The following is a 144,179-nucleotide window of genomic DNA, read 5'->3' as shown; positions in this document are numbered from 1 at the left end:
AAGCACTGAAAATGATGAAACTATCCTAAAGGCACTCATTTAACAAAACCCTTTAAACTAACAAATCAAGCAGGACCCTGACCTAGTTTAACATGAATAATCTTGCCTCCCAAAAATCGATGTCAATTTCAAATTATAATAAATAAAGGGTAAAATCTTAGCAAATGGTTGAAATCGTGACCGCATTACACTGGAAAAAATGAACAGTTCTGATGATCAGCTAATAGACCTCTATGAAACCTTAGGTAGAAGCTAGGATAGGATTGAAAGCACTAGCCTACGAATAGATCTCAGTAAGACAAAAAACAATAAAATGATTTAACCCGTAGCAAGGTCCTAATTTCTAAATTCACCTCCTATAATCCCTAATTTTTCATTCCAAAAGCGACCCAACAAACAAAGTCACTAAAATTCTAAGACCAAACTCTCAAATCAACTAAATAGGGCAACTTTACAAATGACCCAGAAAATAAATTTCACAAAAAAGAAAAAAGAAGAGAGAAATCAAGAAAAAAGAACCCAACCTTTAACGAGTTTGATGACAAGCTTTTTGGCAGGTTGAGGAGGGGTAGCCTTTTTGCGAGACAAATTAGCGGCGGCGGGAGTACGAGCATCGGCGGACTTGGAATCATCGTGGAGGGGCATAGATGAAGGGTCAAAAAGGACGTTGTTATCGTCTTGGTTGTTATGGTGATGATGGAGGCCGTTTCTGTTTGGGTCGAGGGAGCAAGCAACGGCTTGGGACTTGGCTTTCTTCATTGGAGGTTGGAAATGAGGCGAGGAAGAAGAAGAAGAAGAAGCAGTGACGTTGGTTATAGAGCGTTTGGTGGGGGGGAGAGACATGAAAGTGATCAACAGAGCATTGTAAAATCTTCAGCTCCTTCGCTTCCTTTTGATTTGGGATAATGTTGCCTTAATAATGCCTTATACACACAGGAAAAAGAAGGAAGATTTGAGAAGGCAGCACAGCAAAGCAGCAAAAGATAAAAATTTGTGAGTGAGAGAGGAAGAGAGAGAAAGATTATAATAAAAAATGGTTTTCTTTTTCTTTTTTTCTTTTGTAGGTTTTATTTATTTTTCTTTTAAGCGAAAGAAACAGGTCTGCTTTTTTTTTTTTTTTTTTTAGTTTTGATGGTTTGGTGGTGCAGGCTTAATATTGTTCCTTTTTTTTTTTAATTCTAAATATTCGGGATTTATTGTGGCTGTCTCTTCCAATTAATACCTACTAAGTACAACCTGCAATTCTTTTTCCAGCTTAATGGTTTTGATTAGTTTAAATAAAATTATATTAGGTAAAAATATATTTTGTTAATTGTACTTAAAGAATCTAAACTTTTTTTATCCAATTAGATACCTAAATTTGGTCTTAAGATTCAATTTGGTACTTAAAGTTTTTTTTCTAATGCAATTAAGCATCTAAACTTGGCTTTCTAGTTCAAATTACCACCTAAATTTGGCTTCATAGTTTAAACTGACTCAAATGAGTCATTTACCGTAACTACTGATTTGGATCAAAAAGTCATATTTAAGTACCAATTTGAACCAAAATCTCAAATTTAGGTATCTAATTATATAAAAGAAAAACTTTAAGTACCAAATTGGACATTAAAGCCAAGTTCAAACATCTAATTGGACAAAAAAAAAGTTTAGGTACCAAATTGAACCATAAAGCCAAGTTCAAGTATCAAAATATATTTTCTCATTATATTATGACACAAATCTATATCTATAATTATAATATATATAAAGGCACGAGTTTGGAAAAACTTTTAAACTAACGGTAATAGCCTTTATTTTCCACCATATTACTAAATTCACATTTAAAAATACTTATAATATTTAATTTAGAATTATAGTTTTAAAAGTTGAAATAAAATAGAAGACTGATAAGTACACATTTAAAAACAATTATAATTTAATAGAAATTATGATAATTACATATTTAAAAATAATTACAATTTAAATTACAATTATTAACTAAAAATTGTACTAATTTTAAAATAGAGTTACTACTTGAATAGAACTCTAAGCATGAAATATAGAAAAAAAAATTGTGATAATTATAAAGGCTAAATGCTCAAATTAGGTTTCAACCTTTTAGAGGTTGCTCACGTAAAGGTCAAACCTTTCGAAATGCTCATATAAAAGTCTAACATTTATAAAAATGTTAAAATAAGGACTTTTCATGCACTTCAATCCAATTTGAGTAAGAATTAGGTGAATTATAATGTATTTAGAATAAAATACATGATAGTTGAATCAAATATTGCTTGAAAATAAAAAAAATAAAAACATAATTTGAGATCTGATATACGAAATATGAGAAGCCCTTATTTGAGTACTTTCAAAAAAGTTTGGCTTTTATTTGAGCACTTTCAAAAACTTTTGTCCCTTATTTGAGCACTTTGAAAGGTTTGGCTTTCAATTGAGTATTTTTGTAAATGTTAGACCCTTATATGAGCATTTTGAAAGGTTTGGTCATTATATGAGTAACCCTTAAAAGGTTGCCCCCAATTTGTAATCCTAAGGGGTAAGATTGTATAGTATTTAAATCTCTGAACACTCTCATCTTGTAGATAAGCATTAATCTTGGTTGTCGATGTAATTTAAATGATACCGTTGGATCTGGGGGAGATCAACCATAAATAGAGGTCTTCCCCCTTATTTGTAATCAATCACATGTACTATATTCAGAGTAATTGAATACTTTTGAGAGCATTTACTCAAACACCTTGTGTGCATTGCTTTCTTGTGCCATTTTTCCTTTGTTCATAGCTTTTTTGCTTTAGTGTTTGCTTCCACGAATTTCGATTCTTAGAGAATTTTTTTGAGAATTCTTACCTTTAAAGAGTTAGGCTAACTTAGGCAGATTTGAAAAAAACTAATCACCTAAGGTCGCGCAGTTTGTCAAACTAAAGTTCTAGCCTCGTGATTGTTAATATCAAAGTCACAGTTTATTTAGGCACTATTGAGATGGGGAAAAAAGCTAAAGATCATAGTGTCCCGATGGAGACTCGTGGGAGGGCCAAGGAAGCAAGTAGATTGAGGGATATGATGTTGGCTATGAAAGGTGGAGTACCAAACTTGAGAAATCCGTGGGTGGAATCTTGCTTTGAAGTTATGATGTCTTAAGACAATGAACTCATGTTTTGAGACTTACCCTCTTACATCTCGAGACTGGTCTCAAAACATAACTCCCCCGGTTTCAGACCTCTTACTTCAATGTTTACTTATCTTGAGATAAAGGATCACTTGTCTCAAGACATGGCAAAGTATGTCTCAAGACATGCTCAACATGTCTCGAGACCAAATGGTCATTTACCTATAAAACGCTTCCTAAGTCATTCAAAAGGTAACCAACACATTCTAACTTATACCAACATGATACCTATTCATCATTCATCAAATTTACCTCCCTAAACACATCTAACACATGAATTCATACTATTCAATGCATTACATCGAAACATAAACATATCAAAGGTTATATACCTATGAACATATTACATTCAACATGATCAAGATTCAAAACTTAATAATAAGACCCTTATAAAACCTAAATATAATCAAGTGCACCAAAATAGGCAAAATAGCATATTAACCATAATTTAACCTAGGGACATGTCATTAGGAATTTATAAACAAAAGAACACAAACATGGTCCCAACTGAGTTACTGAGCTTTGGATGCTTCAAGAAACACAGAAACTATCAAGCCATCTGATCGACGTATGGGCATGGAAACAAACACATCCATACGTTGAGTAATGAAACTTAAGCTCCATTTGTTTCATTGAAAATGGCTTCCGGAAAATGTTTTATACATTTTTCTATGTTTGTTTCATGCAAAACAACTTGGTTAACGAAAAATGACTTACAGATCAATGGAAGATAAGCCCTTTTTCGTGTAAAATGACTTACCTTTTTTAAAAGCGCAAGTCATTTTCCAAAAAAGAGCTTCTTTATAGGTGATTTTATTTTTATATAAAAATTAACTTAAGTCAAGCTTAATATTATTATATTAATAATATATTTTATTTTTATTTTTATTTTAAAAATATTTAAATTTAATAAAATATTGAAATAAAATATTAATTTTAATATTATTAAACATACATATTTAATTATCTATATCTAATCATATAATAAATTATTAATATAATTTATTATTTTAATAATTTATTTAATATTTCAATTTTATTTTAATAATAAATTTTAAAATAATAATTTGAAATAATATTCTTCATATATTATTGAAAATATTCAATATTTATATTTTAATAATAAATATTTATTACAATTATGAATATATTAATAATAAATGTTTTATAGTATAACGGTTAAAATATTCCATGAGTCTATGTTGTAACACCCGATACTCGACTCAATCGTTGGGTCCGAACTACAATGTGTCACATTCGTTGTCGGAGCAACCACGATCAATTCACAATTAAAATATACAATGTGCATGATAAAATCAAACAAATATACATTTCTTTTAAACAAAGAAAAGAAAATGAATCTAAGTTTCATTTATCTATATACACCCCGTAACATACAACAATTCCACCATCTATTATGGTCATATACACATTTCAATTAAAACACCATTACCTGTCTCACACATTTATCAAATAACGAGGATTATAATTTGCATACACTTATATATATGCATATTAACCATATAAATATATATACTACTAGAATATAATTTATAACTTTTGATTATAACATCATTCAACTACCATGAAACCTAACCTATTAAGTACATGCCAAAAATAAGTAATGTTGGAAACAAACTAACATTGCAGAGGCAAGGATTGTGGATTGGATTGTCACACCCCAAATTTGGTGAGTCTGAGAAGAAGGCGTATAGATGTAAAGCTATTTGTTTGGCGTATTATAGTAGTATGGTCCGCCAAGTTACAGGCTTTTGGTGAACTAAAGTTTGGGTTAAAGTATATGTCGTAGAAGTATCTAAGGATTTATTCTCGTAGTATTCTTCAATTGAAGAAATAGTACAACAAGGGAAGAGTACACCTTAGAGTTTTGGTTAAGCATGACGCGCCTACTAAGTATATGTTAAAGCTATAAGGGACTAAAATGTCTTTAAGGCCACGCCATATACGAGTTACCGCCATAGGTATGGTTCACCGGTTTGCTCGAATGAGGTGCAAGATGGATTTTGTAACGTGATTGGTTGGGAGTCAACTAAATGGATTGACTGGTCAAATAGCATCGATATCGGATTTTCTTTTATATTTTCTTTGATTTTTGTAGGACATTCAAGGGACAATTTCTTTATGCATTTGACACTTGTCAAGATCCAATAAGAGGTACTGGCTATATATATATAGTAAGAAGGGGACATAAGGATGGTTTTCTTTTTTCCATTTTACGCTTTAGTTTTTCATAAGATTAAATATTCTCTACTTCTTTGTTAATTGGAAACCGTGATTTTTGGGGTAATCAGTAGATGTTTCAACCGGATCACAAAATTTTGAAATACTTGATGACCTAGAAAGAGCTGAATTTGAGACAAAGATGGTAGTTAGAATTATTGAAAGATTATATCTAGTTATTGACTACCATCCGAGAAAGGCTAATGTGGTTGCGGATGCATTTAGTCGAAAGTCGTCTTTGTTTGCACTTTGAGCGATGAACGCTCAATTAACTCTTAATGAGGATGGTTCTATATTAGCAGAGTTGAGAACGAAACCTTTGTTCTTTCAACGGATTCAGGAGTTGCAAAATGATATCCGAAATTGGTGCTGAAATGACAGAAGGTTCAGGATAATCTGAGTTCAGAGTATAGCATTAATGATAGCGGTATGTTATGTTTTCGCAATAGAATTTGTGTTCCAAATAATTTAGATTTGAAAAATAGCATTCCTTTTGAAGGTCACAGCAGTATGTACTCCATTCATCTGGGTAGTACGAAGATGTATTGTGATTTAAAACGACTATATTGGTGGCCGAGTATGAAACGAGAAATTTGTGAGTTTGTAGCTAAGTGTTTGATATGTCAACAAGTGAAAGCAGAACATCAGGTACCAACGGGTTTATTACAACCTGTCATTATACCTGAATGGAAATGGGAGCATGTCACGATGGATTTTGTATTAGGATTACCTGTGACTCTGAGAGACAAAGATTCGATCTGGGTGATTGTTGATAGATTGACTAAGTCGGCACATTTTATCCCAGTCAGAATAGACTTTTCACTTGAGAAGTTAGTGGAATTGTATATAGCAGATATTGTAAGGTTACATGGGGTTCTGATATCCAATATTTCTGATCGAGATCCGAGATTCACATCAAGATTTTGGAGTAAACTACAAGAAGCTCTGGGCACTAAGTTAAATTTGAGCACATCATTTCATCCTCAGACTAACGGACAATCAGAATGAGTGATTTAAATTCTGGATGATATGTTGAAATGTTTTATACTCGAGTTTGAAGGTAGCTGGGAAAAAATATTTATCGTTGGCCGAATTTGCATATAATAAAAGTTATCAATCCAGTATCAAAATGACACCATTTAAAGCTCTTTACGGGAGGAAATGTAAGATGCCATTGTATTGGTCCAAATTGAGTGAACCCAAACTAGTAGGAGTTGACTTGATCTGGGAAACTAAAGATAAAGTTTAGATTATCCGGGACAGTTTGAAAGTTGCTTCTGATTGTTAAAAATCATATGCAGATTTGAAAAGAAGAGATATAGAATTCGCAGTGGGAGACCTAGTATTCCTAAAAGTTTCACCATGGAAAAAAATATTGCGGTTTGGTAGGAAAAGAAAAATGAGCCCAAGATTTATCAGACTGTATGAGATTATTGAAATAGTTGGCCATGTGGCTTATCGATTAGCTTTGCCCCTAGAACTTGAGAAAATTCATAACGTGTTCCATGTATCGATGCTGAGACAGTACAGATCTGATCCTTCGCATGTAATTCCTCACAGTGAGATTGAGTTGCAACCAAACATGATGTATTCGAAAGAACCGATAAGAATTTTAGCTCGAGAGGTTAAAAAATTACAGAATAAACGAGTATCGTTAGTTAAAGTGTTGTGGCATCATCATAGTTTGGAGGAGGCTACCTGAGAAATAGAAGAATTAATGAGATCACAATATCCGAACCTATTCCCAAGTAACAAATTTTGAGGACAAGATTTCCTAAAGGGGGAGAGTTCTAACAGCTCGATTTTCAATGATGTCAGAAATAGTGGTTCGAGACCACCAAATCCAACGAGTGAGCTCGTAAATTTTATTATTTAGTACTTACGACCCAAATGTGGTTTTAGGAGAATTTTATTATTTATTAGGTTAAATGGTTTAAAAAATGAGGTATTGAGACCTCGATTTTATAAACCGAGCCGTAAATATTTTTATAAATATTTAAAGAGTGTCATTAAGGTAGTATAAAAGTTTTGTTAGAAACTTTTAACGTTTTGATAATTAATTAATTAAAGAGGACTAAAATGAAAAAGGTGCAAAACTTGCTAATTAAAGAAATAATGATTAATAGCCTAAGTGGTGAAAAAGGGAGGACTAAAAAGACAATTAGACAAACATGAGAAGTTTGAGGCGGCATAAGCAGAAAAAAACAATGAAATTAGGTGATTAAGGGGTAAAATGGGAAATAAAATAAAATTTAAATTAGATAAAAATGTGATTTAAAAGAAATCAAGACAATTCTTCATAATTCTCAGCCCAAAATGCCATAGGAGGTCCCCAAAAGCTGGTTTTTCATATTTTTGCTTCATGTGAGTTCAATTCTGGATCTTTTCTTGAAATTTTTGTGTTTTTAAGACTTTTACAATTAGGCCGAACTATCTATTTCATTAGTTTTTGATTTTATTGGAAAATTTGAAGGTTATCATTGATTAATGTTGAATGTTTTTGATGAAATAACATGGATTTAGAGCTTTAATTTTGTTAAATGATATTTTATAAAGTAAATTTGATAGATATTGATTCTAGGATCAAATTGAGAAAAGATTAAATATTAGGGTTTGGTATTGGAATTTTAATATCAAGAGCTGTATAATAGCTAGAATATTTAGATAAACTATTAATTGAGAAAAATAGCTTATTTGGTAGACTAATTAGTAAGGGACTAAATTGAAAAGTTGTAAAATTAGGGTAATTGTGTAATTTCAAAAATTGAGGGTATTAATTGTGAAGTGAATTGAAATATATGCTAATGAATGGATAATTTTATATTTTAGATCAAGAATTGTAGACAAACGTGAAAAGGGAAATTAACAGAATAGTCCCTAAACTACTACAAATCTTACAATTTAACCCAAGTAAGTTCGTATGGTTAAAATTTAATGTTTATATAATAAATTCATGAATGATATTATGTATTTATTTATACCTATTGTTGAAAGTAAAATATTATTAAAATTATGGATTCGAATTAAATACTCAAAATGAATGGAACGCGAGATTGAGTGCAATCGTTCAGTGGTGAAAGAATGTAAAGGATGAATTGACGGCAAATTACCCAAGTAAATCGAGGTTCAGAATTTGTTGCGAACTTTTGTGTTTAATTTCCGTTTAGCTCTCATGAGCTTCTGTTAACTCATATGAGTTTTTGTTCAACCCTAATGGGTTTCCGTTTAGCTCTTTTGAGCTTCTATTTAACCCTTATGGGTTTCCGTTCAGCTCTTATGAGCCTCCGTTCAACCCTTATGGGTTTCTGTTTAGCACTTATGTGCTTCTGTGTAGCTTTCGGGCTTCTGAATACGATGTACTCATGTCCGTAAGTCATTCTCTAATTCGGTAAGGATTGGTAAGTGAAATTATGAAATTACTATTGGGAGACTTATTGTTATTATTGCAATTAATATGAACTAAGTACATTCATCAATTGAAGTTATGATTGACAGGGAAATTACATTGAATGAATTTATTTAAATTGATGTGTTATAGTAGGTTTGGTAATATTTGTGTTTAAAGCCATCGAACTTACTAAGCTTCATTAAGCTTACTTGTGTTGTTTAATGTTCTTGTAGATTAAATTGAGGTCGGGAGATCGGATCAACACATGAAGCCACACTATCCAACTTAATCCGGTTGCTTTTGCAACATGTACTAAGGTTGATATGACATGTATAGGGTTGGATTAGTTTTAAGTAGAGTTGGTTTGTGTATATGTTATGAGTTATACTTTGTTTATATATCTAATCAACTTATATAAGTATGGATTAATCATATATGAGGTGTGTTTGAAATTTTTAAATGATGGTTAATCAATAGGCATATTGAGGCATGGTTTGAGCTAGAGAATTTAGTAAGATGTGCATATATGTGTATATGGTTAATTTTGTAAGATTGGATATTAGAATATATGTTATAATATGTTAGGTATAAAACTTGGTTTTAGCTTGAATTGAAGGTCTTGTTGTTGTTTGTGAATGTGTAAATGGTTGTGCCTAGGTTGATACCAGGATTAGGTGAGAAAAGTGGCTAAAAAATGGCTTATTTTCATCCACATGGATAGAGACATGGGCGTGTGTCTCAGCCGTGTGTGACACACGGCCTAGCACATAGGCCTGTGGTCTGGCCGTGTGTCCCTTGCATCTTTAAAATCGAGAAACATAATACTCAGGTTTTTACACACGACCTAGCACACGGGCCTGTGGCTTGGCTGTGTAACCCCTGCACCTTAATTTCATATCACATGGCCTAGCACACGGGCGTCTGGCTTGGCCGTGTGACCCAAGTCAGAGAGTTATACAGGTATGGACACAGGCTAGGACACGGATGTGTGCCTCACATCGAATTCCCACATGGCCTAAGACACGGGCGTGTCTCTTGGCCGTGTGTGTTCCCTGCACCTAAGTCAAATTTTAAAAAATTTGGGAAAAATTCTTTGAGTTTTCAGTTTAGTCTCGATTTACTTTTAATGCGTATTTTAAGCCTCGAGGGCTCATACAAGAGACAATATGAGTGTTTTATGATTGGTTTCTGATATGTATATTAAATGTTATAAAATATTCATATTTAATTCGTAAAGTCTGATAATGCTCTGAAACCCTTTTCTAGCAACTAATAAGGGTTAGGGTTGTTACACTTCGGGCTTGGCACTCAGTGCCAAGGTGGGTTCCAGAGGGATGTTAGCCTGCGGACTTAACATATAGTGCCGAGGTGTGTTATTGGATGGATAGCTCGTTTAAGCGTTCTGGTGTGTTCTGGATGGATAATTGTGTATCCGTATCTGTTATACCATTTATCAAGTCAAATTTTTAATGTTTAAATGATTAATAATTATAGGTAACTAATATTTTGTTATGATTTCTTGTGAAATACTTGTATATGTGTTTATGGTTTCTGATACTTTATCATGACTTGTTAACGGTTGATATTGTATAAATTAGGTGATTAAATGACTTGTATTTGTGAAACTCACTTGTTGAATGGTTGTGATGGATAGGGTCAATGTTAGCTATTGATTTTGTTAATTATAAAATTGTGGTTATACGGTAAGTTATAAAGTTTCAACCTATGAGCTTACTAAGCTCGTAAAAGCTTACTCGTGTTGTTTTTCTTGATTTCTTGTAGATCTTGTTTTGCGAAACTGGGCAATTGGATCAAGTGGAAGATCACATTAGCCAGCTATCTTCGGTAGTCTTTGAAAACATTTACTTTAGGATATGTGGCATGTAATAGGAGTATCTTGGAATTTGTGTATAAGTGTTCATTTTAAGTGGCATATTTTATACTTGTTTATAAGTTGATTGTTTGTGGCCAATAATGTGGTTGATCATAGCTTGATTTAGAGATTTGAATGTGATATTGAAATTGATATATAGTGGATTTAACTTGATGGCATGAAATGTAATAGGTGTGTTTTGGATACTTACTTCATGTGTTACATCTTAGGTTAGTGTAAATTTGTTTAAGATTGTTTTTAAAATAATAAAGCTTTTAACGATGTGACTCAAACTCCAGACCTTAAACACAAAAGCAGAGCACAAAACTACAGATACAGAAATTAAATACTACAGAATCGCACAATTAAATTCTCAAAATTTTAGGGCGCTAAAAGAAAAATAAGACTAAAACTAAGCTAATGTGTATCTCTCTCCTCCTCAGCCAATTTTGGCTGTTTTAGGTTGAAAGCTAATGAATTTTCGTTGCCAAAATTGTCCTTACATGGGACTTGGGTTATTGGTGGATTGGATGGACAAAGTCTACCTTTTTTTCTCAAATTTTGTCCTTTTGACGATATTGGTTTCGCGATTTCCAGAAAAGGATATTACGATACCTCGGGTAGTGTCGAGCCTTGGGGTCTTCTTGGAATGGTGGATATTGTAATATTGAAAGTAGATATCATGATACCACTGAAGGGTGTCTCCAATCTTCTAAAAGTATTGTGATTCCAAGGTGTGGATATCACGATACCCTTTCTTTTGGGGCCATTCTACTTGTTTTCAACCTCCAACATGTCCCTACACCACTCAATTACACATTTGGCCCCCCTAATCACCCTATTGGCCAAATTGGGTCACAAAATAAGCAAAAATGTGAAATTTTCAGTTATTAACTTAAAAACTAAAAATTACTAAAAACTATGCTAAATATGCTATTTTGCTCGAAAATAAGCTTCTTAAGTATACCGATAATTTGCCACATCAATTTGTGGCAGATCAAACTTTCCCACACTTATCTCTTTGCTTATCCTCAAGGAAACACACCAACTTGCAAAAGAAAAAATGACTCTTGGACTAAATCAGACAATTAAGTTATATAGTAGTAAAACATCAAACTCGTACGAGAACTGGAAACACAAAAATATAAACTTTTTTTGCCCCTTTTTAGCTCTAATTCAGGCAGCTTCTTAGTAGTTTTTGGAAAAATTCATATTTTAATTATAAAATAATTATTTTTTATTCAAATCATGAACCTATTGAATTTTAATTATTTTTATAATAAATTTACACAAATTTGATTTATTTTTGATAGCTTTACACAAAGGGTGAAAAATCGGCTCGGTAGTCACCTTGGGAAGATTGGAACGTTGAGGTAATTTTTGCATCAAGTGACCCAAGAGTTTGGCTAATTGTTTTCCTAGCTATGGACAATCCAATGATAATTATTGAACATATTTTATAATTAATTCTGATACAACACAAATTGGGTTAAAATTACTTACAAACCTGATGACGAAAAAGGGGTCTAGTTGTGCGAAATGACGAGGACTGATCCACTAAGAAAATTGGTAGCCCAAGCCATCCCATGTAGCTTACCCAATAAGCTTATTTTATCCATTTTTTATAATTTCAAATCAGCCCTCTTACTTGTCCTTAATGCCGTTCAAACCCCTCCCTTTTTCGAGCTTGCTATTTTTAGCTACACCATCCCTCCTACCATGCATGGCAGGCCAAGGGAGAGGAATGAATTTTATTTTTAGTAGCCATCCCCACCTATAAAAAGTCCCCATCATTTCATCATTTTTCATCCCTCACATCCCTCACTTCACACATCTCTCTCTCACACATTTTTCCTTTCTAGTTGCTTTCCAAAATTCTTCCTTCCTTTGCTGATTTCCCCTCTTGAAAAAGAGATTGCATGCCTCCTGGAGTAGTAGCAACCAAGTGTTCATAAAGGCCTTGGATCAACAGAACGAGTAGAGAAGAGAGGAGCGCACTAGTCATGCTTTGCAAAACCACCGAGATTTGTTTTTCTAGTTCCTTTCTCTTAATCTTTGTCTTAGTTTTGTTTTGATCATGAACATGAATATTTGTGTTGTTGTTCTTCAATTAATTAAAATGACTTAAATTCCTTTCTTGTTAGGGTAACTGCATTCTGTCTGCTTAAGATTATTAAAAATGTGTTTGTGTTGTTATTAGGTATCAATAAATTGTTCAATTAAATGAAACCATGCTTATGTTATACTTGCATTTTAACTGTAAGGTAACAATTGGATTAATTATTTAAACGAATTGAAATTTTAATTAATGGACACAATATTTAATTGGTGTATGTTTAATCTTCTAAAGTAGTGAGGTTAAATTAGCGAAGGTATTAAATAATACATTAGCCTTGCATAACTTAATCTTTTACTTGCTTATTAAAATTTGATTAATTGTTTGAATTGACATAGAGATATGGTCAAGAGAGTATTGTGTTTTAGTAGGTAAGTATGTGCATTAGTTAGCAAGGTATCGAGTTACCGTGAAATTATTTGTAACAACATTAATACAATTTTAATAATTCTAAGTTAAAGAATAAAATTAATCTAACACATATATGTCATATTGATTAAACTCATTTTTAGAAATCGTGCATTGGAATTTTACTTTTCATTTTCTTAGTTAACACTTAGTTAATTTTTTAGTTTTTTATATCACCACTTCAAACCAACATATTTTCCATCACCAAATTGTTTAAATTTGCATTTCATAAATATTCTCTTTCATAGTCCCTATGGGTACAATAACTCGACATCACTTTTCACTTTACTACTTGTTTCAATTGGTACACTTGTACAATTTCGTCATTCCAAGTTTGTGGGGCCGTTACCGAGGACTATTTTAAAAGACATTATTTGTGAAATTGTTAATTTTGCATTCTGGTCTATTTTTATATTTAACTTTAATTTAATTCTTTTTTGTGATTTTTTCAGGTGTTTATGACTATTGATCAAATTATCGACTTACTCATCGTAGATCTTGAAATTGAAAGGACTTTTTGACAAAGAAGAAGACAAACAGCTCAGAGAAGGACCGAATAGATGAACTTCAAAAATCAAAATAAAGGAAATGGAGCAAATCATGCTCAAAATCCTATACTTATTTTTGATGATAGGGATAGAGCTCTAAGACAGTATGTCGCGTCATTGTTTCATGAGCTTAATCTAGGTATTAGGGGACCCGAAACTAAGGCACGACAATTCGAGCTAAAACCTATCATGTTCCAGATGCTTCAGATAGTGGGCCAATTCATTTAAATGCCTACTGAAGATCCTCACCTTCACCTCAGATTGTTTATGGAGGTGAGTGATTCCTTCAAGTTAATTATAGTACCTGAAGATGCACTATGATTAAAGTTGTTCCCATACTCACTAAGGGACAAAGCTCAAGCCTGGTTGAACTTATTGCCACCAGATTCCATCACTACATGAAAAGAGTTAGCAGAACGCTTCCTTATGATATATTTCCCACATAGTAAGAATGTTAAGTGGCGAAATGAAATCATTACTTTCCAAAAGATGGATGCGAGTCCTTGTATGAGGCGTTGGAATGATTTAAAATTTTGCTACGAAAGTGCCTTCATTACGGAATCCCGTATTGCATCCAGTTAGAGACATTCTACAATGGTCTCAATACTCACATGAGGATGGTTGTAGACATTTCTGCCAATGGTGCTCTCCTTTCTAAGTCTCATAATAAGGCTTATAAAATCATTGAGAGAATTGCCAACAATAATTACTAGTTTCCAATCAATCAAGCAACTTCAAGACGAGTCGCGGGAGTACATGAAGTGGCCACTCTCACTTCACCTGCATCTTAGGTATCTTTGATATCCTCAATGCTTAAAATTTTTACTACTAATGGGTTTATTGATTTTGCAGCTCAACCATTGAATCAATTCGAAAATATAGCCTATGTTTATTGTGGGGAAGGAAACTTGTTTGAAGAATGCCCATCAAACCAAGAATATGTTTATTACATTGTAAACCAGAACCAAAACTAGAATCAAGGAAGGAAAGGACTGCAATCCAATTTGTATAACCCATCGCGGCAAAACCACCCGATTTCTCTTGGATTAACCAAGGGGCTGGACCCAGTAACACTTATGCCTAACCAAGATCAACCCAACCACTTGTATTTACCCAAAAAATTTAGAAATCAACTAAAGTTGAACCTGCCAATGGCTTAGAAAACTTATTGAAGGCATACCTAGCGAAAAATGATGCCTTAATCCAAAGCCAAACAACGACATCGAAAAACCTGAAAAACCAAATGGGCTAGCTTGCAACTGAACTTAGGAACTGACCACAAGTTGCTTTGCCTAGTGATACAGAGAATCCAAGAAATCCAAGGAAAGAACACTATAAAGCATTGAATTTAAGGAGCGAAAAGATGTTAGAGCCCAACATGGTTGAAGTTGAGGAAGAGCCAATTGCTGCTCGAGATAAAGTGGAAGTTCAACCAAGTGTTGAAAATCTAGCTTCACCAGAGTCAAAATTTGCAAAATTTGATAAGTTAACTTCTGAGCCAGTTAATTATGATAAACTAACACCTCTGTTAGATGCAGAAGTGCCACAACAGATGAAGTGCCCAGTTTAAGTTAAAAATCATCCACCATCCTACATTTAAAGACTTTAAAAGTAGAAATATGAAGTTCAGTTCAAAAAGTTCCTAGACGTACTCAAGCAACTTCACATCAACATCCTATTGGTAGAAGCTCTTGAGCAGATTCCAAACTATGTCAAATTCATTAAGGATATTGATACGAGTCACAAAGGCCCAACTTAAGCTCAAGAACGTGATGGGCTCAAATTACCACAAGGCCCAATAACGAGGTCAAAGGCCAAGCAGATGCGTATGAAACTAAATGGAACCGTTCAAGACTTCATTAGCAAGGCCTTAGATGCATATACAAAGGGAAAAGAAAATCAAGGTTCACTTTCTTGTTTTCAATAAAATCAAGAAACCGAATCTTGGTCCAATTTTGCTGTTTTGAGCGATTTCAAGAATCAAGAAAATCAAGATTTCAAATCTTAGAAATCTTGGTCCAAGAAACTGAATATTGCAGGTAAGGTGCATTGGATCTCAGTTACGAGCATCAACGAACCAATTTCCGGAGAGAACGAATTACAAGCCCAAGTTCTTGAAGATACGACCCAATTAGATGTTCCAAGCCCAACCAAGAAGTTTAAATTAGACTTAGTTGAAAATCAGGCCAAATTGTCAAAGTGGCCCAATTTGTAAAATTTTAATTCTTTAAATACTTATTTTTAATTTTTATACTTTATGAATAAATTTCTATGTTAGAATTCTGTCCAAGAGGCCCATTTAAAGGCCTTTGATGAAATTCCCTTGAAAGGCAACAATTAGGGTTTTTTTTTAGTTTTCCTAGTAGGGATAGGAAAGTAGTTAGGAGGCCTATATATATGGCTTGGCCGGCCACCCTTATAGATATATATTGAATTCAGATTTTTTTTGTGGAGTGAAAACTCTCTTTGAGTTTCTCCAAGAATTCTCTCTTGAGTTTTCTTTAGAAGTAGTTTTAACAATCTTTTTTTATTGTGGGAGCCATCTTCAACCTTCTTCTTGCCATGTTTTTACATTGGAGGGAAGATTAGAGCCGTTTGAAGGGAGTTGTGAAATCTTTCTTGATTTCAAGGCTTCTTAGGACTTTATCCATATTTTTTTGCTGTTTGTTCTTTTTTAATTATTTTTGTTTTTGTTTAATTGTTGATTAACTTGGTTTAATTGTTCTTGTTGCGTTTCCAGCCATTCCAAGCTTCAAGGATCTATTTTGCAACATTCTTTGGCATCAAGAAACGTTCTTTATTCATCCTTTCTTGCCACCCAAGTATCATTCTTTTTCAATTTGGTTTTCTTGGTCTTTTAAGTTTAATTTTCTGTTTTCTATTTTCGTTTCAGATCTAAGTGTCGATAGTTTTCGTAGGATTTTCCCGTGACTTGGCAACTCGATCTTGGTCCGCGCGCAACCCCCTATCATTTGCTATCATATTTTGGGTGTTTTGGGTGTTATTGGTTGATTTCTAAACTGATTTCCTTTAAAAAAAACAGCATATAGCAGTTTTTACCCAGAAATTTTTTTGAAAAAGAATTCATTTGAGTGGGTAAACGTTATCCAATTGGTCTGAAATTTTATATGCATATTTGTGGAACTGTGATAGAATATTAAAAAATATCTCCCATAAAATAAATCAGTAGAAAAAGTCAAAAAAAATAGAAAAAGACGAAATCAAATAAAAATTAAAAAAATATTCAGTGGGTTGACTTTAGTTCCGAAACTTTCCAGATCAAATATACAATATTTAAGGATATTCCAGTTTAAATTTCGTGGTTTTATGAGATCGGGAACACCTCGAACGAAGTTGTCAAGTTACTCCGCAGTTTTTTTCGCGTTTTCGGGTGTGAGCAATTTTTATTGATTCTTAGCTGTAGGTGTTCATTTGTTTTGCTTTTATTCTTCCTTTACACTATCTAACACCTTCTTGTTTCTTGTGTTAGTAGGATTTAAAAGTGTGCACAATTCTTCCTCGGTGCGACACAAATTAATTGATGTCTCGTCACTTTAAGGACTCCTAGTGCAATGAAGATTTTTTGATAGTTACAATTCATACACTTTCTAATTGATTGATATAGAATCTACTAAAGAGCTCACAAGACTGAATTCTACCTCTTTGAGAATTTGATTTTCCTTTTTGAGTGATTAACGGTGAGGTTTGTTAATTTTTGAGTGTTGAGTGTTTGTTTTGCAGGTATTCCAAAAAAAAAAAGATGTCTAGAATTGGTCAAGTCGTTGATTTTTCAGATTCGAGGATGAATCTTTTTGAGGAAGGGGGGAATGATACGAGTCACAAAGGCCCAACTCAAGCTCAAGAACATGATGGGCTCAAATTACCACAATGCCCAATAACGAGGTCAAAAGCCAGGCAAATGCATATGAAACTAAATGGAACCATTCAAGACTTCATTAGCAAGGCCTTAGATGCGTATATAGAGGAAAAATAAAATCAAGATTCACTTTCTTGTTTTCAAGAAAATCAAGAAACCGAATCTTGGTCCAATTTTGCTGTTTTGAGCGATTTCAAGAAACAAGAAAATCAAGATTTCAAATCTTGGAAATCTTGGTCCAAGAAACTGAATCTTGCAGCTAAGGTGCATTGGATATCAGTTACGAGCATCAACGAACCAATTTTCGAAGAGAACGAATTACAAGCCCAAGTTCTTGAAGATACGACCCAATAAGATGTTCCAAGCCCAACCAAGAAGTTTAAATTAGACTTAGTTGAAAATCAGGCCAAATTGTCAAAGTGGCCCAATTTGTAAAATTTTAATTCTTTATATACTTAGTTTTAATTTTTAGACTTTATGAATAAATTTCTATGTTAGAATTCTGTCCAAGAGGCCCATTTAAAGGCCTTAGACGAAATTCCCTTGAAAGGCAACAATTAGGGTTTTTTTTTAGTTTTCCTAGTAAGGATAGGAAAGTAGTTAGAAGGCCTATATATATGGCTTGGCCGGCCACCCTTATAGATATATATTGAATTCAGATTTTTTTTGTGGAGTGAAAACTCTCTTTTAGTTTCTCCAAGAATTCTCTCTTGAGTTTTCTTTAGAAGTAGTTTTAACAATCTTTTTAATTGTGGGAGCCATCTTTAACCTTCTTCTTGCCGTGTTTTTACATTGGAGGGAAGATTAGAGCCGTTTGAAGGGAGTTGTGAAATCTTTCTTGATTTCAAGGCTTCTTAGGACTTTATCCATCTTTTTTTGCTGTATGTTCTTTTTTAATTATTTTTGTTTTTGTCGAATTGTTGATTAACTTGGTTTAATTGTTCTTGTTGCGTTTCCAGCCATTCCAAGCTTCAAGGATCTGTTTTGCAACATTCTTTGGCATCAAGAAACGTTATTTATTCATCCTTTCTTCCCGCCCAAGTATCATTCTTTTTCAATTTGGTTTTCTTGGTCTTTAAAGTTTAATTTTCTGTTTTCGTTTCAGATCTAAGTGTCAATAGTTTTCGTAGGATTTTCCCGTGACTTGGCAACTTGATCTTGGTCTGCGCAACCCCCTATCAGATATTTTTTTTCAAGAAATGAAAACTTGGAGAATTTGAGACAGTAGCTTTAACGAAGGAATGCAACACATATTTATAAGATAAAATACCCCCAAAGATGAAGGACCCTGGATGTTTCAACATACCTTGCAACATTGGAGTAACTCATTGTGGTAAGGCAGTATGTGACTTGAGTGCGAGCATCAACTTGATGCCCATGTCCATATTTCAAAAATTAGGGATAGGGGAAGTTAGACCAACTACGATTACACTTCAATTAGCAAAATTGATCATTAGCACATTTAGAAGGAAAAATCAATGATGTATTGGTACGTGTCGAAAAATTTAATTTTCCTGTTGACTTTGTTGTTTTAGACTTTAAAGCAGATAATGACGTGCCAATCATCTTAGAATGGTCTTTCCTAGCAATTAAAAGGACCCTTATTGATGTGCAAAAGGGCGGGCTTACCATGTGTGTTCCGGACGACCAGGCAACGTTCAATGTTTTTAAGTCTATGCGATTTCCTAACACAGTTGATGATTGGTCTGTAGTAACTGAGTTAGAAGATTTAACCATAGTATGAGGACTTGACTTTGTTGAGGACCCATTGGAACAAATCTTGACATCAAACCCTCCAAGTGATGAGGAGGGGGAGGAATATTTAGCTTTGGTAAAAGCTGACCAAAGGGGATTTAATCCACAATCCCGCTTTGAATCTTTGGAATTAGAGAGCAGAGATTATGTTCAACCAAAAGCATCGATCGAAGAACCATCTAAATTAGAACTTAAGGATATTCCCTCGCAGTTAAAATATGTTTATTTAGGTAACGCTTATACTTTGCCTATGATTATTTCCAGCAGAGTTTACAAAAGAGTAGGAAGAGAAACTTATTTTAATACTGAAACAATTTAAGAAGGCTATCAAATAGAACATAGTCGATATTCGTGATATTAGTCCATCCGTGTGCATGCACAAGATCATCCTAGAAGGTGGTGAGAATGGAATGATTGATGGACAACGGAGACTGAACCCTATTATGAAGGACATGGTAAAGATAGAAATCATTAAGTGGTTAATTGTGAGTATAATTTACCCCATCTTAGATAATTCATGGGTAACTTCGGTCCAACGCGTGCCAAAGAAATGAGGCATTACGGTAGTGGAGAACAAAAACAATGAGTTAATACCAACCAGAACAGTTATGTGATGAGGAATTTGCATAGATTATCGGAAATTGACAAAGGCGACTAGGAAAGATCACTTTCCTTTACTATTCTTGGATCAAATGCTGGATAGACTCGCGAAGCATGTAACACCCCTTACCTGACCCGATCACCAGACCGAAGTAAAGAGATGTTACAACTAAATTCACTAAATCAACAAATACTTATTAAAAAAAGTATTTTAAATTTATAAAGTAAATCACACATAATTGAACATTTTAAGAATTTGAACTCTACAAGGACCTAATTGTGAAATCCAAGTTCAAAATAGGTTTATTTTACAAAAATTTAAAGTTTTAAAATTACTGGTGAAAAATCCATAGTTGGTATCGATACTAAATCGATACCTTTTTGACAAATGATACCAAAATTGAATACTGTTTTCTTTTGCAAAACAATGGTATCGATAATTATTTTAGGTATTGATACTTTATTAAAAAGTATCAATACTCAAATGAAAATCGATACCAATTTGACATTCTATTTGTTTTAAAACTGCTCATATGGTTAAGTATCAATACCAATTGCCAAAGCATCAATACTTATCTTTAAAATGGTAAAATCTCATCTTTTCAAGTTCATTTCATGCCAAATTTTCCTATCACACAAAAGGCATTAACATTACCTATTCAAACATTTATAAATCTAACTAATATGCCCTCCTTAACACCATAATTCAAAATTCAAATCAAACTCACATTCTATACTAATTTAAATTTGATTCAAAGTAATCAAACATTTCTAAAATCTCATGCCAAAGCTACCATTACAACCAAACCATTTACAACCATAATACTATATATCAATTACCTCATTGAGTCTTATACCAAATAGCTAAATCAAGTTCACAAGCAACTTACTTATACAAATACAAAAGCAAATTTACAAGCAAATAGAAAAAAACTTCACTTTAAGCTAAAATATATCATATCAAGTAAGTTTCTAAACATATGCTAGCATACCTCTTACATGCCATATAATCCAGAAGTGAACATTCAAAAACTACCAATATTATCTGGATAGTGTGGTTTCTTCAAGTTGATCCGATCACTCGATTTCCACAAAATGTAATATACAATGAAACAGAAGAAATAACACAAGCAAGCTTTACTAGAGCTTAGTAAGTTCAATGGTTAAAACGATAAACTTACCATAGAAATATATACAATTCACACATTAACACTTTATAAAATATGGTCCTGTCAAACACAACCATTAAACAAATAAGTCTTTAGATCAATACACTTAATGAGTAATTTTTTTAATAATACTAGATCATTTAATGTCAACTCAAGTTAATTTATCAGGAAAATCATATAACTATTTAAAGTTTGCCCGATGAACAATATAACGGATCCGAATACACGGTTAATCATCCAAAACACACCAGAACACTCAAATGAGCATAACCAACCAATAACACACCTTGGCACCAAGCACCTAACCCTTAGGCTAACATCCCTTCGAAACACACCTAGGCACCAAGTGTCATGCCCGAAGGCTTTACATCCTTCCCCGATAACACACCAGAATCACTATAATATACTCGAAAGTCTGCAACAAATGTTGGACTTCGGTATATTCAATGAATAGTAATGAATCAATAATCATTCTCTCAACACAATCAAACCCGTACAGTGCACATTTAAACCTATTAGCATGCCAATTATATCTTATCCTACATTCATTGGTTCAAAATGATATAAATAACAATATTCAAATCAAGTATTTTCTCGACTCACATCAACTTATTTCAAATCAATTATGTCAAAATATTCAACATCTCAATTCATAGTTAATATAATATTTAATTTAATATGTAATTAAATCGTACGAACTTACCAGGGCTAAATTGTAGAGACAATGAAATTTCAGGGACTACTTAGAAACTTTCTCCTTTCCTCAGTTATCTACTTGTTTTTTATCTATAAAATAGTTTAATTCAACTACCAGCTTCAATTTCCCATAATATTCAATTTAGTGCATATGTTTTCCCTTTTTAGAATTTTACACAATTGTCCTAAACTTTTACACTCTATTCGATTTAATCCCTAAAATCAAAATAAGATGATTTTCAAATTCAACTATATACTCATATAGGTGATGCTTAACTATACTAAATCAATCCATACATGCTAAAATTTCACAAGAAAACCTTCATTATTTTAATTTATTTTCGATTAAATCCCTAAAATTAAAATTCATACAAAATCACTTAACAAAACATTTCTATTTAACACTCAAGCGTTGTAATCCACCATTAAACTTCAAAAAAACACAAAATCATCAATGAAACCTTTCAAAACATTTAACAGTTTTACAAATTAACCCTCAATTTAGCTAGATAGAGCTAAAACGATCTAAAAAACATAAAATTCGTGAAAAATGGGTGAAAAATACCTACCATGTAAGTGAACCAAGCCAAGGACGAAAGCTTCCTTAGCATTTCAATGGTGTTTCAGCTATCAATATCCAAATGAGAAAGATGACACCTTTCTTTTCCTTAATTTTAGATTTAATTAACTATTTACCATTTTGCCCTTTAATATTAAACCATGTAAAACTTAACATTTATAGCCCATAACCGTCCATTTTAAAATGTTATGGTTTAATTACAACTTAAATCCTCCTACTTTAAATATTTAGGCCACTATGTTAAGAAAATCAATAATAAGCAACTTTTCCATCTTTTATGATTTAACCTTTTTTCTTTAATTAACTATATAAACGTTAAAATTTCTTAACCAAATTTTAGTACGACACTAATGAATTTGTGAATATTAAATAATTGATATTTACGGACTGGCACATTGAAATTGTGGTCCCAAAACCACTATTTCTGACACTATTGGAAAACAGGCTGTTACAAGGCGAGACTATACTATTTTCTCGATGGATACTCAGGGTACAACCAAATTAAGGTAGCACCGAAGGACCAACACAAAACAACATTCACATGCCCGTACAGTACGTTTTCCTTTAGACGCATGCCATTTTGTTTATGTAATGCACATGCTACATTTCAAAGATGTATGATGGTGATTTTTACTAACATGGCGAAAAAGTTTTTGGAAATTTTTATGGACTAGTTTTTAGTGTTTGGAGACCGTTACGGCAATTGCTTAGCCAATCTAGCCAAGGTACTGAGGCGGTGTGAAGAAACAAACCTTGTACTCAACTGGGAAAACTGTCATTTCATGGTACGAGAATGTATTGTTTTGGGGCATCGAATAACGAGATAAGGGATCAAGGTAGATAAAGAAAATGCAGATGTCATTGAAAAACTCCCACCTTCAACATTTGTAAAGGGTGTTAAGATTTTTTTGGGACATGATAGATTCTATCAAAGATTTAACAAAGACTTCTCCAAAATTGCTAAACATTTATGCAAATTGTTAGAGAAGGATACAATATTCAACTTTGATGAAGAATGTTTGAAAGCTTTTAATGATTTGAAGAATCGACTAGTTTTGGCACCAATTATCGTCACACTGGATTGACAATTGCCATTTGAATTAATGTGTGGCGCAAGTGACTTCACGGTAATAGTTGTTATGGGCCAACGAAGGAACAAAGATTTTCATCCCATCTATTACGTAAGTCGGACGCTGACAAGAGCTCAATTGAACTATACGGTAACAAAAAAAGAGTTACTTGCTATTGTATTTGTTTTTGAAAAGTTTAAATCTTATCTTGTAGGTCCCAAAGTGACTGTCTATACGAATCATTCGGTAAATAAATACTTACTTGCCAAGAAAGATGCTAAGCTGAGATTGATCTGATGGGTACTTCTACTTCAAGAGTTCGATCTAGAAATTCAAGATAAAAAAGGGTAGAAAATCCTGTAGCAGATTAGTTATCAGATTAGATCCGCAAGAAGGAACCTCTCTTCTTGTACCCATTCAGGACACATTCCCAGACAAATACATACTTAAGGTAAATCACGTCCATAACACCCTTTGGTTTGTTGATTTTGCTAACTATTTAGCTTATGGTTTGATGTCGCTTAATAAGACATATCAGCAAAGGAAAAAAATTTCATGATGTGAAGTACTACATCTGAGAAGATCCATACTAATTCAAACAATACACAGATCAAATGATTAGGAGATGTGTGGCAGAAAATGAGGTACAAGAAATGTTATATCATTGCTATACAGCTCCAAGTGAAGGCCACTTCGGAGGATCACGCACTGTGGCTAAAGTATTGCAAGTCGGATTCTTTTGGCTAACTCTGATGTGTATACCTACGTAAAGAGTTATGGTTGATGCTAAAAGGTTGGAAACATAAAAAAATAAAAATGAGATGCCTCGAACAAACATTATTGAGGTATAATTATTTGATGTTTGGGGTGTTGACTTTCTTGGTCCTTTCTCTCCTTCTTTTGGTTATAATTATATATTAGTAGCAGTAGACTACGTATCTAAGTGGGTTGAGGCCGAGGCATTCCGATGAATGGTGCCAGGGTAGTAATGAAGTTTTTTGCAGAAACATGTGTTCACAAGGTTTGGAACTCCTAGGGCAATCTTCAACGATGAGGGCTCCCATTTTGTGAACATATGGTTGACATGGTTGCTTAATAGACATGGAGTGAAGCACAAGGTTGCCACAACTTACTATCTACAAAAATGGGAAAGATGAATTGGCGAATAAAGAGATAAAAGGCATAATCGAGAAGGTTGTTTGTCAAAATCGACGAGATTGGTCCAAGAGACTAGATGATGCCTTATGGGCCTACAGGACAACATACAAGACACCTTTAGGGATGCCTCCCTATCGATTGGTTTTTAGGAAAGCTTGTCACTTGCCCTTAGAGTTAGAACATAAAGCTTACTGTGTTCTCCAGTAGCCCAACTTGGATCTTAAGCTTGCTAAAGAGAAACAGATGCTTCAACTTAATGGGTTAGAAGAAATCTGAATGTTCTCATATGAAAATGTCAGATTATTCAATGAGAGATTGAAAAGATGGCATGACAAGCACATTCGAGCTCGAGAATTTGAAGCAGGTCAACAAGTCTTGTTGTTCAATTCCAAATTAAGGTTCCTTCCAGGTAAGTTAAAATCACGTTGGTCTGGTCCTTTCACTATTCATCAAATTTTCCCTTACAGGGTTGTTAAACTTCACAGTAAAAGAGGTAATTTCGGAGTAAACGCTCAACGTTTGAAACATTACTTTAGGGATAAAATTGAACAGGATAAAACTTCGCTCATTTTATTAGGTTCCTAAATTTTTTTATTCTTCTTTTCAAATAAATGACTTCGGCTATATTTTCTGGATTAATATGTTAAAATAAATTATGTTTAGGAGATTGGAACTTAAGCAGGACCGCTTATGACCCCTCCAATCTTTTCTAGGAATTAATTTTTACATAATCTTTCCAGAAAATATTTCCTAAGTGAAAATTAATTTTGTTGAATAAAAGGGTCGATTTTGATCCAAGTTTTAGTTTTCTATTTAATTTTAAAATTATCTTTAAGTTCGGTACTTAATTGAAATATTTTCAATAATTAGTTGTCCTTTTGTAAATATTAAAATTAGATGCCTTTTTATAAATATTTTAGAACAGTTAAAATAAAGGTTTTTATTTTTATTTTTAATAAATAGGATAATAACAAATAATATATTATCATATATTATATATTATATGTTAATTGTTATTAACCTTGTATAGAATTAGAATTGTTCATTATTTTACCTAAGAGTTTTTATTTCTAATTAAATAAGATAAAAATAAATAATATATAATATATAATATATAATATATTATATATTAATTTTTAGTGTCTTTATATTGCATTAGGAATATAATATTTTTTTTCTTAGAGTTTGATCAAACACCCCCATACATCTTTGCCTCCATCACCATCTACCCTCCCTAGTGCTGAAACCCTCATCTACTACCACCACCCACAACATGCAGCAAGTATAACCAGCACCTAGCACGTGCACTAGCCCTTCACTCAGCTTGCACACACCATCGCTCGTGCATGCCCCTTCGCACGCTCTACACTTCCCCTGCTAGCTGCACACATCGTTGCTCACGCAGCAACCACTTCTTCCACCCTGCTCCCTCGTGCGCTGCTACAACCTGCCTTCTAGCCCTTGTGCGCCCTAGCTCATACACACCAACCTACACGCGAGCTTGTTCCCTTTGCACCATACCACTTCAACAACCTTCAAACACCCAAACCAACACCTTCCACCAACACCTAAGGTAGCATCAAATCTCCCTCCAACCCTAGCCTAACGTCACCTTATTTCCCTTTCATATTATTTTCATGAGTTCTTATTAATTTTTACAAAGGTGGTAAGAAATTTTTTCCCCAAATTTTAATTTGATTTAATTATTTAACTTTTCAATTTTATGAATTGTTAATTCATTTTACTTCTAATTAAATTTTGGGAAATTGTTTTTTTTTGTCTTGTGTAATATTCAGATTAAATGATGCCTTGCAAAAGAACTCGTGCCTCTGCCAAAGTTGAAGAATCACAAAACAAATTCCATTTTGAACAAGCCAAAGCAAGATACGACATCATCTTCAAAAATCAACAAATGCTTTCGAAGAAAGGTTTTACGTTGAAAGAAAGCAACTACACTGATTTCATGACGAGCATTTTACAAGTTGTTGAAGCTTTAAATTGGGGAGTGTTTTGTGAGAAAAGACCTAGTGCAGATGAAGAGTTAGTCCGAGAATTTTATGCAAATTTGACCTCAAGCAAATTAACAGAAGTCTCTGCCCGAGAAATCAATGTACTAATAAACTAAAGTACTATCAATGAATTCTTTTATTGACCTAATTTCGAAGAAAACGAATATTCTTCCTTAATGGAAAATATTGAGGCTGAGAAATTGTAAGAAATTCTAGTAGAACTTATAGTTTTGGGTTCTAAATGGACTTTGTCAAAGCATGTGACTCACACTTATCAATGAGAATATTTGACACCAATGGAGAAGGTATGGTTTTATTTTATTCGGTTCAGTCTTATGCCTATCTCACATAAGGCTATGATTTTAGTAGAACGAATGTTCTTTCTATACTCAATTATGACAACGAAGACAATTGATGTGGGAAAGATCATTCTAAAAGAAATTTGAAACTGTGACATTCTGATCCAGCCTACTTTCCCTTTACGATAATAGTTTTGTGCTTGAAAGCTAAAATTCTTACAAACGTAAAGAAGATAGAGTATAGCCAAGGCACAATCACAGATTGAGACCTTGTTTGAGCAGCAGGAAATTCTAGTCTTCAACAGCAATCTGAATCAAGCGATGAACATGAAGAAAAAGAAATTCCTATCGAGACAGAACCAGTATAGCCAGTTGAAATTCCTGATTTGGCAGAGCCAACTGAACCAATTTCCAAACCTGACATGGATTACTCAACATTTAGAACTCGTTCGCCTCACCTAGATCTTCATGATGAGTTGTCAAATTTGATGGGCATAATGCAGCATATGCAGTGGCAACAAAAATTTTATTGGAGATATTCAAAAATACTGGATGACTCAAATAAAGGCGCTTTTACGAAAATATTTCATGACCAGTTTGTTTTTGTGCCTGAATTTCCAGATTTTATATTAGAACCATTGACTCTAATATCGAAGATAGAATGAGGCGATTCAAGCAAAAACAAGGATGATGAAGCAAAAATAGGTCGAATTCTAAGGAGTCTGCAAATAAATAAAAATGGGGGATCTTGTCATTACTTTATTTTATTTCTTAGGATATTTTAAATTTTTAGGCTTAGGTTCTTTTAGGATATGCCTATTTCTCGTATAATAAAATAAAAGGTTAAAATCATTTATAAAATTGAACAATTTGCAAAATAAGAAGTGTGACAATATATATGTACATGTCTAAGATTGGATCTGTCTCGAAAAGCTTGGTATTTAAGTAATCAAATTTGACTCACCTCCTTTTCTTGGGTAAAATATCTATTCACTTCTATATTTTCATTTTCTCTATCATTTTTAACAATGGAGACATTGTTCATCTTAGGTAGGGGACCAATAATTGAATTTTTTTAGAATACATTCTTCCTATAATTAAGTTATATTTTGTTCAAAATTTTGAATTTTTGTTAATTATGTTAAAATTTAGTATAAATAAAGTTCTATTATCTCAATAATTGCTATATTAGTTGAATTATGGCATAAATATTACTCTTAATAAAGTGTGTAAATTGAACCATAAAATTATTAATACCTTAGGAAAGCTAAGCATGCATGAAAGTTTAAGTCTCTAGAATTGACGTAGTAATTTCTTGAGGCGAAATCTTAGGAAGAATGAAATTTTAAAAATGATTTAGGCAAACTTTTATTTGGACCGATTGAGCCTTTCAAGTCAACTTTAACGAAAATTTATTCCTTAAAACCCAATTGAAAGACCTAAGAAAAAAAGAAAACTAAAAGACTAGATCTAAAGAGAAAATTATAAAATATAACATATGTCTATAACATGTGTTAAATGAGCCTATTTATAGACCATAGGGTGGTCGTCATCCTCAACCCTAGGTCAGCTGTTCTCTTCGTGCTTAACATTTGATTGTGCGGACCAAAACGCCACTAGCTCGTAATTATTTCTCGTCTAGAGGTGATGTCGGACACACCACTTCCTGTGTTGCAACATCGAGGGTAGTATGCTCATCGCCAGGATGCCTTTAAGGGTATGTCACAACATCCTCAGGCTATGTCGCGACATTGAAGAAAATCTTGGAATTCTTCTATTCTGTTCCCTATGCTGCGACTTCCAATGCTCCGTGTTGCAACATAGTGACTAGTATCTAGTTAGCACACCTTCTAATGGTCTCCTACACCCTCACAAAGTATATTAGCTCACCTTTAAGCCTTATTCGGCCTCTAAGGTCAATAAAAGAATCAAATTACACACTCTATTTAACTTAACTAAACTTTTGAAAATGTAATTAAAACTTACCTAGAATGTTTGTGTACAAGCTCCTAAAGTGCGAAAACTAGTTTAATCTGCTACTTCGAATTACGACAAATCAAACTCTCCTACTGTTAAATCATTGCTTGTCCTAGAGTAACACAAAAAAAAAGTAGTAGATAAAAGACAACCCTTGAAAAAGTATGGTACAAGTGTTAGCTTTGGAGCACATGAATAGGCATTTCATATTCACACATAATATTGCCATGATATATAGTTGACTTACCACTTTTGATATGAAACACCTAAGTTCAATATATTACAAAACATACAAGCAGTAAGGGTCTCAAATGTAGGAAGCCATCAAAAAATTATACAAGTAATTTGATTATCCTAGTAGAATACAAATAATTATTAATGCAATTATTTAGTATGATTTAAAATTGTGAATAAGTCCACCTAGATCACATAGGGCTTTTCGACTTGTAACTTTCTAAGGCTTAGGACAGGTACAGATTTCAAGAATAATAAGCATCAAATAGTTTCAAGCACAAAAATAGTTTGGCACATCATATTATCCCCTATTCTCTCTCTTAGTGACCCTTTCCTGTTTACCGCCTTCTTTCTCCTTCTCTCACCTTCATTTTATCTCCTTAGAGGAAATCTTAGTATCATATGGTAACTATGGTTAGCTCACAAGCTTTTGTGCAATAATAACCGAGTTCTTCTATGGTTGTGACTTTGTCACTTTTTTTTTCTTTATCATGGTGTCTCACTCACATTTGCTTTTACTTTTCACATACGTTTTCTACACATTAAATTTTCTTTTTGATTTATTTTCTTTTTGCACTTTTAAGCTAACTTATAATCACTGTACTCTACTAATCTTTCCTGTCGCTCTAATTTTGCAAAACCACCGAATTGTATCTACTTATCCCTCAATATGTATGACTAGACATCTATAATCATGTAGCTCAAGACCAAAGAAAAAGGTAAGTACAAATCATAATTTTTAGCTCAGGTTTTGTATAAAGGTTCATTAAGAAGTGTTTTCTAACTGAAAAATAGGTGCTAAAGATGAATAAATAGGGTTAGTTTTTTGGCTCTGGGTGCATACCAAACAATGCATTAGGTCATCCCTAGGTATCTCAATATTCACAAATTTAGTCAACCAGATAATCACAGATTCAATAATTTATCATTCATACTAGCATGCCTGTTTCATTGTATTCTCTATATCATTTGGTATATTCGATTGCTTAATACCTATTTACAGTGTAATATATAGAACTTAACATTCTAATAATAAAAAAATTAAAATCACCTATCCTCATGCCAAATTTACCATGAATACAATCAACCTATGTACATGCTCCTAACCAATCACTTGTATTTCTACAAGCTCAAGCACACAAATCACAAGAAAAATCAAAGAAAAACATAAAAAATAATTTTTAAAAAATTCTATTTTACCCCCCACACACTTTAGATAACACATTATCCTCAATGTATAGCCCTATAAAAGGTAAGGAAAAAGCTTCCCGATTGATCGTGATAGTTTCATGAGCTATTGGTGGGTACCTCCTCCTTTGATCATTAATAGCTCAGAATCATTATGCTTCTTCCATGTGGAGTTCCTGCATTGAAATTTTAAACACAAAACAACTACAAGTCTATTTATTTACTCCTACTCCTAATAAGTTAAATAAATTAAAAATCATCCAAAAATTAATACAACCTTTAAAAACAAAACTAGAACTTTAGTCATCCTCCTCAAAATCCATCTCATCATCATCCTCCCGATCATCAACTCCTTCTTCTTCTTCATTCTCCTATTCCTCTTCTTCCTATTCTGGATGTGGTGGCCCAAACATATCTGGCGTATAGTTAGGTACCCTTATATTGTTTTGTCGCGTGAGTTCTTGAAAAATCGAGCCCGACTCCTGCATCCAGTGTATTATACAGTCTACCTTGGGATGACTGCTCTCACCAATTTACTGTTGAGCGATCGATTTTGCTTTTATTTGCGACAAAGCTGGAGTGACCATCATCTCTTGTTGGCGTTTGTTCCACTCTTTAATCTTCTTAGTCGTAGCTCAATGTACTATGTATATAGAGTGTCGCCAATTATGCTTCAAGATGGCTTCATTGTTTGATCCGTACATGCCATCAGAACACCTACTCTCTTAAATAAGGTCATCACTAAGTGAGAAAACAAGACTCCTAATCTCTAGCCACTAACGCATCACTTCATATTTCGGTATACCCACGTTACAATGCATATCTATTTTTTTGAAGAATAGCATACAACAAAACTACTCGAAAAGTATTGACATTAGAAACATTCAGAGTAAGAGTTATTCTAGTGCAAAGAAATTGAATCTAAATTTTTGCTTAAGGAAACATTATTGCTTGATTAAAGGAGGTTGGGATTTTAGTGCCTAGGCAACATTTCTAATCAACCCTTGACTGCCTCTCGATGTACTAACGTCCAGAGTAGAAATCCTACACAAAAGATGTGAACAAATGGTATCCGCAAGTATACGAGTCAGGTTCTAATATAGTTACAACGGAGTAGTTAAGTTCTCCGAGGATCGTACCCAGGGTAAGCGAGTACTTAATTAATTCTAATCTAAGAATAAATAGATCTAATTAGTACTCTAATAAAGTTATAATACGGAGAATTAAAAGAAGGGCTTTTGGATAAATTATAATAAAAATAGTAAGAAAGAAAATAAAAGTAAATAAATGAAAACAAGAAATCAAATGAGCAAATACGTATCAAATATGGGCATGGGTGATTAGCTCGCTTTGGTAATCATAATGAACTGCCATCTCAGGCTTTCTTGTTCAATCAACTAGTCAATACCCCTGTAGCATCTTCCAATACATCCACTGAAATATTGAGTCAACAAGCACTACTTATCTTCTGACCTTACAGTCCAAACCGGTTTAGGGTTAAGGTGTTCACGGATAGGCAGTACCAAATTTGGGTTAATTCCCACCTTAATGACTTCCTAGGGTTGTTAGGCCTAGGGTTTAGATTATTCCTTTCATAAACAGTTGATCCGTTGAGAAATACCTACAAAATAGTTAATTATTCATGCCACCACTCACTAATCCCCCACAAGAGGATTAGTTTCTCATGGATCTAGTAAACAATTTAAACTTGAATGAAAGAATGAACATAAAGAAAATTTTCAAGAATAGAGTTTGATAGTAATTCTAGAATTTGATTTCTTCACAAAATTAAATAATAAGAACAGAAAACTAAAACCTAAGAAAAGAGAAAACTAAAAGACTAAATCTAAAGAGAAAATTTTAAAATACGAAAAATGTGTCTATAAAATGTGCTAGCTGAGCCTATTAACAAACTTAGAATGGACATTGTCCTTAACCCTAGGTCAACAGACGTTCCCGAGCTTAAAGTTGAATTGTATAGACTAAAACGCCCTTGGCTCGTATTAATTTCCCATACAGAGGAGATGTCACAACACATCAAGTCCTGTGTCGCGACATCGAGGGTAGTATACTCATCTTTAGGGTATCTTCAGGGGTATGTCGCGACATCCTCATACTGTGTCGTGACATTAAAGGCAACCTTGGAATTCTTTAGTTCTGCTCCCTATGTTGCGACATCCAATGCTCCATGTTGCAACCTAGCGACCAGTATTGAGTTAGTATGCCTTCTAATGGTCTCATGCACACTCAAAAAGTATATCAGCTCACCCTTACAACTCATTTGGCCCCTAAGGTTAATAAAAGAATAGAATAACACAATTTATTGAATTTAAGTAAATGTAAGAAAACTTAACTAAATTCTAACCAAAATGTTCATACTCAAGCTCTTCAAATGTAAAAACTAGTTTAATCTGCTACACCAATTACAACAGATCAAACTCCCCCCATACTTAAGTCACTGCTTGTCCTCAAGAAACACAAACAAAAACAATAAATGAAAAGATGACCCTTGAGCAGGTATGGTACAAATGTTAGCTCTGAAGCACATAAATAGGCATTTTATATTCACACATAATCTTAACATGAGATATAACTGACTTACCACTTTTGGTATCAAACGCCTGAGTTCAATATATTACAAAGAATTCAAGCATTAAGGGTATCAAATGTAAGAATCCATCAATAAATTATGCAATTCATTTGATTATCTTAGCAGAATTCCAATAGTCGTAAATTCACTTATTCAGTATGATTTCAAATTGTGAATAAGTCTACCTAGATCACATAGGGCTTTTTGGCTTGTAACGTACTGAGGCTTAGGATAGGTATTGATTTCAAGAATAGTAAGCATCACCTAGTTTCAAGTACAAAAATAGTTTGGCACATCATCTTGTCACCTATTGTCCCCCTTAGCAACCGTATCCCGCTCACCGCCTTATGTCCCCTTCTTTCACCTTCCTTTTTTTCACCACATAGGAAGTCACAGCCTAATATAATAGTCATGGTTACCTCACGAATTTTTATGCACAAATGAATGAGCTTTTCTACTTTTGTGACTTTGTTACAATTTTTTCCTTTTTCAATACATCTCACTCACAAATACTTTTACTTTTCAAGTACTTTTTCTACTCATTTTGATTTTCTTTTTGAATTTTCCTTTGTTGCACATAGTGACTAACCTATAATTACTATATCACACTGATCCCTCCTATTTCACTCTATTTTTACAAAATCTGTAATAATGTATCTACTTAACTCTCAATACGTATGGCCAGACGTCTATAGTCATACAGTTCAGGACTAGTGAGAAAGGATAAGTACAAATTTATATTTTGGCTCGGGTTTTGTATAAAGGTTTATTAAGAAGTGTTTTCTGGCTAAAAATATGTACTAAAGATAAGTAACAAGGTTAGCTTTTTAGCTCTGGGTGTATTCCAAACAATGCCTTAGGTCATCCCTAGGCATCTCAATATTCACAACTCTAATCACCCAAACAACCACAAATTCAAAAATTTATCATTCATACTAGCATGCTTGTTTCCTTGTATTCTCTATATCATTTGGTACATTCAATTGTTTTAATGCCTATTTACACTGTACCATACAGAACTTTAATAGTCTAATAATCAAAACTTTAAAATCACTTATCCTTATGCCAAATTTATTGTAAATACAATCAACTTATGCACATGCTCCTAACCAATCACTTGTATTTCTACAAGCTCAAACACACAAATGACAAGTAAAAATTTGAAAAAAAAATTTCTATGTCACCCCCTACACTTTAGATAACACATTGTCCTCAATGTATAGCCCCTAAAAAGATAAGAAAAGAAGTTACCCGATTGATCGTGATAGTTTCATAGGCTATTGGTAGGTGCTTCCTCCATTGCTCGTTGAAAGCTCTAATTGTTGTTCCTCCTCCATGTGAGTTTCCTACGTAGAAAATTAGAATAGGACACAAAACAACTAATAATCTACTATTACTCCTACTACTAACAACTTAAATCAATTAGAAGTCATCTCAAATTATTATAATCTCAAAATGGAGAAATAAAAAGTTTAGTTTAATCTTCATCTGAGTCATCCCAACGTGGCGAACGACTATGTTCCACTAGGGCTTTCCCTTCCCTAAGCCATATTCTTGGTGGGATCTCTCACCTGTCAAAGGTGCATGGTGGGTTGGGCTTCGAATGATGGGCTCTTCGGGTGTAGAATATTACAGCTAAAAAGTCATCACATAATCTTTATATTCTCTTGGGAGGCCTTGTTCACTCTCATTCTCTGAAGTTGCTTCCTCCTTTATATCTCTATAATGTGTCTGCGTTTTGCCAAACATCTCCGGTGGGTAATTTAGAGCTCTTAACCCGTCCATTCAGGAGAATTCTTATAGTACTGGGCTTGTTTCTTGCATACACCTAATCATCCCATCAAGCTTTTCCCCCGTGTTCTCACTTGTCCCTTTTCGAGCCTTTGACTTTTATTTCATTTAAGTGAAATCGAAACATCCATATTTTCTTTCCTCCTCTAATTCCAGTTCATGATTTGTTTTCTTTGAAGCTTAACATATTGCGTATACAATGAATTTTCAATGATCCCTTTTGTTGGTTTCATGAACTGTTCATTCTCACCTATTGGAACTTCTGCCCTTCGGTAGAGTTCTATCACCAAGTGGGGAAAAAAGATTCAAACTTTTTGGTTGTCTGCACAATGTCTCATTTCAAGATAAATTCATCTACCAACACATATATGTTTACCCTACAATATGCCATACAATAGAATAGGTCAAATGTAACACCCCTTACTCGAGACCGTTACCCGAGTCGACCATGAGGCATTACTTGACTTAACTTAAATGTTTGGGGCATAAAAATTTACTTTTAAAAGTTATTTCACTGTTCAGAATAAGGCTATCTACCTGCGCAATAGTCACTAAATAAATTATAACTCAAGCTACAAAAATTGAAATTTAGATCTGTAAATTTTCCCTAAAACTAGACTCATATATATTTTTACCATAATTTTTTTAGAATTTTTGGTTCAGCCAATTAGTACAGTTTATTAGTTAAAGTATCCCTATTTCACTGATCGACTGTCTTAACCTCTCGTCACTAAAATTCAATTATCTCATTGTACAGGCTTCATATGGTGTTTTCACTTGTTTCTACAGAAAATAGACTCAGTAAGGAATCTAGACATAAATTAAAACTCATAAATATTTTTTTACAATTTTTAATGATTTTCCAAAGTCAGAACAGAGGATTCTGAAAATCACTTTGACCTTGTCTAACTAAAATGCAAATATCTGAGAATACATAATTCCTTTGTCTACACTGTTATTTTTCTATAAAAATAGACTCAATATGCTTTAGTTATATATCTCATCCACCCTCTAATTCATTTTCTACTATCCTTGGCGATTTTTCAAAATCACGTCACTACTGTTGTTTCAAAACTGATTCACTACCAATTTTTACTTTTTCATGATTTCTATGCATAATTTATCACCTAGACATTTATAACAACAAACACCTTCATACTTAGCCATTTTAATAACTGTTCATCATCAAATATTTACATATCATCTTTTGGTCATATCTTAAGAATATACAATCGAAATGACCAAGTCCCTATACATGTCATAGCTCAGAACATTTATCGTCTTAAAATACCGAGTTGTGGTGGTTGATAGTGTGAACGCTCTCCGACGTCTTTAAGATCCCGACTATGCTTGATAATACTATATGAAAGAAAAAGAAAAGAAATAAGCATAAAGCTTAGTAAGTTTACAAGTAAATAAATAACAACATTTATCATAAACAATTATATTCATAAATTTTTATTAAGCATTAAGATCTTTACTTTCTTCTTTACTTACTCTCTTACTCGTTTACTTTCTTGCTTGCTTAACTTACTCCTTCATTGCTGAAATTTCTTTTCTAAACTGATAATAGATAATCTTAATCTTATTAACTCACCTAAACTTATCTATTAGGCTTTTACCTGAACTTTCATGTAACATCGTCTATTTATTAGCCCGTTGAATCACTTGGAATACTAAGGATACTCGGTCTCTGTCTGAAATATAACATGCCAAAGCTATGTCCCGCACATAGTCTTACATGGGATGTTTCTTGTATCGCCAATGTCATATCCAGATATGGTCTTACATGAGAGTTCTCATATAGGTGCCCATGCCATGTCCCAGACATGGTCTTACGGGGGACCTCTCATCTTGGTGCCAACGCCATGTCCCAGACATGTCTTACATAGGACCTCTCATCTCAGTGCCAACGCCATGTCCCAAACATGGTCTTAAATGGGACCTCTCATCTCGGTGCCAATGCCATGTCCCAGACATGGTCTTACATGGGATCTCTTTACCCAAATGTCATGACATTTGTATCCAATACATTCCTCATGTTTCAACAGGGCCTTTTAACACTGATTCTCTGTCATCTCATACTTGAGTTAGCATTAGATATTTTCATGAAATAAATACATAATTGCTGAAAAATAACAACATTAATAATAATTATCAAAATATTGCATTTATTTACCGTAAACTTACCTCGGTACAAAATATGATCAAATCTAGCACTTTAGTCCTCAACCTTTTTCTTTCCCCAGTCTAACTCTGAATTTTATTCTTCTTGATAATCGAGCTTGGAAGCTTGAAAAACCCTAGCCATGGTTTCCCCTTGTGAAATTCGGCCATGGGGTTGAAGATGGACAAAAATTGGCTTTTAATTTTGTTTTTAATTCATTTTAATAACTAAATAACCAAAATGCCCTTAATGAAAAACTTTGGAAACATGCCTAACCATGTCCATTTTTGTCTACCAACTTAACCAATGGTCTAATCACCATATAAGTACCTCCAATTTAAAATCTCATAACAATTGGACACCTATAACATGTAGAACTCAACTTTTGCACTTTTTACAATTTAGTCCTTTTGACTAAATTGAGTGCCCAAACGTCAAAATTTTCGAAACCACTGTTTCAACTAGGCCCAAAATAAGGATGTTACATAAAAAATTATTAACATTAATATTAATGTGGATGCAGTTCATAGGCAATTCTAGTGCCTATGAATTGCATCCACATTTTTGCTACCGAAAACATTATCGCTTGATTGAAGTTAGTTGACAAATTTGTATCTGGCTTACGGTTCCATGTACCTCTACTTTGAGTTAGGTACTTACTGACATTCTCCATATCTATATCCTCAAATTTGTCTAAATCAGTGTTAATAAGGAAGTATTTGCTATAGAAAGGTACATCATAGAATTCACATATGTCCCTAGGGTAAACGACACCTTTTTGCCTCTCACTGTTACATTATCCCAATTTTGTCTTTTTTTATTTTTTAGTCTCTAAAGGAAGCATAAAATTCTTACTCTACCGTGATCATTGCAGTTTCCTTGGGAGTGATAGAGAATCGCTCCCAGCTATGGTACCTAACTAAAGTCTAAATTTCGTTACACAAAACCATCGACGGTTCGAACCCTCATTCTCAGATTAAAGGCCTACCCTTAAACTCAAGAAAATATTTTTCTTACACTTACTAGAAGGCATTTTCTACCGTTCTATTTTTAAAAAGATAAACAAAGAACAATTTAGAAATAACCAATGGAACAGTAAAGTAAGAAGAGAGATACTTTAACCTCGACCCCTTACTTCTTTTTCGACCGCTTTGATGGTTTTACACCTAACTTCAACCTTTAGGATCAACCAAAGAGGTTGTTGTAGTTAGGGTTAAGATTGAAAAGAGGGGTTTGTGGATGGAGGAGAGTAGAGAGTTTTTAGTGGTTAAGAAAGGTTTAGAGGGTGATTGGAAGTGTTTTTAGGTTAAAACTAGAGGTTTAAAAATTTAAAAACTAGGTGAAATAAGATTTATGTCGTTGGGTTACGTGAACAGGTCAAGTTGATCCTGCAAAAAATTGCGGCGATGTCGCAACACAAGGGTTCCGTGTCACGACGTCCTATCAGATTGCCAATATAGCGACACCGAGGGTTGATGTCATGACACACCTTACAGTTTAAATATTTTGAGAAACTGTTTGTTATATCACGACATAGAAGAGGGGTGTCGTGACATCAAGATGATTTTCTTGGGTTCCTGCTGCTAGCCATGGTGTTGCGACACAAGGTTACCGTGTTATGATACCAACTTTACTCTTCCCAAATTTCTGATCTTCAGGTACCTTAGGTCAGGGAAATATACAATGTTGTACAGTTAGTTTAAGTTATATAAAAAATGGGTGATTATTGGTAATCATAATCAACTATCATCTCGAGCTTTCTTGTTCAATCAACTAGTTAATACCCTAGCAGGATCTTCCGATACATCCACTAATATTAAGTCAACAAGAACTATTTATCTTCTGACCTCACAGTCTAAACTAGTTCTAGGTTAAGGTGTTCACGGATAGGCAATACCAATTTTGGATTAATTCCCACCTTGATGACTTCCTAGGGTTGTCAGGCCTAGGGTTTAGATTCTTCCTTTCCTGAACAACCGATCCGTTAAGAACTCCCTACAAAAAAATTAATTATTCCTACCTCCACTCGCTAATCCCCCATAAGAGGATTAGTTCCTCATAGATCTAGTAAACAATATAAACTTTGGTGACACCATTTTTTTGTGAAAACGGGGTCGACTTGGATTTTAAAAATGAAAAACGAACATGGGAGTCGCCACCAATCTTTTTTGATGAGGTGTGATCGAGCCACCTCGAAAAATGGTTATATTAATAAACAATTTGATTTTATTAAAACAGTGATTTTGGTCCACGAAAATCAGAAAACAGGTTCCGGAGTCGGTTACGTACGAGAAAGGATTAGCACTCTCGTAACGCCCAAAATTGGTACCTAGTTGATTAATTAGTGTCTTAGTGTCGAATATTGAAAATTTGAAAAAGATTCAAAACATGATTCTTTGTTGAAATGCTAAAAATTTTGAGAAAATGACATATTTTACGTTAATCAAGAAAGAGAATTACATAGGAAGGATCTTCTTCAATACTAGGTCCCTCTCATGGAATCCTCTAGGGCGAACTTTTCTTTTTTTTTAAGCTCGCATCATTTGCTTTTGGTGCATTTGACCATGATCGATAACTTTGAACATTCCTCTTAAATCAGGATTGGAACCAAAAACTCAGAGAGAAGAAAATCTCGACCTCAATGGGTGAAACCGTGATAAGCCAAAAAGAAAGGCGTTGCCCCGGTAGAGTTTTTTTTTTGGCGATATGGCATTAATCGTGAACAGACTGCAAAATTTTGATATTGTGGTGTTGTTTAAATTTAGTGCATTGTCAGATATGATCCTTTTTGGCATTCCATACCGACGTATGATTTTTTTCAAAAATTTGCTAACTGTCGACTTTGTGACATTGGCATATGAAGCGACTTCTACCCACGAAGATAAATCGGTGACTGCCAGAATCTTTTGGCGAGATTGACCCAATGACCTTCATGCCCCAAATAGGGAGAAGTCATGGATTCCATTGATTTTTTTGTAAGGTAGGATCTGTTTTCTATCTTATTCTACCATCCTCAATAAGTCCGGAGATAGGCTATAATCTATGTCATCTTCAAAGTCACGAGATCCCTCTAAACATATGTCTCGCTCAAAAGGAGATTCTGAGTCTGTAGTAGCGTCACTCATGTCCTTGATATCTAGGGACGTATTGTAGGTACAAAAGAGAATATATGAAGAATATATGAACTTCTGAGTAATTATTTGTTCAGTATGATTATGAATGAATGAATGAATGGTTTGGAAGAAAATCTAAGAGAATCAAAGAATAAAAAATAATTATTCATAAAGAATAAAAGAATATTGGCTCAAAAATTGTCGCAAAGATATATTTCATAACGACGTTCAAACATGAGCCTGTTTCACAAAGGAGTTTTTATTGCCTCTAGGCTAAAAGTAATAAGTGTGTTCTGAATACTACTCTGAGTAAGCTCTAAATACTACAGGGGCCTCTTCTGCATTCCAATTATTTAGAACACTCCCAGGTTTATAAGGGTGAATATCTAACAAGGTCCCTTCTTCAGTTGTTTCTTCGAATACGACATTGATGTGAACATTTCCCAACATTTCTTCACTCATCATATTCACCCCAATTATCAATATGATTCGGTAGCAAATTTTATGTACTGAGTGAATCATTGAATTTGACAATGCCCATACTGATGAGCCTTTTAACCATCTTTTTAAAGGCAGTGCAATTTTCTATGGAATGCCCTGTAATTCCCGCATGATAGTCTCATTGCGCATTCATGTCGTACTATTTGGGGTACGGAGGTTGTAAAGGCTTCAAGTAGAAAGGGGAAACAACATGTGCATCAAATAAACTCTGATACAGCACCTGGTATGACATTGGGATTGGCACAAATTGGGGCATCTCAATGTTTTGCTTTGTGCTGGATTCTTGTCTTGGGGAGATCTGATGGCTAGTAGTAACCGTCCTTGGCTAGCTTGTGGTAATCGGCTTTGAATAACCCTCTTTATACCTACTCACATTATTCACCTCATTGTTCCTCTTCCTCGGGGCCTTTAAAGTATTGATTTGGGAGTTCCACTCTTGCCCTTTCCGTTTGTAACGATCCTCAAATTTTTTTGAGAACTCCACTCTCACCTATTTTGTTTCCGTTAGATCATCAAGGAAAACAGGATTAGTTAGATTGCCCCTAAGGTTGGAACCTGAGCCCGTCGAGAAATTCACCGATGTCGAGGTACTGGCCTGATATTGTGGCCGAATGTTAAGAATTACCCTTTGTAGATATGTATTTGGTTGTGCTTGGATGTTTTTTGGGGTAAAGCCTGGAAAATAAGCAAGGTCTTCATTATTATCCCCAAAGTGGACCACTATATTTTTTCCTTTTTCTAACCCTCTATCCAATAACTGGGTTAACTGGCTCATCAGATTTCTTTGGAATTCTAGCATCTGATCCTTCATATCTTGTTGAAATTTGGTCAATTGCTCTAGCATCTGTATTTGCATCTGCTCTAATCTCTCCAACCTTTGGTCCATTCCTTTAGTTTCTGTTCGGGTACCGTAAGAGTGTTGGTTTTCCAGATTAACTGAAATAAGTTTATTTAATTAGGGTCTTTTAATGGTCGTTAATGCATATGATGCGATGAAATGAATGCAAAAAGGCGTCAATTCTAATTCAATTTCATTTTGAAAACTTTACTAGAAAACAAACTTCTTTACATAAGATGAATTACAGGTATGGCTTAGCCCTAATGCTCAGAACTCTGATCTTCTTAAGTAACGAGGCTAACTCCTGTCCCTGATTTGATTCCAACTCATACTTCACGCTCAGCGTGTCGGCTTGCACTGCCAAGTTCTGTAGGTGATCAGATACCTCTCGAATTTGAACTACGGCTTCTCCCATAATATGATCTCTATTTTTAACTTGGTTCTGAAAATAGTAAAGATGTTCATTCTGACGATCTTCGTTAGCTTCTAGGTACTCGATCCGGGTCTCATAATTTTGCAATACCGTTTCTAAATCTCCTATTTTTTCTTTCATTTCCTCAATTTCCCTCAAGCTTAATCTTAATTCCATTGCAGAATTTCAGTTTCGATACTGATGGAGAGATTCTTCTAACTTAGCCACTCTATCCTTTAGTTCACCTTTTTCCTTTCGGTTCTCTGATAAACTCTTCCCTAGAGCCTCATTTCGTGTCTGGACATCTTGGAATTTTATTTCCCATCTATCGGCCTTGTTCTTTTCTTCTTGAATCTCTTCACGCCACTGCTCTGAAGTTTTTCCCAACCCGGCAGTTCTCATCGATAAGCGCAGCTTCTTATAATCTGTCTTCAAGCTATCTAAATCCTCTTCAGCTTTAGTTTTCCCTTTTCTTAATCTTTCTACCTCGAGTTTTTGAACATCTGCATCTAATCTCAATTTAATCTTTTCTTCTTCCATTTGTTCTATCTTCTTTTCTAATTCTGCATTTCTCATTTCAAAATCTTGCTTTATGATTTCTAATTTAGAAGGGACGACTCGTAAATGTTCCTCTATCGACTGACTGTTTTCATGACTTGGCTTGGGGATGTTATCATTGATTCTTCTAACCCACCAGTCATTATACTCAGGAGTTGTCATTGGACTCACGACTAGTCTCTTCATTCGATGAGTCCGGTTCCATGCATTGGACATTTCCCAAATATTCTTTTTGTAACTGACACCTTTGTATGAGAATTCACACTCGGCTAGTCCATGAGTTGCGGGTATAAACTGCCTTGACCTATACTGCCTAAGCACTAGCAACAGGGCATAACCAATAGCTCCCCAAATTGCCAGCGGAGGAACCCAAAAAAAATCGTCGCATCGATAAAAAATCTCATCTAGAAGCAACCACAGGGCTCTCCATTCGACATCCTCTTAATGCAGATTCTGAAGAATTGTCATCCACTTCTCCTTTGAGATGTCATCTCTCCTTGGTGTAGCTACTATCTCTTTCAGTGGCGAATAATTTCTGGAGAAGACCCGATATGAGACCTTATCGACCTTCCAGAAGTAACTGTGGAACCAGGCAAGTAAAAGCTGTGTACATCCGATGAATCTACCTTCACCCACTCTCCGGCAGGTATTTAGCGACCTGAATATTTCTACCAAAATTGTTGGGACTGGTGTAACCCCCTGTCGAGCCGATTAAACAAATCAGTGACTGCCTCATCCACGTGTCCCAAAGCCTTGGGAAAGACAACTAGGTCGTACATACTCAAAGCAAAGACATCTACCCTCTTCTTCGTATCTGGGTGTGCTAGAATTATATCTTTAAAATTCCTCCAAGGAATGCACTTGCTATCCCCCTTCTATTTGATTCGAGCTGCAACCCACTACTCACTCATCTTGGTTATGTTCATCAACTTCTTCAAAATGGTTGGTACATTTACAGCTTTTGAGTAGACTCTATCAACTTGAATTTTTGAACACCGAACCAAATCCATGTATTCTTCTACCGTAGGCACTAAGTCTACTTTTCCAAATGTGAAACAACTATAGGCAGGGTTCTAAAATTGTGCGAGAGCCTGGAACAGATGCTTGTGTACCTCCATATCAAGCAGATAAGGTAAATCCCCATAATTAGAATAGAATAACTGTCTGACATCATTGTTCCACTGATCCCAAATTTCCTTCAACTCTTGCAAACTGTTCTGATACGGGTAAAGTCCCACAATTCTGATACATATCCTTCAGCCAAACTATCACCTTTCTCAAGCTGTTTCATTTCTAACCAAGCTCAGACGGCCGCATTATCTTCCACCTTATCAAGAAACCCCTTTTCCATGACAAGCTTTCTATATAGCAACCGAATATGAACTAACGCCTTTTATGATGAAATGACATGTAGTTGAAATGTCATGCATTCAAAGTAAAACTCAGAAAGTTAGTATCAGGTATAAACATACAATCCAAGATAATCCAAAAATAATAAAACACATATTTGGTTATCTAATAAGGTTAGGATGTTCCTAAGGTTCACTACATGCAGCTTGGCTTCTAAGGAAAAGGTACCCGAACTGGCAGATTCCTCAATCCTCACCCATCATAGGCTCATATGGACCAAGTTCAGTTAAGGGGAATACATTTCCCTATGGCTATACGGAGATGAAAATCTCACGAAAACATAGGTACGGATGTATCCCGAAAGTGATCCACTATCCTATACGAAGGTCAAAACCTCACAAAGGAATAGTTTCTCACTCCCACTTAAAAGGTAAGATCAACCGATCATGCAATGCAATGCAGCAGTATATCAAACTTAAACTACCAAAGCAATCAAATCACAATGATAAAAATCGAAATAAGACAAAATGAAATGCAACGAAAGGATCATATATTCAAATAAAATTTTAATTTTTGACAAAAGACAAAAACTAATCAACCCGTGGCTTAACACTCTGATTTTGCGTCCCTAGTGGAGTTGCCAAGCTGTTGACACCATTTTTTTGTGAAAACAGGGTCGACTTGGATTTTAAAAATGAAAAACGAACATGGGAGTCGCCACCAATCTTTTTTGATGAGGTATGATCAAGCCACCTCGAAAAATGGTTGTTTTAGTAAATAATTTGATTTTATCAAAACAGCGATTTTTGTCTACGAAAATCAAAAAATGGGTTCAGGAGTCGATTACGTACGAGGAAGGACTAGCACCCTCGTAATGCCCAAAATTGGTACCTAGTTGATTAATTAGTGTCTTAGTGTCAAAGATTGAAAATTTGAAAAAGATTCAAAACATGATCCTTCATTGAAATGCTAAAAATTTCGAGAAAATGGCATATTTCACGTTAATCGATAAAGAGAATTACATCACGTAAGTTAGGAAATAATGTCTTGAATTCTCGATACGATAATAAATGCCAAAAATTTTATTTATTTTGAAAGATATTTGATTATCTCGGGTTTAGAAAAGAGATCATGTCCCGTGAGTTAGAACACGATCTTTTGTTAATTCCCGAGAACATTTAAAAACTTTGTTTGAAATGATTCTTGTATTAGGATTTATCGAGAAAATCAAAACCCCGTAAGTTAGGGTACGATTTTTCGAATCTCAAAATTTGAAATGCTATTTATTTAAAACAAATTTTGATATATCGAGTAAAATGAAACACAATGTCGTAATAAAAATGCGAAAACAAATTACATTGTTGATATGAATAACAAAACAATAATAAATACAACGGTGTAAAAATAATACAAGCAATAGCAACAAAAATAAGATAAATAAAAGGGACAAATCAATAGCATACAAAATAATAAGTAATAAGCAAATAAAACTAAAAAATTCTTTTAAAATAATAATGAAAGCATAAATAAATAAATAAATAAATAAAATGAATAAAATTATAAGAATGTAAAAGATATGTACATATATATATAAATTATAAGATATAATAAGAAATATATATAAGCATGTATATATATATATATGAAAATTAAGAATATGTATATAGATATATATAGATATGTCTATAAATGATAAAATATAAAAATATATATAAGTATGTATATATGTATATAAGTTATAAAAAATATGTACGTATATTATAAAAATGTATGTATATATATATGTATATAACAAAATTTTGGAAGTAAAAGGTATAAATCAATGAATAATAATAGTAATAACAATAAATAATAATACAAGATTAATGATGCCATATAATAGTATTAATAATATTAAAATTATTAATTTAATAATAAAATAACTAAAATAACAAATAGAGGATTAAATTGGAAACTAAACTAAATTTTGGGGTCAAAATTAAAAATGAAAAAAACGACGGAAAGGATTATATCATAACGCGTGTGAACGGAAGAGAACCAAAAGGGAAATATTCCCACGCTGATCAAACGGTGTCGTTCTGGCGAGGACTAAATTGAAATCGAAAATAAACTAAAGGGGTAAATTTAAAAATAAGAAAAACCTGATTGCGAAAACATTAATAAGCGGAGGGGCTAAAAGCGCAATTTGCCCCTCCGTATAGAAAACACCTGGATTCCCCTGCAGTGGGTCGGGTTGCGCGTGGGTCAGGGCGTAAAACGACGTCGTTTCGACGTCGATGTGCACTGGCGCAAAACGGCGTCGTTTCGTGCACTTATATAACCCAAATTTTTTTCTAAAATTTCATTTACAGCCCTTCACCCCTCAAAAAAACTAAAAATCTCTCTCAAAAAATCCCCCTCCCTCTAGAAATCCAGTCAGGGATCCAGCTGCTAGCCACCGTACGTGGCGGCCGGCGAAGGTAAAAAAATTGTTTTTATTTTATTTTCGGCCTTTAGACTCAAACCCGACATCGAAACACCCAAAAACACAATAAAAAAGGACTATCAGCCCTCTCAACGATGGGTTTTGTCACTAAAGAATGGACCTTCTGACGACCAAGATACGGCACAACTCCGGTGAGTCTCTTCCCCTTTTCTTTTTTTATTTTATTATTTAAATGCAAAAGAAAAAAAAGAAAGACGAAATAAAAATAAAAAAATCAAACTAATATTAAAAAAGAGTAAAGGATCACCTCTAAAATGCCTTTTTATTTTCTGATGTTCATAAAAAAAGAGAGATTTACAAGCATTAGATCTCGATTTTTATAGCCGAGATATACATGCTTTATTTTCGATTTTTCTTGTTTCTGTTTGCTGCTTGCATGTTCATCTTCTTCTTGCAGGTGATTTGATGGCGCAAGTGGGGCGGTGCTGAAGAGGGCAGGTGGCTGTGCGGCGGCAGGCGTCAGAAGGGCTAGGCTTTCAGCTTTTCTGAAACCCTAGTTTGACTTTGTTTGTTGGGCTGGGGTGTTCGACTTCTGTTTAGGTTGTATTTGGGTTTTTTGTGTTTGCCTGGGCTTATTTTGTTGGGTTTCGGGTTTTGGTCTGGGTTGATTTGAATTAGGCTTTGTAATTAAGTTTGGGTATTGGGCCTGGCAAAATTTGGGCTGTACAAACTTGAATGAAAGAATGAACATAAAGAACAATTTCAAGAATGGAGTTTGGAAGAAGCCTGATTTGTATTGAAATTAAGTGTAGAATCCTCACGAAGTTTGATAGTAATTCTAGAATTTGATTTCTGAACAAAAGCAAATAACAAGAATAGAAATCTAAAACCTAAGAAAAGAGAATACTAAAGATTAAATCTAAAGGGAAAATTTTACAAAATGAAAAAGGTGTTTATAACATGTATTAGCTAAGCCTATTTATAGACTTAGAATGGTCGTCATCCTTTACCCTAAGTTAGCTGACATTCCTGTGCTTAAAGTTGGATTGTGCAGATCAAAATGCCCTTGCCTCATTTTAATTTCTTGTATAGAGGCGATGTTGCGACACATAAGGTCCTGTGTCGCGACATCGAGGGCAGTATACTCACCTTTAGGGTATCTTCAGGGACCACAGTAGAGTCTTCTGGGATTATACAAAAAATTTTCCATCTATGATATCTAACTAAAAGCCACATCTCCTGATAGAGAACCAAAGATGGTTCAAATCCCCTCTCTTGAATATACGTTTTTCCTGAAAGTTCTATAAAATATTTTTCAATGTTTGGATTTGAAAAATTAGAGGTATTTGGAACCGTCAAATGTTTTAGTTTATTAATTCTTCCAACCTTTCGTAAAGCCATTCTGAATATTGTTTAAATTCAAAAACTAATGAACTACCAAGCAAAGTTTTCAATGGAATAGTAAAAATAGGAACCCTTAACCTTAAATAGAAATTCATCAAATGCCCTTTCAAAATCTTGTTTGTTTCCTCTTCAAGTCCTTGCACCGAGTGAGTCTATTCTAAAAAATAAGTGTTGAAAAATAAATATCTTCGGAATAAAAGGAATTTTTGAGGTTTTAAAGATTTTAAGGTTTTATGAGTTTCAAAGATTTTGAAAGAATTAGAAATAAAAGAAGTTTTAAGTAATGGTTAACAGTGTTTTGGAGTTTTCAAATAAAGACTTTTAGGCTTAAAATCGGGTATAATTGAGGATTAATCAGCCGAGTTGTGCAAATGGGTCGAATCAACCTTGCAAAAAATTGCAGCGAAGTTGTGACACAAGGGTTCCATGTCCTCACATCCTTGACAGGTTGCCATTTTCGTGACACAGGGGTTCTGTGTCGTGACACACTCTAGACTTTTAGATTTTTGGGTAAACTGGCTTTAGTGTCACGACATACAACGTTTGTGTCACGACATTGTGATGATTTTCTCAATTTCATCAATTATGGCCTTGGTGTTGCAACACGGGATTGCTGTGTTATGACATTGCCTCTATTTCTGCCAAAATTTCCAATTTCCAAAGTGTCACGTTCTTATACAACATAAATTTAATAAAAATTAAAATCTAAACTAATAGTTAGTTAAATATACAATAATTTACAAAAAGTTAAACATCAATTTAAAAAATCATTATTGTCAGATTCATCTGATAGCACCATTAAATCACATAAGGACGATTCTCTAGTTCTTTCAGTATTAGTCCATCGCTCGTCGTGCCACTCCACCTTCTTCCGGTTATCTATGTCCTTGAACTTGTTCTTTTAACCTACATGGATTAAAGGAAGTACGTCCCTTGATTCGAGATTATTAAGGTTAGAAATAGATAATTTATTACAATGCTTCCCTAAGTCCCTTTCATTTTCCCCATTCTGTTGGTGTCCACATTTAAAAACTTTCGTTTCACCATTAATCTTCATTGTTAATTCATTAATTTCCAGATCAATGGTGCACCTTGAAGTGGCTAGAAAAGGTCTACTTAATAGGATTGGTATCCCTTGATCTTCTTCAAAGTCTAGAACTACAGAGTCTGTCGGGATGATAAAGTTGCGCACTTTGACTAACATGTCTTCTAATATCCTTTTAGATGCACTGAAGAGCTATCAGCCAACTATAATGTTATTTGGGTATTCTTGAGATCCCCTAATCCGAGTTTTTCATATATTGGTAGAGGCATTAAATTGATATTAGCTCCTAAATCACATAGGGCTCTATTGAAATGAATGTGCCTTATCTTAATGGAAATTTTAAAGCTTCCCAGGTTTTTCATCTTTTAAGGAACCTGTCTAGAAATAATAGCACTACAAGAAGCGCTCATGTTAACTTGTTCTCCTACCTTAATTTTCCTACGCCTAAACATGATTTCTTTTAAAAATTTAGTGTACTTAGGAACTTTTTCAATTAATTCAATCAAAGACACGTTGACATTTAACGTTTTGAACAAGTTTAGAAAACTTACAAACTCATCTTCATCCCACTTTTGATTCTCTTCTAGCCTTGAAGGGAATGGTATCTTTGCAACGGCAAAATCTTTAATTGTTTCTATATTTGGCTCAACTGTTGATGCAACTACTTCCTCTGGTTCAGGTTCATTATCAGCTTCTAAGGGTTCCTCCTAAAGATCATCAGTATTCTCCTTATACATCTCCTGAGTTGGGTTCTCTGAGCTACTCAGTATTTTACCCAATTAGAGCGCTATTCCTTTCACATGCTCATTCCCTTCTTTACGAGGGCTATTTTTGGTATTACTAGGAATACATGTGCCTATTTTCTTTATCCCCCATCGTGCTCATCAATTGGCTCATCTGATCTTCAAGCTTAGTCAATGTTCTTGTTGAATTGGTGCACTGAGACTGCACCTGTTTCACGTCTATTCTCATTGACTGCATCTCCTCCTCAATTCTATCTAGAAGTTGACCACATACAGTATGGTCATTCGGGTTGGCCCTTTCCTGAGGTTTTTGTATATAAGGAGGTTGATAGTTAGTGTTTTTAACTTGGTTCGAGTTATTACCTCCTCCTTGGATTCTTCCCCATCTCAGATTTGGGTGATCTCTCTATCCGAGATTATATGAATTTGAATAAGGATTTCCATCCTTATTGCCGATATAGTTCTCATCCTGGGTGAGATTGTTAATGTAAGGGAAAAGTGGTTTGTCACCTCCATAGATAGACAATACATTCTTCCCAGCCTCTATTCAGTTGATTTAGTCCACTAATTATTGATACTTGTCATCCTCCTGGGCAGCCTTCACAGTAGATGGTCTTTGGCCATATATATATCGTTTAGTTGGCCAATGGCAAGAATTCATTGCCATAATTTCTCTTAATTCGTACGCATCCTCATACGTTCTGTTCATTAGGGCTCCTCCTCTCACTCCATCTAATCCTGACCTTGAATGCACATCCAACCCATTTTAGAAAATTTGCAGTCGTAACCACTCAAGCAGTCCGTGGTGTGGGCATTTCTGAATTAACGTTTTAAAACACTCCCATGCTTCATGAAAACTTTCCCCCTCTAGTAGTTTGAACATCAAAATTTCCCTTCTTAGTTGGATTGTCTAGCTCATAGGAAAGAAATTTTGTAGGAATTTCCCTACGAGTTCATCTCATGTCATGATTGATCCTGGTGCCAACGAATCTAGCCAAGAAAATGCGTTATCGATTAATGAAAAAGGGTACAATCGAAGATGAATAGCATCATCAGTGACCCCATTATATTTGAAGGTATCACAAATCTGGAAGAACCATTTTAGATGCTAACTCGGATCTTCTGTCATTTTTCCTTAAAACTGTAAATTATTCTGGATCATCTGTGCAACACCCCTAACCCGTATTCATCTCCAAAATAGGGTTACAGAACATTACTGGAGTTTTTCAAATCAAACAAGCATATATTTCAAAACTTTTCAAATAATCTCAATAAACACTTTAAAACCAATTCAAAACATGCATATTATCCATTAAACAAGCCTACAAGGCCCTAAATATGCATTAGAAACAAGTCAAGACTAAATCAGAAACTCAAAGAATTTTTCAAAAAACATTGAAAATTTTTAACACTACAGGGGTTACACAGGCGTGTTCTAGCCCGTGTCCATGCGAGTGTAACTCACTGACTTGGGTCACACGGCCAAGCCACAAGATCGTGTGCCAGGCTGTGTACCCTTCAAAGTAACCTCACATGCCTGTGTGCCAGGCCGGGTGCTAGGTCATGTAACAGCCTAACTTGCAACCCTTCGAAAGCTACAAGGGACACATGGTCGTGTCGTCTAGCCGTGTGTCACACACGGTTGAGACACACACTCGTGTATTTGCCCGTGTGGACAAAAATAGTCCATTTTATGAGCCATTTTTCTCACCCAAACTACCATGTATAAGCACTTTTGCACAAATTTTCAAGCCATCATAAGACACCAAAATCATGCCTAATCAGACAATCAAACATGATCCAAACACAGCCAACCAATATGCCCATAGGCACCTCAATCACAAAATCATTTCATATACAATTAGATACTTGATTTTTTGTCAAGATATTTACTAACTTCAAACTAAGTTTAAAACTTTACATGTCATTTGATTTACCAAGCTAACACAAACCATTTGGTACCAAAAAATGCCATTCTAAACTAGCACCAAATAACCATATAAGTCATACATACTAAAATACCAATTCACCACAAATTCATCATATCACAAGTGACTGCATCCATACCATTTTATCAAGTCAAAAGATACATATATACAACCTAGAAAACAAAGTGTCCAAACACATAACTTAGTTGTTCATTATTATACCAAAATTATCTAAACACATTTACATATATACTTATAGCCACATATACATGCCATAATCCCAAAAGAGTTCAAAAGCTACTAGCGGTGATGGATAGTGTGAGTCGAAGTTTCAATCTGTCCCAAGTCAATAAAAGAATCTACAAAACGACGCACAAACACATATAAGCTTATAAAGCTTAGTAAGTATGTAGCAATTTATTTAACTTAACATTAAATGAATGAACTCTTATTTTACTTAATTAATGTTATCAAAACGTAACCACAACGCGAATGTGCTATCAGGAGAATTGAAATACAACAGGAGCACATAAGTGCGATGAGGGGTACTAAGTACAACAGGGGAACGTAAGTGCAATCAGGGGTACCGAAGTACAACCGTTTTCTACTAAATTATAGAGTACAAATACATAAAGAAATTTAATTAAGCAATTTACTGCAATGAACTTACATCGACACTATCGCGAAGGAGTACGATCGGCTAATCCACGACTTTCGCCTTCCCTCGATTCAAATTTGGTTGAGTTCTATCTTGATCTAAATAAATAAATTAAACCAATTTACGAACTATTCTATTCAATTCAATCCAAATTCACATTTTAGCAAAACTATACTTTTACCCCTACACATTTGATTTCTTTTCAATTTACTCCTTAAGCTCGTAAATTAAAAATTCATACAATCTCATCCCTACCCAAGCTAGCCGAATTACATACACACCAAAGAAGCTCATACATTTCACTATTTCTCAATTTCACTACATATTTTACACATTTTTTAAATAAATCATTATTTGACATTTTTAACAAAATTTACTTTACAGAAGTCGTTCAACTATCATCAAACATTCATTTTTCCTCCATCAATCATAAAAAAAACTAATATAAATTCATGGTAAAACCCTATACTTTTAAAATTTTTACAAATTAGTCCCCGGGCTAGCTAGATTAAGCTACAACGACTCCAAAAACATAGAAAATATTAAAAACCAAGCAAAAATACACTTACATGCAAGTTTAATACTTAGTTAAATTTTTAAGCTCCATTAATGGCTTCCTTCTAGGTTAATTTCGGTGAAGATGAAGTGAAAATGAAGATATCCATGTGTTTTTCTTTATTTTACTTTATTTATTTAACAATTTACTTAATTAACCTTAGTATATAACATTTAAAATCATTAAAATGATGTCCATAATAGTCCACTTATATTTTAAATGGTTTAATTACAACATAAACCCTCTAAGCATTTAATACCATAGCTATTATATCCCTTTAGCTTATAGAGCTCAAGTTTTGCATCTTTTCAATTTAGTCCTTTTATCAAATTAAGTATGTAAATGGTAAAATTTCTTAACGAAATTTCTATACAGTACTACTATCATGCTTAGGCAATAAAATAATAATAAAATAATTTTTTTTACTTTAAATTTTGTGGTCTCGAAACCACTATTCTGATTTCACTAAAAATGAGCTGTTATAATCTGGATCATAGCTGGCTTAATCTCAAAATTATTGGTCGTGATGGTTGGCCTCATTATATTCCCTTAAACCATATCTAGATTCGGTAGCGCATATTACCTAAGAGTCCTCTCATTATATGACATGTTTATATTTGCGGGTAGTTGTGGTGATGTTGGTGGATCTTCTAGATTGTTATCGTTAGCCTCGTCGAACAATGGATTCTCACGTGGTTGTAAATTAACTCCAGCAGGTAGCAGATTCTACATTAGTTGTTACTGTTGTTGTTGTTGTCAATGATTCCATCGAATTATTCTTTCTAGATTTATTACTGGCTCTGTAGGTGTTCCCCTACTACAAGTCATACATTAAACCCAAAAAGACAAGATTAGTAGAAAATAACAAAAATAAATTTGTAGCTATAATCTAAAAATTTCTTAATTATTCGATTAATATGTAAAAATTAAAATCAATATAGTGGCGTTGCCTCCCCGGCAACGGTGCCAACAACTTTACCGCCTTTGGACATACCAATGTCCAGAGTAAAAATCCTAAACAAAAGATATAAAAGACGACATCCGCAAGTATATGAGTCAGGTTCAAGATCCTAAAGTACGACTACTAGTTCAATCTGCTACACTGAATTATGGCAGATCAAGCTTATGTACTCAAAAGAAATAGATGTACAAAGAGCATGTGAACTCAAATACAAAATTAGTTGATGAATTTGGAGGTATTTATTTCGAAGGTCCGATGCAAGCTGATTCTAGGATTTTTAGCTTAAAATTATCTATTTTGTACCAACCCCTAGCCAATCCAAGTTACAACCTATTTAAAAGGCCTATTGATTCAAATTTCTATGCTGACTACATTAGTGGAGATAAATTGTTAAGTTCAATATATGAAGGTATAAATTAAACTTAGTGATTGTTAATCTTAAATGAGGAGATAAAATTAATTGGTAAAAATTTAGCATATCTTTATTGAGAGAGCAATTGGTCTATTCTTGCTATCATGATAATAATTGAGAATAATTCGACCAATGGGTATACTTGAGTTGCATAACTTAAAAATTCTTGTTCTTGAGCATAATTACACTAAACTCATAATTGTGGGAAGAAATTATTTCTAAAGAAATTTTTCAAAGGTGATTTTAAGTAACTTCTTATACAATTTGTGCATTACTCGGGACAAGTAATAAATTAAGTTTGGGATGTGGAAACAAAAAAATATATAGACATTTTCAGTACCTTTTTAGCTCTAATTCAGGTAGTTTCTTAGTCATTTTTGTCAAAATTCATATTTAATTATAAAATAATTAATTTTCATTCAAATTATGAAAATATTTAATTTTTATTATTTTTATAATAAATTTACACAAATTTGATTTATTTTCAACAGCTTGCACAAAGGGTGAAAAATCGGCTCGGTAGTCACCTAGGGAAGATTGTGTCGTTGAGGCATTTTTTGTATCAAGTGACCCAAGAGTTTAGCTAATTATTTTCCCAGCCATGGATGGTCCAATGATAATTATTTAACACATTTTATAATTAATTTTGATCCAACACAAATTGGGTTAAAATTAACTACAAGCCTGATTAAGAAAAAGGGGTCTAGTTGTGCTAAATGAATAGGACTGATCCACCAAGAAAATTGGCAGCCCAAGCCGTCCCATGTAGCTAACCCAATCATCTTATTTTAGCTAATTTTTATAATTGCAAATCATCCCTTGAACTTGTCCTTAATGTCGTTCAAACCCTTCCCTTTTCAAGCTTGCTATATTTAGCTAAAAATAGCAAATTCAAGTCAAAACATCCCTCCTACCATGCATGATTGACCAAGGGAAGAGGGATGGCTGCTATTTTTAACAACCATCTCCCCCTATAAAAATGCCCCTTCACTTCATCATTTTTCAACCCTCACATCTCTCATTTCACATGTCTCTCTCACACACATTTTATCTCTTTTTCCCTTCTAGTTGCTTTCCAAAATTCTTCCTTCCTTTTTCAATTCCCCTCTTGAAAAAGATCTTGCACGCCTCTTGAAGTAGAAACAATCAAGTGTTTGTGAAGGCCTTGGATTAACAGAATGAGCAGAGAAAAGAGGAGTGTACTAGTTTGGCTTCGGAAAACCACCGAGATTTGTTTTTCTAGTGCCCTTCTCTTTTTTTTTTGTTTTGTTTTGATCATGAACATGAATATTTGTCTAGTTGTTCTTCAATTAATTAAAATTACTTAAATTCCTTCGTGTTAGATTAATTGCATTCTGTTCACTTACGATTATTAAAAATGTATTTGTGTTGTTATTAGGTCTCAATAAATTGTTTAATTAAATAAAACCATAATTATGTTATGCTTGTTAAGTAAAATTTGAATTAATTATTTAAACGGAATGAAATTGTAATTAATGGACACAATATTTAATTGGTGCATGTTTAATCTTCTAAAGTAGTGAAGGTTAAATTAGCGACGATATTAAATAATACATTAGCCTTGCATAACTTGCTAGATTATTGTGATTAAATTATTTTAATATAGAGATATATTGTTACCTCACTTAATCTTGTATTTTCTTATTAAAATTGATTAATCATTTGAATTGACATAGAGATATGGTCAAGAGATTATTAAGTTCTAGTAGGTAAGTATGTGCATTAGTTAGTAAGTTACCAAGTTGTTGTGAAATTATTCATAACAACATGAACACGATTTCAATAATTATAAGTTAAAGAATAAAATTAATCTAATACATTTATGTCATATTGATTAAACTCATTTTTAGCAATTGTGCATTGGAATTTTACTTTTTATTTTCTTAGTTAGCACTTAGTTAATTTTTTAGTTTTTATATCACCACTTCAAATAAACATATTTTCCATCACCAAATTGTTTAAATTTGCATTTCATAAATATTCTCTTTCACAGTCCTTATGGTTACGATAACTCGACATCACTTGTCACTTTATTACTTATTGTGATTGTGTACACTTACACATTTTCGTCGTTCCAGTTATTTTCAAACTCCTCATACAAAAATTCATTTTTATTCTCATTTTGTGGCCTAATCCTTATCTTTCGATTACCTCATTGATTTTTATTACTTGTGATAGTTTGGATTCACTTACCTTACTACCTTTGAAAATTGGGATTAGCTTAATTTTCTTACCATCAAATGTTAGGTTCTCCCTAACTTAGTTTGTGCCTTCTATTTTAATGCCACCTTTGATCAATCTTCTTGTACAGAAGAAACCATAGGCATCTCTTTGTACATTATGGGCTAACATTAGTTTTACCCTTACATAATTTGTTACCCAACTTCATATTCACTATGCTAGCACTTCTCTTGAGAATGGTATGGCTGCTCCGAACACTCTATTAATAATAATGGCACCCATTTAGGTCTTCATGATCAGCTACTTCACCTCATTTTGACTTGGGTGTGGCACCCCATAAACAACCATGTCGACCTTCATAATACAGATTTTTGGTGACTTTATTTCCTTAAAAATAATTTCTGACTAAAACTTGCCTATCTCCTTTTCACGATATTTCCTTCGTTATTGGAAAGCCTCTCACTTCAAAAGCCACACTCAAATTTGGCATGTACCTCAACTACTTTTTTGCCAAGCTTGACATTATTGTGTCTGTCAATCCAAAAATTATCACAACAAGATATATTGGCAAAAAATGATTCAAAGTTATGGTTATCTTTTCAAGAATGGGCAATAGGCCAAGGAAAACCTTAAGCGACATGCTCCTATAGCTCAACTCGAAGGTTATGAAGAATAACTTGAAGGTGGTGAAGATCAACCCAATGGTGGTGAGAACCAGCCCAAGAAAGAATAAGATCCTAACCCTCTCAAGGCCCATGGCGACAGAGCAAATGCATCAACCTTAGCTCTACCTCTTTCTCCTCCCACGTTAGCCCTTCTCACTGTCCTTAGGGGAATCTCCGATAGGGATCATTCACTTACCGAGTGTTTCACTTTCTCTTGAAAAATTGACTTACGTTTCATTGGCTTGGAGGATCAAATGACACATCTCATGTCTTGATTTCCTTCGCCATCATCTCATTACTTGGATGTGCGATCTGTTGGCTCTGTTATGCACTTTGTTGATATTTGGTATATATTGTTGATACTTGGTATCTTATGCTTTCTTGGATGTTTTAGGCCTTGGTTAAATGTTTTTTGTTAGCACATTTGGTTTCTAGTCCTATATTTTAGGATGCTTTAGACTTCATTCTAGATGTTCATATTTTGGTGGGCTATTTTTGTTGCTTTTGGATACTTAACATTAACTTTGGATGCTATTAGGTTTTTTTATTATTGTTTTCAATTTCTATAGAATACTTTGATCTCTTTTTTTCTATATTTCCATATGTCAAATGTAACGCCTCAAAATTTAGGCCTAGAAGTATTGGGCCTTGAGTAAGGGAACGGTTTGGAAACTATGTACAAAAGTATGTCTGCTTTAGTGGTTAAGGGTCCTGAGAGGAGTTGGGAAAGTCCTGGGTTCAAACTTGGGCTTTAGCAAAAATTTTGGTTTTAAGTGGATAAAACCTTGGAAGCTTGGATGTAGGCCTTTAAAATTATTGTGTTAAAAAATGTCATAAGGAAGCATGTGGTCTAGTGGTTGTGGCGTCATTAAGGTTGCAAGGGAGCCTGGGTTCAAGTCTTGGTTCTTGCAATTTATTTTGGTTTTTCTTTTAAAGGAACCTGGACTTTGGCCTTTAGACCTTTTAGTTGATTGAAGACAAAATGTGACATAAAAAAGTTTGTGACAATGAGGCAAGTGGTATGTTGGGTTATTAAAGGGGGCTTGGGTTCGAATCCCATTGCAAGCAAAAAGGATATTTATTTTGCTAGCATGAGGCGGCAGGAGTTTGAGGTGGTTTCGAACTCTATTGGGTGAGAGTTTGAATAGGTCTTGGAGGATATCAAGAATGGATATTTGAAGAGATTGGAGGAGAGAATATTGAGATTTGGAGGTTGATTGGAACATTGCCTAGGAACCAAGGGTGCGATGATCATTAATTTTCGGAACAAAGGGAATCTGTTGAGACTACACGAGTGTACGATCGCTCGTGTGGAAAGTCGAACATGCGAATCATGGGCGATAAACTGTAGAAGCCTCCATGAGCATTTTCATGGGCTTAGGCCGTAATGGGCCACGCTCGGCCGTGTGGACTCAATGGGCTTATGGGCCCACACGGATGAAACCTACTATTTTTCGCAAATACTAGATTGAGCTATGTAGATCTCATAGTCGTGGTGAAATCTGGGCTAAACAAGCCACATGAGCGTGTGGGCCCACTTGGGCCGAGTAATGGGTCTTGGGCCCATTTACACTATTATGACCAATTAGGTTACCTGAGTCACTCGAGGCGACTGTGAACCTTTTGAGAGGTCGATATCTGCACCGAGACCCCCATAGGGTAAAATGACTGTTATGGCCTTATATTATGTTTGACTGATTTGCTCTATGATATGTATGACTATGATTGAGCATGGCATTCTGCATACACGACATACTGCACGGGGTTGGGATACTGTTATGGAGGAAGTACTATACTAGTGGCTCTGCCACAATCACTGTTACTGATGGTTTAGCCACATATACTATTACTGGCAGCTTTGCTGCGATACTGTTGCTAGCAACTTTACTGCGATGCTACTGATGGCTTTGTGCTGATCATAGTACCGCTACTGATGGCTTTGTGTCGTTCATAGTATCGTTACTGATGGCTTTGTGTCGATCATATTTCACTGTTACTGATAGCTGTGTGCCGATCATATCACTGCTACTGATGGCTTTGTGCCGATCATGTTACCGTTACTGATGGTTGTGTGCCGATCATATCACTGCTACTGATGGCTTTGTGACAATCACATTACTGTACTTATGGCTTGTAGCCATTTTGTTTGCAGCTTATAACTATCCTGTTTACGGCTTTTAGCCATTCTGACTATTGGCAGCTCTGCTGCATTATTACTACTGGCAGCTATGCTGCAATATTAGTGTGAGGGTTGAGTGGGTAGACTCTGTCCCCACATGGTGTGTTGGGTTGGTATGGGTGGTGTGTTGGCTGGATTGGGATAGGTTTGCATACTTACACCATACTGATACTGTATCAGGTTTAGGCCCACACTGTTTCTGTATTGGGCTAAGGTCCATACTATACTGTTATTGTTAAAGTGCTCTGGCCTAGACTAATTATGTTTTGTATGCCGACTGTTTGATAAGGGATTACACACTGAGTCTTTGTAAACTCACCTTCTCCTCTTAACTGTGCAGGTAATCCTCAGTCATAGTTGATTCGGTGTTGCGAGGGACTCGGAGGTGGCCACACAACCGCATCAGCTTTTATTTTTAGCTTTTGATTTATAAGTAACTGAATTTGGGTATTTTTATGTAAAAAGGCCTCTCTAAAGTTATAAACTTTAAGTTGGGGTTTTTATTTATTTAGTTTGATATAAACTGATAGTTGTAGAATAAGACGGGTTTTCAAAAGGTAATCATTTTCAAAGACACCACATTTTCGCAATAAATGAGATTTTGGAAAATTTATAACGTTTTAAAAGTGATTAGTTTTTAATGATGCATGCTTGGAAATGAACAACCCATTTTGGAATCATCGTTTAATAACAAAATGATTAATTGATTTTAAAGATTTTAACAACAACAAGTTTTACGCTAAACACCTCAATGTGACACCGCCAGATTCGGCCATAACTCCTAGGCCGGGTTTGGGGTGTTACATCATATCATATACCTTTGTTTCCTATTGCTTCCTCCCATTCTTTGATTTTCAAATGTCCATTTTTTATATATACCAAAAAGGGGGAAACTATGTTAAAAATTTACAAATTTCATCAACTTAATATGCAATGACAACACAAAACAATTTCAACTTTAGATTATTGCCAATAAATTATGACAATTGAATTTCAAAACGTCATAATATTTTTCCTCTTATGAATTTCAAGCATACTATATGAAATCATTTTCAAAACAAAGTATTCATAAAGTATTTTAAATAGGAGAGCTTTAACTTGAAAATAATGTTTGAATTTAGTGACGGTTTACAAATGCAAATTTTATAAGGTTTTGTTATATAAAAGGGGACATGTTAGTTTTGATTTTCAAATGTTTTGATATGAAAATATAAACTTTATCATCCCTTAATCAAATCTGTAAAATTTTTTTTAACGATTCTAAAATTATTTCCAATGTGTTACAAACTCAAAAATAAAGTTTCTAAATAACTCATGTAATATACAAAAAAAAAATTAGTACCCCAAAGTCCTTTAAAAATGTTTCTAAGCCTAAATACTTCATTTTTCCAGCAGTGTCTCGACACATAGGACTATAGGTCTTGAGACATGAAACTTCAAAGGTAAACTCTGATTCAAGGGAGCAAAGTCTCGGTACATTTTCAGACAAGTCTCGAGATGTCCAACCATGTCCTTGAGACATAGGCTCGATTATCTCAAGACATGAAACTTTGAAGCTAATTTTTTTGCTTCTAAGGTGAAATGTCTAAATATAAAGCCTTCTAAGTCTCGAGACATGTTCATGAAGTCTCAAGACGTCATTCATGCAATCTTGATTTTATCGTGAAGTCCAATGACATCCAACGGTTCATATATCAACTCAACCAAGTGATTGTAATGTATCTTCCAAATTTTAAGTAGTAAAAGGGCATGTACCTAAGTCTAGAGAACCTATGAGTCTTATGTGTTAATTTTGGAAATTTGAATACTTTGAATATGTTTTTGTATGTCAATGTGTGCTTATTTCAATTGCTATTTAGCATTTGAGTCTCTAAAGGTTATTTTTAAGCTTGTTGTGTTTGAAGTTTTAGTTATGTTAGCATTCTTAGTGCCATCTCCTCACTAAGGTAATGTTTGATTGGTATTACATGCCTTTCATAGTATATTTTAATTATGATTGAACTTGTTTGATGAAGAAATTAAGTATGGTCATAATATTTCTCTAAGCATGTTTTTTGTTTACGATGTTCAAGGGTGTTTCAATAGTTGTGGTTGGTGTTTTAAACTTGATTTTCTATCCCCCTAAGTTCAAGTTTTAGTATTAAGCTTCTAGGCATCAAATCTACAATACCAAGGAGAAATATCGGTACTTTTACCCACTTGTACCGATACCACGGTGCAAGGCTTAGGTCCTTGCCCTGTTTTAAGCATTTTCGACTTTTAAGGCCTTTTGTGGTCCCAAACACCTTCAAAACCCTATAAATTGATTCTAAATGGTTTAAACATGATTTTCAAGTTCAAAATTGAGTTTATATATTTTCTATGTTTTTAAAAAAAAAATTCAAACTTAATTTCTTAACTTGATGTAATGAATGATTGTCATTTGAGTTGCTCCAGCAACAGGTGTGACATCTCGCATTCGAATCTATTGTCGAAGTCGAGTGTGGGGTTCCATAATTGTCAAGTAATTCTCTACATTTCTACTTGAGGACAAGTTAAGTTTTTCAATAGGGTATAATGATACAACACCACCTTTAAATACATATTTTATAAACAAAAATAGGGTAACACGTGGTAATTTTATGGCCTTTGAATAAGTCATCTCTGAAGAAGTCAATTGTTTACTAAATTACTTGGGAGTTACACAACTCATAGACTCTTTTTCATCTCCTACACGTTTAGCTTAAATGTCGCTCTTAGCATTTTCAACACTTCTCCTATCATGTTGCTAGATTTTAGGAATTTGTTGTAACACCCCCTCACCTCTATCGATTTTTGATATGGATGAGAAATACTTCTGGAACATGTACGAACCGTAAATCTTGGAAATATATTTTTTCTTTTTAGTGTTCTCAATTTAAAACACTTTTATAAAATCCATAAATCAAGTTTATGGAAGTTTAAAGGCTTTAAAATCAATTTAAAACCATTTAAGAGTGATTTGGTGAAAATTAGAGGTGTTCAAAACTCCAGACAGACAAAGCAGTGCAGTGGGGACATAGTTGTGCACAATGTTGGGACATTGCGCGAAGTCACAATGTCACACATATGACATCACGACTTCACCCTCTAAGTTCAATGTTGCGATGTTACGAAGTTCAATGTCATGACTTAGCAGCAAAGCCGCCCGAAAACACTCCAAATTATCTCCAAATCACCTTTGAACATGGTATACACAAAACCTACTTAAAATTTGTTCAAATACATGTAAATATCATCTTCAAAACATGTTCAACCAAACATTACATGCATGAAATCATTTAAATGATATTGAAAACATGTTAAGACTTCATGGTTTCATTTAGAGCAAACTTTCATCTATCACTTCCCACATCATTTCCACATAACTCATGACATTATAAAGCCAAATTCAGATTTAAAAAACTTGGTACTAAATAAGAATTCGACCTATGGACACGCCAAACCTATAGAAAACAACACTTAAAGAATGTATACATACTCTTTAAGCTTTGCTAAGGTGACGGAATCTCGCAAGCAGACACTACTTCAGATGATCCACAATCAATCTATGTGCAAGAAACAACAACGCATTAAGCGTAAATGCTTAGTAAGTAAACAAGGAAGATACTCAACTTACCTTGGGGTTTAATACTCAATTTACCCAGTGGTTTGCATAACATGCCAACCATAGAGTAACATATTAAAACTCCAAGTAACATTATATAACTCCAAAACCCTGCAAAATATCAATAAATATAGAATTCCAAGTCAAAATTGAGTTTCAGGACAAAATAAAATTTCAAGCCCAAAAGTAAAGCTCCATATCTAATCCCTATTGGCATGCCAATCATATCTTAATTACTTCTCTAAGTTCAAAAGGGCAAGTTCAATTAACAATTTAATTAATAACATGACCTTACTAACGTATATATCATTGCATACATTCATTAAGGCACTTATGCTTACACATTTCCACTTAATTCATCTCAAAGTGGTATCCACATTTCATATTTATGAATAAGCATTCATTGGAAAACTATTCACATTTTAATTTATGAGTTTACACTTTTTACTCTTATTTTCAATATGAGGTTCTCAATATGAACAATTATGTTATGTGACACTAATTTCACATACGTTCAATATTTCATAATACAAATTCATAAAAGCTCCACGAGCTACCCATTATTCCATTATTGCAATCTACCATTACACTTTATATCCCATAAAAGGTTCCGTTTTCCAAATTCTTATTATTATACTAATTAAAGCATTAATACCTCTTTTTCACAATTGTACACCAAAACATATAATGAATATTTTAATGCCATAGCTTACCTTTTTCTTTACAAATTTATTAACTTTATTAAAAGTTTTCATTTCCCATGGTTCAAATCAATTTGTAACTCAATACTTATCAAAATACAATAAGACTCAATATGTACATTTTAGTACAAGACCATGGCATATTCATACTTGTTTCTATTTTCATTTCCATTAAGTTATTTAATTTAATATTGATTGTTAATATTTAATCTCATTTAACCATTTAAACACAAGGATTATCAATTTTCATTCAAATAAGGTGATGATGGTTCTTTGAATATTTACCCTCCTTTGAAAGAGCAAAATCACCCATTTTCTTTGTACTCACTAGCCCAAATCTTCATCAATTACTTGTCAATTTCTTTTCTTCCAAAACACATAATACTCAAAATTTCATAAAAAAACGCATGTAAAGTAACCTTAAATAATCATATTGGAGATGACATACTGCACTTTCTTACCTTACTCTTTATTTTCTCACTCTAACTTAAATTTATTCTTTCTAGTTCATGAAAACCCTTACCTCCAATAACGAAGATTATGGTGGAACTAAGATTAAAAATGAGTTTTCTACAAGATTCTTATAAGAAAATAACTTGGGTGGTGAAATTTTTTTGTAAAATTTGGGGAACAATGAGAAAAATGAAAAGAGAACAACTTTCTCTTCTCGAATGGAGATGGACAGCATAAAGAGAGAAAGATGAGAGCTTTCATCTTTTCTTCCTTCTTTTATTACCAATAAAATGGTTAAATTCAACCCATTTTAAATGAAAGGTGCGCAATTTTTTATGATTTAAAAACTCCGAATCATATGGTAATAAATTTCCCATAACAACAAATGTTTTATAAATTCTAAATTTGTAAATATAAAACTCTTGAAAAGTCTCAAAATATCTTTTAATGGAAAACTTGCACTTTTAGTCCATTCTCATGTCACTTCTCTTTATTAAATATCAAATGTGACACTTAAAACATTAAAACTTAGCATATCACTATAAAGATCCATAATACTATCCAACCATCCAAAACTACATTTTAATCTTATCTGAGCGAAAAACAAAATATTTAAAATTTGGTCCTTATACTTTTATTTTATTCAAATTAGTCCAAAACCATTTTCTTAATACAATCTCAATATTAACAAATCATTATCAATCCATAATTTCCCTAATAGGTCATTAGACTTTAGTCCTCATATTTTCTAAATTTTCAATTTAATCTTTTCCACATTTTCACAACCACGATCTTTTCATAAATCTTCAACCACAAATTATAATTCCTTTAAAATTCGCGGATCTCATTTTTATTTTTTTAGAATTTAGGTCCTAAAACAATGCCACTTTCTGTGCCGAAAATTCGGGGTGTTATATTTATTATACTTTAATTAATTTAAAACTAGTTTGCATACTCGTGCAATCATTAAAACATATTAAATATATTGTTACTATTCTTTTAAAATTAAGAATTTTATAAATAGTATAAGAAAAGTATTAGAATCACATAATTTACGAAAAGTTTATTGAAAGTAATAATACGTGACACTATTGTAATTTTGTACCTGCATGGTGAATAAATGATAAAGAAATTTTATTTTATTATTAGATAAAGCTAAATGCTTAAATTTTATAATATACCTCATACAACTCTTTTCTTAATTTCATCGGTTTATTTATTTTGAGATCCAGAAATCATTCAGTATATTTGTCCAATATATATTGATATCCTTTTGTAATCAAGCATTACTCACAATATAAATATTTATAAATTTCCAACCCTGCAATCAATTCTTTATTTTTCTCTCTCTGTATTATCTCCATGAGCATTACACACGATTGTCTGCTAACAAAGAAAAAGTAAATACTTACTCAATTCAGTATACGAAACAAATATAAAAAATATATTAAATAATGTCAGTAATAATTCATTATAATGGCCTTATCACTTATATTTCAAAGTGAAAGAAAAACCTTGAATTTTATTTATAAAATGAAAAAAAAAACTTATCATACCTTGAATTTGTTGAAATTTTTGTTGGGATATCTGGGATTTAAAATTACTTATATTTAGTAAAATAGAAATAAATTATTGAAAAATATTAGAAAAATGGTAATTGGGCTAAATATATATGATATAGAGGTAGGACACAATTGGAAGCAAAAACAATAAAATGAATAATAAAATAACATAAAGTATCAAATTAAAATTAAACATGAAGTTGATTATTAAAATTAAGAATTAGAATTAAAATAAAAATGAAAATCAGAGAATTAAAACAAAATAAAATAAAGTAAAATAAAAACTAAAAAATAATTAAATTAAATAAGAAAAAGGACCTGAATTGAGTGAATATAAAAGATGAAAATCCGGCATTATTATTAGAAAAAAAAAATTGAACCCCCACTTTTAAAATACGCTTAACCCTTGCGTATAAAGCATACCATATTCTTTTGTTAAATTATTTGGAGCTTGTCCACTCTATACGGACAGCCAACTTTAAGTGTTCAAGGTTCTTGCACTTAATTTCATTTTTACCGTCTTTATATCATAATTGCAAACACAATGAATAATTCATCGCAATGGTATCACATGTGCGTTACCATTGCATTCTAATATAACAATCAGAGAAGCTTCAAAAGGGAAATTACACTGATGTGCATTTCAGAAAGAATAAGGGTTACCAAAAAGTCACGATCAGATATAAGAAGAGTCGCATGTTAGGATGTAAACCTTAATATTACCTTTTAAAACTAGTTACCCAATTGATTCGAGTAAGTATGGGGTTGGTTTCAAAAATAAAGAAAGAAAAAACCTCGGGACAAGGCTATTAATTGCCAAGCTTAGCTATTGAAGAAAAAAGAGTAGTTTCATTTTTCACACAGCTGGGCTGAAGCCAACCAAGTATGGGTAAAGAGCGAGATCCCATAGCTGGAATCATGGACTTAATAAAGCTATGTTTACTTCCACCTGTAGCATAAGGTTCTAAGAGCAGATTATGTACGAAGAAATGAAGAGAACCAGTGCCAAAGTGGACAGATGCTAGATATATCTGAGAAAACACCAGATCCTTGTATGGGTTTTCATAGATATTTTACTACAATGACTTATTTGGTACTTCTTTTAGAGCCTAATTATCATATATCCATAATTTTCTTTTTACACATTAGTAATAATTCTTATATAAATTTCAAAACAATTCAATGCTTGTATGGTTAATAGACTTTGCTGAGACCACTTCGAAAAAAAAAAACATAGATATACAAGTTTCCATAAACGGACAATGCAAAGTAAAAACTGAATAGAATTCTGATCAATATAAAATCTGGGGAAGTTATAACTAACAATTTAAAAGTATATTTGCAGCAGCATGCCATCATCGGAGTATTTGACTGCCATAGTCTCCATTGAACTTCTCGTAGCGATGAGCATGTAAATGTGCCGATGGTCTGGTGTTCCTCAAAGCAGTTTCTATATCATCAGACGTAACTGGCCCAACATTCGGCAGCTCTGCAAACCACAAACTAGTTTTTGAGTTCATTATGTCATCTACATAAAAATGAAGCATGTTAAAAGCTGCAGGCAGAACAAGGAAATAAGAAAATAGAACATGTCCGCCTAAAAGGATTCTTTCCTTCCAGAGTTTGTTGTTGTCTCCCATTCAAATGTCTTCTTCCAGCCAAATTGATAAGCAGATGGCAAGATTTTGAATTGAAATTAGGGCAAGACCAGATGATGTTGGCCTTATAACTACCAAGAAAACCTTAAAAAATTATTTAGCTTAATATGATTTGATTTATTTATCCTGGTTCCTAGGATATGCACAAAATTATTTATGCTAACAAAAGCTAGTAGCACTTTATGGTGGTAGTTGATAGTCAGAGATAAGAGTTCTGGAGTTTGCCAAACCAGACCTATAACTAAAGAAACAGAGAAAAGAAAGGAAAATTACAAAAATAAACTGATGAATGTGAACCGACACCTAAGGGAATAAGTGTTAAGCCACCTAAATAATTGAGCTCCTATTTAGGGAAAATTTTGATTTTGCAAAGCTCATTATCAAGTTTATACATCCTTTAATTCAAGTATTAGAAAGCACATACCATCCTCAGGCACTACTTCCTGGTTATCCTCAAGGACAGCCATTAGGCGTCTCAAAGGCTGCATGGCTGCTTCTTTGCAAAGTAATCGAATATCTGAACCTGAGTAACCTTCTGATCTTTCCACTAATATATCATAAGGAAGAGCCTCCTCACCATGCTGTTGGGGCAGAAGCTCTTCAAACATTGCTTTTCTTGCTTCTGGCTCTGGGAGAGGAACAAGGATCTTATTTTATGTGGTTAAAGGCAAACCGCTAACTAATAGCAAGTCTTGAACTTCAAAAGATATTTATTTCATTAATTGTGTAAAAGATGCTATCAAATATAATTGCAAGTATCAAGCAATAGAACATTACAAAACTGAATAGTTTAGAGACAGCATAAACACTGTGACCTGATTTACACCACAATGTAATCATGTTGGAAAGAAATTTAGAGCAGTTAGTTTCTAGGCTTCAATCTCATCCTGGTTTTTTGAGTAAATTTCTGTCCAGCCAGAATTCAAATGTGTATATTATAATCTTTTAAACTAATTTTTAATAATGTTTGAAAAGATTCAGGGTAAATTTAAATGTCTGGATACTCGCTTCTCAAGACGACGGAGCATGGCAGCATCCAATTCCCAGGGGAGGTTTGTTGCTGCCAGAACAAACACAAGCTCATCTGACCGTGTCAAACCATCCATCTGCAATGTAATTCTACTTATCAGTAGCAAATAAACATGATTTATTTTCTAAATCACTATAAAAGCATGTATGAGTTAAGTACTTTATTTTCTAATTATTGCAAATAATAAATGCAAAAAACAATGCACCACTAGATCTGCTGCAGAGTCGGTTTAACATGCTAACCATGCTCAAGGTTAAAATCACTTGCACGGAAGAAAACAATGCACCGCTTGATTCTAAAGTGAAAGAATGAGGAAAAAAATAAACAAGTGACAGTGATACCACCAAATTTGTTTAAAACATGCTCAGCAATGCTAAGTAGACTTGTACATGGGCCAGGCTAGGCTGCGGCCCAGATTTTTTTGCTTCCTTTACCCAAACTCAGGAGAGACCCAGGCCGGCCTAAGGGCCCTATTCACCATGTAGAAAATAATATGATAAAAATTAGTTTTATATTAATACTTAAAAATTTATAATGAAATTTGAATAAAAGGATTTTAATCTTAAATAACAATTCAGATCAGGGCAGCCTGAATTCATTGTCCAAGGCCCAGCTCGTCTAAGAAGGTAGCCCAGCCTTTGGACAAGTCTAGCTACAAGTTATATAATCAATAGGAATAAATTATCAATCCAAGTTTTAATTTAATCACGCACATGCAACCACACAGCATATCTATATCCAAAAGAATAAGGACACAGTTTTTAGGAAACATAACCTGTATAAGTATCTGTCAAAAAAAATAACCTGTATAAGTAGCTCAGTTTTCAAACGCCTACTAGCTTCATGCTCGCTGCGTCCTTCACCACCGCGCTGACTTATAATGGCATCAATTTCATCAAGAAAAATGGTAGACGGTGCATGGTGTCTTGCTAGGTCAAATAGTACTTTTATTAACTTCTCAGAATCACCTGAAATGTTATGAACTCCACAGTTAGATAAGTGAGTGTTATTTCAGGTAACTATAAAAGTTATTGGGTCCAGCCCTACTAAGACCTTTGGTTTATATCGATATTGTGATCCATATAGCTAGTCAAAGAATTTTATCAAAGATGACTCTTCTTTTTGTGCCAAGTAAAAAAAAAAAAAAACTTTTATACCCTCACAACCATAAACAGAGCACATTTGACATTCCCACAATCCAATTAAAGAATAATGCTTATCCTGTAAGGTTCCCCTTTGACTAGATTTTGGTAAGAAAAACAAAATATTAGGAGAGAAAAAGAATAGTCCCTCATTTAGTAGATAAATATCTAAGAATCTACATCTAAAACTCCTACCATTCTTATCATTAAAAAATTTAGGCTGTCATTAGAACTAAGGATTAATCAGAAAATATAATTGGACAGTCAAAGATACATCTATGTATTTTCCAATTATATCTTCCATTCTCCATTTTAGAGACAATTCTTCATAACTTTCATACATACCTAGGACCAAATCCCTCTACAAATCAAAGAAGATATTGGAAAAATGTGTTTAACATACCACGCCATTTGCTGACAACAGATGATGCTGAAATATTGAAAAATGTGGTCTTGCATTCTGTTGCTACAGCCTTTGCCAGCATTGTCTGCAACCAAAATGGTAATTCAAATAGAAAATAGCATCAATGATAAAGAAAAAGAATAGCACTACCAAGATATGTTAAATCATTGGCCATGATGCATAAATTTTTCCTCTAGTGTTGAGGAGATTGACCTATGAAAAAAAAAATTTCTTTTGCACAAGGGTTTCCATAGGGGAAGGGGGAACGCAAGCATTGGGAGTAAAGCCCCCTAGGTTCATCAGTCTAAAATGTACTATGTGATTAAAGACATATTTTCCTCATAATAACCAAACATCTTGCATATCTAGAACAAATGAATTGCATAGACAAGATCAATCTATTGGAAGCAACAGAACCAAATGTACACCTTTCCTGTCCCTGGGGGGCCAAAAAGGAGAATACCCTTCCATGGTGAAAGAAGACCAGTAAAGTACCTACAAGATATCAAATAAACTGAAATGAAACCCTCAAATTCCTACATAACATGTTATTCAATTTTGCATAACATTTTACTAAACCAAGTTAACAAAATAAAATGTTGAGGCAATTATGTGAGCAGTGGCTCATGCAGTGGCCACTGCGCCTAGCACTACGATAGGCAACATAACTTGACATTTTTGGGTTGACAATCTTTGGGAATAAAATTCTCAAGCCGAGAATCTTGCTGATGTTGTAGAAGTATGATAGTCCTTCAATGAAGAACGATCCATTTGATGCAACATATCTTGAAAATTGGGTCGAATCGAATCAAAGCAATTGGATCCCATGAAATAAAGAGATTGGATCAAGACTGCATTGACGACTTATCTCCAACGTTCCTGCATTAACTTAGACTTTATTATTATATTGTGTATTCTATTTTAGCTACAGTTTTTTAGAAGGATTGATTGTAATTGATCTAAAATGCTCGCAAGTCTCAAACTTTTATATATTTGAAGAGATTTGTATAGGTTTTGTATCAAGTGTTTTTATCACTTATCTATTCTTTGAGGAATTTGAGAGAGCATTGAGAGTGTAAACAAGTTAATTGTTTGGTTTACAACCTAAGTTTTCCCGTGGTTTTCAGAGGAAAACTTAAAAGGTGAAATCTAGATTTTTTTAGTACCAAAGTGAGGCTGCTATATTAGGATCTGATAGGACTTAAATCACTTGTTATATTGAGTTTAAAAACAGGATGTGATATGACTTAAATCACCTGTTGTATTGAGTTTAAAGATAGTAGACTATCTCACTGAGCTAAGCTCTGTAGATGTAGAGAAACCGAACTGCATAGACAACTTATGTTTTTTTCTTTCTTTATCCGTGTTGCAGTGCTATTGTTCCTGGACAAAAAATTGTTGTTCAAAAAGTCTTTTGACAATATAAAGATTATTTCTTTGTGTATAAATGACATTATTTGTATCATTCAAGTTTATGGTTATTTTTCACTTTTTAAAAAAATTATAGTTATTTTTATTAGGATTTTTTCAATCAAAAATGTTGGCGATATTTTTAACCTGGCACCCTCAAGACGAAGGTTCTGGTTTTGCCCCTGCAGTTATCTTTTTCAAGGAATAGTGGAATACCATGCTCAAAGTCCATGGTCTATGTCATAGCAATACTTACTTGGGATATTTTATAGGCATAACAACTGCCTCTTTAAGTAAGCGTTTGGCATCCTCTAATCCCTTGATGCTTTCCCACTTAACATCTGGATTCCCTCGAACGATGTCCCTAAGGAGGATATGATGGTAGACAAATATTTCCAGCTAAAATGTTAAAGAATATACTACCCACGCATTCAAACTCTCCTAATGCAAGCATTTCTGTCACCAATGAAGTAATTGATATTTTAATAATTACCTACTTAAACTCTCTCCTAATGCACGCATTTCTGCAGATTCAAAAGCAGGAAGCAGAGACCTTTGCCTGTAAAAGAAAGAGAAAAGTACATCAAAATCTTCATTTCCTAAAAAGCTGGAGAATCCTAGAACTGATCCTAGCGGTCAATGTGGAGAATGTGCATATAAAAGCCTATGTTCTAAGTGTACAGGAGAAATACATTAAGATCACGAATCAGAGAAAGGAATGAACATACGGTCTCGAATCAAATCCATTAGACACCACGCCATTTGAGTGCACCGAGTGTGTACCCTGAAATCGAAACAAAACAATAATAAATCATTCCAATCAAGAAACATGCAAAACGCCTCGAGAAAAACAGAAAATTAAGACCGCAAAAGTACCTGGTTCCGGTACTGCTCGTAGATAGCCATATCAGAAGTGTTCCTGACAGGGTGGTTTTCTTTTGAAGTCACGTTCGAATTAGTGCCATTGGAGTCGAGCTCATCAGCAGTTTGACCATTTTGCGGCTCAGGCAATCTCTTCCTCCCAAACTTGGCATCATAAAATAGTTTAAAATCCTATGGAATAATAACATAATTGCTTAAAGAAAATGCTTAGAACTCTTTTTTTTTTCCCTTTTCCTTCACATTTCTTCACAGTTGGTTCAAAATTTAAGAGTTAGAAAAAGAAATGCAATGCAATGCAATCTAAGCTAATAAATGAGTAAAAAAAGGAAAATAGTCAATCGAAGTAAGTCAATTAGCTTCATAAGTTCAATTGACCAAAGGGAAATCAGGAAGAAAACGACGATTTGACAACCAAACAGAAAATGAAAAGGAAAAGAAAAACAAAGAAAGAAGGAAAGAGAAAAGAAAAAGAGAGTACCAGAAAAGACCATCGAGTGAGAGAAGGTTCATCAGCCATTAATGGATTAAAATTAAAATCAGATTTTCTTTGGTGGAGAAAAGAAGAAAAGAGAGATTATAATTCAGATTCCTCACTCTCTATGTTAGTTGAAATGAACAGAAAAGAGAAGAGCAGAACAGAGCATGTGCTTTAAAACCTGAGAAAATGGGATTTTATTTTATTTATGTTTTTTCCCAAAAGTTTGCTTTGCTGGCTGTCCTATTATCAGCCACCCTTATATTTAATAAAAATTAATGAAATGGTAAATTTTAATTATTAAAGATTATAATTAATTATACATTCAAAACTTATCAGTAATATTCTTTTATAATAATATTTGTTATTTTATAAAGAGTTAACTATTTAAATTATATTTAAATTTTGATATGATGTTATTAAATAAATAAAATTTCAATTGTATTGTAGTAGTTCTGGACACAACTTGTACCAGACCATCCGTGCATAACTTAATCCAATTCTCCGGTATAGGAATGAATGGTCTGGGCGACTATTGTCTAGATAGATCTTTCCTGTGAAAGGAAGCAAATTGTTTTACCTAGATGTATGAATTCTTAACAATGTTACTTGCTTTCTAAGGAACACCTTGGAAGATGAAAAGATTTTGATTTTTCCATATTCTCCAGCCAATCAAACTAAAAAGGCTCGACGAAACAACCTTGTCCAGAACTAGTTTAAAAGGACTGAGTAAATTAAACTTAACCCAATCATGATGATTACTTGCAAAGAACTACTCGCTTAGCTCATTTAGCAAAACTTGCATCCAAGTTTCCTTAGTTGTAGGACAATCTCTGTTGGCATGTAAGATATCCTCAAATTGATGTCCACACAAACCATAAGAACTGTCATACCTTATGCCCCGCTTGACTTGCTCCACATTGGTAAGTAGGCATTGTTTCAAAACAAGCCATAAGAAGAATCTAACTCTCTAAGGACCTTGAAATTTCCACAAAATATTCCATTTTGCATCCCTTGGGCTCCTCGATCTTTCTCGTAAACTCTAGTAGGCACTCTTAAGGGAAAAGAAACCAGTTGAAGTCAGAGCCCAAATAATCCTGTCACGACCCACAGATATGTGTGGCGGGGGAATACTCACGATACGCCTAATGATCTCATCTAGTAGCCAAATACGAAATAGCTCCAAAGTCCAAGTTCCTTCCTCAGTAATCATCTCACTAAGCAAACAGTCTTGATTGATATTAGCATAAGATAGAACCTGATGGATTAGAGGTCCCACATCTGGAATCCACGGATCCTTCCAACAACAAATATTATTCCCATTTCCCATAGACCAAAGCAAATTCTCTCGGAGTAGAGGTCAAACCTTAGAGAGTGCCCTCCAAAGGAAAGAACATCATCCTCATGAAATATCTTCTAGCATCTCCTCTTTCATTCCATACTTGGACCTAAGAACACTAACCCATAAAGCATCCATTTTGGAGACTAGATTGTACCTCAGTTTCATCATAAAAGAGGTATTTTAGTCCATCAACTGTCAAAGGCCAAGGCCACCACATGATCTAGGCTGACAAATAGCTTAACAACTGACCAAATACATCTTTTGTCGACCCTTAAAGGACTCCCCAAATAAATTATCGAACAATACTTTCGATCTCATCACACAATCCTTTAGAGATCATCATGGATTGCATGAAGTAATTAGGAATCGACAACAAGATCATCTGTGCAATAGTAGCTCTACCAGTTATAGAAAGTTTCCAAACATCTCATCTGTTTAGCTTGTTGCGAACCTTATCGCCAACAAAACGCAAAGTACTATTTGAAATCCTATCATGGAGAAGAGGCACCCTATAGATAAATACCAAGATTCTGAACCTTATGAAAACCAAGAATTCTACTCAACTACTCTTCAATTTCATCATCTATACTTTTGGAAAAGTAAATATTTGTTTCTCGAGCATTAACCCGGTGCCTAAAGTAAGCACAAAACCTCTCTAACAAATCTTTAAGGAGTAAAGCTTGTTGAATACCAAAGATAACAAGATCATCTGCAAAGAAAGGATGTAAAAGAGAAGGACCAAACCTTGATAAGCGGAGAGGTTGCCAATGACCTTTATCTATAGCATGAAGAATGTTATGTCCAAGCCACTCCATACATAGAACAAACAAATATGGTGATAAAGGGCACCCCTATTGAATACCTCTTGCAGGTCTGAACTTCTATGTATGAACCTCATTCCACAACACCTACATAGTAGAATTCATGATAGCAGACATAATAACATTTATAAGCATATTAGGAATACCTACATCCCAAAGAGAGGCTTCAATAAACTCCCAAAAAACTTTGTCGTAGCTTTTTCAAGGTCAATTTTGACTGTCATCCAATTTTTATTCTTCTGCTTACATTTCATTTAGTGAATAACCTTTTGAGCAATGAGGATGCTGTCAGTGATATTTCGACCCGCAATAAAGCTCGCCTGTTCCTGTCTAATGATCTTAGGAAACACAAATTTAAACTGGTTAGCAATAACCTTTATCACCAACTTATACATCATTGACTACAGGCTGATGGAGTGAAATTGTGTCAAATTCTCAAGATTAGGAACCTTAGAAAAGATAGGAATGAGGACTACCAATATATTATTAAGATCAAGCTCAATACATTTTTCAACAAAAACTGATTTAACCCACTCACAATTCGCTGTTCCAACTAAATCCCATTGATTTTGAAAGAAGCGAGCTTAAAAACCATCACTCTCTGGTGCCTTCAAATGAGACATATCAAACAAAGCAATTTTAATTTCATCATTAGACACCTCCTTTCCAATAAATTGAATATCACTATGCTCAAGAGTTGAAAAAGCACTAGGAGGTAAATCACTCATGGGCTTTGGTTGCTCACCATACAACTTCTTAAAAACTAATTGCTTTAAGTTGAAGGGCTTCAGCATCATAGATCCATTCACCATTATCATTTTTAAAGCAGTAATATGGTTTTGTTTCCTACTTTGTAAAGTACGACAATGAAAAAACTTAGTATTCCAGTCACCCAGGTTTAGCCATTCACATCTAGACTTTTGCTTCCATAAATTCTCCTCATGATGGAGAACTATCCAATTCTTTACGCACTTTTATTTTAGACTGAAAAAGCCTACTATTGTCAGAAAACTCTATCATTCTTTGAATACTTGAAAGCTTATTCAACATATGTCATTTGTGAGTTCCAATGTGCCCGTAAATAGTTTGATTCCACTTCTTTAACCCCAAGGAAAAAATAAAAAGAGGGTATATCAAATTACCATTTAAACCCTTACTGTCTTTTAGCAAAATTCGAAAAAGACGGATGTTCCAGCCATCTAGCTAAAAATCTAAAAGGTCGCAACTTTAAAAAAAATCCATCCTTAGGTTTCAAGGAAAAGAAAAGCAATGTATGGTTAGACTTAAGCCTTGGAATGTGGGTGACCAAACTACTAGGGAACTTATTCATTCAAGCATCATTCCCAATAACTTTGTCAAGCCTCTCAAACCCCCATTTTACACCAAGTGAACTGAGGGCCTCTAAAACCCAAACAATGTAATGCAGTAGAATCCATTAAGTTACCAAAAAGAGAACACCTCCTTCTATTAATCCGTCCCCCTTATTATCACTAGCAAAAAAGATGACATTAAAATCTCCAATAGTAAACCAAGCGACATCCCCCATTGGAATAGTAACTTTAAGCCATTCCTAAAGAAATTTTCGTTTTTGCCTGTCAAGCTACCATATAGAAAAGCAATAAAAATTGGCTGTTGAAGAATATGATCAATGACCCGAAAAAGAATAAATTAGGGGTGGGTATGGATAACCCCAACCAGAACTAAGTCTTTCCAGCCAACCCAAATTCCCCTAGAGAAACCAATAACTTCCACACAATGAGAAAATTAAAAACCCAACTTAGAAATAATATTGTCTGCTTTTGTACCACTAACTCTCGTTTCTAACAAACTGGCGATATTTGACTTATCTTCCACATTATACTCTCGAAATAAGCTAGAAAATTTTAAATTGGCACAACCTTGACAATTCCATGAAAACATTGATAAATTCATAATAAAATACAAAGACAAAGAGAAAAGATTAACCTTTATTAGTTTAGTAGAGACCGAGCTTCCCAAACCGTTTCCATTCCTTGGTGAGGTACTCGTGTCATCAACAACATCAATTTAGGAACTAATAAGTTCAACCATAGAATTCATAGTGTTAGAGATAGGAGTACATGAATTACCAATAGCCTTGAATATATTCCCCACGGCCCTGAATAGTCTTGTTACGAATCTTGCCATTTCTATTTGAGTCAGCTTTTCCACCATTTCCATGTCTCTTACTAACATGGATACCCTTCATTGTTTCAACGGAACTGTTTCCCTTCAATACTCCTTCTCCAAATGAAGCCAAATTTTCTTTAAAAGAAATGGTCGAATGTCTGCTAGAATCAAGAACTCCATCTTTCAATGAAACCTCTGTCCCAACCGAACCAACAAAAATAATATTAATAAAGGTTGTTCAAATAGGGACTTGCTTTGTCAAAATTTACATACTATTGTTGCAATCTACATCTGCATGTATATTGAGATTAGATGCTTTAAAAGTTAAATTAGAGACCGCAAGCTTAAACTCCTTCTAGGCCATACCAATTGATCCACTTTATTACTAACCAAACAAGGAAGAGAGCGGTTAATGGATAATTTGGCCAACCCTTTTATCCTATTGGATTTCCATGTCCAAACATGGGCTAGGGATGTCCAAAGAGATTTTTCATACTTTGGCCTAATTTTCCCACCAGAGTCTAAATCTATTGATTTATCCTTTTTATTACCAAATGGGCCACATAATCATAACCCTATCCAACTAAATTTTCATGAAAGGCTATTTTAGACTTTTCCCTAGCTTTAAGAGAATCCATTGATGATTTATCACCTTCAGCTTCTAAGTTGCCGTCAACGTTATCTTCAGAAATAAGGGCTCAAAATCTGGAACCATTCACTTCCAATCCCATTTTTTAACCTATTGACTACGAGTATCATTTGGATTCTGTCTAGATTTTCTTTCAACCACCATCCAGGGCTCGTATGCCACCGATTCCCCGACCGACTTCTTAGCCACCGTTGAATCTTCCACCACCGACTGGTTCGAAACAATGGGCATCTTTGGGCATGCCTCTCTCATATGACCATACTGTTGAAAAAACGGGTTTAGAAAATGTAGCGGAAAATAAATTTAGGGAAAAACCAGAGTTTAAAAAATTTTCCCAAAACAAGATCTTGGTTGTGATATCTAAAGTAATAAACACTTAATCAAAATTGTACATTTTTTATTCGTCTAGGATAAGTGCTTTGATCGAGTAGTCTTCTCTGCTATCTTCAAGCTCACGTCTGTCGAGTGTGGACTCGCTTCTAATCAAAAAAATTTCACAAAAATTACCAGTAGGGTAATTTTGTAATTTCTCTAAACTTTTAGGTCAAGTTGTAAATCAAAAAAATATCTCTAGAAATTTTCTGGAATAATCTCTTCAGAGAATTTTCTCTGTACAACTTTCTCTTGAATTCAAGTATGTGTAAATAATGATCTAAGGCTCTCTTTATATAGCGAGAGTTTAGAGAGTTTAATAATGATTAAACTTAATCACTTTAATATTAAATTAATAAAATACTATTAAGATAAATATTAAATTAAATTTAATATTAAACTATTAAACTATTATTATTTTTAGAATAAATAATCTGAAATCAAATTCTCTGGTAGAGTCTTAGTAGCAGTGTAACTCTTCCACTGCTCAACCATTGACGACCAACCACCGCCGGTCGTCAGGACACTGCCCTCGCAACCACCAACACCGCCGTGTCTGGTGATGCAAGTGCGACATCCTTACGGCACCTCGAGCCGATTCGGCTACTGCTGATTCGGTCCAGGTCAATGACGACCCGACCGATCCAGTCTAGCCACCAGTTGGACCGTCAGCCTGGTTTCACATACCGAGCCTAGTTCGACCAATTTTTGAGTCTTAGTCTCGGTTTTAGGCTCTCAATTTACGATCTCAGGTCTAAATTTCAAGTTCAATTACCCATTGGGACAATTGTTTGACTTAAAAATTAACTTCAAAAAATATCATAATAATTATAAATGATTTGATTAATTTAATTTTACTTGATCAAAATTAATTTTTCCAAAAATCACTTAAATTTTCCAAATTAATTTTTTAAGAAAATTCTTCAATCCAATTCTCTAGTTGAACATTCTCACAACCACCTAATTTAATTTCACATTGAATAAATCGACTCAATTAAATTATTCCCAAAGTCTCAGAATTTTCTTCTGATTCAAATGTAGTTCGATCAAGCTTTTATTGAACTAGCAAAAGGACCAATCGAACATATACAATTATGATCTAGTGGTTGCAATTATATCCAGAAGTATCATTCTGATAATTCACAATTATGTAATCATGGAGTCAGTCCACAAGAAGTACCATGATTGAAAACTCCTTCTTGTATACTCTTTACGAAAGCAATTCATCCAACTGCTTTGTCCAATGACCTCTTCATGTGTGTGTTACCCTCATATGATATCATTGATTCATTTGAGTTAAATCCATTTACTCAATACAATCCTATTTTATCTCATTGTCACCATTTTTTCTTCTTAATGATTAATATGATCACTATCTACAAATGATTACGATAAATTGCTCATTCGAGAACAAGCAACCCGTGGCCACGTTCCATATTTATCAATCCATACAATGCCAATGAGAGGATATCATTAACTCTTTAATTGAGTTATGAATTCAACTATTGCTAGTAAAGCCATGCCATACGCAAGTCATGTACCTAACATATTAGCTATAGGCTCAATCATCTTTAAAGCATAAGCCCCCACTTATATCAAAGCACATGAGTTGTATACGCATGGTTAGTGACTAACTCAGGATTTAGTTAAATCACACCATGAACGTCACAAGTGAATTAATTCACAAATGGATTTAGAATTAATTCATCTTGGGTCTAGTCCAATGTATCATTCTACCAATGAATACATCTCTGTCTCTACTCGTGGAGTCAACTACTCTGATAGCCAAGACTAGTCATCTCCCTAATTAGAATTGTAGATGACATAATAATCATTGTCAACATTTGATTCAAATGCTCACTTTGATTCTTTTACGGGATTACGGACTCATTTAGATTATCTACTGAAGTAAGTCATCTTTCTTGCAATGTAAATGTTATTTACAATGCCACTTATCTTCAGTTTGAACTATAGACAATCAATGAGCTAATATTTGTTTGTCACAATTTCGTTATGCATGCAAAATATAAAAGACATAAATATAAAAGAGATAATAGTGAAATGTGAAATTAACTTTATTTATTTATTCATCGTTCAAATAAATAGAAAAAATTATATGTTTACTACAATATGGGCACATTTCCCAACACATACCTCCCGCAACAAAAGCACAACACCAAAAGAGATTCAAACTCAACCTGCTAAACGTTTTTGTTGATCAGAACTTGGGAGACCAACGGTTTATCAAGGTTTACATAAACTGCCATCCGAGCAACTTTCCCTATTGTTCCACTGTCAGTGTTAAAGTCTATCTTTGCAACTTTACCGATAATTCCCTCAATATATTCAAGAATCTTGCATTTATACAAAAAAAACTTGGGAGACCTGGGAGTCTAATCCATGCCTTCACAATGCTCGGATAAAGCTGCATCGGGTTAAAGTCCATTGTCTAAGGCTGCACTGTAAGGTATTGCCCGTAAATAATCCATGGTCTTTGAGATGAGACTTTCTTATAATCATTCTTATTCTGGAATTTTGCTAGGAAATATCCATTCTCTATGTCCATTAACAGAAACGAAGAGGAAGGTTGCCAAAGACTATTGATTCTATTTTGCAAGGTTGTGTATTCGATGGATCGTCCTAAGAGCTTGATTGTAACAACCCATCCGAAAAAGTCTTTATTTATGGTTATTGTTTACTGCGCTAAGTGTAGTTTTGAGTAAGTAAGTATTAGTTGTGGCTAAGTATAAGATTCTGTGTATGCGCTGATTGGTGAATTATGTGATTTGACAAATTTGTGTTTTGGCAAATTTTATGTTTTTGGCGAGATTTGTGGTTTGGCATATTCTTCTGTTGAGTATACACCAACCCAAATGTTTTGGCGAAGTTGTCAAATATGTAGTTTCATAGATTAATTTATTATTTTTATAAGACTATTTAGTTAGCTCAATAAGAACTGGTTAGAATGGAACTAAGATACTATAGTTGATAAGACTTAAATTATGATAAACACATTTAATCATGAAAATCAAGAATGTTAGTGGAATAATCTGATCCTTCCACTAAACCTTGTCTCTGTACTTAAGTATATAAGACTATCAGTGTCTTCACCAATAAACTTTTGATTTTTTTCGCATTCATCTTCTTCTTGATTTTCTCTGCACTTTTTTTTTGAAAAGCTTAAGTTCAGAAACTTTATTGAAGTTGGGTTCGCTGTATTCAACCAGCTCTATGGTAAATACTAATGTACCCTAGGTTATTTTTATAATTATTTACGTGTTTTTTGCTCTGTATGCATAAGTGTTAGAATTATATGTAAGGAAGTAAACTTCTTGATTCTAGGTTATGTGTCAGCGTTTCTTACATGTATGTTTGGGTTCAATGGAATAATGATCTGATAAGTGTAATTATCCATATTTTAGCTCAATGCGATATTGAAGGACCGAGTGACAAAGGAAAATGTCCTACTTTATAAACTTTGTTGTATTCTAGTGAGTTCCTTCTTGCTTCCATGTGTGTAATATTCTTGCATTATATTTTGTGTAAGGCAAGTACGTATGCTTTGCAAAAGTGAAATGTGTGTATATGAAAAATAGTTGTTGAAAGTTGTCAATATGGGTTTGTGATGTCTGTGTTAAAGTGTAAGAATCATTCTTCATGCTTAAGTCACTACCTTCTGCTTCTGACAAGATTGATATGGTCTTAATCGTGGAAATGTTGTTAAGGAAGTATATTCATGGCATTGCATTCGATGAAATGTACATTGAACTGGCAGATCGCGATACAAGAAAACGGTTGTGTAGCCTCTGGTAGGGCAAATGAATGTTGCAAACCAGATTGGCAAATCACAACAAATGATATAAACCAAAGGAATAAGAATGGATTGAATGATATGAATCTGACTATGGGTCTAGTTATGTGGCTAACATGATGAAGTTTTGTCTGAATGGTCATGTGGGCGTATTGTATACGCCAAAGTAATAGTAAACTGACATATTGTCTGTCTGTGAATAGTACTCGCCATCTAGCGAATTGTATAATTGTGTTTAAACCTTGAAAGGATCTGCTCAAATAATTAATAACTATTGTTATGCTTTCTTTTGGAACTCACTAAGTTCTTTTAAACTTACCTCGTTTCCCTTTTCCTTTTCAGGTTTACTATTGAAGGAAGACATTCTGTTAGACTACGCTAGAGGACATCTGCTGCTGTGAGACTTCTATTGTTTTGTATTATGCATGATGATGGGGGTGATGTCTGATTGTATTTTTGGAAAGAAATTGTAATTAAAACTCATGTTGAAGAATTATGACTCAATGAAGTTCCATTAAAATTTATTGAATGATTTAAAAGTATTTTTATCCTAGGTTGATAAAATATATTACTAAAATTCTATACGTCATTTGGCTTATACTTTATTTTCCATATTTTATTAAATGTTTATTTCAAACATTATGATTTTATAATGCTTACACCAGAAATAGTTTAAGATAATGAATTCTGAATAGTGACACGTCACATTCGGACCCTCCTAAAGGATCGAGTTTGGCTCGTTACATTGATGACCACCGTGATGGCCATGTCTTGAATCGACAATTGATTAAATATTTCTTAAAATTTAATCGTGGAACTCCATTCACCATAGATCTCGTGATATCCCCGTCTAACAATTCAATCTCTTCATCAACTCCAAAACCAGAATGAGCCTCCGATGCCTTGGCTCCACCTGCTAAACCACCCACAAATTTGTCTTTCTAGGAAAATGTTGCCTTAGGTTCCAAATCCACTACCATATCAATGTCCCCATCTGTATTCGAGTCCTTGAATCTCACTTTTTTTGGTTGATTGATCTTTAGAGAATTCAAAATTTTCACCATTCGCCACTCGCCATAGAACTAACTGAAGTATATTCAAAATTCTAAAAATTTTGTGTGTATTGTTATTCTTAAAACCATAAATTATAGTTTTTGGTAAATTTTCAACTATTGGTTTTTGATCGATGGGTGATACCAACTCAAACAATCCTTTAGATAATAGTATAAATTTTAACTTCTAAGCTTAGTAACTTTTACTCCTTTGGTAACTAAATATTCTTTTTAGATCTAACTGGTACCTAAATTTGAAATCTGTCATACGCTTTGGTACTTTCATTATAATGTTGTTAGAAAAGGATGATGTAGCACTGATAGCCAACAATATTACGAGATGTGGCAACATCATATTATGACGTGATAAGTATTACCAAAAAATAAAAATTATAAATTTATAACAAGATATAAAAATTATTTCCTATCTAAAATCAACATAGACAAATGAATATCTAAATTTTAAGAAACCTAATGTCATTTTGTCCAAATTCATTTGAATGTACTTTTAATAATTTTAAACTTTTCATAAAAAATTAATTATGCCAATATCGAAATATAATAAAATCAATATTTTTAATATCATATAAAATCAATACTAAATATCAATACTTCACAAAACTTCAAGCAATTAAAAATCAATACATAATAATATATTTACTTAAATCGACCCTATACTTTGAGTAAGTTATAAATTTAGTACTTATACTTTAATTTAATCATTTTCAATTCTTGTACTTCTAAAATTTTAGAATTTTAATCTTGACCAAATAACAACTATTAAATTTATTAAGTTATTTTTAAAATTTGATGGGTAAAACATATACAGGTTCCTAAAATTTTGAAGAACTTCCCATTAAAAAGAAAGAAAGAATATTTATGTATTTGCCGCCCTAAAAAAATTAAGTTGATCTACAATTTTAACATCCTATTCAAATACAATAATATTTTATTTGTCCCCTTAAATTCTTTTAATCTTCTTTAAATGCCATAATTTTTAGAATAAGGTAAATTTATATTTACCCTTCAAAATTTATAGTTTGGCATAATAAATTTAGTACCACTTTTGGTTTCATCTTAGCTTAATTTTATTTATTTACCATTCCAATCACTCGAATACATTCAATATTTTTATTTTTATGCTCATAGAAAATAAAATCAAACTATTATGCAAATTATATTTATTTTCTCTAACCATATATGATCTTTTTCTTTTCTTTTGTAACATCAAATAATTTTATGCATATTTTAACTATTTTAATTAGAATAATTTTTGACATTTTACATATGCAATATGTAATTGTCAAATTCTAATAATATTTAAAATTCGTATATTTCAATGCCCAACCCGACTTGTTTAATTTTCTTTTGATGGAAAACCAATTTTTTAGTCTTTAAGATTTCTTTTACATTAAATTTTTTATTTCAAAAGATATTTAATAACTAAAATAAATAAAAATATTTCAATTTAAAAATAAAAGCCTAAATTTAAATTAAACAAATATTTCGCTTTCATATATTTTTATTTTAATATTTCAATTCTTATTAACTTATTCTTTTAGCTTTGCCACGTGTCATAATATAAAGTTATTACGCATCATCATATTATTACGTTCTAACGACATATAACAATGATGGGTTTCAAGTTAAATAAAAGCAGATACTAATTAAATACAAATTATGGAGTTAAAAAATATGTATTGACCTACAAAGAGAGAAAATAATTTCGTGTGGGAGAAATGGGAAGAGGGGGATGGAATTGTTTCCAACCCGTTCGTTATTGCGTGTTTTGATTGACCTTCTATCATGCGATTATAGTGGTTTAGCTGGAAGTGGGAGGCACAATTCTCGTGTACCCTATGCAGCTCTTTCAAAACATAGAAACAATATGTTTTTCAACTAAAATAAAAATCATCTTATACCTTACAAAACTCTTTATTTCTTGTCTCCAAGGGGCGAAGCTTACACAAATATGGACCCCCCCCCCCCAAATTTTAAATTATGCCTTCTCTAAAAATAAAACTTCTATAATTTAATTTTTTAAAAATTGTAAAATTTTACATTAATACAATAATTTATAATTCAAATTCGCCCCTCCAACCAAAATTTTTAATTTCACCCCTGATTATGAAAGATTTTCAACGAAAATGCATTCCAAGATAAATTATATCTCTTTAATATGCCTTTTATTATTCCCCACCACATAATAACTTTATAAATTTAAAAGTTAATAATGTGACTACATAAAAATTTTTATTTAGAATCAACATATACATTCAATTGAAGATTTATTTCAACTATGATTACAAATTCTAATAGATTTATCTTCTTTTAAGCAAATGAATACATGCATAAAATCACTTGGCTTTTAGCCATAATATTAGAATCACATCACTAAACTATAACTCCATGTTTTTTTATTTCAAATTTTACCATTTCAAAATAAATAAATAAATAAAAGTACTTGTTTTATCATTAATTTACATAAAATATGAATAATAATCTACCAAGATCTACTCATGGATTCAAATGATTAATTTAATCAAATAAAACAAGAGCACGTGAAACAGGTTAAAAATAAGGAGTACCCTATGTTACTTAATTAAAACACATATATCATATTATTACTCCTTCCAGCTAAATTAAGTAAATTAGATTTTATATGTTAGATTAAGAAATATATTAGTTTTTCTATTAAAAAATTATTTATTTTTACGGTGTTGACAGAATAATCAATCGATTACACGTGACGTGTCAAGTGAACCTTATTTTGACATATAAGAACTAATTTTTAATAGTAAAATTGATAAATTTTAACAGAATAATTAGTTTACTCTTTAATTTAATATATAAAATTAATTTACTTATTTTTAAATAAAAATATAAAATATAATCTACATCTTAATATAAAAATTTTCATAATATTTTTATCGATTTTACAATGTTGAGTAATAATTAAGAGAAAAAAAAGTAGAGAACAAATTGCATTGCCGGCCACAGATAAGAGGAATTAAATCAAATCAGTCTCTTAATGAAAACGGCACATGGAATATATTTGAGATATCATCAAATATATAGTCGGAGGAAAATGCTTTGAGATTTTCATTTTCCTTCAATTTTTAATTTTTTTATTTGGGGGATTTGTTTTCAGTGTTTTATTCATCTTTTATTTTTTTAAAATGTTTCTCCTGTTGCTTGGATCCTTGCTTTTGCTCTAACTATATGATAATATGTTATATGAATTTAGAGTTAAAATTTAATATTATTGACTTTTGAATATAACTTTTAAAACAAGATACATTTTGGCTTCTAAATATATTCTCTCTTTTCCTTTTTTTCCATTTTCTTTTTCTAATTTTCAGTATTTTAAAAATATTTTAAAATTATTATTAATTAATATTATTTTAATTTTTAAAGTGGTTGAATTGACGGATTTAATCCAGTAAACGAGAAAAATAAATATTTTTGGAATTGGGTCAATAAACGAATCAATTAGGTCACTGATCCCAAATCAATTGCCGGTCCGATTTCAATTAAATGAATTATTAAAAAACTTATACTTTTTTAAATATAAAAAATATATAAAAAAATTATAAAATCCAATTCAATTAATTCAATCGATTTTTATCTCAATTCAATCGGTGTATGTCAATTGATTTTTAACTTAACTCTAAACTAATATATTAATCGATTTTCGATTTAACTAATTTGACACATGGATTTAAATTCAATAACCTTGATCAAAAGTCCAATCGTTTAGGAAGAGGTTGTTCTAACATTGGTGGTCCTCTTCGTGTGACCACATTTTAGGAAGTTTTGTAGGAGAATATGTTAGAGTAGGTAGAGATAGAATGAATAAACGTAGCTTTATTAGAGCAAACATGCAAGTGGTTAGGGGCAGAAAGAAAGGAAAAAAGTTGAGTACTGGGAATGGAATTAAGGGTGAATATTTGGTAATTTTAAAAAATTGAAATGTAAATTTTTTTTTTTAAAATCTATTTTTTTAATATTTTATCATACTCTTATAAAATACTTATCGACCTACTAATTTTATTTGTAAAATTTAAAAACTCCATGTTTTGTGTCAAATTAATGTATCATATTAGAATTTAGGAGATAGAAGAAAGTGTCAATGGATGGGGAAATGAGTTAGAGCCCAAAGCAAAATTATGTTATATGGAATTGGTGTAGGGCCTAAGAGGAAAACATGGATAACATATTCTTTTATGCTTTGTCAGAAACCCAATAGTATTATCAGTAAAAGAAAAAATCTATGGCAACAAAATCCAAAGTATTATCCAAACTAGGGGGGAGGAGCTTTCACAAGCATCATAGGCTTGCATTAGCAGTTTTCTCAAACAGCCCAAGCCTATTAGCACCCAACCTTGAATTGTATGCACAAGTTTTGTATTCCCACCATGTGAATTCCTTGTACAAGCTCTCTTCTCCCTTTGCCATTAGACAAGGTAAAGCCACTATCTTTTCACTCATAGGTGGCCCTCCAAAATAGATCATTGAAACCCTTGATTTCATTGAGTCTGTTAACACCCTATGCCTTACACTTCTTAGCCTCCCATTACTCATTACCTGCCTTAAAACAAACAAATATTCATCCCCACCCACATTACACAATTTAGTATGTTCATAAGGAAAGGAAACATACAGAGAGAATAAAAGAATATTTTAAAGTTACCTGCAAGGCATCACCAACACTGATGAAAAAGGAGGTTTGATCAGGAGGGACTGAAACCCAAGTCCTATCTCTCAGACATATTTGCAGGCCTGATGTGTTGTTGGATCTTAGGATAGAAATTATCTGTGGGTCTGTATGTTCCCCAAACCCAATTAAATTTCTACCACTCAATGCCTGTAGCTGTGGGCATGGTGGATAGTGGTTTAGCCTGAAACACGAGTCACTCTTCTCATCTCTTAATAACCTACTCAACACATTCCTTGGCTCAATTTCCAGGCCATCGGCCATTATTTCCACTACTTCAAATGCCAATCTCTTCACTGCTAGGATATAGTCATTCACTGCATAGCTGCTTCATAAAAAAATGCCAAAATTACTAATCGAAACAAAGAGGGAAGTTAAAAGAAATGTTGGTTGTGAAAAGTAATACCAGAAATTTTCTGAAAGAGTTTTGAGGGAGGTGAGTTGAGGATTGGTATTGACAAGGAGATATTCAATCCATCCCACATCACCATTTGGTCCAATTTTGTTGCTGCCATAGCCAAAAGGGGTAGCTTTGTCCTTGTCAGACTGGGGGAGGTTAAAGAAGCTAAGAGCTTCAGCTTCCAATCTGGTCATGAATTCCATTGGAACACCATGATTGATCAGTTTGAAGAAGCCATACTCTTCACAGGCCTTGACTATGAGGGTCTTTGCTTCCGGGTCCCTTAGGTCAATCACCGGAATCCCTGTGAAAACACATGTAGGCTTGCATGTTTTGATCAAGGAACAATGCTCTAATGCTGGTGGCTGTGACAACACAACCATGGTGGTTCGAAAAGAGAAAGGAAAGCAGAGGGGAGATTGTAGGGGCCTGAGGGTTGATGGATTTAAATACCAACGCCTAAAGACTTTGCTATTGCTATTTCTAATGCATTCTGTCACTTGGTATCAACCAATTAAAACATGCATGGTAATCCAATTCCCTTCTGCAAAAGTTTTCAATGTTTCAAATGATTAAAAGGGATCACGTCAAGAATATTTATTTATATGATACTGTCATTTGTTTCCATATTCTGTCTAATCATTCAATCTAAACTAGTTTAGTGGAGTGGGGATTCTTATCACACGGTAAAGGGGATTCAAATCTTTGATTACTCCCTTCCCCTTTACAAAAATTTTCAATGTTTGACATGATTACAGAGGATTTACATTATCATGTAAATATTCAAAATTCACCCATTTCTATCAACACCAATCACGTTTCTTGATTTTTTTTAGCCCTTAAACTTATATTATTTATCAATCATTTTAATGGATGAAAAAAAATTAAACTTTTGTTAACTTTGTTACTGTACGTATATGTTACATTAACAATTAATTACTTTTTAAAAATAAATTTTATAATTTTTTTGAATTTTTAAAATTTTATTTTTAGGTGATTTGATAAAAAATGTAAATTTAAAAATTAAAAAAAAAACATATATTTTAAAATTGGAGGGTCATAATTTCTTTTCTTAAACTAAGTGGTATCATTCATTGCATACACACATGTTGGGGAGTGGGGAAAGCAGGCAAGACAAAAAGCGCTAATTAAAGCTCTCTCTCTCGATATTTTAAGGAAATAATTTGAGCACTCCATAAATGTCATCACTCATCAGAGGTCAGCAGAGTGAGGCCAGCATCTTCACTGTCTTGACAAGTGAATAAAATTATTTTGTTTGAAATTTAAAATAAAATTTTAATGGAATTAAGTTAATACAATCCCTTAATAGATAGAATTGACAAGTAGCGTCAACAACTGTAACAAGTAAAATAACAAAATTAGGGCTGGTCGAAATCAAAATATCCAAATTCTAAATTTTTTGTATATAATTAGACTGCAAACTCTTTTATAAAAGTGAAAGAAAATAAAACAGTTGATCTGAATTCAAGTTTTCTGGTATAGTCGATTCTAGATTAAAATGATGGCAATTCCACACAGAGGCATATCATTGTCAACTTTACAATCTTACTCAGGTTGGGGAGGAATGTTGCTGTTGGAGTGGGGTCGACTTGTCACTAAAATTCCAGGGATTAAAGTATACATTAAACATTTCAATCTTACATTTTAATTCTAGGATCCAATATTAAAGATTGTATTCAAATAATTTAAATATTAAGTATTATTTTAATATAACATTTTTTCATTAACTTACAAGAATAAGTTTCATATCTGATTTGAAGAATTTTGAGTTGCATGGTTCTGGGCTTAATCAATTAGTTTGATGTGATTTGTACAACATTGGGAAAAAAATTATCTCTTTATTATAAATTTGTTTTTTCAAAGAAACAATTTTTTATGCATTAATAAAAGAAATAAGATTAATATAAAATCATAAGTGTTCTTGTAATAGTTGAAACCTTAATTTGGGATAAATATGTTCTTTTTTCTTTCAAACAATTGTTTAAGTGAAATTATTTAAACAAAAAATACTTATATGAAGTAACAATTTAGTATAATCTCTTCTCTTTCCACCTATTTCTCTTTTTTATCAAATATAACATAGATAATTTCTGTTCATGTTGGTTTAATTAATAAGGATCTTAATCCGCTATTTTCTTTTATCAAGAGACCCACAAGAAGAAAGTGATAAAACAAAATGTCCAAGGAAGACAAATAGAGATTGTGAATTGTATCATGAATGTGATTTGTCACGATTTACACTATAATTTTGATCCCTTTTCACATAATTCTAGTTTGTTTAATAGTTAAATCAAGTCATTTTAGTATTAATTTATGTTTTATAGTTGAAGTAGTTAAGTTATGTTTTTTTTTTATATAGTTTTTATGATATTTTGATACTTACATAAGGTTATCTAGCTAAGTACGGTGAGTTGGGAGCTAAAAATGCAACTTTGAGTTGAAACTGCTGCCAAACTTGTGGCAAAAAAGTATGGAAGTCACGAAATCAAAGACTGAATTGAAAATAGCCTTGAGGACAAAACTTGAGTGAATGTCAATATCGGGCTACAAAAGTTGCAACATTAAAGATCGAAGCAAGGAAAGGCTACAAACAGAGCCGACATCGCGACAAGCAATGTGCTTCATGTCGCGACATCACAATGATCACAAACACGACAACTGCATTTTCAAAGGGCAGTTTAGGGTCTTTCTTGAGATTAAAGGCCTAATTGTTGTATTAATTAAAGGGGCATTTTAGTCTTTCAATTTTAGCCTATATAAGAACCAAAAGAAAGGGGGATTCAGACTTAGATCAGATTTTATACTTTCAATTTCAGTTTGCAATTTATTCCTTAGTCTAGTTATTTATGTTTTTTGAATCGGAATTCTTCTATTCTAAAATTAGACGATTGCGAGCGGAGATTGTTTTAGAAATGCACTTTTACATTGATCAATCCATGAGCATTCTCTTCCCTATTCTATTTATTTATATCTCTATTGTTAATTTAGTTAATTGATTGTTTATATAAATAGTAGAATAAACTTGCACTTTACACTTATCTCACATGAATCGACTGTTTAACTGGTTAATCAATTAAGTAAATTGTAACAACTCATTTTTCAGTGGTGTTGGAAACGGTGGTTTCAAATTTTCATTTTCGATAAGCGAGTTCGTAAATATTATTATTTAATATTTACGATGTTAGTATAAAGTCTAATTAAAATTTGGTTCACTATTTTTGTCATTTGGACAGTAAATTAAGGTACAAAGACTAAATTGTACAAATGATAAAACTTAATCGCTATGGATTTTTAATTAGCTAAAAGACCACTTGAGAATTGAACCTTTATTAAATCACCAAACGATGGTGGATGACAACTTTCATTCATCAATTTAGTTAATCATTATTAAGTATGTTAATTAAAGTTTAATTAAATAAATTATAACTAATTAGTTATTAAACCTAGTATATAAGACAAAATAAAAGAAAATATGACAATTTTACTTCATATTCTTCAACTTGACGCGGGTGAGAAAAAAATAAGGTTTTTTTTCGGAGTTTAAGCTTTTGGTCCTTCAATTTGGTATTTAAGTTATTTTCTTGTAATTTTTATGTTTTTGAGGTCTCGAGAGCTTAATTTAGCTAGCCTGTGTACCAATTTATAAAACTATTAAAGTTTTAAAAAGTTTCCATGGATGATTTTTTAAAGCTTTTGGTACTAAATTGTTAGTTTTAAGCTTAGAAGTGAAAAACGACTAGTTTGTAATGTTTAATTGCTAGTTTTTGAACATAGGGACTAAAGTGTAAAAATTTTGAAATTGATGTTGAATTTCTGTAATTATGGATAATTAGAGGTTGTAGAAGGATTATATTGAGATTTATTTCGAAATCGAGGCTCAAACTTGAAAGTTAGCACAATTTCGATTTTAAGAACTACATTGAATAAAATGCAAAATTTTAAAGCATATTCAAAAAGTGAAATTGAACAGGCTCATACTTATAATAGGATGATATAAGGTATTTGAAATTGATAAATTGAAATGAATTATCGTATGGATCAGAAATTGAATCAATCGGAGGATAATCGAGGAAAAGGTAAAATTTCATATTAGTCATCGATGTCTTGTTTGTTGCTGTTTTGCTAGGTAAGTTCATATTGGACTTACTTTATTAAATTATGATAAGTTTGTATTATATTTTTTTTGCTTTTTAGTTTGAATTATTATGCATATAATGTTTTTGGCATCAAATGGACTAAATTGTAAAATATGAAATATATAATAAAAATGAATATAAATACATGGTATCAAATAGAGGTGAAGTTATTATATGATTGGATGATATGTATATTATGTTGTTACAAGTTTAAAATGTGTATGGATTGCTATATGAGATATGAAAAACATGTATATGGCTATAGAGTTTGAAATGGTATAAATACAATAATAATGTCGTGTGAACTAGTAAATGTTTAGAATATGAATGGTAAGTCATTAAGGTTCAAAAAGGAATTGGGTGTTTGATCAAGGATTTAATGATCAATGGCTTGAGATCTGACATGTGTTGCGGATTCTCTGAAGCTTGTGTGAACAACATCGAATCATTATTTATCGATGACTTGAGATCCAACACGTGTTATGAATTCTTTGAAGCTTATGTGAGTAGCATCGAATAAAGCTTGTATAGTAACCCTGACTTGAAGCTTGTGTGAGCAGCCCAAAATGTCAGTTTATGTCAGCAAATCAATTCCAAGAATCCAAATTCAATTTACTAAGGTTCTTCGAGCAAAAATGGTAATTAAGTGGAAACGAAATAGTTAAAAAGATTGAATATGAATTTAAACATTATGTTCACTAAATGAGCATTATTTTAATAGTATATGATATAAATGGTATAATTGTACATGTTTGTGAATTGTGTAACATCTCTCTCGACGTAGTTCTAGTGATTCGATTACTGTTGTCAAAGTATGATGTTTAGAGCAAGTTCTCAGCGGGTAAGGTATATGTAAGTCTGTAAGTAATGAATAAATTAATAGAAATAAAGTTTTCCTAATATTTTAGTCCCCAATAATAACACCAAAAACTTGATGTCCACGAAACTAACTAAAAATTTGACTAAGGCAAGCACACCTATCGATTAATAGTATAGTTACGGTGAGCAAAAATATCGTTCCCACGAAGACTAAAAGTGCTAGTAATTACTATATTTTTATTATTTAACCGAATAATTCGAGTGATTGATTTAAAAACTAAATTAACTAATTTAATTAACTAACAAACACGACAAAGAGCAAAACAAGAAAATAATCGATTAAAAACCAAGAAGCAAAACAATACCTAAGAAAGAATTCACCTAGATTTCATCTGGCACTATCAATCTAAATTACACAATTTCTTTACTTAGTGCCTTAATCTGTAGAAATCCTTAAATTACGCAAATATCTCTTTCGAGTATAAGAGAAACTCACTCTAGGTTGATTAATTGAAATTTCTTTCTAATTAAAGCCCCTATTATCGTATTAACTGGTGTTATGGATTTCCCTATTAGATTTGACTATAATCTAGTAGATTTATGTTGTCTTATTTTTAGGATTGCATGCAACTCCACTCAACTATGCAAGATCTACTCTTAAACAGAGTCTATTCAACCTCCGATTTAAGCACATCAAACATAAATCAATAATCTAGAACTATCAAACAAAGAATTAAGTATAAATAATTGAGAATAAGAAACTAAGTATTTATTGCGTAAAATAGAAATCAAATGACAAAATCCATCATAGAGTTCATATATATACATATTAGAATGCCTGAAAAATCTAAAAATTGTGATTTTTTGAAGTTCGATGTGAAATCCCGTGAAAATGACATGGCCTACCACACACCCGTGTGAAATGGGTCAGCTTGTATGGCTTTTGTAGCTTGCTCCGATTTTTTGTTTTTGTTCCTTTTGCTTCCAAGTACTTTATTAAGCATCAAAACATGAATTTAAAAGATTAGGAACATAAAATTCACAATTAGCATCAAATAATCACCCAAAAACTCATTAAAAATGAGGTTAAAACATGTTACTTTTAGCACTTATCACACGTCAAGAAAAAATGCCCTCGCGGCGAACCCTGAAGGATAGCCTTTGTAGCACAATATGAAAGGAACACCTTTTTGGTGCAATATGAAAGAGTATCCTTTGTGGAAAACTCTGAAATAAATGCCTTAGTGGCGCGTCAAAATAAAGTTCTCAATGGCATATTGAAAGGAATGTTCTTGTGGCGAGTTCTGTAATAAACTGATTTGGCGCGTTTAGCATGAATCTTAAGCGAAATAAGTAAGATTAAAAAGGTTTTATGTCTCTATGGGTTATACGGTAAAAAGGAGTTATATAAGGCTATGACTCGACTGAGAATAAGGATATAAATTTCCATGTTTGAAGGAGTTATCTGTTGTCTGTGCACACATTCATTTGAATTGTGATGATCTGATGGTTCAGAAGTAAGTTTGAAAGCGTAATGTTGTCACTGATTGTATTGAACTCTGGAAAGGAAATGAATAAAGATTTATGATTGTTCTGATTGAAGGAAGTGATGTATTGAAGACTTCGATAGGAGGAAGTGATTTCGGAGTAAGGTATGGTATCTGACATGAATATGGGAACATAACTTGAGGAAGTATTCGTCAAAGACAAAGTTGAAAGTTAAGAATGACGGGAACGTCTATCTGAACTATTAGTTGCAACGTGAAAATATGACTCAGGTAAATGATGTTTTCCCTCACTAAGTTGTTATGAACTTTTATGTGTGTGTTATGTTACAGGCAAGATGATATGGGTTTGCGCCAAGAGGGACGATGCTAGGACTACGCCAAGAAGTGGCGTATCAGGTTATTATGCATATAGAGCGAGTTCAGCGATGTGTTCAAGGTCTGAAATGTCACTTGGAAATTCCTACTTTGGGGTATCTGTAATGGATTAGAATTTTTATATAAGTATCATTGTAACTTATTATATGTGTTGAAGTTGTATATGTAATCATGTATCTTAGTTTTGAAACTTTGTAATTATGTAACTTGTAATTGATTTAAATTTGTAAAAGTAGATTAAGTTTTTGTCTGTATTAGCGTGGTAATACCCAAGATCTGGATCCGACCAATCGGATCGGGACCAAGGTGTTACAACAAGGGCACTGCTAGATTTATTGGGAACTATTCTCAGAGAACCTCGTTAGGAGAGTGTTCATAAAAAATGGACTTTAAGATGCTAAAGAGGATAGGTCATTTGAGATTTGCCTTTTTGTACATATGATGCGATAGGTCTCTAAGCTTTTGACAATGAATTTTTTATTGATTAGTGTTCATCATCAAGTTGGTCTTATGATGGCAAGGTTAGGATAGAAATATAAACAATTTGATCAATATGATGGATCTTCGGTTTGATCTTGAATCTTTATAGTATTACAACTATTCTTTTCAGTTTGTTTTTCTCCTCTATTTGAACTTTTTCTGCGGACAATGACATTTGTGCATCACCTTATATTATTTTACATATTGTATGCACTATATGTCATGCATGTTTATGGGGTAAGTATTTTCTCTTAAAAATTTATTTTTGTGCATATTCTTCCATCTCATATATGTCATCAACATTATTCTAAAAACATTTCATTAGCGTTCGAACTAAATAGAGAATACATGCATGGCCCATATCAGCAGAATTTTGAGCTCGTCTCATTGGCAATTGGTGATGATGATTGGTAAATCTTTCTTCTGTTTCTAATCTTTCTTTTGTTTCTTGTTGATTTCAATCTTTAATTTGATATATAGATGGAGCACAAAGAATAGTGATTTCATATGAGCAATCTCTGGGTTAAAGGCATAAATACATATGGATATACTAATTAACTTGAAAATCATGGGGTTTCTGTTTCGGACTAAATTGTATGGAAGTAATTAGTTTTGTTGTTTATGCCCCCAACTCTCCTGCCATATTGTGCCAATTAGAAACCATGGGGGAAAAACCCTCCAACGGATCCTGCGAAATCATCCCATAAACGCTGCGCTTCATCATCTTTATCTAACATGGTGCATATAATAGCCTGCATATTGTCAAAAGAAAGAAATCAAAGGAATAAAACATCACTTCTCAATCAAAATTTTGCAAATCAACATGTTAAAATAGTGTAAGAAAGACTGATTAAAGGTCTTATCTACTTGAAGAGCTTAAACATAGATTCTTTTGCTAACCCAATTTAGATGTCCCATAACATACCTTGTAAAGAGTAGGCCGAACATCCAACTCTGAAATCTTCTGATCATGAGAAGTCATAAACTCATAGGCTTCTTCGTATTTTCCCTATACATAAATGATAATCACACTATCAAGGAAAAAAAAAGACGACCTATTTTTCATCATTTTTATGGTATCTTAATGTGGTTAACTTTAGTAAAAGTATTATGGAATTCGTTGTATTAGGAGTCAGATTGTATTTTGCCTCTTCTACCAAAAAATGAGTAACTTAATTCATATATGTTAGGTCAAAGAGCAAATTGATTCTTTCTTTTAAAATTTTTATCCATTTTTACTATTGAAAACTGGTGTGGCTGATAAAATAACTTGACGGTGACACATGGTGTGTCACATGTGCCTCATACTAATGTAATGAGACTAGTTTTTAACGGTAGAAATTAATGAAAATTTTAACAAAAGGATTGGTTTGCTCTATGATCTAATGTACAGAGACTAATTTACTCATTTTTTGAGTTGAGGAGGCAAAATACAATCTAAATCTTAACACAAAGACCTCCATGGTACTTTTACCGGTTAACACTCCTAGCATTTCCAATTTTTTTTCTGAAGATTTCATATTATTACACTTATTATACCTACCTATATTTGGAACATAGATATGGAGTATATATGTAGTTAACAGCTCTTACGTATCTAACTTAAAACCCGAAATGGGATGACCACCATTTTAACAACACTCGTTGATTCAAACTACTCTAATTAGTTCCAGCTACGGAATCCAATGTGAATGGCTACTTGCATTAATCGATGAAGGGAAAATACCTGACTGATCAAAATTTCAACTAGTACCATGTTCATGTAATAAGCCGCCTCAGGTTCCGACATTTCATATTTCTTGTATTCATTCTTCAACATATATAGTGCTTCCTCAGGCAGCCCACGTTTCATTAGGCTCACTGCCTCTTTCTACAAAAAATGAACCAATAAATCATTGCATACTACAACGAGCTTAACAAGAAATCACACAACTATGTATAAAGCTGAACCTTGAGTTGATCAATTTGATCCTTTGATGGAGATGAAGGCCGTGGACCAGGGATTTGTGACCCTGGACTGTCCCTGGCCCTTCTTCCCTCTTTTGAAGCGAGGTTCACCGTGACATCCAACAATGACTTGAGTGCCATTTTCCTCGGTGCTGGAGGTGCAATATGTTCGAAAGATGGAGCTTTCCGATAAACAGGCTTCGGGCCGGCAATAGCTTTAAAGTTCATCTTACAGCCACAACCGATGATGCCTAATGCACAAGCCAAAGCAAGAGACGCCCCAACTGCCCCTCGAACAACTTTGGCACCACCATTTTCGTTTGCAGAAGCCATTGACGAATTAGACCTGTCAAGTGCAAGAGGTCCCGGACCATAGAACCTACGACATTGTCGGTGATTCGTTATGAAGCCACTCGAAACCAATAAAAAAGAAGGGTTAAACCCGAAATGAAGTCTGGTGGAGGCTGGCACTGTGCGAAGGGAAATGCTGGGCAAAGGTCCATAGCCAAGGCAGAGTGCAGCTTCCATGAAGAATTTGATGTTTCTTGAATGAAATCAGAATACCTATTGTTTATTGATGGAAATTTGGGCATTGCTTTGAAGAGCAAAATAAAGTATGGAACACTCAAACTTCTATTTCTAATCTTTCAAGTTGCCAAGAAAGGCATCATATTATTGCTTTACAGGGAAGTAATGTTTGCTTATTGGCAAGGAATCAGGTAATACAAAAGGATTTTAATTTTTAAGAGGTGAGTAAGGAATAATAACGTAAATGTTTGAACTTGATTTCATTCCAAGAACATATAGGGGATTTTCTTTGCCTATCAAGCAAGTCAGAAATCAATATAATTTGACCTCCATTGGTGGCCCCATTTTTCAGCTTTGATAAATCTAAACCTATAGTGTATATATATCCACCACCCAAGAAAGAAACATAAAGGTCTGTAATGGAAAACTCGGCTAAAAAGATGAATTCAGAGAATAAATATAGAACAATAGCAGTGACGGTGACACCCTTTATCATCCTGGGCGGTATATGCATTGGTTTGGGATGGAGATATGTGAGCCGTGCATGGAATCGGAAACCAAAGCCGAAGCTCGCAAGGTCCATGTCCTTTTCTGCCCTTCATGGAGGTAAACTGGCTTTCGAGAGATTGGTTGATTATCACAATTATGGAGGCAAGTCAACCAACATTGATGCTGATATCAAAAAGCTGGAGGAGTTACTTGCTGATGAACATCCTCGTTTCAAGGAAATTCAGGTTTGTAATCTTGTTCTAATTATTCCGACTCACCAATTTTATACGCGTATACCAAGTGTGTTATCTGCATTTGTTTTGGAAGCGTGTTCTTGCGAGGCTGGAAATGAGCAGAAAAGAAGATGAAGCCATGGAAGTGTTGAATAAAGCATTGGAAAAGGCCCGAAAGCAAGGCAAACCGCATGAAGTTTACGAGCTTGAAATTCTGCTTGCAGAATTGTATATCTACAAGGTCTATTTTTTTTCCTTAAATTTATTCACTTCATCAAATTCTAGTTTCCACTTATGCAACAATCTGCCACTCAAGTGACCAACAAGTTTTGTCATTATTAATGGTTTCTAACAATTGCTTTGATTGACTGGGAAATGTATTTGGCCAATTTCTAACATTGAGGGATGCTATATATATTCAACCGCTGGAACAAAAGGTTTCTCTTAAACAGGCTTTTGATTTGGAATTTCTGTGCAGGGAGATGTTCAACAGGCTTTGAACTGCAAATGCTTAGTAGAAGATGGAGGGGATTCTGATGCACGACGTCCCCTTTATAAGGTGATAAAATTACTATTCTCACTTTATTTTTCAAAATCCTAAATAACAATTAAAAATACTTATGTAATTTATTTAGATTTTAATAAGATATTTTTTATTTAATTGTTTAAAACTTTTTATTAGAAAAACTTATAAAAAATATTTTAAACTTTAAAACTTGTAAAATAATTTTAAAATAATATTTCAAAATGCATACAAAATTTTGATAAATTATTTTGATATTGTATTTTAAAACAATTTATTTTTCGAGCCTTAAATATAAATAGTTTAAAAATTTTAAAACCAGATTTTAATTTTTTAAAGTGTATACATAAATTTTATGTGAAATTATTTAGTACGCAGTGTTAGGAATTAACAAGTGCCCTATGGGTAAAGTAAAATAATAAAAATAAATATTTAAAAGAAGATATACGTGTCAATTTTTAAGATTATTTGTAGAATAAAAAATACACTGTCAATGTACCAAATACTAACCCAAATTTTATTTTAAAACAAGTTAATTTTAATATGATAGATAAAGTGATATTTTAATTCTAATTTAAAACATTATATTTTCAGCTTTTAGATTTAAAAATATTATATGTTGGCTATAAGTAGGCATTCAAGTAAAAAAATTTAAATGGGGATATTGAAATAGATAAATTCACTTATGATTGAGAACATGTTTACTTTTTTAATTATAAAATTCTAATTTATACCTTTTCTAATTCACTAAAGTATCTAGACGGTCCTTGTATTATAGGGGTTGAATCAAATTAGTCTCTTTATTATTAAATTGATTAATTTAATCTTTATACTACTAAAAAGAATAAAATAAGTCCAAATTCTAATGAAGTTAACATTTACTATATAAAAATGTCATAAAATAATAGATTGAGTCTTAGTTTAGTTGGCATTGACATTGTTGCCAGTGCAAGAGAAAGTGGATTCGATTGTATTGAAGCACATTATCCTCTTATTTAAGGATTGGAGAGGTGCTATGGATAGTTTTAAACATTATATATATAAAAAAAAAACTAATTCTACACTCATATAAAAAGAAGTAAATAAAAAAATTGAAATAAATGAAATTATAATGCTTCCATATTAAATTAAAATTAATGAAAAGTAGAATAATTAAAAGTAATTTAAATTTTAAATTAGAATTAAGATTAACATTAGAATTAACTTAAGATGCAACTATGAATTAAATAACCAAAAGTTAAATCAAATAATAACAACATAAAATATCAATGGAGAGTTCACAATAAAAGTTAAATAAATAAAAATAATTAATAGAATTAAATCTGAAATAAAAATAAAATTAAAACTAAAAAAAGAAAAGAAAATTACTTTAACAGAGATATATCAAATATAAAATTACAAAAAAAAAAACAAGTCTTGAAGTTGCTATAAATGCAATATATAAATAAATATTTATTTAATTATATTTAAAATAGAAAAATAAATTATAATAATTAAATTTAAAAAAAGGTACGTCTCTTCTCACAATATTATATTTGTGTACCTTGTTATATATATACGCCAATTCAAGTGTCATAAATTAGAATAATGATTAAATGACATGGATGATGTCTCCTTCCCCTCGCAATGTTGTAATGAAAAGCAAAGCAATTCTTTTAACACTTGAAATTTAACTAAAATAGCTGTACTTGTGAATATTAAATTTGTAGGCTATTATTTGCTTGATGGACCAGAGAGAGGAAGAAGCCCGTAAGTATTGGCAAGACTTTAAAGATGTGCAACACATGACAATCCCACCATGTTTCCATGAAGATGAGTTCACTGAATTTAAGAATGCTGTCAATCTGCTCAAAAAAGATATTGATGCTACAAAACAATAAAAAAAATTTGTTAAGTTTCACTCTCTCTTCAAAGCTTAGATGTAAATTAATTGATTCCAGCTATTTGCATAATGTGCAGTTTATAAATAAAATAAAGTGCCCTCTAATTCGTAAATAAAACCTAAACATATACAAGAGTAATATAGCTTGTTAAATTACAATCACAATTCCTTGACGTATTCCAATAAAAATATCTTCAATTATCTCCGCTTTAGTAGAGATTTTATTGAGATCAAATTTTCTTTAAAATTGATCTTGATCTTGTATATAAGGGAACTTGAATTATATTAAAAGTCTTCCATCTCATCCTTACTAAGCACATTTTAGGTATGTTTGATTTCATTAAATTGTTGTTATACAATTTTAAAATTCATCAAATAAAGGTAAAAAATTTGGACAAAAATATGGTAATCAATATAAGGCAATATCTATCCTACAACCAGTTACTCCTCAAGAATTTTCAATTTGGTCACCAACATCATTGATGTTGAATTTTTAACCATTCCTCCGATAAATAAAAGTCTGAGTTTAGAAAATTTTTGAACCAATGAGAATACCTTTCATTTTTCATAATATTACTAAATTAATTTTAAAATAATTGTAATTTAATTTAGAAATATTAATTAAAAAGTTGTACTAATTTTAAAATAAAATTATTACTTGAATAGAACTCTAAGCATAAAATATAAGAAAATTTTGATAATTATAATTTAATTTATAATTATTAGTTAAATTTTTATGTAAAAAAGTTGTGTTAATTTTTATTTTTAAATTTTTTAAAATTTTATTAATATAAAATAATGTTATTACTTGAATTGCTTGAATAGAAATTCAAGCATATTAATTATCAATTAATATTAGAGTTATATACCAATTAAAATTTAGATTTAATTTTATAAATAGCATCCAGTAGTTAGACATATTCTATTAAGTAACATCTAAAAAACTTACCATTAAAATAGAGATGTGATCGAAGATTATTTTAATTGATAATGAGATAATATAATATTATGATACTATTTTAATTTTTTTTACATAAGTTGTTTATGTGTGAAGTAAGTACCCTTAAAATCATTTCTTTTATCTATTTGTTATTTGTTTTGTGTATGTAAAAATGTTTTGTGGAATTGTTTATAAAAGAAAGTCAAATTTCAATAATTATTTTTATCCATTATTATTAAATGTGTTTATTAATTAGATATAAATATCTTTTGTATTTATCATGAACTATTATTATAATTGCTGTAAGTTGTTTTACCTATTTTTTTCAAATTAATGTTATAGTTTACTTTCTTATATAGTTCCAAATTTATATATTATTTAAAAAGTAAGAGAAATTAACACTATTAATGATAGGTAATAATAATTAAAAATACGTTATTTAAAAATTAATTAAAAATTAAAAGCGTAAAATCACATGCAACGTAAGTGACTTGGAAACTAGTTAATAAAAAATAGGAATAAATTTTAATTTAGACCCTAATGTTTACTTATTTTGGGGGGGTCATTTTGGCCTCCAACATTTAAAATTTAGTCAAATTGTTTGTTTTTGAAAGGAAAAATGGATTGACCTGTTAAAAATTTTAACGACATTGATGTGGCCACTAGCGTGACAATCCATTTATAATTCATAAAAATTTAAAAATAATCATAAATATTTAATCAACAAATTTCAAAAAGTTCATAAAAAACTTTTAGAAGATTTATCCATGTTGTCGAAACCATCTTTTTTATAAAACAAAAAATCTAGTTGTCGACTTTAAAAATGAAAATTGGAGTCGCCACAGATCTTTTATTGAGGTGTGATCGGATCACCTTGAAAATAATTTTAGTCTGCGAATTTTGAGAAAATAGGTTCGGGAGCCGGTTACGCACGAGGAAGGGTTAGCACCCTCGTGACGCTCAAAATTGGTATCGAATCTATTGTTTAATGTCTTAGCGTCGAAAATTCGAAAAGATTTTAAAATATGATCCTTTTAACTTGAATACATTGAATTGAATAATGAGACACTCTTATTTCAAAGAAAGAAAATGTCACACCCAGTGAGTTACGGCGCAACATTTTTAATCTTTAAAATTAAGTTTATCTTTTGACTTTTAAAACCGATGCATTTAAATTTGAAAAGGATATTCAGTTATTTGGGTCGAATGGAAAATCAAAACCCAGTAAGTTAGGGTTCAATTTCCCAAAATTACTAAATACAGAATATTGCTTTTAATTTTAGAAATCTTTAACTCAAGGTAGCAAAATGTCATATCCAGTAAGTTAGGATCAAACATTTTGAAATCCCGAGAGAGCTTTTTATTTTGAATCTGTGTGATTTTATTGCAAAATAAATATTTGGCTACCTATATTCATCAAAAAGAATTGAAGCCCAGTAAGTTAGGGCACAATCCTTCTCGAGAATCGTGAATACAAAATATTTTAAAAATTTACGAAATAAGATGATTTTAATGCTTTAATGCAACATAATTTTAAAACAAATGTAGTGTGGTTGAACGGCAACATACCACGCAAAAGAATAATGAGTAATGAATGATCAATAGATAAATTCAAACCAGAATAGCAACAATGATTTTAATCACATTATGCAAACATCAATATCAATATTCAAAAATAAATAAATCTATCATCAATTTCTTAAAAGATTCACCAAGATGATAATAATAATAATAATAATAATAATAATAATAATAATAATAATAATAATAAATCAATATATCATATGTATAAAAGTTTTAAAAATAAATTTTGTATGAGTATAAAATAGATTCAAATAGAATAAAAATAAGTATTGAATAATAGTATTTGAAATAAATTTGAAGCAAAATAATATACATATATTAATTTGAATAAATAACATATAAAACTTTTAGAATATCAATAATATACACATAGGATAAGAAATAATCCAATATAAATTATATATGTATATATAAAATAGGGGCAAATGACCAAAAAAAGCCCTTTTTTTTCAAAAATTACCGAAATGGGCCAATTATTTAATTATTTACCGAAATGGTCCATTTTCCGTGAAATCGCGTCCACGCCAGCGCGATGTCAGGGTACGCGCCAGGAAATCGCGTCCATGTCAGCGCGATTTGCTTACGTGGACACAAATCGCGCCCTCTAGGACGCGATTTGCTGACGTGGATGAACAGTTTCTCATTTTTAGCTTGGAAAACTTTGAAAGGCCATAACTTTTCGCTCGATTGTCCGATTGAGACGAATTTTTTTTATTTCGAATAACTTTTCGAGATCTACGCGCTGACAAACAGCCGAAGGCGGTTTGCCACACTTTTATCGAAAAAGATCCCTTTTTGCCCCTAAATTTTGATTTTTTCGGTTTAAAATTAAATTTTGAAACATTCAAATCATTATTTTCCTTATTTATTTGAAGTAAACACCAGATTTTTTTTACAGAATTGTTGTATTATTTCTTCTGATTTGACACGTGTATGGAATAGGTCCGATAAATCGTTAGAACGTAAGTAATATAATTAAGATAATAACAGTATTTTTATAATATATCAATTAATTAGTTTAGCTTAGTTGGTTAAGATGCTTGCTCTTTTCCCTTAGTACCTTGGTTTGAATCTTGTTGGTAACAATTTTAAATCTTTTTTGACCCAATAGCAACAAGTACAAAAAAGATTCAAATGGCACATCACATTCCTCAACAGTCAACTCTTTTAGCATAGAAAAGGAATTCTTATGAAATTTGCTGTGCCATATCCTCTTTGCGTTCCTCAAATGGCAGATTGTGATTTTCTCCAAGTTAGGAAAAGCAACCTGCATAATGATAGAAAGTGCTAATTACAATTAGAAATAGCTTATATAAAATGTTAGCTCATCGATGCTTAGGCAAAGGCATTGGTAACTCATATAATTAAGACAATTAGAATCATTGGTCGTTTGAGAAGAACTTAAATGAATTTAATATAAAATTATATTCAGTTGACTTTTCTGTACGTAACTATTAACATATACACACACTACAAATAATGATTTGAATGTTTCAAAATTTAATTTTAAATCGAAAAAATCAAAATTTAGGGACAAAAAGAGATCTTTTTCGATGAAAAGTGCGGCAAACTGCCTTCAGCAGTTTGTCAGCGCGTAGATCTCGAAAAGTTATTTGAAATAAAAAAATCGTCTCAATCGGACAACCGAGCGAAAAGTTATGGCCTTTCAAAGTTTTCCAAGCTAAAAATGAGAAACTATTCATCCACGTCAGCAAATCGCGTCCTAGAGGGCGTGATTTGTGTCCACGTAAGCAAATCGCGCTGACGTGGACGCGATTTCGTGGAAAATGGACCATTTCAATAAATAATTATATAATTGGTCCATTTCGGTAATTTTTGAAAAAAAAGAGCTTTTTTTGGTCATTTGCCCTATAAAATAGTATGTTATAAAAAATATATTCATATAAATCTTTAAAACATAGAAATATATAAAAATTAATTTAGAGAAAAGCATATTATAAGATAAAAAATCATTAAAATATATATATAAAAATAAAATAATACATTGTAAACTTAAATGATAATAATATATATAAAAGAACTTTAAATAACAATATACATGAGGATAAAATCATGTATATATATATAGGTTAGATATATCAAGATAAACATATAATAATATTACTACTACTAATAATAATAGTAATAATAACAATAGATTAATTAATAAAAAAAACTAAATAACAAAAAGGATTAAATCGCACTCAAAACCGAGTTAACAGAAAAAAAGAAATTAAAAACAAAATGTGGGGTCAAAATCGCAATATTCGGATTACATGGGGGCCAGATAGGAAATATTTTCTCATCCCCAAAACGATGTGTTGTGGCATAGGTTGAAATGTAATAGCAGCAAAATGCGAGGTAAAATTTACAGAAATGATGAGGACTAATTTGCAACACCCCGTAAAAGCACAAGGGTCATTCGCGCAATTTTCCCAAACAATACAAAACGCGCGGATCCTTCCCCGGGTCGGGTCACACGCGCAGGTTATATGGCCAATACGGCGCTGTTTTAAGGCCACTGAAGCAGGCCTTAAACGACGTCGTTTTTCACACGATAAATACCAACTTTAAAACCTTAAAATCAATAGTTATCAGCCTTAAACAAATTTAAAGAAAAAAACTAAACGTTTGCCCCCCCCATTCCAAGGTTGCGCCCCTCAGAAAAGACTGCTCAGAGGCCTTCAAACCATCGCCCGACTTCGGTTGCGACGGAGCAAACAAAGATCTGGCTAATCAGGTAAACTCCTGGCTCTCTAACCTTATTTTCTCTTTTATTTCAGTATTATTATTGAACAAAAGAGACAAGAAAAAAAGAACAAAGAAAAGCGAAGAAAAAGAAAAAAAATTCAAATCACCTTTCGAAGATCTTTTTTGATTTTTGTATTCAATCTGTGTCTCCGTCTACAGATTTTGTAATGGCTTTATATAGCCAAAAACAGAAAATACAAAAATCCCTATTTTTTCTATTTTTCGCTTTTTTTTTTCTCTTCTATTACAATTTTTAATTCGTTCAATTTGTTGTGCTGCTACTTCCGTTTGCTGACTTTTGGTTGTTGCAGTGTCAGGCCACTGAGAGATGTCTGTGTGATGGTGCAAAGACGCTGGGGAGAGAGGTGCTTTGGGCTACTACTGTGGCGGTTGAAACGAAAAGCTGCTGAGGAAGCCTAGGGTTTCTTGTTTTTTTTGGGCTGGGCATTGGGCTGGTGTTGGGTTTCTTCTTATTGTAATCAGATTTGGGGTTGAGTTGATGTGTTTTGGGTTTGGGTAGAGTTGGGTTTGATCGGGTTAATTTGGGGTAATTTAGGTTGAAATGATTTGGGCCATGTATTTGGTATTTGTAATTCAGGTTTGGGCTAATTGGGCTATTTGGGTTTTAAATGGATTAATAGTTTGTAAATGGACTGTTTTATGAGACATTTATTCTATTTGTTTTTATTTATTTATCTGGTTTTTATATTATTATTATATATAAGGTATATGGGCCCGGGCTAAAATTGGGTGTTACACATGTTAGCAATGAAGTATACATAAAATATCACGTCAGTTGCCACATCAATACTACTATAGTTTTGACAGTTCAACCAGCTTTTCCGTAAAAAATAAGCAACTTGAATAAGTCTTAAAAGTTGAGGACCAAAATGACAAAAATGAATAAATTTTAAGAGCTAAATTTATCTTTATGCCTAAAAAATAATAATGCGACCATTTTATTGGTATAATAACCAATTTAACTGTCAATGTTCGCAGATTCTATCAGTTTGTCTGATTCTAAAAAAATAATAAATTAAACTTCCAATATTTACACATTTTATCAATAAATATTATCCTAATACTAAACGTCACATAAATGGTAGCAAAAACCCTTTCTCATCGCTTAAAAGAAAGAGATCTCAAGTGGCAATTTTTCATGAATTCATGAAAAGATCAAATCGCAGGAGACCATGGACTAATGTTTTCGAAAGTACAACCATGGTGTCGGTTCTAGTTGCTTGTGATGAATTTCCAAGTTCAACCTTCAAATAGGTCTCCCATTATGAGGGACATTTTGATCACAAGGTTTCAATAATGGATTCTAATGATTCATGACAAAGTAGTCCTGTCGAAGTTAATCGCTATAACAATTAGAATTGTATTTGAATTTCATGTCAGAATTGTCTCCTTAAATGTTTCATGTGAGAATGGTCCCTTCCTCTCCTATATTATCTATACTTACATTTAATTGAGTTAGTGTCACGAGTCAATAGAATATCAACTCAATTATTCTTTTTGATACAACTAAGATTTGAATCTATGCTATTTTAAGAGAAGGTGAACACTCGATCAATAAACCATTGTTAGCTTTGATTTTCATTTTTTTATATAACAAACTTAATTATAAAATCCCTTAATCAAATTTACATAAATTATTTCAATCTTATCCAAATATATTTTCAAGTATAACAAACTCAAAAACAAAGTTTTTAAATGACTTCAACTTTATACAAAAGCTTTGAGAACCCCCAATACTTTTAAAATGTTTCTAAGCCACATTTTTTAAGGTTTTCAGTCTTGTGTCTCAAGATAGCCAACATCGAAGCTAAAAAATGTTTCAAAGAAACCTTGTCTCAAGACAAAAGGTATATTGACTCGAGACTAGTGGTACGACAAAAATTTGCAAGTTTGCACAATCGTTGACAAGTAATAAAGTGATAAGTATAGATTATCGTCTCCACATGAACCGTATAAGTAATTCTTTGTGGTTTAGGGTTATCACAATGGCATGCTTGTGTTAGAATAATTTTCTTTCCCAACTTAGATTTATTTAAACTCTATTAAAAGATGTTACGAAGATTCTGTGGCAAGTCAATCATTTACTAGCCTTCATTTAATGGAGTAAAGATGTTAAATTTATTTAATTACTAAGTCTACCTAGCATCTTTCTATGGTTGATAAACTTATAATTTCATAAACAAACATTTTATGAGGTCGTGTAAGGTAATAGTAATTTTGGTATAATTACAAAATTAATCCCTAATTGATTAAACATACACAATACAAATGTTTTGTTAATTATTAAAACCTTGTTTTAGGTTAATTAATTAATTCAATAATTTCTTTACATCCACAATGCATAAGAAACATATTCGTGATTTACTTGCATAAATAAATCAATTGAAAGCACAGAGCACCTTTAACAGAATTAAATAAATTAAACCATGGAAATCAAATCATTCTAACAGCAACAGGTTTAAGCAATCATGATCTTATTGAAAACAAAACACATAGTTGTAATTATGTTCACAAAATTGAGCAAAAATAAAAGATTAAGGAGAAAAGAAACTCTAAGCCGATTTTGGTAGGTTTTTGAAGCACTGCTTGCTTGCTCCTTCCTTGGCTCTTCCTTTCTTGCCGAAACAACCATGCTAAAAATCTTTCAATGTGGCTAAATTGGGGTTGCTCTCAAGCCTTGCAAACACTCATTCTAAAGGAGGTAATTTAGGGAATGGAAAAAGAAAGAAAAGAGAGGACGGATAGGAGAGGAAATGAAGAGAGAAAGATAAAAGTGTTGAGTGATAAATGAATGGCAAAGTGAGGGCCTATTTATACTAGTGGGGGGCAGCTAAAATTAGAATTTGGGAGCCTTGATTTTCCCTCCCCACGTGGTCGGCCCTTGAATGAAGGAAGAAGGAGTTGATGACTTCCTATTTTTAGCTTGGGACATGAGAGAAAAAGCTAGAAAAGATGAAGGGTTTGAACGGTTATTTGAAGGAGTTTTAGGGGCTAGTAGAATACGGTCTAACGGATCGTCTAGAGAGTTAAGTTCCAATTCTATAGCAGCCAACCATTCTATCTCAAAAATAGCATAGCATTCTTTGACTATATTTGGGGATTTAGTAGCATTGATGTCACTAAAAGTCACCTTGTCATCCAAACTTTTTTTAATTTGAGTATACTATTGATGCTTCTGAAATCATTAAGGATATGGCGGTGGTGGAATCTTAGCTTTAACCAGACAACTCTTCTGTGGCAATTTATCTGCATGTGACAAATGTGTTAGATTATCAGAACTAACTGGTTTAGAGTTACCTCATCAAGGATCACCAAATCTAAATTTTGTGAATCATGAGTTTTAACACTTGGTTGAATTTCCTCATTATTAGAAGACCCATCCTTAACCTCAACCACCTTAGGCTCCAATGTCTTTCCACTTCGAAAGTGACCGCTTTGTAATTTTTTTCCTCAAAATTCTTGGATTTTCATTATCGCTGGGCAAATCTCTTTGGGGTCTATTTCGAACTTCATTGGTCAGTTGACCCACTTGATTCTCTAGATTTCTTAAAGTGGCATCATTCTTCGCAATGTATGCCTTCAATAGATTCTTAAGATCGCTTGAAGATTCAGTTGGTGGGGGTTGTTACACTTGTTGAGAATATTTCAACGGATAATTTGGTCGAGATGGCATAGAAAAGTTGCTAGGGTCCGCCCATTGATTACTCAATGGAAAATTTAGATGATTCTGCCATGAAGAGTTGTAAGAATTCAGTTGCAGACCATTCCAATTTTGATTCCCATGTAATATTTTGACTCTAGATTTGATGGGCAATTTTAAAAGAAATGGTCATCTCCACAGTATTCACAAGAAATATAATCAAACTGGTTTGATGTTGACCTGTCAGATTACCATTGAAACATTAATAGTTATGTTCTTAAGCATAGAAAACATAGAGGATACATCGGTTGCCAAAGAATTAAGTGCATCAATTTCATGTACTCTTATTACTTGTCTTCATGACTATGGCATGGTATTTTATTTTGGGGATTATTATTTCGATTTGCATGACATTAAGTTTTAAAAATTGTATAAATTGGTATTTGATAATATTACACATGAAATTTGGTTTTTAATAAAATCTGACAAAATCATTTTTTCGCTAAAATAATGAAAGATACCGCCATACGGTGATGTTGAATGCACCCGTGATGTCCAAAGCTCTGGGCCTTGTGGAGGGGACACTGCGATGTTCGAGCATAAATTTAGGAATGACGATATAGAGGAATCAGTGGAGGAATAGAGAAATTGGAATTCCATTAATATTCTGCCATTCGGGATTGCTGGGAGTAAACTGTGATGTGCGAAGCTTCGCGCCTTGCAAATTGGACATTGTGGTGTTCTAGCATCAAGGTAGATACAATATGAATCGATGTTGACAGTATAAGGTTCTATAGAGCAACACTGCGATGGTGCTCAGCAGGCTCTGTGGGGTGACACTACGACGATGATAAAGTCTTTCGGGGCAACACTCCAAGAGGTTTAAGTTGTAAGATCATAGCCAAGCTATGGTGACCAATAAAGTCCATTGGGACACTAAACACGGGGTAGTCCACTGGGACAATAAACACGGGATAGTATGTCGGGACAGTAAACACAGAGAAGTCTACCAGGACATTAAACACGGGCGCCTGCCAAGAAAATAAACATGGGAATATCATGTTGGATCTATTTCCTTAAGTGTAGTATTTTCGTCTAAGTACATTTGTAATTTTTTCGAACAGATTTGTTAATAAAATTATTCATGAATTATATCAATACTTTGTATATTGCCTACACATGGTTTTTACATGCAAAGCAAAATAGAAGCAAATGTCGTTCATTGATTGTTTAAATGTTTAACTAATACTATGCGATATTATGTGATCGAATCATAGTATAGAAAGATAGTTTGTACTAGTAGACGAACCTAAATATGTCCTTAGTCTAATCGGAAATGAGGAAACAAATTGAAAGACTAATATGTCATCTATCAAGTCCAATTGGGGAGAAGCTTTGTCTAGGACATCGAAGTGGATGACTCCTAGAAGAAAGAGACATACATGTGATTGACTGGACTAACAATACATGGAATAGAACCCAAGCATAATAGATCTTGAATCCGTTTATGGATTTATTCACTTGTGACATTCATAGTGTTACATACCTAAATCCTGAATGGATGGCGAACTATGTATGCGTGACTTGTACACTTTGTTGTAAGTGTGACTCATACATTTTCAGAAATTTCATGACATATTTTATATTATTACAATTTTGTCCTTATACACAAAACTAACAAAATTTACTTAAAAAATTAGTCTTTAAACATATCTAAGCTTATAATCAAACTATTAAACATCAAAAACTTCAATTTTCATCAATGACAACTTTACAAATCTTTAATAGTTTTGAAAATGGAGATACATATTATCTGGACCTACTTGCAACGATCTTAAAAACATAAAATTTATGAGAAACGAACCTCAAATCCACATACATTCAAGGGGAGAAGCTCAACCAAATTCTCCCAACTTTAAAAATTGTGATTTCGGGTGAAAAATAGAGAAATGAGGAAAATGAATAATGTTTTATGTTTTTAACTTATTATATATTTTTAACATTAAAACAACATATAAATTATAACAAAAATCATCACAAACCGTCCCATTATCTCTAAAGTGGTTAAATTTCCACTTGAATCCCTTAATAAATCTTAATTAACCCTTTTATTAACTACAATTCAATAATGATCAAGTTTTTACAGTTTTACGATTTAGTCCTTTTCTTTAATTAACTATCAAATCACCAAAATTATCGATCAAACTTCAATCCACTTATACAATAACTCCGTAAATATTTAATAAAAATATTTACGAACTCATTTTATGAAAGCGAGGTCCTGATACTTCATTTTTCAAAACCACTGACTTTTAGTATGAATCACTTGTACCTTGATTAAATGGTCAATTAATAAAATCTATTAAATCACGATTCACTATTATACTATATTTAATCATAAATATTAATTAAATATATCTATAGACTCACTCATCGAAATTGTAATCTTGAAATCACTATTTTTGATGTCACTGAAAAACGAGCTATTGCAGTAGTGGAAGCACATTTAAACCCTATGTGTGTGAGCTATCATTGTGTATTATTTCCTATGGAAAAGGTAGGCCTCTCATTTGGTGCCATGTGCTTGGAGGACCTTGCAACATTTCTTTGTTGATATTTCTAATTTTGGAGAATATGCTCCAATTGCTTTTGTGTTTTGTCTAAGATATTTTGGTGTGCTTCGAAAGTATTAGAAGAGAAATGGAAAAGTTAAATGGATGGCATAACATTTGTGACTAGTGACTGTAAGAAGATATATGGTAAGTTGTTCATGTCCAGTGGTCTAGATGTGACTAGTAAAGTGTTGGTTCCCGAGATTGTGAAGCTACTGAAAGTGTTCTTGTGCTAATTTAGGTAGCTACACCATTTGTAAGTGAACTTGCGAAGGGGAATTGAAAGTCAAGATATTCTAGCCGTGGTCGGGTTGTACCCAACTAGTGAAAAAAGCTTAAAGAATCTTAGAAAAAGCGTATTCCACAGAGGGATTAGTTGTTAGAGTCACTCTAATGGTTTAGGTAGTGATTATCTTAAGTGGAAGACCCGTGCTCAAAGTTAATATTAATGAGATAAAGGCATTTGATGGCATTGATGATCGTTGTTCAAAGTTTTCAGTTTCTATGATGGTTAAGCTAGGTTGTTTAGTAAAAAAGACCATGATTTTTTGCTCATAATTCTCACAAATAGTGCGAATTGTTAATATCTATCTGTGTTGAGCTGCTAAAATAGGTTGGATGTATGCTTTAGATGAGCTTGAAGATAAGAAACAAGTTAAAGGGCACCAGAGTTGTTACTTTGACTACTCTTAAATGCTTCAGTTAACAAATGTCTTGAAGAAAATGGAGAATGGAAAATGTGCTAAGTAACGAGATCAATCTTACCTCAATCAACTCTGTGGATTTGAGATTTATATAAGACCATGTTTGCTTCAATGGAATTGCTATGCAGTTACGTCCAAATTTTGAGGGGACCACCATTCCATTGTTTGGTTCAAATAATCCCATAGAATGGTTAAAAACGCTGAATGGTTATTCCTGCTTAGAGGTGCTCATGGGCCGGGCCGGGCTGGGTTCGAGCTGGGCCCATAAAAAATTTCGGCCATTCCATTGTTTGGTTCAAATAATCCCATAGAATGGTTAAAAACGCTGAATGGTTATTCCTGCTTAGAGGTGCTCATGGTAGGTAAAGGCAGGTTCAGTGGGCCCATAAAAATTTCACCACCAGAAATATGGGCTTAAAATTTTGCCTGTGCTGCTAGGAAAAAATAAGCCGTGCTGGCAGGCCAGGTCCATTTTTAATAAATACCAAAAAAATATTTTAAAAATTAAAAAAAGTATTTTAAAAATATTTTAAAATTAAAAAAATTTTAAACAGTATTTTAAAAATATTTTAAAATTAAAAATAACAAAAAAGTATTTTAAAAATATTTTAAAATTAAAAAAATTAAAAAAATAAATATATTTATTATATTGGGCCTGGCCAAAAAAGTGGTGCCCGAGGCTCGGCCCATTTTTTAAACGGGCCTCATTTTTTTGCCCAATCCCATATTTCGGGCCTATATTTTTACCCAAACCCTCTCATATTTCAGGCGGGCCTCTATTCCTGCTCCGTTCGTTAAAAACGCTGAATGGGTATTCAACATTCAGCCCTTGTAATGGCTATTCAGCAAATATAAGGAATCACTTAAAAAAATTTTGTTCCCAGCGTACCCCTCAAAAAATAACAAATTTACAAGCTTATAATTGATAAAAACCTAAGAGGTTATTCTTTCACCATTTTCTTCCCAAGGTTCACTTTTCATCTTTCTGTCAAATTGAGAGAAAGAAAGCTCAGAACATCGAATTTGTCTCTAGGTAAGCATCAATTTTCATGGGTGAGATTCAAGCTTTCTGAAAACTAAACAATATGAGTCTTTGATCCTTGAGTTTGATTTGAATTTTTAGTTGTTTTTTTCTTAAAACTGTTCAAAAACTTGAAAACTGAAAATTATTAGTCTTTGATGTTTGCATTTGATCTGGATTTCTGAAATTTCTGTTATGAGTCAAAATGTTGACAAGATGAATTAGTTAAAATAGTTAATTAAAACAGGGCGTTTTAGATTTAGTGGAACAGTGCGTTTTGTTAACAACTGAAATGTACCACGTAAGAAGTTTGTTATTTTCTTTTATATTGCATGTACTGCATGAGTGGGGAGGTTATGAAAATACAACAGAATTTCAGAATTCTCTCTTCTTCTCTAAAGTTTTTCTTCTCTAATTCCTATCTTTTCTTACTCAATTTCTGTCATTTATCAAAGGTATCAGAGCTCAGTCGACCCTTAATATGGCTGGTGATGGCGTATCAACTCGTCTGTAGAAAGAGGTTGGTGGGATGCAACAAGAGATTTCTAAAATTCGGGACGAAATCACTCAGTGGGAGACCAAAATGGAAACTCGATTGCAGGATTTCAAAGCTGAGTTCTGTGGGGATTTACAAACGTTGTTGGTTCAGTATTTTGGACCACCATCGACTGGTTCATCTGTCAACGTAAAGGCGGATAAAGGAAAAGGAGTTTTGGGAGCCCCTCCTGGGTTTTTACCCAAGGAATCTGATCCAAATCATGCAAGAGAGCAACCATTCACGTCAGGAGTGTCGGGGAGGGTTAGTAGGTTGGAATGCCCAAATTTTGATGGTTCTGATTTTCGAGGATGGTGGACTAAGTTAGAACAATATTTTGAGGCTGAGGGTACTCCAGACTCCAATAAGGTTCGTTTGGTAATGTTGAATTTGGAAGGGCGTGCACTCGATGGCATCATTTCTACTCTCAGAGGAATAGAGGCTTGCACGTGTTGTCATAGCCTACGTATCTAAAGAGCTTGCAGGATCGGTTCGGGTTTGGGCAGTGCGGGAATCCAATGAAGGAGCTGGTTAATTTGAAGCAACATGGTACAGTTGAATAATACCAGGATGTGTTTGTTGGGTTACTAAATCAATTGCATCTTCCTGAGACCTACGCTCTATGTATTTTTATCAGTAATTTGAAGGCCGAAATAGGGCATTATTTGGACTTGTTTGAGCCTTCCACGTTGTTGGAGGCTTTCCAGCTAGCTAGAAAAGTGGAGGTACTCATGTCACATTCTGGGAAGGGACCGACAGTGCATGGAAGCAGTTCATCCAGGACTTTACCCACTCCATCGATTGTATCAAGGTACTCTTCTTCTTCTACTAAGCCTATTTTGGGTACACAATCAGTCAACAATCAGTCCAAAACTATATCACCTGCATTGATGGCTGAGAGGAAACAAAAGGGACTCTGTTTTGGTGTGCAGCTAAATATCATGTGGGGCATAAATGTGTGATGTCTCAGCTGTACCAGCTTTTATTAGAACCTCTCTCTGATAGCGAAACTGAAGTATTCTTAGAGTGTCCTGAGAAATTGGATGAGAATGGTACGGAAGAAGAGGAATCCAAATCTCCTGTAATATCATTGTATGCGCTGACAGGACTTTAAGGACACAATACAATGAGAGTTGCTGCTCGCTTGGGTTCATGTTGGGCCATTATCCTAGTAGATTCGGGCAGTACCCATAATTTCATTGACACGAAACAGGTCAGTAAATTGTCCTTGGCAGTGATGAGTCAGGCGTAATTAAAAGTGGCGGTAGCAAATGGCAGCTGCTTATTCACAAAGGGGTTGTGTAAGGGAGTTAGCTGGGAGGTACAGAATCATCACTTTGAGACTGACTTCATGGTCTTATCTTTGAAAGGGTGTGACATGGTACTAGGGGTGCAGTGGCTTCTGTCATTAGGGGATATTATATGGAATTTTAACTCTTTAACTATGCTGTTTCATTTGCAAGGGAGACATTGTATTATTCAAGGAATCATGCCTGGGGGCTTAGCAGTTGGCAACAGTGATCTCAAATGTTTTGCAATGGTGGGACAGTCGTTGGTACCCTACACCGCTGTATTGAGCTCACCTGAACAGATTAAGCTATCATCTACTGCGATTAAGGTTACTGAGGGACAGCTTCGAACACTGTTGGAAGAATTTGATGATATCTTTCAGGTTCCAAAAGGGCTTCCTCCTCCGCGAGCACATGATCATAGAATTCCTTTAATGGATGAAAAGACAGTGGTTAAAATCCGGCCATACCGTTATCCAGCCTGCCAGAAGACTGAAATGGAGAAGTTAATTCGAGAAATGCTACAAGCTGGTATAATTCGTGATAGTACGAGCTCTTTCGCTTCCCCGATCATCATGGTCAATAGGAAGGATGAGAGTTGGCGATTATGTGTGGACTATAGGCAGCTAAACCAGAATACAATCAAAGACAAATTTCCTATACCTGTCATTGAAGAGCTTCTGGACGAGTTGGGAGCAGCTAGAGTTTTCTCTAAGCTGGATTTAAGATCAGGATATCACCAGATTCGTATGTGGGAATCAGATGTTCATAAAACCGGGTTTCGGACACACGAAGGCCATTATGAGTTTTTGGTGATGCCCTTTGGCCTCACGAACGCCCCCTCAAGTTTTCAAGCTCTTATGAACTCGGTTTTTAAACCATGGTTGAGAAAATTTGTGTTAGTTTTCTTCGATGATATCCTTGTATATTCAACTTCTTGGACAGAACATTTGCAACACTTGCGAACAGTTCTTCTCATTCTCAGAGAACAACAGCTATTTGCTAAGAAATCGAAGTGTAGCTTTGGATCATCACAGGTCTACTATTTGGGACATATTTTGAATGCAAGCACTGTCTCTATAGACCCTACTAAGGTTGAATGCATATCTTCATGGCCGATCCCTCAAATAGTTAAGGAGCTGCGCAGTTTTCTCGGCCTCACAGGCTATTACAGGAGATTCATCAAGGGTTATGGTGTAATTGCAAGACCTTTAACAGACTTGTTAAAGAAGAATGGATGGGGTTGGTCAGAGCAGGCTACCGAGTCTTTTCAAACACTTAAAAGGGCTGTAAGTTCTGCACGTGTACTGATGCTTCCTAATTTTGAGGTTGATTTTACTGTTAACACAGATGCAAGTGGAAGTGGCATAGGAGCAGTCCTATAGCAACAAGGTCAACCTCTAGCTTTCTTTAGCAAGGCCCTGGGTGTACGTCATCAGGCTCTATCGATCTATGAAAAAGAAATGTTAGTTGTTTTGTTAGCTGTGAGGATGTGGCATACTTATTTGGTTGGCAGACACTTCAAAATCCGGACGGACCATCAGAGTCTGAGATTCTTGTCTGATCAAGTGGCGGTGACCCCGTTTCAGCAATGATGGGTGGCTAAAATGTTAGGCTATGACTTTGAGATCTTATACAGGAAGGAATAAGTAATAGGGTGACAGATGCTCTATCTCGGCAACCCCAACTTGAACGTCATCAGCTCTATCAGCTTTCGACTAGTTCGGTGATTTCTAGTCTTTTAGAGCAAGTGCAACAGTCATACACAGTGGATGACAAACTGAAGACGGTTATTCAGACTCTTCAACAGCTCCCAGGGTAGGATTCTAAATATTCATGGGATGGTCGGTTTTTGTTGAGGAGAGGGAAGATTGTGGTGGGACGGGTTCCACAATTGCGTCATGAGCTGTTCTCCCATTTCCATGACAGTGCGATAGGAGGTCACTCAGGAGTGCATGTTACTCGAAAACGACTCTCAAGCCTTTTGTATTGGAAGGGTCTTACGACTGATGTGAGGAAATAGATTCGGGAGTGTGTGGTTTGTCAAAAGTGCAAGGGTGAAACAGTAGCTTCTCCGGGATTATTGCAGCCATTGCCCATTCCGGATCGAGCATGGTCGATTATCAGTATGGACTTCATTGAAGGGTTACCTTCATCAGGCAATAAGAATTCTATTTTAGTGGTGGTAGATCACCTCACTAAGTATGGTCATTTCTTAGTGTTGTCCCATCCTTATACAGCCAAGGAAGTAGCTGGTGAATACTTGGCTCATATCTATAAACTCCATGGCATGCCTGAGGCTATAATATCGGATAGGGATAAAATTTTTGTCAGCAGCTTTTGGCAGGAGCTTTTTCGACAATCAGGAACTAGACTTATTTTATCAACGGCCTACCATCCTCAAAAGGATGGCCAAACTGAGGTTCTAAATCGCTGTCTTGAAAATTACTTGCGCTGTATGACGGGAGAAACACCAGCTCAATGGCTCTATTGGTTACCACTTGCTGAGTGGTGGTATAACTCCTCGTTTCACTCTTCGATTCAACTCTCCCCGTATGAGGCTCTGTATGGTCAACCCTCACCGACGCACATGCCTTATCTAGCTGGTGCCTCAGTGGTTGCTGTGGTAGATCGTAGCCTACAGGCTCGTGAGGCTGCGCGAAAGCTACTTCATTTCTGCCTAAAGAAAGCCCAGGCTCGCATGAAACACTTTGCTGACAAGCATCGCTCGGAAAGGAGTTTTCAAATTGGTGACTTGGTTTATTTAAGGTTGCAACCTTATAGACAACAGTCCCTTCGAAGAATCACCAACCAGAAGCTATCTCCAAAATATTATGGACCTTTTTCTGTTATTGGAAAGGTAGGAGCAGTAGCTTATACCTTGCAACTTCCACCAAATTCTCGGATTCACCCCACGTTTCATGTCTCCCAATTGAAAAAACATATTGGTTAGGCTCCAACTCAAGCTTTTTTACCTTTAATGGATTATCACGGTGCCTTGCCTAAGGAACCAAGCCGTATTTTAGACAGACGGATGGTCAAGAGGGGAAATCAAGCTGTGACCGAAGTGCTCGTTGAATGGGTTAATTCTTTTCCGGAGGACGTAACATGGGAACCTCTTACGACTATTCAAGCCAAGTTTCCTCAGTTTTATCCTTGAGGTCAAGGATATTTTTCTGGGAAGGAATATTGTTATGAGTCAAAATGTTGACAAGATGAATTAGTTAAAATAGTTAATTAAAACGGGGCGTTTTAGATTTAGTGGAACGGTGCGTTTTGTTAACAACTGAAATGTACGACGTAAGAAGTTTGTTATTTTCTTTTATATTGCATGTACTGTATGAGTGGGGAGGTTATGAAAATACAGCAGAATTTCAGAATTCTCTCTTCTTCTCTAAAGTTTTTCTTCTCTAATTCCTATATTTTCTTGCTCGATTTCTGTCATTTATCAATTTCTTTCTCAATTGAAATTTTAACTGTTACTATTTTTTGGTTTTTGTTTTTCCTTTGTTCTTTTTTAGCTTTGACCCGCAAAAGGTCTTTCTTTGCTTTTATAACAACAAAGAAGATAAAAAACAAAAGGAGGAAAAAATAATTTGTATATTTAAATTTCTCATTTTTTCCTTTTCTTTCTTTTACATTTTATGCAATTTTTGCTGAAAATAATCTGTATGTTTAAATTTCTTATGCAAAGGTTGCCCTTTTCTTTAATTAGAAAGGTTTACTAGTTGGCTAGTAATAGTATCCTTTTTTTTTTGATGAATTACTTGTTTATTTGGTTGCTTGTGTGGGATTTGCTAGGCATTCACGAAAGGTTTTTCTTGTTTTCTTTCTTTTTTTTTTGTTCTCAAGTGTGGGGATGATTTGTTGGGTTTCATTTCAAGTGGTTAATTATATTTTTCTCTTTTGATGGAGAATAGATTAAGGCCAGCCAAATTTTCCTTCTTGATGGTCATTTACAGCTTTGATTGGTTTCTTGATTTCAATGAAACTAAAATTTTAAGCTAATTTTATATTGTTTAGCATCATATTATTTCAGCTTTTTTAAGGAGGAAGATAAAGGGGGTAAGGTCCTTACATGGATCTTGACATGTAAGGTACGTTGATATAGGAGCATTTTGAACTTCAAACTCTTAGGTGCTTATTCTTCTTTTTAATCTTTTTAATGGTGCAAGATTCTAGTGGAAACTCATATAGCTAAATAGGTTGCTGCAGATATAGAGTTTGAATGAAGATGCATAGAAGAACAAGTATCTACTTAAAGAAGCAGCCGCCTGCTCGATAATTGTTAGTATATTTAAAGTTGATATAAGCTTTCATAATTATTTTCCCTTCTGATTAGAATTCATTACTAATTCCTCTGAAGTTAAAAAGCAACAAGACAACAAGTTTCCGACAAAAAAGGTTGTTTTGGTCTAAGCTAATAAAGGATGACTCAATATTGTTAGCTTGGCTCTTGAATTTACTTCTTCAACACAGACCAAAAAGATCGAGTTGCGTAGGATTCAAACAACTTAAAGTACCTCATTGGTCTACTTATTCCTGACTATCGTCCATGTCAAAGAGGGCTTTGCAACAAACAAAATAGCTTCTCTTTGATTGTGTTAGGGAGTTGGTGGAAAATAACCATGAGAAGGAGCAAAAAGGACAAAGATTTAAAGGATCTGGTGAGAAGATGCTAAATGTGAAAATATGAAGGGATAGGGAAACGATGTGGAGATGAATCCAACATTAAGCAATTGTTGGAGCTAGATATAATTAATTTAACCCAAGAATGGAAGAATGGTTTTGAATCCCAGAAGAGAGATATGGGGATAGTAATTGAAAATGTCATTGTAGAGGAGATTACAAGTGAAGTTTGGGATTGGATAGTGTTTGTTTAAATGTCACAATGAATATGACATTTCATTTCTAGTTCTGTTACTAATTCACTTTGAGAAGTTTTAGTATGATAATGAAATCATTAAAAACATGTATATAGGGTTAGACACTGCTCAATGCTAGTTGAATATTTGGTGTAGATGTTTAAATGTCACTGCTGGGTTTGTTTGGTGTATAGATGTTTGATATTTTTCATATATAAAAAATGAGAATAGTTATTGTTTTTGGATCAATATTTATAATTTTGGTAACTATGATTCCATGAGATTATGTTGTCCTTCATATTAGACATGTAGTGAGATGATGTAGTAGATTTGGTAAAAGAAATTGTGTCAAATTTGATGGTTGGAATCACCCATATGACAAAAGGCGTGTGTATGGGATGAAAGGGTAGCATTTGTCGGGGACTAGTCTACATAGATTCCCCTTGCAAAATGTCAAAAGTACATCCTTCCCCTATAGATGAACCAAATTATATTAAGAATATTATTAAATTATATATTTTTATTTTTATTAAATTTTATTTAATAGTAATTCTATTAAAATTTAAAAACAATAATCATCCATCTATAAAAATTCTGTTAAGGGTATTCTGGTTATTTAAGTCTTTTTCTTTATGCTATTACAACATCTATTCCATTCAACCAAACACAATAGTACTATTACAACTTTATTCTATTTTATTCAACTAAATAACTGAATTACTGATTATTGATTACAACTTTATTTTATTATAACCATATTCTATTACAACTCTATTCCATTCCCTCAACCAAGTGTTTGTGGCTAGCCGAGACTGCTTAGGCTTGTACCCAAATCTAATTGTCGATTCGTTGAGTTGGTGATGGTTTGTAAAAGCTTCCTGAGGGAAGCTAAAAGTATGCCATGTCTTTAAGCTTTGAACAAGCATTTGAACTTGCGAGGCTAAGAGCCCATATAAGGCCTTTGGGCCTTTCTTTTTCGATCAATTCCCATACTTTTTTCATTTTCCTTTATTGTTTTTTTCTTGTAATAATTTTTGTTAGCTTTTTTTTTTTTTATGTATATATCTCACTCAACTGCCACACATGCACACACCACACACTAGTGATTCCTACGATCCCTGTGAATTGAACCCATATCGTGGGCTCAGAAGTGAACACCCAAAGCCAATGGGCGAAATGCTAATCTGGTTTTCCTTGTAAGGTTTGAATTTTTGTTACCAAAGGAACTTCCTTTCGTTGGAAATTGAATTATAGGATGCTAATTTGCTTAAACAACTTTCATGCTTTCTTTTTTCTTTTTTATTTTTTTATAGTTCAAGGTGGGGATGAGGTTGTTAGCATTTTCATGCTTTTTTTTTCCTCATCTTCTTCTTGATTTGGCCACAGAATTATGCGGAGCGCTGCTCAGGGGAAAAACCGAATAATTTTCTGGGACAATATGTTGCAGATTTTAATGGGGATGTTAGGAACAATGTCTTAACTATGCGTCCCCTACACTTTGGTGTTGAAGAGATGAAAATCTTGTTTTCTTCAAAACTCGGCAATGATGGGGAAGAGAATACTTTTCTGTTAATACAAACTACTTTTATATTTTATATTTTATTTTTTAAATTATATTATTTTAAACTTTCGGGTAATGTTAGGTGTCACATTCTTTTTAACGTTCTTATAAAAAATTAAATTAGATATCAAATTTAGACCAGAGTAGACAGTATTTAAGGCTTTAAGCCTCTATTTTATAGTTAAAGTCTAATGAATAATTTAATTTTATTTAGGTGGTCTTCTAACTTTTAAAAAATTATTTTAATTCTTCATTTAATTTTTCGTTTGTCAAATTATACATACGTCAACAATTAATTAATTTTAAAAATAAAAATTATTATAAAAGTATAAAAATATATTTAAAAAAGTATTTAATTGCTAATGTGACAATTTACTGCAATAGTAAAGTTGATATTTATTTTGAAGTAATTTGATAAATAATATAAGTTTAAGAGTTTAAAAGAAAGAAAGAAAGAAATAGAATTTCCTTTTATTAATACTATTGATTGATGAGGGTTTAAGTAGGTAAAATAAGAGGAGTCGGCAGTTATATTTGTTTTGATCTTCCATGCTTTTAGTACGAAAATTCATCACATCCATACTCGACTTTTTAAACTTCAACAACGAGACACATATTTTCTAAATATATATATATATATTTAGTAAAAATAGGAAAACATTTGACTTTGACCTTCTTTTAACAACTAACAAGAAAAATAAAACAAAATCCAATTCTTCCCATATTTCTCATGCATATCACGCTATTCTCTTTCCTTTCTTCCACTCCAGTCTCCCCGATATATATAAGGAATGCTGTTTGGAGGTTAAAACGGAAAAAGCAAAATGGCGTCACCGTCGCCCCAAATAGACAGTCACCGAGAGCAGGCTGAAATTTACAATGGGGAGGCTCTTTGCAATCAAAAGGCGCGGGAGCTGTTCGATAAGTTTCGTCTGCCCAAAGGACTGCTGCCTATGAACGACCTGAATGAGATGGGGTTCAACTCCATCACCGGCTTCCTCTGGTTGAGACAGCAGAAGAAATCGGAATTCAAATTCAAGTCGATCGGGAAAACTGTAGCATATGAAACAGAGGTGACGGCATTTGTTGAGGATCGTCGGATGCGGAGGCTGACGGGTATCAAAACAAAGGAGATGATGATCTGGATTACAATTTCTGATATTTCTATCGATGATAATGACCCCACTAAGATCACATTTTCTAGTTCATCGGGACTCTCCAAAACTTTTCCGGTGGAAGCTTTTGAAGATGAGGACCAGAGCAAATGAAGCTTTTAGTAATTTATTTTTAACTTTCACTTATCCCTCTCCCACTTAATATTTTTACCAATCACTTAGTTTGGATATTGAGGGAACGAATTATTATTATTTTTTGTAGCGAAAAATAACACTAGCTAGGAATGAATAGAAACAATAGTTCCTTCATGTAATGAATTATGAACCTTCTTTTTAGCAATGAAATTAGAAAAAACTATTTGATTTAGCTTTTCTATTTTAAATTTATAGAAATTAAATTCTATTTATTAAAACAAAAATTTAATTCTCTATCTTAGTTGTTTTCTTGCATGATTAATCAGGTTATATATCTTGATTTTTATATAATTCGTAAAAAAATTACCAACCATCACATGTTTGAAGATATCACTTCATTAATCTTGAAGAAAATAACTTCTACAAAAACACACAATCTTGCAAAAATAAATTATTCCATAAAGGGCCAATTTACCAATAAAAGCTTAATTTTTTTATAAATTTATCGAAATGGGACCGGTATTTTATTATTTATCGGAATAGGCCATTTTTCGGAAAATCGCTTCCACGTTACCGCGATGTCAGGGGATGTGCCAGGAAATCGCGGTCACATCAGTGCACTTTGCTGACGTGACAACAAATCGCGTCCACAAGGGGGCGATTTGTTGCCACGTCAGCAAAGCGCGCTGACATGGCCGTGATTTCTTGACGTAGGACGTTACGGGGGACGCGATTTGCCCATTTTTCCCACGTTAGGTTTTTAGATTTTAGGGTTTAGGGTTAGGGTTTTGGAGAAAAAAGTAGACAAATAAGTCGCGCCCACATGTATGCACTTTTGCTACAGTAGGTCTTGAAAAAATAATTTCGAGTTGACGTTTCTGAGCAAATAGTATAAAATCGACGTTTCTGAGTAAATAGTATAAAATCGCTTCTAGCAGGATGCTGTTTGATAAGAATTTGTGAAATCGCGCCCTCGTGGACGTGCTTTTGCTACAGTAGGTCCTGGAAGAAATAATTTCGACTTGACGTTTCTGAGCAAATAGTATACAATCGCTTCTAGCAGGATGCTATTTGAGAAGAATTTGTGAAATCGCGCCCTCGTGGACGCGCTTTTGCTACAGTAGGTCCTGGAAGAAATAATTTCGACTTGACGTTTCTGAGCAAATAGTATAAAACCGCTTCTAGCAGGATGCTATTTGAGAAGAATTTATGAAATCGCGCCCTCGTGGACGCGCTTTTGCTACAGTAGGTCCTGGAAAAATAATTTTGACTTGACGTTTCTGAGCAAATAATATAAAATCGCTTCTAGCAGGATGCTATTTGAGAAGAATTTGTGAAATCGTGCCCTCGTGAACGCGCTTTTGCTATAGTAGCATGTTTGGGCTGAGGCTATAAATTAAACAGAAAATGTTCTCAGAATGCATAAGTCACAACAGAAACAATTTAGAGAGGCTAAGAAGGTGATGTACTTGCGACCGATGTTCGAGATGTATACACGACCCCTGGCCGACATTCGGTTAGCAGATTACAAAACATGGAACAACCTATATTGTTTACCATGTAAAAATTTGAATACTACTTGTATTTCTCATTGTAATGTATGTCCTTTGGATAAACAAACAAGACTTCCATTTTCTGCTAATCATTCAAGAGCTAATGCACCCTTCGATTTATGGGTCCATTATAAAATTCCAACACATTCAGGACATCGTTTTTTTTCTCACCATTGTAGATGATTTTTCAAGAATAACATGGGTTTTTCTACTCAAATTAAAAAGTGATACTGTTGTTGTTTTAAAACAATTTATTGCTCTTGTTCAAACTCAATTTTCTTTGTCTATTAAAAAGTTTCGCAGTGACAATGGCACCGAATTTTTTAATTCTGAGTGTATTTCTTTGTTAAATTTATTGGGAATCATTCATCAAAGCTTTTGTGTTCGAACACCACAGCAAGATGGTGTTGTTGAACGCAAGCATAAACATTTGTTGGAAATAGCTCAAGCCATTAAATTTCAATCCAATATTCCGACCTGATTTTGAGGAGAATGTATTTTGACGGCATGCAATTGCTACCTAGTAAATCAGTTGCCTACTTCTGTGTTAAATTGAAAAACTCTGTTCGAAATGATATATCATAAATATCCTTCTTTGTCTCATTTAAGGGTTTTTGGTTGCTAAAAATTTCACATCTTCAGATAAGTTTTCTCCACGTTCTTTGCCTTCGGTTCTAATGGGATATTCAACTGTCCAAAAGGGTTATCTTTTATAAAATATTGCCACTAAAGTCTTGTTCGTTAGTCGAGATGTATTCTTTTATGAAACTATTTTTCCTTTTAAGTTTACTCAATCTCCTAAATCTTCTTTCCCTCCAAACACTACTCGTCCAATTTTATATTCACGTTTTCTTACTTTGGATTCTTTTGACAATCAAATTTTTTCACATGTACCATCACCTAAATCACCCAATGGTCAGCATACTTTTAGCTTTAATCAGCCCCTTGTCCCATTTACATCTACCTCTAGTTCACATACAGATGTTTTAACAAAATGGCAACATGAGCATTTGGTAGACAATTTGGGGATGAGAGACTTGATTCATCCACCAACTTGAGGGGAGTGTAGAACTAGTTTAGTTGTTGTAAATATGGTTAGTTGGTTAGAAAGTTAGTTTAGTTTAATAAACTTTGTATATAAACAAAGTTGTGCATGAAAAATGAATCATTTCAGTTCTCATTTCTTGATTGTTTTCATATAAGTTTCCTTTGTGCATCTTCCGACTGTCGTCGATATACTTCCAGTCACCATCAACACATTTGTTTAGCATGACATTATTGTAATTTTTTTGCTTTAATTGTACGTATTAGTTTAATAAACTTTTAAATATTTTCATAAATTTATGTTTATATACTTAAATTTTTAGCATTTTATGTTTTAAATGATTTAGTTATCAAATTTAAATGTCTAACATAATAACATATTTTTATTGTATTATTAGGGTTAAGTTAATAAATTATGGCCATTATTACAGATATAGTAAGCATGTATTAAAGAATTTGTTGAAAGCGATTTCTAAAAATATAAATATAAAAACTTTAATTATAAAATTATACTAAATAAAAATAATCATATTATTAACTACATGTTTGAATATATAAATATTTATATAATAATCATATTATTTGTTACCCTAAAATATGGTCTAAGTCCCTATACTATTTTTACATTTGGAAATTAGTCCTCTATTTTTATTTCCAAAAGTTTAGTCTATTTATTTTTCAGATTTCAAAATTCAAGTCTAAATTTTAATACCGTTGAACTTTTTGTTAAATTCATTAGTTTTATCTTTGGAAATAAACAAAATATTCACACGGTAGTCATGTAACATAAAATAACGTTGTAATGAACCTTTCTTTAACATAAAATTTTTCATGAGATTAACAATTGAACTTGCATTTTAAAATTTTAAAGTAAGGGATTAAATAACTTCAAATAAAAGTACAGTATGAGCTTTCAAATGTGTGAATAGTATATGTACTTTTAGCATATATTAACCTTTTTTAAGGTACATTTTGACCTATTTTAAATCTTAAAAATTTTATAATAAAATTTAAAGAAATAAATATAATATATTTTAATTAATATTTTATAATAAATATATACTATAGCAAGGTTTGAGAGCAAATTAGGGAACTTTTAATTCTAGGATAGTTCATATGCCGCCATGCATCACCATTAAGGATTTGACACATGCTAAATGTATAAATTAAGAATAGGTGTTGTGTATTATTGGCAAGATATATTTTATTACACAATTTATGGCAATGTACTTTGCAAATTCTATGTTGTTTAATATTATTAAAGGTAAGATAGTGTTTTTTTAATTAGACAAATTAAAATTTAGAGGTAGACAATTATGGTAATTTTCTTAAGTGGTGTAATTAATAGTTTATTTCTAATGTAGGTCATTCTCAGCGTTTTAGAAATGGAAACTTATTTATGCTTAATTGTATAATTTCACACAATAATTGTGAAAAGGATTTTCAACATTGCAATTTTGATTGTGATTCGTAACTTATCAAATTAATTAAAACCAATTCATTTCATTTACTGCAATTAAAATACATCAATTTTTTTTGGAGAATTTAAAAAAATAACTATACTAAATTACATAAAAAAGACTAAGGAATACGAATACTCCTTTCCTTGTCTACTTTAAGAAACTCAAGTACTTCTCTTGGAGGGCTGCAAATCAATTGTAAATCCTCCGTTTTTGCAAAGGCCAGCTTAGCTAAATAATCCGAGCTTCGATTGTGCTCCCTAGGAATGTGACGTAATATTCATTGTCCTTCTTGAGATAGTATATGGTGTATTCTTCTAACTAGAGCAGAATTTGAAATCTTCGAAGCACTTCCATGTATGGCTTTAGTAACCTCCAAATTGTTTGATTGGATTATCACCTTGTCATGACCTCTTCGCTGGATGAGTTATAGGGCATTTAAGATGCCCCACAGTTTTGCATAAAAAATCGAGCATTTTCTTATGAATTGGTTGTATCCAAAGACTTAGTCCCCATTTTCATCACATATAACTCCCCTAGCAGCTGCATTCCTTGATTTCTTTTAAACAACACCATCAATATTGAGGAAAGTCCAACCTCTTGTCAGTTGTTCCCCAACAGAGAATTGATAGCCTTCTATCGACTCATTTTTAAAAACTGAAGAAAATTATTTGGCCCAACTAATCGATAGTTTGATTATCTCACTTGAACTCCAAGTTTTCCCTTGAAAGATGAAGACATTACGATTCTTCCATAAGTGTCAAGCTAGTAGACCAAAGATGCACGCCCAACTAGCTCCCCCTATGAAGCTTCGAAATGTCTTGCAAGTTAAGAGAGATCCATTCGTACAAATTATTAGAAAAAAAATTAACTATTGATTACTTGGTACGACTTGTTTCCAGACTTCTTTAGCTGTTGTGCAATCTCTAATAATATGCATATATCCTCTGAATCGTGTCCATAGATTGGGTAAGAAGGATTCACCTCTAAACCGCGCCTGACTCTTTTTGCATTTGTGAGTAATCTCTTCTTAAGAACAGTCCAGAAAAAGAACCGAACTCTTTGTGGTCTCGTGAGCTTCCACGTCCTCTTCCATATCTCATTTTTAGAATTCCATGAGTCTTCCTTCATCATCTTATAAGCACTTTTAATGGAAAATGCTCCTATCAAAGTGTGACGCCAAGAAAGTCTATCAAGTCCCTCCGAAGGGTGTGGAGGGGGAATGCCCACAATGTGTCGAATAAGATCCTCTGGTAGCCAAACCTGCAAAAGGTCAAGGTTCCATGTACCCTCATTTGTAATCAACTCACGAAGCAAATAGTCAGAATGAAAATTAACATTAGCAGGGATACAATTAATCAAATGACCCATATTTGTAACACCCCTTAACCCCATATGTCGCCGGAATAGGGTTACGAGGCATTATCAAATTTATTGGATAATTTGCGATTAAATTCACAAATAAATTTAATGATTTAGTCCCTTTCATGGACTTTCGAGACTCAGAATACGTATTATAAGTGGATCGGGACTTGTTCGAGTGCTCCGAAAAATTATTTTTTTTTAGAAACTCAATATAACCCATTTATAATTATCTAACCTTCCCTGCAATTTCAAACCATAACCAATTTGCAACCAATATAACAACCCATACATCTCCACACTCAAACATACCTAATTATGCCTACAACATTAATTTAACAATTTATCTGCTTGATCATTCATAAATAACTTTTAATTGAACTAATAATTTCATTCATTTCTATTTTAGTTTCATGCCACATTTTACCAAAGATGTCATATTATTTCATTTCATACTTATAATCCATATTAGACATCATTTTACAACCAAAGTTACAAGACTTAAGTACATAATTTATATAATACCTAAGTACATGTCACTTTTACCAAAAGAAAGATTACATCACCAAATTGTCTCTGAAATCGGGATTGATCTGGATGCTAAACCGGGACCTTTGATTTCTATTGACCTGCGCACGGAAACAACCGTATGCTGAGTATTTCATACTCAGTGGTATTACCATAATTCAAACTATATAACTTTAATGAATTATAAATATTAATCATAACATTAAACATGTAAAATTTATAACTCATAAGAACTAATTTATATTCAGTTTCATATTTCATATAGTAATTCATCAACAATATCATATATTAATAACTTGAATTTGATCAATTCATGAACCTTAGGTTCATGCTTTCAAATCTCACAATTCGACTAACAATTTCTTTCTTATACTTTCAGTCGTACTATCAATCAAATTTATTCAATTCTCACATTTCGATTATTCACCCTATTAACAAACCTGGACCTTGGCGAATACACGGATTCCAACCAAACACACCAATACGGCACTTTGTGCCTAAAATGGTACTCAGTACCAGATCAATATATCAGAAGCAGTATACAACACATAAAGTGCCTGAAACGACACACGTGGTGCCTAATACGACACATATAGTGCCTGATCGGCAAAGCCGATAAATTCCCGTACTCTTCTAATCCTATGGCATGCCAGTTATATCTGACTAAGCCCAATTAGTTAATAGGGTATTCAAATCACTTTCTCAATTTCAATTTCACTTTCAATGTACAATTCAGTTCGATACAATTTTCCACTTTCCAACAATATACTATTAAATATTCATACATAATCATACTTCATCTAAATTTCATTCATTTCAATATTGATACTTACCTTAAAATTTTACTTACCATACACATAAATTTAAATATAACATTTAATAAATAGTAGTTTGATTTATAGTAATAAGAACAGTGAATTTCTCATTTTAGTCCTCGATAGCCTTTTCCTTTCCTTTGTGTGCCGATGCCTCGGGTTCTTTGTTAGCTACGAAAATAATAATAATTTTTCATTATTAATACGACACAAATTTATATTAAATAATTGAATTTTTATTCAATTCCTACCAAATTCAACTTAATTATTCAATGTTCATATTAAAACCCTAATTTAAATTTTCTTTATAGCTTTTTTTACAATTTAATCCCTTAATCAATTCTAACTATAAATTCTATCAATTAAGCCCTAATTCATCATTTTGTTCAACATAAATTATATTAAAAACCCGAGAACTTTCAAAACTTCAACTTAAATTCAACAAAACCTTATTCTAAAGCTTCTAAAACATCAAAATTAAGAGAAATAGACTTAATTGACTTACCTACTAAAGCTTTAAACCTTCAAACTCTAGTTTTTCTTTTTCTTTTATTTTCTCCTTTCCCTACTCTGTTTCAAAATGGTTATGTTCTTTCCTTACTTTGTTTCTCTTTTATTTCATTTCGTTTTCTTTTATTTGTTTATTAAATTAATTTATTTAATATAATAATAATTAAAATAAATATCTATTTAATATCAAAACATGTATTACAATTGTACACATACATATTATTACACGTGTTTGATCAACACCATACATTTGTCTTTATTTAATTATAATATAATTAATTTAATAATATACTTTATAATTAATTTATATATTTATATAATTAAATCATGTAAAAATCTAAGAATTTTACAATCTTATGCCGCCTCAACCTCCAATTGTGGCTTAATTGCCCATTAGGTCCCTATTATTTTCTTCTAATCTATAATTAAACTTTTACCCCCTTTTTTTAGTCCTTTTTTTCCTAATTTCCCTTAATTAAGCTAAATTAACTTAATTAAAACCTAGTTAAACACACTGCTAGACTCATAAATATTTCTAATAATTATTTACGAACCCATTTCATTAAGACGGAGGCTCGATAATATACTTTTCTGATGCCCGTGAATTTTGGGTCATTACAATATTTGTATCCAAGAGTCCTTCCAACAACATATTTTATTCTCATTCCTGACAGACCAAATAAGGTTTTCTCGTAAAAGAGTCCAAACTTTTGAGAGCGACTTCCAAAGGAAAGGGCTTCTATCCTTCGTAATGCTATCTGGAATAGATCCATTCAACCTATATTTTGATTTGAGAACACGAACGCATAACGTTTCATCATCAGCCACCACTTTATATCTAAGCTTCAATAGAAAAGAAATATTTTGATCACGTAATTATCTCAAGCCAAGACCTCCACACCACTTGGGTTGGCATATAGAATCCCAACCTACTAAGGACATCTTTTTGTTATCAGAAGCTCCCCAAATAAACTTCCTCACTATGAATTCAATTTCGTCGCAGATTTTCTTAAGGATCATCATGGATTGCATAAAATAGCTAGGAATTGAAAATAGCATCGACTGCACTAAAGTAGCTCGACTCGTAATAGATAACTACCTAGTGTCCCAACTCTGCAGCTTCATGCAGTTTTTTTTCAACCAAAAAATGCATAGTACTATTTATAACCCTTTGATGGAAAATGGGAACTCCAAGATAATGTCCAAGATTTTGTACCTTTTCGAAGCCAAGCAAGTTACTGAGCATATTGGTCAGACTCTTCAACTACTTTAGAAAAGAGCATATTAGTTTTCCTAGCATTGACCTTATGTCTAAAGACATCGCAAAAATTATCCAAAATTTCCTTTAACAATCTGCCATGCTTCACATCCGCTTTGTTAAAAATAACTAGATCATTAGCGAAAAACATATGAAAGAGGGTCAGTCCTGAATGGGACAAGTGTATAGGGCTCCACTCTCCATTTAACAAAGCCGAATTAATAGAGTGACCTAGCCATTCTATGTAGAGCACAAATAAATAGAAAGAAAGTGGACATCCATGTTGAATTCCCCTAAAAAGCTTGAATTTAGACGTCGGAACTCCATTTTACAAAATCTGCCTGGTAGAATTAGAAATAGCAGATACAATAACATTTTTGAGATAATGTGGGATACCTGTCGCCTGAAGTGAAACATTGATGAAGTCCCATCTCACTCAGCCATAGACTTTTTTCAAATTAATTTTGATCGTCATCCACTTCATTTTATTATTAAATTACATGGAATGAATAATTTCTTATGCAATGATAATATTATCGATAATATTTTTGCCTGCAATAAATCCTATCTGCTCTTGAGCAATAATTTTCGAAAATATGAGCTTAAAACGATTAGTTATTACCTTTATCACCAATTTGTAAAGAGCTGAATAGAGACTTATGGGCCAAAATTGAGTAAACTCTTCTGGAGAATCTTGGGAATGAGAACAATTAGTGTATTATTCAACACAGCATCAATAACACCTCCGTTGAAGACCCTTTTAACCCATTCACAAATAGTTGTCCCAACAGTACCCCACTACTTCTGAACGAAAAGAGCATGGAAGCCATCATTGCTTGGAGCTTTTAGCGGTGCCATGTTAAATAGTGCAATCTTAATTTCATCATTCGTGACCATTTTTCCCAAAAAAATTCTATATCACAAGGATCGAGCTGAGGGAATCTACTTAGAGGAAAGTTCCCCATGGGCCTAGGATTCTCCCAATATAATTTTTGATAGAAATTTGTTGCCTCCGACTCAATGGCCTCCAGGTTGAAAATCCATTCACTAGAGGAATTACGAATAGTGGTAATGCGATTATTATTCCTCTATTGTAAGGTGCGGGCATGAAAAAACTTAGTGTTGTGACATTTTGCCTTTTGTTTCCAAAGGATTTCTTCATAATGCGGTACATTCTCCAATTTTTGTTTGACGCCCATTTCTGATTGAGCTAACCAATTTGAGCCAGAAAAGTCCATACGTCGCTAAATATTTGTTAATTAGTGTAACAACTTCCTCTTATGAGTGGTGATATGTCCATAAACTGATTTATTCCACTCCTTTAAGCACTAGGTAAATTTTGCTAAAGCTTCTGACATAGTCTCGCTAAAATGCCATTTATCATTCACAAAATCCCCAAACTCAAGCTGTTCGACCCAACCTACCAAAAACCTAAATGGCCTTTCTCTAGGCAAAGAAATCTCGATATTAAGGTGGAGAATGAGAGGCCTATGGTCAGGTTTAATCTTGAGAAGATGGGTAATCAAGCTATTCGAAATATATTTGATCCATGCCTCATTCCCCAGTGCATAATCCAATCTCTCAAAGAGCCTACCTCTGTGCCATGTAAAAGGAGGACCCTTAAACCCCAAATCATGTAATTTGGCCATATCCACAAAATTACCAAATTGGGAACATCTCCTACCAGGTGAAAAACCACCCATTTTCTCATTAGTTGACAAGATTGTATTGAAATAACCGATAGCCATCCATGGAATTTTCCCCACGGGAATTGCTAAACTAAGATCCTTTTATAAGTCCTTACGCTTCTAAAGATTTGGGCTCCCATACACGAAAGAAACAAAAACTGGCACAAAGAGGAAACAGACCAAACCTGGGCAAGAATAAACTGAGGGTGATTGCGAACCCCCTCAACCCGAACTGAATTTTTCCAACCAATCCAAATACCCCTAGAGTAGCCTATTGCCGCCACACGATGAAAGTAATAGAAACCCAATTGTGTAATAATTTTATCTGCTTTGGTCCCACTTACTCTGGGTTCAAGTAAAATAATGATGCCTGGCTTTTATTTTATATTATATTCTCAAAAAACACGAGAAAATCTGGCACTAGCACAACCTTGACAGTTTCAAGAAAAAAATTGAGAAATTCATGAAAAATAAAAAGAAAATTAGGGTCATACCATTATTGTCGAGAATTAGCAACACCGTCTAATTTGGAAGCTGCCTCTTCTTACATTCCATTTCCTATTTCATTCACCATTTAGGACAAAATAAGATTCATCACCGCCTCCGTAGATTCAACTAGAGGTATACGAGAATTCCCAATAGATTTGAAGTGGCTTTCGAGTCCCCTTAAAGAATTATTTAATTTCTGACCTCCTCGACTAGAACCAACCTTGCTACTATTTTTTCTGTCAACACAAAATGCGCCCCCGTGGACGTGCTTTGTTGATGTGGCAAAATCGCTCCTCTAGGGACGCGTTTTAACCCGTGTTTTTTTCCCAACAGCTATTTGAGTTTTTGACCGTTGGAGGTCCAACGGTAAAAAAAACCTATAAAACCCCTTCTATTTTTTCACACAATATTTCTTCAAATTTCTATCTAAATTTCACAAAGCTCTCTTTAATTTCTTTCTGAATTAGTATTTTTTTTATAATTTCAAAAATATTTGATTGTGTTAGCAATGGCCGGAGAATTAATTTGTCTCGATCATAAACATATTTTCGTCGAACAAATGAGAATGGTAAAGCTTAATTTTAATTTTTGAATAATATTTAATATTTTTTTCATTTATGTAATTTAATTAATTTTTATTTTATAATTTTTCATAATAGTCTATAAATCGGGTGTTACAGTGTTATATTCGTAATTTATCTGGTTCTCCATCACCATTGATAGAAAATTACTTGAGGGAAGCGAGTTTTTGGCTTGTGGCCACTATAGGCCGGGGGTGCAAGTTGGACCCAAAACTCATCAGCGCGTTGATAAAGAGGTGGAGACCCGAGTTGCACACATTTCATCTTCCATACGGAGAGTGTACCATCACTTTGGAAGATGTGCAATTACAATTGGGATTGTCAGTGGATGGGTCCGCACTCACCGGGTCTGTTTAATCTGCTGATTGGGGAGCCGTATGCTGGATAATATTTACGGAGGTCAGATTGAGATAAGCTGGTTACGAGACACATTCCCGGAGCCAGGGAATGATTCGACTGAAGTAGAAAGAATACGATATGCTCAGGAATACATTCTTGAGATGATTGGAGGTTATCTGATGCCGGACTTGTCACGAAACATCGTAAATTTGAGGTGCCTGCTGAAACTCGTTGATTTTAAAGCAGCTGGCGAATCTAGTTGGGGGTTTGTCGTGTTAGAAACATTGTACCGGAAGTTGTATGGGGCGATGTGGAACAACAAAAATGTGCAAGTGTACACAATCGCAACAAGTAATAAAGTGACAAGTAAATGTCGAGTTATCGTACCCACAGAGACTGTAAAAAAGAATATTTATGAAATTAATGTTAAAACACTTTGGTGATGGAAAATATTTTGGTTTAAAGATGATTAAAAACTAAGGGTTAAAAACAAAGTAAAAAAAGAAATTTAAAAATAAAAAGGTTCTAATGCACGATTTCAAATAAGGTTTAATCAAGATGATATAATTGTGTTGGATTAATTACATTCCTTTAACTTAGAATTATTAAACTTATGTTTATACTGATACGAACAAATTCACGGCAACTCGGTAATTTGCTAACTACTGCTCATACATACTTATTAAATTAATCAATCTCTTGAACATTTCTCAATGTCAATCCAAGCTATTAATCAATCTTCACAAGCATATAAAAGATCAAGTGAGGTAACAGAGTATTTCTACCTTGAAACAGTTTAATCATAATAATCTTGCAAGTTATGCAAGGCATATGTATCGCCAAATACAATGCTAAATTAACACTTTAGAAGAATAAACATGCACTAATTAAGTATTGTGTTGATTAATTACAATTTCAATACGATTTAATAATTAATTCATTAGTTATCTAACGATTAAAATAACCATTTCAATAGCATAAATATTCATAAACATGTTTGTCAAAACAACAACGATATTTAAAGAGATAGGGAACAAGAAGCAAATCTGGTGTTTTTTCGTGGCTTGATTGATTTCTCCGTTCTTTGTTCTCTGTTGTCCTCTGCTATCAAGGTGGCTTATGAACACTGTAATTGCTGCTCATCAATGGCTGATGAGGACCTCTTTCTCAAGAGAAGAAATTGGCACTTGAAGAAAAGGGAAAATGCGAAGGAAAAGTTGAGAGAAAATGAGAGAGGAGAAGAGAGAATGAGAGGGTGAGGGATAAGTTGAATGATCAGCAAGGGGTGGCTTTTATAGCTGATTGTGGCTGCTAAAAATAGAAAATTCCATCAGCCAAAGAGACCCCCTTGGCTGGCCACACACATGGGAAAGTTGAGAGATACAACTTTGCTAAAAATAGCCTGGGGCAAATCCATAAAGTCGCATTTTTTGGAGGGGTTTGAATGCAAGGTCGAAAGTTCTTCAAGGGATTCTTTGCAAGCTTATTTAGTCAGCTAAAATGATGATTTGGGTCAGTATATGGACGATTTTGGGCAGCCCAATTAGTGGCTGGTTCGGTTCACTAGATTCGGTTCAATTAATGCTGTTCAACTAGACCCTTTTTTTCCATAATTAATTAATAATAATTTATTTAGCCCAAATTAAATTGGGGATAAATTAAAATGAATTATATTATGAATTAACACACATTTTTGGACCATCTTAGGCTGGAAATAAATTTTCCTCGATGCTTCAAATTGCTTCTCGGTTTTATTCTTCGAGCATTGTCTGCCGAGCTAATTTTCGCCTTTTGTGCGAATCTGTCGAAAATAGTCAAAATTAATAAAAATTAACTATAAAATTAATTAAAATTCTTCATGTTCATATTTTTAACATAATTTAATTATTTTATAATATTTAATTATTTTTCGACAAGAATTTAACCGAAATAGCATGATTTTAAGTTAAAAAGGGCATGTAAAAACATATAAATTTTTGTGTTTTCACACCCCCAAACTTAATTCATTGCTCTTCCCGAGTAATGCACAAATTTGAAAAGAAATTTCTCTGAAACACTTTTTGAAAAACTCCTTCAGAACAACATTCGTCCCAAAATCATGAAATCAATATACTTATGCTCAAAAACGATAAATTTTATAATTATGCTACTCAAGTATATATATCGTTCAAATTAATCTCAACAATTACTACAATAGCAAAATTAGACTAAATGTTTCTTAATAAAGACATGTTAATCCTTACCAATTTGATTTTAATCCCTTATTCAAAATTAAACTGCAATCATTAAGCTTAATTGATATCTTTATATGTTGAACAGAGCAATTTCTCTCTACTAATGTAGGTAACATTTGAGCTTTGAATCAATAGGTCTTTAACAAGGTTGTAACGTGGCTAGGCTTAAGGGTAGGTAAAAGATAGATAATTTTAGGTTTTAAAAAAAAATCTAGACTTAGCTTGTATCGGACCTTTCGAAATAATTAACTTCAATACATCAACTTTTCTTTCCTTTTCACATGCTCTTTAGTGCAATTTACTTCAAGCACATATGCTTTTTTTTTCGAGTATTTTACTGCATGTACTACAATTTTTAGAGTATTTCATACTTCTTTGCAACTTCCCCAAACTTATTTTCAAAGAATACTCTGAATAGTACTGAGTCTAGTGTTTGGGACATTTTTAAGATAATTAAGAAAAGTGATGGCTAACTTTGTAAGGGTTCAAATAAAATTAGGCCATAAAGTCTCAAAGTTGGGTTTCAAAAGATAAAAATTTCATCATGGTTGGCTTGAAAGGCTCAAACAGTCCAAACAACAGTTGCCTAAATCGTTTTCAACGTTCCATGCTTCCTAGGATTTCGGCTCAAGAAACTACTAAGTCAATTCTAAAGACTTAAACTTTCATGCATGCCTAACTTTCCTAAAGAACTAAAATTTATAGTATGATTTGCATGCTTTAGTAGAAATACATTTCATGTCATTATTAAGCTAACATAACAATTTATTGAAATAATCAAACTTTATTCATACTTAAATTTAGCATACTTAACAAAATTCAAATTTATTGAACAAAAATATATCATAATCATAATTAAAAGAAAAATTTTATTCTGAGTGGAAAAAATTTCAATTTTCGACCCCCCAAACTTAAAATGAACAATGTCCTTATTGTTTGAAGTGAATAGATACTATACACCATGTAGGATTCCAGAAAAGAGGAGGTGAGTCAATTTGACTACTTCAGTACCAAGCTCTTCCTAGATCTAATGCTAGACATGTATATACCTATTGCCACACTTTGACTTTACTACTTCTCCATATTTACTTTTGATTCCCATATCTTATTTTATTGTGCAGAAATAAAAAATTCCTCATTAATCCTAATTTTATGCTAAGTTGACAACAATTAATATATAAATTATAAATAATATAATTATATATTAAAGTTTATCAAATTATTAATAATATTAAAGATATTTTGAAAATATTCACAAAGAAAAGCCCTAGTTTTTTTATTTACGAAAAGAGCGACTATATTTAAAAAATTCAATTAAGTCCCTAGACTTAATGAAAATTTAAAATTGAGTTGCAAATTAGAACTTAGATCAAAATTAACCCTTTTATTTGAAACTAAAAGTTTTTTGACCCTTTTATTTGAAACTAAAAGTTTGTTTTTCTTGTTTCAAAAAATTTTATTTTTCCATTTAGGGATAATTTCTTGGAAAATTATGTCAAAATAAATTCCCATGAAAGATTGGAGGGGTTACAAATGGTTCCGCTTAAGTTCTAATCTCTTAAACATAATTTATTTAAAAATAATTTACTCGAAAATATACCCTAAATCTTTTATTGAAAAAGAAAAATGAAAAATTAAGTATCCGACAAAATGAACATGATTTTATCCTGTTCAATTTTATCTCCCCAATAATGTTTCAGGCGCTGGGCATTAACTCAGAAATTACCTCCCTTACCTTGGAGTTTAATAACTCCGTATGGATAGACTTGGTGAATCGTAAATGGACCAAACCAACGTGATTTTAGCTTTCCTGGAAAGAACTTAAATCTAGAATTAAACAACAATACTTGCTGACCTGCTTCAAATTCTCGAACTCGAATGTGGTTTTCATGCCATTTCTTGAGTCTTTCTTTAAGTAACTTGACATTTTCATATGAGAACATTCGGAACTCTTCTAACTCATTGAGTTGGAACGTTCATTTCTCTTTCACGAGCTTAGGATCCAAATTAAGCTGTTGAAGAGCCCAATAAGCTTTGTGTTCTAACTCCAACGGTAGATGGTAGGCTTTCCCAAAGACCAACCTATAGGGTGACATCCTTAACAGTGTCTTGCATGCTGTTCTGTAAGCCCATAAAGCATCATCTAATCTTGTGGACCAATCTCGTCGGATCAGGCAGACTACCTTCTCAAGTATGCCTTTGATCTCCTTATTTGCCAGTTTAGCTTGCCCATTTGTCTACGGATGGTAAGTTGTTGCAACCTTGTGTTTCACTCCGTGCTTGTCTAATAACCATTTTAACCACTTGTTCACAAAGTGGGATCCTTTATCACTGATGATAGCTCTTGGGGTTCAAAACCTTGTGAACACATGCTTCTGTAGAAACTTCATCACAACCTTAGCATCGTTTGTCGGATATGCCTCAGCCTCGACCCACTTAGACACATAGTCTACTGCTACTAGTATGTACTTGTGACCACAAGACGAAGGAAAAGGACCAAGAAAGTCAATACCCCATACATCGAACAACTCTACCTCAATAATATTTGTTCGAGGCATCTCATTTCTTTTGGTGACATTTCCAATCCTTTGACATTGATCACAGCTCTTCACGTAAGCATATGCATCCTTGAATAGTGTTGGCCAAAAGAATCTGGCTTGCAATACTTTGGCCGCTGTACGTGTACCTTCAAAGTGTCCCCCACTTGGAGCTGAGTGACAATGGTATAAAATCTTCGGTATTTCATCTTCTGCCACGCATCTCCTGATCATCTGATCTGCACACTTTTTAAACACATCAGAAATAGTATTTCACATCGTGAAGAAACTTTTTCCTTTGTTGATACATCTTATCAATTGGCATCAAATCACAAGCTAAATAGTTAGCAATATCAGCAAACCAAGGGGTATTATGGACATGATTTACCTTCAGGATATGTCCGTCTGGAAACATATCCTGAATTGGTATAAAAGGAGAATTCCCTTCTTGTGGCTCCAATCTGGACAAGTGATCTGCTACTTGATTTTCGACTCCCTTTTGATATTGAATTTCTAGATCGAACTCTTGAAGTAGAAGTACCCATCGGATCAGCCTCGGCTTAGCGTCTTTCTTCTCAAGTAAATACTTAATTGCCGAGTGGTCTGTATAGACAGTCACTTTGGTACCTACCAAATAAGATTGAAACTTGTCGAAAGCAAACACAATAGCAAGTAACTCTTTTTCTGTTACTGTATAATTCAGTTGAGCTCCTCTTAGGGTTCGACTTGCATAGTAGATGGGATGAAAAACTTTGTTCCTTCGTTGGTCCAAGACTGCTCCAATTGCGAAGTCACTTGCGTCACACATCAATTCGAATGGCAAACCCCATTCTGGTGTGACGATTATGGTGCCCTGACTAATCGACTCTTCAAATCATTGAAAGCTTTTAAGCATTCCACATCAAACTTGAATATAGATTCATTCTCCAATAATTTGCATAAAGGTTTAGCAACTTTGGAGAAGTCATTGATAAATCTTTAATAAAAATCAGCGTGGCCCAAAAAGCTCCTAACACCCTTTACAGATGTTGGAGGTGGGAGTTTCTCAATAACGTCTACCTTTGCTTTGTCTACCTCGATCCCATGTCTCGTTATCCGATGCCCTAGAAAAACTCTTTCTCGTACCATAAAATGGTACTTTTCCCAGTTGAGTACGAGATTTGTTTCTTCGCATTGCCTTAGTACCTTAGTTAGATTGGCTAAGCAATCATCGTAAGTATCTCCGAATACTGAAAAATCGTCCATAAAAACTTCCAAATATTTCTCAACCATGTCAGTAAAAATAGACATCATACATTTTCGAAATGTAGCAGGTGAATTACATAAACCAAATGGCATGTGTCTAAATGCAAACGTACCGTACGGGTAGTTGAATGTCGTTTTGTGTTGATCTTTCGGTGCTACTGTAATTTGATTATACCCTGAGTATCCATCGAGAAAACAATAGTAATATCGTCCTGCAAGTCTATCCAGCATCTGGTCCAAGAACGACAAAGGAAAGTGATCTTTCCTAGTCGCCTTGTTCAACTTCCGGTAATCGATGCAAATTCTCCATCCCGTAACCGTTCTAGTCGGGATCAACTCGTTGTTCTCGTTCTCTACGACCGTGATACCTCTTTTTTTTGCCACACACTGGATCGGGCTTACCCATGAACTGTCTGAGATGGGATAGATGATACCCGCATCTAATCACTTGATGATCTCTTTTTTTACTACGTCCTTCATGATGGGGTTCAGTCTCCGTTGTCCATCGATCGTCCCTTTTTTTCCATATTCCAGGATAATCTTGTGCATGCATATAGATGGACTAATACCGCGAATATCGGCTATGGTCCATCCGATGGCCTTCTTGAATTATTTCAGAACTAAGATAAGTTCCTCTTCTTGCTTAGTGGTCAATTCTACTGAAACAATCACAGGCAGAGTAGAAGCGTTACCTAAATAAACGTATTTTAAATTAGAAGGTAATACATTGGGTTCTAATTTAGGTGGCTCATCGATCAACGCTTTTGGTTGGGAGTAGTCTCTCTTTTCTAACTCCAAAGATTCAAAATGAGATTGCCGATTAAATCACCTTTGATTAGCTTCTAGCAAAGCTAAGTATTCATCCTCCTCTTTATCATTTGGAGGATCCAATGTCAAAATTCTTTCCAGTGGGTCCTCAACACAGTTGAGTTCCTTCTCTACTATTAAATCTTCTAAATCGGACACTGCAGAGCAATCATCCATTGTGTCAGGAAATCGCATAGACTTAAAGACGTTAAATGTTACCTGATCATCTTGAACACGCATAGTAAGCTCGCCCTTCTGCACATCAATAAGGGTCCTTCCAGTTTCTAGGAACGGCCTTCTTAGGATGATTGGTACTTTTTTGTCTGCTTCAAAATCTAGAATTACAAAGTTAGTAGTAAAGATAAACTTATCTACACGTACCAATACGTCCTCGATTTTTCTTTCTGGATGTGCTAAGGATCGATCTACTAGTTGAAGCGTAACTGTAGTTGGTCTAACTTCTCCTATCACCAACTTCCTAAATATTGACATAGGCATCAAGTTGACACTTGCACCTAAGTCACATAATGTCTTACCACAATATGTTGCTCCAATGTTGTACGGTATGGTAAAACATCCAAGATCCTTCAATTTTGGGGGTAGTTTGTCTTAAAGATATGCACTGCATTCCTTCATCAGAGCTACCGTCTCAAATTCTCCAAGTCTTCGTTTCTTAGACAAGATATCGTTTATGAACTTGACGTAGTTCGGCATTTGCTCAAGTGCTTCAACCAATGAGAAGTTGATGTGAAGTTGCTTGAGTACGTCAAGGAACTTATTGAATTGAATCTCCTGCTTCTATTTCTGAAGTCTTTAAGGGTAGGGTGGTGGTGGTGGTTTTATTACTGGGACTGGTTCTAGTTGATTCATCTTTGGCAAAAATTTTGCATCTAACGACATTATTAGTTGATCAAAATTAACTGGTCCTGAGGTTACTTTGTCGGGTTTTGCAGATTCTGATTTTGGTGAAATTGGAATTTCAACACTTGGTTGAACTTCTTATAAATCTTGAGCGTCAGCTGGCTCCTTTTCAACTTCGACAATGTTGGGCTCTACTGTCTTTCCGCTCCTAAATATCAACGATTTACAATGTTCCTTCCCCAGATTTTTTGGATTCTCTGTGTCACTAGGTAGAGCACTTTGTGGTCGGTTCCTGAGTTCAGTAGCAAGCTGGCTACTTAATTCCCTAAATTCCTTAGAGTGGCACCGTTTTTCACCATGTATGCCTTCAATAGATTCTCTAAGCTATTGGATGGTTCTGGTTGGGTTAGTTTTTGAACTTGTTGGGGGAAACTAGGCGGCTGAGTTTGTCTAGACTGGGCATAAGTGTTACTGGTTCGAGCCCCTTGGTTACTCCAGGAAAAATTCTGGTGATTTCGCCACAATGAGTTATAAAAGTTGGATTGCAGTCCTTGCCTCCCTCGGTTTTGGTTTTGGTTACCCATATAATATACAGATTCGGGGTTCAATGGACATTCTTCTAACAAATGTCCTTCCCCACAATACACATAGGCTATATTCTCAAATTAGTTAGGTGGTTGGGCTGCAAAACTGTTAGACCCATTAGTGGTAAGATTCTTAAGCATTGAGGATATTGAAGATACCTGAGATGGGATTAAAGTGAGAGCGTCCACTTCATGTATTCCAGCGACTCATCTTCCTAACACTGCTCAATTGGTTGGCCATTGATAATTGTTGTTGAAAATCTTCTAAATAATTTTGTAAGCCTCATTATAAGACTTAGAAAGGAGAGCACCATTAGTAGAGGCGTCCACTACCATCCTCGTGTGAGTGTTGAGACCATTATAGAATGTCTCAAGTTGAATGCAATGTGGGATTCCATGATGATGGCACTTTCGTAATAACTCTTTGTACCTTTCCCCTGCCTCATACAGGGACTCATCATCCATTTGTTGGAAGGCAGTGATCTCATTCCTCAACTTGGCATTCTTGCTCGGCTAACTCTTACCATGTAGAAATGGAGTTTTGTGGTAATGAGTTCAACCAGGCACGAGCTCTGTCCTTTAGCGAATATGGGAACAGCTTCAGTCGTAATGCATCTTCGAGTACTCCGGCTAACTTGAAAGAATCGCTCACTTCCATAAATAGTCTTAAATGACGATGAGGATCTTCAGTAGGCATTCCACTGAATTTGCCCACAGTCTGAAGCATCTGGAACATGACTGACTTAAGCTCGAATTGTCGTGCCTCAATTTTGGGTCTCCTAATACCCGGATTAAGATCGTTAAATATTGACACGGAATACTGTCGTAAAGCTCTATCCCTATCATCAGCAATAAGGATAGGATTCTGAGCAAGGTTTGCTCCGTTTCCTTGATTCATATTCTCAAAGTTTATCTCTTCGGTCCTTCTCTGGTTCGCTTGTCTTCTTCGCTGTCGAAAGGTTCGTTCTATTTCAGGGTCCACAGGGAGTAAGTCGATAATCTGGTCAATACTCATAAACATATGAAATAATCACAGAAAGATTAAGCAAGTAAAGATTTAAATAGGAAACTAA

The 144,179-nt window shown here is 33.4% G+C and overlaps 8 protein-coding genes and 2 non-coding genes across 12 annotated transcripts in view; 5 read left to right on the top strand and 5 right to left on the bottom strand.

The window, feature by feature from the left end:
* LOC105773315 (cullin-4) overlaps positions 1–1,051 on the bottom strand; it is a 7,568-nt gene extending 6,517 nt beyond the window's left edge. Inside the window, exon 1 of the mRNA XM_012595089.2 lies at positions 525–1,051. Coding sequence (XP_012450543.1) covers positions 525–843 — 319 coding nt within the window. The 5' untranslated portion in view covers positions 844–1,051. The remainder of the gene's footprint in view (positions 1–524) is intronic.
* A 49,029-nt stretch (positions 1,052–50,080) lies between these two features.
* LOC128042103 (small nucleolar RNA R71) lies at positions 50,081–50,187 on the top strand. The gene has a single exon (XR_008197311.1). It is a non-coding gene; the product is annotated as a small nucleolar RNA R71 (small nucleolar RNA).
* Positions 50,188–66,407: 16,220 nt separating this feature from the next.
* Positions 66,408–72,367, bottom strand: LOC105774133 (uncharacterized). Of its 2 annotated transcripts, none has more exons than XM_012596503.2 (11): positions 72,189–72,367; positions 71,705–71,881; positions 71,557–71,612; positions 71,322–71,387; positions 71,085–71,192; positions 69,847–69,913; positions 69,419–69,503; positions 68,678–68,841; positions 67,848–67,949; positions 67,268–67,490; positions 66,408–66,674 (listed from the first exon to the last, which is right to left on the bottom strand). In XM_012596503.2, exons 1-11 carry the CDS (start codon positions 72,225–72,227, stop codon positions 66,541–66,543), a joined length of 1,221 nt encoding a protein of 406 aa, XP_012451957.1. In that variant the 5' UTR covers positions 72,228–72,367; the 3' UTR covers positions 66,408–66,540. The 2 variants fall into 2 exon arrangements, with proteins under 2 accessions (XP_012451957.1, XP_012451958.1); XM_012596504.2 differs by having other exon boundaries at positions 71,705–71,854; positions 72,189–72,366.
* Positions 72,368–86,619: 14,252 nt separating this feature from the next.
* Positions 86,620–88,084, bottom strand: LOC105774457 (gibberellin 2-beta-dioxygenase). 2 transcript variants are annotated; one of them, XM_012596957.2, is made up of 3 exons: positions 87,504–88,084; positions 87,074–87,422; positions 86,620–86,967 (listed from the first exon to the last, which is right to left on the bottom strand). In XM_012596957.2, exons 1-3 carry the CDS (start codon positions 87,878–87,880, stop codon positions 86,710–86,712), a joined length of 984 nt encoding a protein of 327 aa, XP_012452411.1. In that variant the 5' UTR covers positions 87,881–88,084; the 3' UTR covers positions 86,620–86,709. The 2 variants fall into 2 exon arrangements, with proteins under 2 accessions (XP_012452411.1, XP_012452412.1); XM_012596958.2 differs by having other exon boundaries at positions 86,831–86,971.
* A 7,169-nt stretch (positions 88,085–95,253) lies between these two features.
* LOC105774458 (uncharacterized) lies at positions 95,254–97,380 on the bottom strand. Its single transcript, XM_012596959.2, has 4 exons — positions 96,787–97,380; positions 96,563–96,706; positions 95,762–95,845; positions 95,254–95,588 (listed from the first exon to the last, which is right to left on the bottom strand). Exons 1-4 carry the CDS (start codon positions 97,309–97,311, stop codon positions 95,490–95,492), a joined length of 852 nt encoding a protein of 283 aa, XP_012452413.1. The 5' UTR covers positions 97,312–97,380; the 3' UTR covers positions 95,254–95,489.
* A 263-nt stretch (positions 97,381–97,643) lies between these two features.
* LOC105774459 (uncharacterized) lies at positions 97,644–100,577 on the top strand. Its single transcript, XM_012596961.2, has 4 exons — positions 97,644–98,045; positions 98,128–98,274; positions 98,512–98,592; positions 100,266–100,577. The coding sequence occupies exons 1-4, from the start codon at positions 97,731–97,733 to the stop codon at positions 100,434–100,436; spliced, it is 714 nt and encodes a 237-aa protein (XP_012452415.1). The 5' UTR covers positions 97,644–97,730; the 3' UTR covers positions 100,437–100,577.
* Positions 100,578–115,207: 14,630 nt separating this feature from the next.
* LOC128041749 (uncharacterized) lies at positions 115,208–118,695 on the top strand. Its single transcript, XM_052632058.1, has 7 exons — positions 115,208–115,298; positions 115,710–116,911; positions 117,052–117,093; positions 117,175–117,353; positions 117,465–117,546; positions 117,625–118,395; positions 118,489–118,695. The coding sequence occupies exons 1-7, from the start codon at positions 115,208–115,210 to the stop codon at positions 118,693–118,695; spliced, it is 2,574 nt and encodes an 857-aa protein (XP_052488018.1).
* Positions 118,696–122,785: 4,090 nt separating this feature from the next.
* Positions 122,786–123,229, top strand: LOC105774460 (uncharacterized). The gene has a single exon (XM_012596962.2). The coding sequence runs from the start codon at positions 122,786–122,788 to the stop codon at positions 123,227–123,229; it is 444 nt and encodes a 147-aa protein (XP_012452416.1).
* Positions 123,230–128,135: 4,906 nt separating this feature from the next.
* Positions 128,136–128,639, bottom strand: LOC128041748 (uncharacterized). The gene has a single exon (XM_052632057.1). The coding sequence runs from the start codon at positions 128,637–128,639 to the stop codon at positions 128,136–128,138; it is 504 nt and encodes a 167-aa protein (XP_052488017.1).
* A 14,858-nt stretch (positions 128,640–143,497) lies between these two features.
* On the top strand, positions 143,498–143,604 carry LOC128042051 (small nucleolar RNA R71). Its single transcript, XR_008197259.1, has one exon. It is a non-coding gene; the product is annotated as a small nucleolar RNA R71 (small nucleolar RNA).
* The last annotated feature ends 575 nt before the right edge of the window (positions 143,605–144,179 follow it).

Source organism: Gossypium raimondii, chromosome 6 (assembly GCF_025698545.1).
Source record: "Gossypium raimondii isolate GPD5lz chromosome 6, ASM2569854v1, whole genome shotgun sequence".
In the NCBI taxonomy this organism is placed as follows: Eukaryota; Viridiplantae; Streptophyta; class Magnoliopsida; order Malvales; family Malvaceae; genus Gossypium; species Gossypium raimondii.
This window is presented reverse-complemented; position numbering and strand designations above follow the sequence as displayed.

Bases quoted from the DNA above. Each gene is read 5' to 3' on its own strand.
- LOC105774458 (XM_012596959.2), bottom strand. From the start codon at position 97,311: ATGGAAGCTGCACTCTGCCTTGGCTATGGACCTTTGCCCAGCATTTCC. The intron at 96,707-96,786 runs GTTCAGCTTTAT...CATTTTTTGTAG, and splicing joins ATCAAATTGATCAACTCAAG to AAAGAGGCAGTGAGCCTAAT. The intron at 95,846-96,562 runs GTATTTTCCCTT...ATTTATGTATAG, and splicing joins TTGAAATTTTGATCAGTCAG to GGAAAATACGAAGAAGCCTA.
- LOC128041748 (XM_052632057.1), bottom strand. From the start codon at position 128,639: ATGGGTCATTTGATTAATTGTATCCCTGCTAATGTTAATTTTCATTCT.
- LOC105774133 (XM_012596503.2), bottom strand. From the start codon at position 72,227: ATGGCTGATGAACCTTCTCTCACTCGATGGTCTTTTCTG. The intron at 71,613-71,704 runs GTACTTTTGCGG...TTTCGATTTCAG, and splicing joins ACGAGCAGTACCGGAACCAG to GGTACACACTCGGTGCACTC. The intron at 66,675-67,267 runs GTATGTGCTTTC...TGTGGTTTGCAG, and splicing joins GGAAGTAGTGCCTGAGGATG to AGCTGCCGAATGTTGGGCCA.
- LOC128041749 (XM_052632058.1), top strand. From the start codon at position 115,208: ATGTCTCAGCTGTACCAGCTTTTATTAGAACCTCTCTCTGATAGCGAA. The intron at 115,299-115,709 runs GTACGGAAGAAG...TTCATTTGCAAG, and splicing joins TGAGAAATTGGATGAGAATG to GGAGACATTGTATTATTCAA. The intron at 117,094-117,174 runs GTCTGATCAAGT...GATCTTATACAG, and splicing joins CATCAGAGTCTGAGATTCTT to GAAGGAATAAGTAATAGGGT.
- LOC105774460 (XM_012596962.2), top strand. From the start codon at position 122,786: ATGGCGTCACCGTCGCCCCAAATAGACAGTCACCGAGAGCAGGCTGAA.
- LOC105774459 (XM_012596961.2), top strand. From the start codon at position 97,731: ATGGAAAACTCGGCTAAAAAGATGAATTCAGAGAATAAATATAGAACA. The intron at 98,046-98,127 runs GTTTGTAATCTT...TTGTTTTGGAAG, and splicing joins CTCGTTTCAAGGAAATTCAG to CGTGTTCTTGCGAGGCTGGA. The intron at 98,593-100,265 runs GTGATAAAATTA...TTAAATTTGTAG, and splicing joins CACGACGTCCCCTTTATAAG to GCTATTATTTGCTTGATGGA.
- LOC105774457 (XM_012596957.2), bottom strand. From the start codon at position 87,880: ATGGTTGTGTTGTCACAGCCACCAGCATTAGAGCATTGTTCCTTGATC. The intron at 87,423-87,503 runs GTATTACTTTTC...TTTATGAAGCAG, and splicing joins ACTCTTTCAGAAAATTTCTG to CTATGCAGTGAATGACTATA. The intron at 86,968-87,073 runs GTAACTTTAAAA...GTTTTAAGGCAG, and splicing joins GTGTTGGTGATGCCTTGCAG to GTAATGAGTAATGGGAGGCT.